The sequence below is a fragment of the Acomys russatus genome, chromosome 21 (assembly GCF_903995435.1).
Source record: "Acomys russatus chromosome 21, mAcoRus1.1, whole genome shotgun sequence".
Taxonomy (NCBI): domain Eukaryota; kingdom Metazoa; phylum Chordata; class Mammalia; order Rodentia; family Muridae; genus Acomys; species Acomys russatus.
In genome coordinates, this window is record NC_067157.1 from 39,353,998 (window position 1) to 39,469,654 (window position 115,657).

At 41.9% G+C, this 115,657-nt stretch overlaps 4 protein-coding genes across 4 annotated transcripts in view; 2 read left to right on the forward strand and 2 right to left on the reverse strand.

The window, feature by feature from the left end:
• Positions 1-18,451: 18,451 nt before the first annotated feature.
• Positions 18,452-35,570, reverse strand: Adat2 (adenosine deaminase tRNA specific 2). The gene is made up of 6 exons (XM_051164113.1): positions 35,382-35,570; positions 32,032-32,136; positions 25,182-25,332; positions 23,134-23,240; positions 19,063-19,135; positions 18,452-18,929 (listed from the first exon to the last, which is right to left on the reverse strand). Exons 1-6 carry the CDS (start codon positions 35,469-35,471, stop codon positions 18,886-18,888), a joined length of 570 nt encoding a protein of 189 aa, XP_051020070.1. The 5' UTR covers positions 35,472-35,570; the 3' UTR covers positions 18,452-18,885.
• Positions 35,571-35,611: 41 nt separating this feature from the next.
• Positions 35,612-63,119, forward strand: Pex3 (peroxisomal biogenesis factor 3). Its single transcript, XM_051164112.1, has 12 exons — positions 35,612-35,906; positions 42,176-42,307; positions 46,074-46,155; positions 50,964-51,007; positions 52,423-52,547; positions 52,932-52,998; positions 53,096-53,150; positions 53,938-54,106; positions 56,601-56,671; positions 57,777-57,899; positions 59,986-60,082; positions 62,772-63,119. The coding sequence occupies exons 1-12, from the start codon at positions 35,834-35,836 to the stop codon at positions 62,853-62,855; spliced, it is 1,122 nt and encodes a 373-aa protein (XP_051020069.1). The 5' UTR covers positions 35,612-35,833; the 3' UTR covers positions 62,856-63,119.
• A 12,747-nt stretch (positions 63,120-75,866) lies between these two features.
• On the reverse strand, positions 75,867-89,225 carry Fuca2 (alpha-L-fucosidase 2). The gene is made up of 7 exons (XM_051164298.1): positions 88,950-89,225; positions 87,252-87,439; positions 84,223-84,562; positions 83,238-83,448; positions 82,702-82,892; positions 77,244-77,352; positions 75,867-76,078 (listed from the first exon to the last, which is right to left on the reverse strand). The coding sequence occupies exons 1-7, from the start codon at positions 89,180-89,182 to the stop codon at positions 75,938-75,940; spliced, it is 1,413 nt and encodes a 470-aa protein (XP_051020255.1). The 5' UTR covers positions 89,183-89,225; the 3' UTR covers positions 75,867-75,937.
• A 22,306-nt stretch (positions 89,226-111,531) lies between these two features.
• Phactr2 (phosphatase and actin regulator 2) overlaps positions 111,532-115,657 on the forward strand; it is a 238,356-nt gene continuing 234,230 nt past the window's right edge. Inside the window, exon 1 of the mRNA XM_051164550.1 lies at positions 111,532-111,832. Coding sequence (XP_051020507.1) covers positions 111,610-111,832 — 223 coding nt within the window. The 5' untranslated portion in view covers positions 111,532-111,609. The remainder of the gene's footprint in view (positions 111,833-115,657) is intronic.

The following is a 115,657-nucleotide window of genomic DNA, read 5'->3' on the forward strand; positions in this document are numbered from 1 at the left end:
AATGGCTTAGTAGTTAAGAGCACTGGCTTTTCTTCTAGAGGACAATACTGGATTCCCAGCAGCCACAGGGTGGTTCGAACTGTCTGCAACTCCAATTCTAGGAAACAGGATGCACTCTTGGCCTCCACAGATACCAAGCATGCATGTGGTGTGCAGACATACATGCAGGCCAGACACCCATACACACAAAATTCAATAATGATTTTAATTAAAAAAAATAAAAGAACACATATGAAAAGAAATGTATTTAACCAGACCTAAAACTATTGTTAGGCTTCTGCATTTAAAACAGCTGGTATTGACTATATGCTGAGATGAGCAGAGCCATGGCATAAAATAAAAATTCTCCAAGGAGATTCAAGTACAAATGGAAATTTAGAGTATGTATGACAGAAGTGTCATATTAAATTGCCAAGACAAAAATGGGAAAAAAGAATGGGCATCTCACACCAAATACAAGAATAAACTCCAAACAGATAAAAATCTGGAAATTTAGTGCATTCAAAGAGGAAGAAAACAAGCATGAGTTCTTCTTTAACCTTGATTGTGGATAGCTTAAAAAATGTCTAGAAAAAGTTAAAAGATTGAAAACTAGGATTCCATAAAATTAAAACAACCGTGTACAAAAATCAAAAGACAATTGACACATGAGGAAAAATATTTGTAATGTTTACCACAAGCAAGGGATTTTTCAGCCTTAATATTTAAAGAATTCACGAATGACCAGGGACCAAAGCAGCAGGCACAGAGCCTAAGTGAGTCTGCCCCAGCTCTTCTTGCATTTACAGTAGAGCGTGGTGTTGGGTGTTTTCATGGGTCTCCTGAGTGTGAGAACAAGCAGTCCTCTGATTCTTGTGCCTGTTCTTGGGATTCTTTTCCTTCTGTTGGGTTATCTTGTCCAGCTTCAATATGATGGTTTTTGCTTTATCTTATTGTATTTTTTTTTTCATGTTTGGTTATTATCTATTAGAAGACTGTTCTTTTTTAATGAGAGATAGAAAGGGAGTGGATCTGGAGGAACTGGGGGGAGTAGAGGAAGGAAAACTACAATCAGGATACATTTTATTAAAAAAGAATCTATTTCCAAAAATAATTTTTAAAGAGATAAAAAATAAGTCATTATCAAAATCAGTAGAAAATATCATGTAAAAACAATTATAATATATCTTAAGGTATGCATGACATTTAGTGGATTAAATACAAGCCAAACTGCAGCTTTTTTTTTTTTTTTACCTATCAGATAAAATTAATTTGAAATATTACAACACATTCTACTGGCAAGGCTACAGAGAAGCAGCTATGCTCACGCATGGCTGGTGGAGATGGACACTCGGCAGATCCCTTTCGGAGGGGACTTCGGCGGTGACTAACAAAATGGTTCACACAGCTGACTTCCAAATGAGCAATCCCACCTCTAGGAATCTCCTTTGAAGATACATTTCCAAAATTACTTTTGCAATTTATTCTTTGCAGCTTTGGTTGGAAACAGCTCAGATATTCATGAGAGTAGATGAATAAACTCTACCTCATAGAGACGTACAGTCACCCACGTGTTATGCAGCTGTGAATAACCATTGATATGGAGTCTATGGCATAAACTGTGCTTAGTAGGGTATGATGCTAAGCAGAGGAAATAAAATGCCAAACAAATCAATAAAATAGTGACTTTGTGTAAGGAAAAAAAAAAAAAAAGGAAATAGGAATGATATACATAGCTGCTTGATAGTGAAAAGGTAAATAGGGGGAAAAATGACCTAGACACTGACGAGATGGGATAAATATCAGGACTACACAGGATTGAGTTGGGGCAGGATGGGAAAAATGAGAACAATGCAGAACAGATGTCGGGGGCGGGCGATGAGTGAAGCCTTGCAGGATGGGCTTTCTCCCGTGATTCCGGCTTTTGGCAACTGTCGCAGCTGATTTTCATTTTCACCTAGACTGGAATTTGTAATCACCTAGGGACACACCTCCAGCAGAGGGAAGATCCACTTTGAATGTGGGTAGCACCATCCATGTGGTGGGGTGGTGGGGTCCTGGACTAAATCAAAAAGGGAGAATGGAGAAAGCAAACTGAACATGTCTCCGGTTCTCCTCTCCTTCCTTCTTTCCCCTCCTCCCCCTTATCTCTCCCACACTCTGTGAACACAAATGACCAGCTGCTTCACAGTCCTTCTGTCATACTGTCTCCTGCACACTAGACTGTATCCATTCAATCCTTGGTCCAAACAATGAATCTATCCTTCCGCCTCTTGCTTTTGGCAGGGCATTTGGGACAGCACTGAGCAAAGCTTTCCCTCACAATCAAATTATTAGTAAGTGCAGAAGTGAGAATGAGGGAGAAAGCCAGTATCTTCAAATACCACAAGGCTATTGTGATGTTAGGAACGAGTCATGAATGGATGATAAAGTTAGAAGGGCTGATAGTCACGTAGTCTCAAAATATAGTCCCAACAAAAACTTGCTAGCTAGAGGGGAAATGCTTCACAGCAGAGAAATTCACCTAAAATAACCTAAACCAAATGATCAAAGTCAACATCAGCAGCGACTGAGCAAATCAACATGGCTCATCTTGCTGTGAAACACTAAGAAACTGCACATGACTTTGAGAGTGGTTTACAAAGGTTCGACCCAAATTTATTCGTAACGAAACCTTAGGTGAACCCAAATTTTAAAATTTCTGTTAAAAAAATAATAACTGGCCAGTGTTTTGTAAAAGAGACATGGGTAACAAAGAAGACTGAGGAAGAATTCTGGACTCAAGCGATGGACACTGAACAAGCAAAGCAGCCAGGGTAAAGACTGAAGGAGGCCTTGTTGTACATGCACTACAGGATTGGTCTTGAAAAAGACATGACAAGAGTGTGTCATCTTACCTGAGGTCCTGGGACTTAGTGGGAACGTGTTAAAATTTGCATAAGGCTTATTGGCCATGAATAGAATCCTATCAGTATTAATTTCCTGTTTTTGATCACTGTGATTATGTAAGAAACTAACATTTGAGAAACTGCTGTACTGCTTGCATGACTTTTTTTATAGGAATAAAACTCATTTAAAAATGAAAGTTTAAAGTTTTATTTTAAAAGTCTATAACAACAGCAAGAAAAATAAATTCTTGTTGAAAACCTAGCATAATGTTATATGTGGGGCTATTTACTAAGCAAGGAAGAAGTAATACATGGTGGCAAATGGGCTTTGAAACCACCCAGATATGGGCTAATTCTGGCCTTGTGTGGTGCAGGCTAGTTCATCTCTATGAGCTTCAGTTTCCTTGCCTGTGAAAGGCGCCATCGTACTACCACCTACTTTACATGACTGACTATAACTGCCACTGTTTATATCTCCATTATTATTACTTATAATATTTGTAAGGAGTTTACTATGAGCTCAGGCAACAGAATTCTCACCAGTTGTTATTATGATGATCGGCCATGTCCATAACTAGTCTTCTCATAAACAAACCACCTACCGTGCACTCTTAAAGCCAAAGAGATACCCCATGAATTATGTTTCTAATATTTTGAGGTACCTCAGTACCTCACTGTAACAATACAATACACGAACATTTAAACTTACAAACACACACCACACACACACACACACACAAATGATTTTTTTTTTTTTAATCCTGATTTATAGGCCTCTCTTGAGGCAAGTAGCATCTGGTTTATTTTTAATCTTGGAGTGACAGATCGATGTCACAGGACAACAGTTTGTGTATTGCCTTAAGCAGGGGCCACCACTGGCTGTCTCAAGCATGTGGAGATGCTGGCTTAATACTAAGTCTTAACAACATTGAGTCTTTCAAAGGGGCAAAGAGAGCCAAACTCCTTGGTTTGTCTTTTCTAAGCAGACTCTGAGGCACTCAAATGTGATGACATAGATCAAATATTTGAGGTTAAGGATTGCTTGTAGGTTCATGCTTTCTCCTTTAATCCATTTTTGAGATAAGTCCAGGATAAATAGTGAGCAAGCACAGAAGAAGGGGGAGTGTGGCTAAAGGCGATTCTGTTTCAGGGCTAAGTCAAACACAGAGATGTCTGCTGTTTCTAGCAATGCGTTGGTTTTATGAGAAGGAAGCAAGATCAAGGCTCTTCCATGGCAAATATTCCATTTATAAATAAGGGATACAACCATCACAAACAAAACATGCCACTCTGATGTCTCATAAATATGTCCAATAACAATCCAAGGCTAAGAACAAAGGCTGAATTCCTGAATAAATCCTCTTATCTTCAAAATCTGGTCTAAGGTTTTAGAAACGCTCACTTCTGGATATTAACCAAGGAAAGTCTCCATCCAGGCACTGAGAAGGGCAGGTCAAATTCATGCTAATTTTACCCTAAGCAGAGACGGTTTCTAATCCCTTTCTGACTCCTTGTTGATCCTAGTGTGCTGTGATGGTGGATTCCGAAGCACTTTCATGTTTGAGTCTTAACCCAGCACCATTTGCTTCGCTGGCAGCAACTTCTAACTGTGGCTAAGAGCCAGAGTATCCAGCCAGTATCACCAAATCATTGTCCCCATCCCTATGGGCATCCAACCTCTCCATTTTATCCTCCAGCCTCAGAAGCAGCAGACTCCAGGCTCTAAGATTCACCTTTATCTTGGGCCTTTAATTTCTTGACTAGAAGCTTCTTCCAGTGGCTCCTTGTTTTCTTCTGATTCTTCTCATTTTTCTTCCTTTCATTTTATTTTATTCTACTTATTGCTTTCTTTGCTTGTTTCAGAGAGGATCTTGTTATGTTTCCCAGGTAAGCCAAATTTTCATTTTTCAGCCCAGGATAGGTTCCAATTTATGGCAACCCTCCTGCCTCCTGAGAGGACTCTCTTAATTGTCTATACACTGGTTTTGCTCATTGTTCAGTTAAATTTAAGAAAAGTTGATTCTCCTGTGAGACAATAAGATAAGAAGTTTCACACAGAGAAGACTTCTGCCTTATGTAAATTATGTGTCACAATTAGGGTATATATTTTCACCGACTCAGCAAATAATACTATATTCATGACTACTTCAGTAAAAGTATATCGTGAACAACTCAACAGATTGTGTAGTTCCAATAAACTGCATAGTAAACATGAAAATCTTCATTAAAAAAAGACTAGTTGAGAGAAGCATGGGAGAATGGAGAAATAGAAGGATCCAGAGGGTCCTAGAAACCTACAAGAACATTATGATGGGCGGACCTGGACCCAGGGGTCCTGCTCAAACTATGGCACCAGCCAAGGACAATACGTGCAGTAAACTTCAAACCCCTACCCAGATCTAGCCAATAGACAGGAAGTTCTTCACAGTTGAGTGGAGAGTGGGGTGTGACTTTCACACGAACTCTGGTGTCCCATATTTGACCACATCCCCTGGATGGAGGCCTGGTGGCACTCAGAGGAAGGATAGCAGGCTACCAAAAAGAAACTTGATACCCTATGAGCATATACAGGGGGAAGAGGTCCCCCTCAGTCACAGTCATAGGGGAGGGGAGTAAGGGGAAAATGGGAGGGAGGGAGGAATGGGAGGAATGGGAGGATACAAGGGATAGGATAACAATTGAGATGTAATATGAACAAATTAATAAAATATATTTTTAAAAAGACTAAATATCGCAGGTTGCCTTCATAATTCTGTTGCTATTGAGAATCACCCAGTAATTTCACCAAAGCATTAAGCAGGCATTTTGATGGGCTGGGGTTGCATTACAATGGACAAGATCCACTCCCTGCTCTGGCTTGAATATAATAATTCCCCTGAGTTATCTGGAGCTACTTTTTGCAGTTTGTATCATATGCAATCATAACACCTAGACTTACTTTGCAATTTTTGTTTCTGGTGCATTTTAAGCTATAACATATCATTTGTTATTCAGGTTATGTACATGTAGAAGTGACTGGTGAGTCATGTGACCCAGATCAAAACTGGAACTACAATAAGAAGAAAAGCTCTTTGATTGATAGTCATGTACTCTCTCCTTCACCACAATTAGTAAGCTTTCCTCTGGGATGCAATTAACTGTTGGGATTGCGTTTTATTTACTTCCTACACTATTCAACTTGTGGGCACTCCTGTTGCAAAAGATCAAGGAGTCTCCAGGAGAGGAAAACAACAGAAGCAGTAGTTGGTTACTGTACACTTGGCCAACAGACATTCAGAGAGAGCCAAGTACAGCACACTGAGCTACCTTTGTACGGTAAGCACAGTCAAGCTCACACAGACAGCTCTTGTGTAGAGAGTCCTGTGGAAGCATGGGTCAGAGCTACACAATATGGAAAGCTAGGATGACCAGATACAGCGCATGCTCGGCTTCCTCAAATGTGTATATTCATTGGGACATGGACCTGAATTTCTCAGTTTTATACTGGCTGAGACATGTCAGCTTTGTTTTCCTCCCCGTTCTCCAGGCAAGCAGCCCTTCCTTCCAAATCACCACGTTCAGAGGTGATCTCCAACACTGCTTTAGACACAGACCACTCTCAGAGATCCTGAGACGTCCTCTAAGCTCATTAAATATGTCCTCCCCAAAGCCACAGACAGTTGTGTCTGTTGTCAGTGGACCAGAGAAACAAGCACCACAGGGTACTTGGTGGAGTTTCTCACTAGGAGTACACTTTGGGCAAGTAGTGTATCTTAGTGTGCCCAAGCTCATGCTATTTTGCCTTTAAGGTCAACAGAAGTATATAAAGATTCCAACTTTCTTCAGAATATGCACCATGAAGCTGGCTTAATTTAAAAAAAAAAAATAATGCAGCAAGCAAGTTATTCTGCAAAACTTGATTAATGCACATGCAGAAAGGATGTCTGAAAGACAAATATAGTGGCATGTGCCTGCAGTGGCAGCTCTTGGGAGGTTGAGGAAGTAAGATCAAATGTTCAAGGCCATCCTGAAGAAAGAGCATCTGATACATAGACTGGACCTTCAGTTGGCTCAGAACCCTACCTTTGTCAGCTAATGAAATGCACAGGTTTGCAGACTTGCTTAAGGATACTACTATTTTTTTTTCTCAAAAGAACAATTTACACAGGGTACCTTTTCAATATATATATATACTGCTAATATGGATTAACTGGCAGATTGTTGGGATGACTGGAGAAAGAGGAAGGGGCAAAGTCTTTAGATTTTATACTACCACAGGTGAGAGGAAGCTGAAAGATCATAAAATGCAGAAGGGCAGTGATTAAAATTCTGTGTATGATTTCATCCTAGAGCCTTTTCAAAGATTTTGCTACTAGCCCCTCGCAGCACTCATCTCACTATCAAGAGGTAGGCGCTGTCTCCACTTGTAAAGGCACCCAAGAAGGGAGTGAAAGGATTGTTGGTATCTGCAAGTTGGAGGCCAAGTCAGTTTCTAAAACCTTCATTTATTGCACATGGCTAAGAGCTTCCGATCTGCCGAAAGGCAAACAGCCCTTCAAATCCAGACTTGCAACTTAATCCTTCAGTGTGGCTAGGCCACAGAACTATGGAAGTCTCAGTTTATCTGGAAAGTGAAAACATGCTGTAGATTGAAAAAAATGGCTGAGTTTCTTCACCATTCTTTGTATTCATTCTTTTTTTTTTTACTAATGATATTATACTGATTTAGTAAATTCTATTAATTCCTTATATTTTACACAATTTGACATAAATAACATTAATTTAAAACTAATAATTTTATTAACAATTAGTATTAATTATGTGTGCATGTTCATGAGAGTGCAAGTCCCTACAGAGTCCAGAAAAGGATGTCTCAACCTCTTGGAGGTGAAGTTAAGAGGTCCAAAGTGGGTACTGCTGGTAGCTGCTGAGTCATCTCCAGCCTTCCCTGCATCTATTCTTTTGCCATATTTTCCAGTTCTTCTCCAGGGGAACTAATTGGCTGGATTAAGCCAATAAGCTACAGATACTCTAAGCCTTAGCCATGTGGCTCGCTTTGGCTAATAAGCTATTAGTCAAAGGCATGTGGCAAGCACAAGATTGGAATGGACATAACTGGCTTAGTCAGAGCTTATAGCCCTGAGATAGCCTCCTACACATACCCAGCACAGGATACTGAAGGCCGGGGGACATGGAGGAGCTCCTGCTCCAGTTACGCCACCCAAAGCCAGGCTAGACCACACATCACTGAGCTGAGCTCTATACAGTGTAGGTCAGCTCAGACAAGATCTATTTAGTCCAATATGACCAATGTATAAACAGGTTATTTGTGTATACCCATGAGGTACTATGAGCTTGTTACCATATTTTTTTGGACTGTAAGACGCACCTGACCATAAGATGCACCCAGTTTTTAGAGCAGTAAAACAAAACAAACAAAAAAAAACCAATAAAAACAGCAATTAGACCATAAGGCGCACCATAATCCCCCCAACACCTTTGGAGAGAAAAGTGCATCATATAGTCTGAAAAATATGGTACACAGTATTAGTGTTAAGGTAAATAACTAACACTTGATATTAGAACCTATCAACTATGCACTTACCTCATAATAACAAGAACTGAACAATTGCAGAATATACAAATGTATGGGAAATTCATCTATAAATTTAAAACAGTATTTTTCACTGACATATTCCAAGTCATGTCATTTGCCAATTTTTGTGCAGGACCATGATAATGACTCAAGTATATTTTTAAGCTCATAAATATCTTGAGCTCTGTTCTCACAAGGTAGGCAGTTCATTTTCTTCTTCAAGATTTACATTGTTAAATACTTTTAAGACAAAAATCAAACAGTCCTCCCCCCAGCCACCCACCCACACGCAAAGTCATTCAAATCCACAGTCTACTGAGAGAAGCTGGAGCCTGGCTTTATGACTAAACCTGAGTTACAGGGTTTAGCTGCAGGGGCGGGATGGGCAGGAAGCAATGTTTGCCATCTTCCTCTTTGCTCTTTTCCTATTTGGGCAACCCTCTTGAGGCACTTTAGTACAATGGGAAATGGGAGATCTGGAATCTAAATTCTGGCTCTGTCCCTCTGTGATCTTGAGCAAGTTAAACTTTGTAGACCCGAATTACCTCATTCCTTGAATGAGAATAAAAACAGGGACCTCCTCAGGTTGCTCCAAGAATCATATAAAGTTATAGCTGCAAAGCCCTCACAGCTGTTCCTGGCACACAATAAACAGTCAATAAATACCTGCGATCACTAGCTACTCGTCAGCTGAGGAGGTCTTGCAGCTCCATTTCCAGCTTTGCCGGAGCCCGTGGCTTGCCCTGCTGTCTATGTTGGGTGAGCCTAAAATGACTTGATTCAAAATAGGTCACTGGCACGGTAGCTGTCATAGATACAGATCACCTCAGATTTCACAGTCCAATGGTGGAAGAGCCACAATCGATGGCATGAAAGGGAAGGGGCCAAGGAGAATTTGGATAAATGCCAAGAATAACGTTTTTTTCATGGATTCTAAGTCATCTCACCCAGCCTCTTAGAAGAACGGAGAATCCAGACTTTCAACTTCACACAGTAACTCTGCCCATTACCACATAGACAAAGCAAATGGCCTTCACCTAGCTAGCCAGGCGAGCTGACAGACTATCTTTCCTGTAGACACCAGTGGCCTTGCTGTTTCAACTATTTCTCATATTGATTTAATTGATAACTAAACCTATAGTCTATTCTTAATGATACTGTGTTTCTCAAGTAGAGATTTGGAGAGAAGCTACCAGATTCTACTTTCTTCTTCATGGAGCCATGTCTTGGTCTCTTCTTTCCTCCCCTTGATATCAAGGAGATGGCTGTTCCACCTCTCAGGGCCTTTACAAGTTCAATTTCTATGGGCCACAGATACACACACATACAAGTCAATGCATTAATGCCAATGCCACAGACATACCCAATTTTCATCTTGAATCCTGCTCAGCTAATGCTATACAACCCAGCAGGATGGACAATGAGTACCAGATGAAAGTGAGGCCCGAGTCACATGCCAACACTATAAAATTCCTGAAATCACTGCCACCTTATAAAAGTTAACAATACAAACTTTCTCCCATTATCAATTCAATCTGCTGCTTCCACAGGCTAACCTCAGTGCTCTACTTACTTCCCTTCCCTGGCTCGGTCTGTCACAGGCAAAAGAGACAGCATTTGGGGATCTGGTGGAATCCAGGGGCCTTTGGCAGTTGTGCCCCAGGTTGCTTGCCAATATAATATGACTAGAGACATAACACCTCCAATCACTGATTATTTCAACCCCATGTCTCATTTCTCTATTCTCTAAAATACTGAGGGGTCAAAAGTACACATGTATCACAGCATCAGCCTTCACCCCGCCCCCCAAATTCAGAAGCAGAAATAAATTTTCAGTTCATAGTGTAAACATTGCTTTCCTTCTGATGGTGTTCACAAGCAGAACAGGCTTTCCCAGAGCCCAGCACAGGTCATATTCCAGAACTCTAGTGAGAGTGCCAGTAGCAGACCATTGTAAAGACTTGGAGCTGCCCCAGGTGTGCAGAGAAACTAATGTAAAGAACGGCCATTTTCTTCCTATTCATGGCTGAATACAGCCATGGAGATTGTTCCAACTGTCTAAGACAAGACTTGGGAAGTCAAGTTGGTGGGAGAGAGAGCATCTTCAAGATGCCCTGTGTACCTTACTGAAGTTTGCCCATGTAGCTGGACTTACATGCACAATGAAAATGGCAATTTAAAAGCAAAGACATGAGATGATCTGCCACATCAACTGCCTGCCCTGCTGTTGCCAAGTGTAATCACCAAGAAGAGATAACGCCATTGGCATTTGAATTTTAATGTTATAATAATAATGGAGCCTACGGTCGCCCTCAGGTTAGTTTGTAATAAAAATAACTCCTCAATCCCGGAAAACTTATCCAGTTTCTTTCTCCTTCTCATTCTCCAGTTAATGACTGAAGTTATTATTTCCATGGTGGTCTCCAAAACCACATTTGGTTTCTATGTAGCTTGGCATGTCACCTCCAGCAATTTCACCAGCTGACTCTCCCTCTCAAGAGACTATCATTAAAATATCAATCCAGTTTCTGGACTAATTCAGCAAAAGATGTCTATAAATACATCACACAGAACTTCATCACTAGTGTCCACTCTTCTTCTTTGTGTCTCACAGGAAAGTGACCAAAGTGGGAGCAAACATTATGCATTTCTGTCTTGCTCCTGATCATCCTTCCTGGCACCTCAAACCTGAAAACACGAGAGCGTGTTAAGCCCACATGTCGGCGCCCAGTGACCAGAAATGAACTGTAGAACATCTGGAATCTAAGCCACGTTACCTTGGCTGCCCAGCTGTCTGGCAGCGGTGGCCTCTGAAAAAAGGAGGCATTAGACAGCGGGCTTGCTCGGTAATCCGAAAGGACAGCAGCATCCTTTGGTAGTGCTAATTCACCCATTTGTCCTGCTGCCTGGAAACCATCCAGAAATGCAAATCCATCACTCAGCAAGCATTTACTGAAGCTGCCTCTGGGCCTAGTATTGGGCTAAATCCTTGCTTTTGAGCAGCTTACAATCTAATTACTATAATTAGAGGCCAATTGAGTATTAAACTATGTGACACTAAGTAGGAGTTTGAAGCAAACGATCACTGTGGGTTCGGATATTTGGGAGAGATCTCACAGAGATTGTGGGCTTTGGAGAAAAAGAACACAATAATGTTCAGTTTTCCACCGTGGATAACGGAGCTTAAAATAAAAGAACACTGGTGATGTGTGGAGTTTACCTGGGGAGGGGACCCATCAGGAAAGGCAGATGTTGGCTCTCCTGGTGTCCCACCCAGAGTTTCCCATCACAAAGGAAATGGACTTTCGCTCAGATCAATAGGAAATTTGTGGAGAGGAGTCAGAGAGATGGCTCAGAAGTTAAGATCATGTACTGCTCTTGCAGTGGGTGAGCCTGCAACTTGGTCTCCATGGAGATCCAGTCCATGGGCACTTGCACACAGGTGCACATACCTACACACAGATAAACACAGAAATCCAGGCAACTAGAATTTTTAAAAAAGGAAATACAATAGTTCCTGAAACCATTTGAATCATGATTAAAACAAAACAAAACAAAACAAAAAAACCAAAGACATCCTAAATTTTTTGGTCTCTAGTATAGAAATATCATTGAAGGCAATGACTTCCTACTAATGCCAGCACAGGCTACAGGCAAAGCTGAAGCCATGTTGCTTCCAAGTCAGGATGGGTCATTCCCCAAAGGGCAAAGGGGAAAGGGGAGACAATTGGTAAGACCCCTGGATAAGAATCAACATTGCAGAGCAGCAATGGTCAATCTGCTCCATCTGTTCCAAGAATTTTTAAAAGCCAGTCTCAGAGATTAATTTAAGTAATCAATGGAAATAGTAAGTTTGTTCTCCTTTAATTATTAAATTTGCATTTGTCTGAATATTTTAAATAAACTATGAGCAGTATGTGACAAAAACCCATCTGATAAATGTTGCATAGAATGGTTTTTATTTACTTTTAACTTGCCTAAAAGTGAAAGCCGAAAAGACTTGACACTATAGTAACCGTTGTTAAAGAGGGACGGGTGCTTAAAAGCCTTTTAACATAATCATAAACAAAACACATCTAGTCTCAACACAAATGAAGTGGTGCATTATCTTTTCTCCTTGCTAACTCTTAAAAGTAATATATAAAGAAATCACATAGTTGAAGCCAAAATAAATATTTTAGTGTCTCCAATCTTGCTTCCATATTTATAAACAAACTTCTTGAGAGCCATGGTTACGAGAGAAAGCTGCACAGGGAGCCACATTACCCAGCTGCAGAGTCATGGAACTTGAATGAGCATTGTGGAGATCCAGCGTAGTCACCGTTCCCACCCATGATCAGGAGACAGGAAACGCTTTCTGCAAGGCCAGGCCGTGTGGCCTGCAGAGCTGCCGCTACTTTTCACGTGCCCTTGCAGCAGCAAAGCCAGAACAGACACAAACAAATGGGACCCTTGAAGATGTATTGACATCTTATTTTCTTCTTAGGTTCACAAGTCTCTAGTTATTACTCAATTGATTTTTTTTTTCAACCACTTAGAAGTGTAAAAATGTGATCAAATGAAGAATATACAAACACAGACACTAGGGTAGATCTTGGTCCATGGGACATACTTTGTGGGTCCTTTCTCTAGATTTCTGTTTATGCTCTCAATTTGTTAAAAGAAAAATGTACCCTGACACTTGTGAAAATGAGAAAGATGACTTTATTCAGGATTGGGGTGGTATAGGCACTACAGAATTTGTGGGGTTGCAATTCTCCTCAAGTCAGACATAAAAACAGTGGGGGGGGGGGGCAGCTTTCATAACGACAGAGCAGGATAGCGGGGTGGGGAGAAAGGAGGAGACAACAGGACCAGGAGGGTGCTACTGTTGTCATGAGTCCTGCTGAAGGTAAGGCAAGGTCATTTACATTAGTTATTGGGGTGAAAATTTTAGCTTCCCCTTTGGAGGGAGGGGGACTCTAAAGACTGTTAATAGGACTCTTGTAAAAGGCTATGCAGGTCTAATAGACAGCAGGGCCAATGTTGTGGTCTGGTTAAGACGGCCTGGAACCTGACCAAAGTCTGGCCAGTTTTTGTCCAAATCTCATGACAAAGTTTCATTACCAGCTATCATTGATATGTGGTGTCCAATGTGTAAAAGTCCACTTGAAAATCAGGTGGGAAACGAGACATAAGCCTGCTTTTATGAGCTCAGCATACAAAAATGTAGGATCCTAAAGATGTCAGACTTTCACCACAACTCATACCCGCCTGACCCATAAAAATAACATCACCCATCAGGCCTTTCCTCACTCCGCACAATTAGCGCCCTGTGAAATAAGGAAAGAGCTGGCAGTTGTCTGCACAGATGAAGTCAAGGCAGTCTCATTCCTTTGCCAAAAGGCAGGGAAATCAATTGCTGATGTCTCCTCTCCTCAAGCCTCCTGGAGGTCAGCTGATTTGGAACAACCAGGCAGGACTGCTTATCCAAGCTTTAAAAACACTACTTTTAAAACAAATGAAGAAAAAAAAATTAGTCTTAGCGTTTGCTTTTACCTACACTCAAGTGGTGGTGCTTAAAATATTTTACTTCAAGATGTCTCTATGGAAACACACACACACACACACACACACACACACACACACACACAAGAAAACTTGCATTTATGGACAAAAGATTACCAGCCTAGAATCCAATGTCCTTTTGTATTACTATAGGCCATCTGTGATGTCAGAAATATCTTGGACCATTTTTCCACAACCTTATGTTATAATGAAAGTCACATAATTATTTCTTTTACTGAGAAGGAAGTCAAGAGTGAAAGTACTTACTTTTAGAGCTTTCTTTGAATTTTTATTGACAGTGTGCTGTTTAAAATATTACTAGAAAAAATTATGATTTTTTGGAACATACAAGAAAGAGGAAAAATGAGATAAAATAATTTAACAGCTGCTTTTTAATTTGTAGAATTAACTTTCCTTCCCTCCTTTCCATTTTTTCTTATTTTTAAAAGAGGTTACAATTTCTTCCCGCCACAGACTACTCACTCACCTCAACAGAGAGGGAGAAAACTAAGCACGCAGTGAATAAATAAGGCTATTTAACCAAGTGACCAAAATTAGTGTCACCTGTAGAGTCTGCTGGCCTTTGTGTACCTGCAGATAAGAAAGCACCAAATAAACAGACCACTTTGTTAGCCAGAAGAACAGGGCAGTGGCCACCAAGCAGCAGCACTGGTGACAGGGGCAGGAGTACAGGGATGAAACAATATGGTTGCAGCGGGAGAACACACACGCCTGGGCTGGGCCCTGAGTCCTACCCTGAAGCCTGCGAAAGGAAACGGTCAGCAATACAAAAGACAAAGGAAATGTTCTAGGTTTGAAGGTGATGAAAATACAAGACAGCTAAGTGTAACATAGCCCTAGCATGGAAGCTGGTTTTACAGGGCTGTAGGAAATTCTCTCCAGGGCTTGGCTGGGCTAAGTGGAAGGAACTGGACTGCTGAGGCTAGATTAAAGCCCTTGAGCGTTCAATGGCTGGATCATTAATTACAGAGTGATGATGGCACAGAACAGCACTGTATGTTTAAATAGGGCAGGGGACCGGGAGGACTTACGATGTAGCTCTCCAAAAAAGAAAACAAAAAACTGAAGAAAGGGCTATGGACATAGCTCAGACGCTGCAGTGTTTGCCTAGCACTCAGGAAGGCGGGAGACAGATTCCCCAGCTCTCATACACCTGTCTCAGTGGCAATTGCCTAGAATCCTAGCACTCTAGTAAAGGCAGGAGGACCAGAAATTCGAGTGAGTTTGAGACTACCCTGGGGCTACATGTGAAACAAAACACAAATGGGCACGGGGCGGGGGGGGGGGGTTGGGGGGGTAGGAGAGGAGAGGTCTTAGAAAAATAAAGGATCTTGCCTGTATTTGGGTCACTGGCTGCTTTCTCCATATTTCACGTGTACAACACAGGAAATGCAAATAAATCTTGACAGGACTTTTCATCGGGGGCTGCAGCCTGTCAAGGCATGACTTAGCACCCATTCTCAAGAGTTGCTACACACACCAGCAAACGCTGGACACCTCAGCAGCTTAGACGGAACCATTTCTCTCTAACTTCTCAAGGGGGGTTGGGGGCTCTACAGCCTGTCTGTGTCCTCCGCCTTCTTAACTATCTCACGCACAGACTACAACTCTTATTTGTTCTCTCATGCAAGCACAACCAGTATGGTTCTGTTGGATATAAGCTTTTGAGTTGGGTCAATGTCTTACACTATGGCTGAGACTGCTAGAAGGCACAGCACTCAAGGCAGTTTCACTGTCTATCTGTATCTATAGTTCCTCACCATTGTGGGGACACTGTGTTCGCAGACTTGGTGTCTATGACATCCACAGGGATACTACGCCAGTAGCGCAGTGCTCGTCCCTAACTGCAACAACTGACCCAAAGGGATTTCCCCATAGGAGACTTTGCCTGTGTCCAAAAATTCTGTTGGTGACTGGAAAGAGAATTTTGAAGGTGGTAAATGGAAATTAGGCCTGTCGGCCCTGCTTGGGAATCAGGAAATGCCACTTAGCCATCCGCTAAAACTGAAACAGGAAAACACGCACACACGCGCACGCGGGCACACATGCGCACACACACACGCACACACGCTGCTTTATTTCCTGGAATTCTCTTTGCTTCCTAAGCAGTTCTTGTCTCTGGGATAAGATGTCCACACATTATTTCTGGCTCTATGCTTTTACCTCAGGTTTTTGTTTTTGAATTATTCTTTTCTCCCTAAATTCAAACTAACCACTTTCAAAGAGTTACTATGAATCCGCTGGTCATAAGGCAAACGGAATAACCTGGTGGTACTCTACAAAGGAAAGCTCCCAGGTTGTTTCACCTACAGATAATAGCCAGAAAATGATGTGAAGTCAATAAGTATAATGATGTCTGCTTGCAGGGAAGCATAGGAGCCAGAAGTGAATTATGACCAACTGCAAAAAGAAACACACTACTCAGGGCACTAAAATTTAATGAGAAGACAATTTTTAAAGTAGATAAAACCGAAGAGAAGATGCACAGACCATTATTGTAAATTTAAAATCCTGCCTATTCTTCGCTCATAAAACTTCTGAAATGCTGTTAAAAACACACACGCAGAAAACCACGCAATTATAAATCCTCTAAAGCATGTAACAGTGATTAGCTGCCCCCCCCCCCGCAATATAAAAATACGACCGCCACAAACACATTCCTGCCTGTAATGTAATTCAAACCAAACAAGTCGGAGACAGCGCTCAAATGGCAGAGTCAACAAACACAGACGCTTTGCATCAAGAACTTGAATGCACTGAAGAAACCGAGGCGGTGTGGGCGCCTTCTTGCGGTGGAACGGCGAGGCCCCCTTCTGGGCACAGTTGCACACTGCGCCCAGGGAGGCTCCGAAAAGCCGCACCTTGCATCAGTGACCCTTATTGGAGATTTTGTTGTGAGGTCAAATTTTTAGATATTCAATTTAAATTTTATTATTTGCATTTGAAAGAGTAATCGCTGTGTTATTTCGGATTAAATAGATCATTTTATTCAATCCTGTAACCGTCGATACTGCTTTCTTACTCCAAATAGCGACTGACTATAATTTGGGGGGCAGGGAGTTGGGGGCAGGGGTGGCAGTGGCAAATATTCCTACATAGGCCAGGCTTACCTTGAATTCATGATTCTTTTCCTTCGACCTCCCCAGGCCTGGGGTTACAGTGACAGGCCCACCAGTACCTATCATCCCCCAGCTACGGACATAGTGGACGATCTTTCACTTTATCTCTCTTGAGAATATAAGGTCTTTGTTTTGAGAGTAGAAGGTCTTTATTTTTTTTCCAGGGAAGAAATAGACCTTAAGAGAATAATTGCTCCATTATAAGAACTATTCTACTTTCTATTTTATCTTTAAAAAAATTTTAATTATATGTGTGTGTATAAATTATGTGTATGCACATGTAAGCGTAGGTGCCCATGGAGTCCAGAAGAGGGCGGTGGATCCCCTGCAACTGGACTTACAGGTTGTGAATCACCCAGTGTAGGTGCAAGAATCAAACCTGTAACCTCTGGAAGAGCAGTGTGTATTCTTAATCCCCCTGCCATCACTCCAGCACCTGCTACTTAAAGACTATTCCTCCTGAGAGAAGGCATGAATAAAATTTTATTGTAGCAATATGCTATGATTTTTTTAAAATGACTCTTAAAGATCTTAAATGGTTCCATTTTATTTAAATACTTTAAAAAAATGTTCTAGGGTTGGAGAGCTATCTCGATGAGTAAATTGGTAGAAAGATCTGAGTTCAGGCTCCAAAATTCATGTTTAAAAGAGGGAAAGAAGAAAGGAAGGAAGGAAGGAAGGAAGGAAGGAAGGAAGGGCATGGTGGTGTATGTCTGTAATTCCTTCAGTATAGGACACAGGCAAAACCCTGGGCATTCCTGGCCAGCCAGCCTAGCTGCATGGAAACCTTGCCAACAAACAAACAAAAACCAGCCTCCCCCCCCAAAACACAAGAGGAGTAGGGGGGCAGGGTGGGGAGGGTGCATGTAAGGAACAACGCCTGACATTGCTCTCTGACTCCACACACATGAACCTCCAACATGCATGGTCATATATGTAAAGTCATGATACAAGTTTGGATGAGCCCCGGTCCCTGTGCCCTGGTGGAGTCAGGGGCACGGTGGGGGTCTCAATGCACTCAGGAAAATACTAAGGCTTTCTTTCCTTCTACTTCCTGTTTTGATCTTGATCAATCTTCCATAGACTTGTCTTTTTTCCTTTTTTTCGTGCACGTGTATGTGTGCGGTATCCATGTATGACGTATGTGTTTGCACTTTTGTTTAGGGGGGCTCCATCTGGACATGTGAGGCCTAAAGTTGACACTGGGGGACCTCCTGATCACTCTCCACTTTACTCATTGAGGCAGTCTCATTTGACCCCAGAGCTCCACCAATAAAGGCTAACCTAACTCATTAGCCTGCTTTGGGATCTCAGAAGCCCATCTCTGCCTTACAAGCTCTGGAATTACAGGCAGGCCACCAAACCCACCTGGCATTGGTGGGTGCTGGAGGCCCAGGCCTCATGCCTACATGGCAAGCACTCAGCCATCTCTGTAGTTAGGAAGAGCTTCCTTCTGACAGGGTTCAAGCTGTGGCTGAATGGGGCCCTGGCACTGTTTGCTGATCTCTGTGACCTCAAACCTTAATCTTCTCCCTTCCCAAAACAGTCTTTCAGCTTGGTGGAGAGCTAATAGTTGTTTACATCTGTCAGATTCTTTAAAAAGGGCTAATTTGTTCCCTTAAGAGAGCAAATGACCAGAGACACCATTTTCCCACCCCGTAACAACAACATATAAACATGACCAGCAATGCTGACGGCTCTCAGTTGGGAATTCTGTCAGGTCTCCGAAGGGCATCAGTCTTTTAGCAGGACAGCATCAGGATTTCTGACAATCCTTTTTCCGAACTTTTGATTTTGGTGCTAGGGAAAAAAACAAACAAATAAACAAAACAGTAACAACAACAACACCCAGATAAGTGGAAAACGAGGGATGCCAAACCTTGCCCACACCAAGTGGTTCTAAAGTGGGTCACTACACCAGAAGAAATCTCACCATTTGGGTTTTCCTGTTTGTAGAAGGTCTTTAGGAGCTCCACGGCTTCCTCAGCACGGTACCCGGGGATGCACTGACAGGGAGAAACATGAGGTGAGCATCGGCTGTGACCTGTGTGGGTTATAAATCTCAACGGCGGTGTAGAGACAATTACGAGGACATAAATGGACTTCATGCAATGCTCATTACTTAGGACAAATATTAGCACGCGTAAAGATGTACATCTGCAAAAGAATGGGTACCCAGACTTAACCAAATGTCTGTCTAATCAGTGCTTTGTGGGTACTTTAACCCTGCATGGTGCGTAACCAGACTTCAGAGGGCTTCTGGAGTGGCTGACTGAGATGTTAAGCAGGTGCTCGTGGAAGCTTGAGCTATTTTGTTTTGTTTTGTTTTGTTTTGGAAACAGGGTTTCTCTGTGTAGCCTTGGCTGTCCTGGACTCGCTTTGTAGACCAGGCTGGCCTCGTGCTCACAGCGATCCACCTGCCTCTGCCTCCCGAGTGCTGGGATTAAAGGGGTGCGCCACCACCGCCGGCTAACACGAGCTATTTTTACCTGCTGTATTTTCTAGCGTCTCACCAAGCATGGCATGATATACACCCTGGACTGGTAAACTACTCTTGGTAGAACAAATCCAGTCCACAGCTAAGAATGTCAAGCAAGTGTAAGATAAAAAAGGCCAAAGAAAAAACACCCTGACCCTGACTTGACCCCAAGTCCAAGAAACTAGGGTTAAAAGACAGAATCCTACCAATCCCTGAGCTTGCCACACAAAACCCACCAATCCCCGAGCTCCAACCCCTTCCGCTCCGCCCAGCTCAGGATTTGAAATCCCACTAATCTTCACCCTGGACTGCAACCCCACCCCCACCCAAACCCTATATAAACTCTGCCTTCTGCTTAGTTCCCTACTGCTTAGGTAGCCACCCTCCTGGGTTTTCTCCTCCCAGTAAATCTCTTATGTGAGCTTTGTGCGGTGAGGTGAGACTTTCTGGTATTCCTTGCCCCTCCCCCCACCCCCATCGCCAGGATGCAGAGCTGGACCACTTTCTCCGGGGAAACCATGCCTTCCCTGCTGGAGCTGAACTGTTAGGCTTGCACTGGGGACACTGTCCCCTGCTGCAGAAGCAGGACCTAGGTAGGAGAAGCCTTCCCTACGGAGCTGCAACACTTATAGCTAGCAATGGTTTTTATACACTTAAGAGTTTTTTTTTTTTTTTAATTATTAAACAAAACACTATGTGACAGAGACACTTCTCTCACAAGAGGTAAAAATATTTACTACGTGGTACTTTACAAAAAAAAAAACATTTTGCAAGTTTTGCTATAGGGGATTTAAGAAAACTGTTGAGTTGTTTTTGCTGTGGGGTAGAGAATCATAAAGAACAACTAATGAACTGCGGGGTAAAGATGAACGTTGAGCATGTACAGAGGCAAAGAAGCTCACTTCCGGGAGGGCTGTGTGTGGAAGCAGGCTTGGAAGGGGATGGGAAAGAAAGTAGACATACCAGATGAGACAGGGCCAAACACTTGGGGATTTTAGCACTAGTCTGGAGAGACTGGGAAGGATCTAATTCATCCTATGACGTTTATGAAACAATACAGTCATCCCTCAAAGTGATGTCCAGCCATGCACCTGCAGATGGGAGGCCAGCCTCTCTGGGGCATTGCTAAGACTGGACCTCCCTTCCTGGAGCCTCACTTGGCTCCTGCCTGGGATCTTCCCTCATGGTAACAGTAATTGTCCTTCTTTCCTTCTTACAAAGTGCTTCGCTTTCCATCTCATTTTCTCTTCAGTCTCCTCCTCACTGTCTTACACTCTCCAGGCTCCACTGAAGCTGACCCCCCAGGCCACCTCAAGGTATCACTGATGGAAACATGGTCTCCTTCCCGACACAGCTAGGTACTCAGAGAGGACTGAACACACACACGCTTCACTTACAATCCTCGCCTTCTCTGGTCTCTCAAGACACCACCATCCTAAGCAGTGTTGGTCAGTGTGTGCAGGGACTGGTGCCTTCCAGCAGCTCTCCCTTCACTCTCCAATGCCCGTCTGAACACACCAGGCCTTTCTCCCCAGGCTTGGTAAAGCAGTGCTTCTCCATCATTGCTGCCTAGTAGAATTACACGGGCAACTTCTACAAGCACAGATGCTCGTTCCTGTCTTTTTATTCATCTGATCTAGGGTCTGAGCACAGAGAAATGCAAAATCCCTCCAGGAGATTCTAACATGTGGTCCGAGGAGAAACACAGAGTTACAGGTGGGAAACACTAATAACAACAACAACAACAATAATAATGAAAAAAAGCCTATGGGTCTAGACAGCAACATGGCACTCTAAAGGACCAACTGGAGCTACACATGTGAAGTTTTTTAGAAAAAAAAAAAAACATATTCTTAGAAAAATAAATGTTTTAAACTGAAGAGATACTAAAAATGAATCACCATCTTTTTAAAAATACTTCCACAGGTTTTCCTGTGAATTTCTTGCCACCTATAACACAGTATTATATTAAAAGACTCTATAACTGACCGGAGATCCCACCTCCCTTTTGTCCTCTGTCCCATGAGCCTGTCCGGAAGAAAAGGACACCACATCCAGAAACCCAGCCTACCAAGGCTTTTAGCGCTTCAAGAGACCTCCTCAGAAGGACATTTGGCATTAACCCTTAATCTACGCTTTCAAACCATTGCATCATTTTCCACTGAGCCGCCAAGGTCATGTAGATGAACTTTTCAAGCTAAGAAAGACTGACAGCACCAACACACATGAGAGAGAACTGTTCACATCTTCATGTCACCAACATGTGTGTATGTGTGTGTGTGTGTGTGTACATGTGCCTGTGATATGTCTACATATGTGTACAGGTTAGTAGGCAAGTGGCACCCAGCGCACAAGTTTGACTGCCTGCTCTCACCTTCCACTTCACTGAGACAGAATCTCTTTTTTGACACTCAGTACAGCAGGCTAGCTGGCCAGGTCTCTCCTTGTCTCTGCATCCTATCTCACCACTGGACCCCCAGATTCCAGATGCCCACTACTGCATCTGGCCTTCAGCGGAATCTGAGGACCCTAATTCAGGTCCCCACGCTGCATGGCCAACACTTCACCCACTGAGCTGCCTCCTCAGCCCCTCTCCTACATTTTAGAGAATAATGTACCACTGTGTCTGATTTCCAGAAACATTTCTTAGTTTTGTCCAGGAACTTTGAGAAAATAGGCTGTTCTCATAAAGGAAGTGCCATATGTACAGAGCCAGCAATTTGTGTACAGAGTTAAATAAAGAATGCTTAGGTAGCTCCTAGAAATGGCTGGAAAAATGAAGTCACTTTGCTATGCTAAATACACCAGCGCCTAGGAAAGCTTATGCTCAGGCGAGAGAAATTCAAGGCAAAGGATTTTTAAAAACTTCCTCTGTGCAGGACTAGGGCTCGCTATGTCCTCACCAAAGCCTATGGACCTGTGAGGTTACCAAGGAAAGCTCCAGAGTTTACTGACTCTTTCTCTTTCTGATATAATGCTTTGGGACTGAACCTCCATCTTGGAGAATGAGCCAGTTTAGAAAAACGGGTATACATCCTAAAACATCGATTCCTACCTTTGATGGTGTGGCAGGAGTTCAAGGAAAAGTAGAATTTCTAACAGATGAAAGGCATATAGGTTCTCTGTTCTGGGGGAAGTCAACATTAGAAGGCATCAAAAAAAAGAATGAAATTACAATGACAACTAGATAGTAATAATGGTATGTGGCATACCACTACTGTTGGCTGTGACCAGCATCCCAGTCAACCATGCAGGCCAAGTTCCACTATCACACTACAAAGCCAGCATCATTTGCTCCAACAGAGAGCTAGTCCCCAAGCCCATACAAGGTGCTGGTGAACTCTGCTAGGAGCCAATAGTTCGAGGAAGGACACAGACTTTCTTCCAGCAAGATGCCATCTGATTCGGTCATGGGTTTTTGGAATACTGACCGCTCTCAATTGACAAGTCCAACAGGAGATAGATAAACAGAAGAAGCAGGGGTGGCCACAGGGACAGAGGGAGGGCACAAGCAGATTATATTACCTTAAATGGTTTCCCAGTATTAGGTAGGTCGGCAGAGGCAATGTTTAGGACGGAACCACATCCACCAAACCGTTCATTCTGACAGCCGTAGACGACCAGCGGGATTTATGGTACAGAATTAAGGTCCTGCATAGGATGGGCAGAATCCTGGCAAGAGGAGGCCGATGCTAACTCCCTTCGTAAGCTCCAGCTAGACTTCAAAACAGCTCGAGTCTTTAAAATAGTAGCATTCAGTTATACAAAAAGAAGAGAAAGAGGCTTTAATTATCTAGAAATTAAAATCTAGCAATCTGTGGGTTGACAAGATGGCTCAGCTGGTAAAAGCACTTGCCGGGCAAACAGGACGACCTGAGTTTGATCCCTGGAGCCCACGTAACAGCGGAAGGAGTGAAGCAACTCCTCAGGGCCGTCTCTGACGACTGCATGTATGCCATGGCATGTGCTTGCCCACATAACAGTAGTATTACATGAATAAATGAAACCTGGCCATTGTAAACAGGACAGACACTAAGTGCTTTTTCTTAATATGCAGTCTAATCAATTTTCTGCTCTTTACTAAATCACTTTTTCAGAACCATTGCAGAATTAGAGATTTAATTCAGGAATTTCACCTTTTAAAATATGTAATTTAGTCCCTGGAACACACGGTAGAAGGAGAGAACAGATTCCTAAAAGTTGTCTACTGATTGTTGCACAGCTGTGAAGGCACGCACACGTTCCCCCCACCCCTGGCAATAAATGAATAAATTTAATTAACATGTAAAAAAGTGGATGGAAGCTTGGTGTGGTGACAAGTGTCTATAATCCCAGCTCTTAGAAGGTGGAAAATCAGGAGCTTAAGTCCAACCAGCACAGTGTGAGATCCATGCCAGCCTGAGCTACACTAGAGCCAGTCTCAAAAAAAAAAAAAGGAAAACTAAAACAAAATAACCACCCAAGCAAAAGCCAAAACCCTACCCACATTGTTTCCTGCTCTCTCCTGCAAGACAAGAGGAGGAAAACAGTCTAACAACTCCTCCAATGACGGTGCTAATAACTCCCCTTACAGGAAGACAGTATGTTTCATTGTACTCAAAAGGCTCTCTGTATTGTTGGAAATATCAAAACTACACATAATTTAAAAAACAATTGAAGATACAAGTAAGAAGAAGCACTTGCTTAGGACACAAGACTCTCAGTGCTGTAAAATAAATAAGTAAATTCTAGGCCAGCGTGGTCTTACATGCCTTTAAACCCAACACTCGGGAGACAGAGGCAGACGGATTTCTGTGAGTTCGAGGCCAACTTGGTGTACAAAGTAAGTCCAGGACAGCTGGGCCTATTACTCAGAGAAACCTTGTCTTGAAAAACCAAAAATAAATAAACAAATAAATAAATTCTAGAGACTGACTACACTTAGCATTTATGTTGCTCATTCTACGTAACATACAATCCAACTAACGAACATCAACTTACTAATTTCCATGCTTGTATAATATCAGGCGCAATTTTACTTCTTATTTACCTTGAATTTAACCTCTTTTTTTTCTTTTCTTTTCCTTTCTTTTTTTGTTTTTTTTGTTTTTGTTTTTTTTTTTGTACTTTTATGATACGTATTCACGGCAAAAACTAATTAAGACAGAAAATATTTAAATTACCCACAACATGTCATGCAAAGGCAAAACATAGCCCTCAGAATGTTTCCTGGGCTCTAACTTAATTGGATCCATCCTTACACAAGAGTTGAGGTTAGTTCTGAGCTTTTCTTCCTGTAGCTCATGTGTTTAACCGTTTCGTGGCTATTGACAGAGAGAAAGAATCGGTAACTTTGCTGTGTAAAGATAACCTTTCCTGTTTCTGGCTAAATTGTACAGTGTGCTTCCTATCTCTGTTTCTGCTCATTAAGAAGCTGGAAGCTCAGTGACAGTATGCGCTTAGCATGTGTAAGAGCCTGGGTTCAATCCTCAACATCAAAAAAAAAGAGCAACAGAAAGAGGAAGAAAGGGCTATATATCTGGCCCTTTTCTTGCTCCCAGGCAAAGACAGGAGACGAAGAAGCCAAAGGATACTCATGAGGCGGAGAGCGGCCGCACACATGATGCATGGCTCCACAGTGACGTACAGCACAGTGTGTTCAAATACTGCAGAAGGACCCAGGCCACGTGCACGACACCACTCTAGGACCTGATCAATGGCCACCATTTCCGCATGTCGAGTAGCCTGAAAAGAGAGAGACTCACATTGACATTGTTTCATAGAACTGATGTCTCTAAAATATCCAAAAAGCATTCCTAGCATTCCTTTCTGCCCTGCGTGGAGCATAGGTTTCTGGGCGCCCTTGGAAGTTCCTCAGATCAAGCATGGTAACTTCACCAACAGGGATGCCAAATCCAATGCACTAACACACACCTTGCTGTGTTTTTTTGGAGACATTCTCATGGACCTTGGGGAAATTTTTTCATTAAAATATTCTAGAGGGGATTAAGTCTCAAAAAGATGTCTATGGTCTCTGAATGCTTTAAGGGAAGCTTGAAAATCTCATAAGCTTGTGCTCTAGTTTCAGAAAGATTTCCAACTGACCTCACCCTAAAGCAAATCTGTACTGAGTTCACTAGAATGCCATGGTGTTCACATTAGGAGATGAGACTTTATGACACCACAGACTCTAAAGAAGCATAGCCTTTGGACGTCAGATAATTCGTGGGAGACAGTATTCTACAGGAGAAATCACCCAGCATGTGGAACCAATTACACTGACATTGGAATCTTGACAGTGATGTGCTTATTATGGTCATGAGCAAACTTTGGATCCTCCATGTCTAAACTAGAGTTTACTGCTATCTTCTCCTGTACAGCTCCCAGTGCACTTTGAGCCACACCAAGCATAATATGGCATGATGCTAGTTAGGTACTCTTCTTTCTCCTTATTAAAATAATTTTAATGCAGGGGGTGGAGAGATGGCTCAAAGAGTAAGAGCACTTGCTGCTCTAGAAGAAGACTAGGGTTCAGTTTCTAGCGGCCACACTGGGTGGCTAGCAAATGCCTGTAACTCCAGTGAACTCCAGTTCCGGGAGATGCAACACTCTCTTCTTGATCTGAAGGTACCTGAATGCATATGGTTCATATATATATATATATTTATTTTTTTTTTCAGGTGTTGGGGGTTGGTCTGATGCTATGTATTTTAATGCTAATTACTGTCCCCTACGATCTGGTCCCTGCTCAGATGAGCACATTTTCCTATATACCTGTCCTTGTTGTATAAGCCTTGTTCCACCTAGTTTAAAGTTAATTGGTTAATAAACAATGCTGAAGCTTAGGATTTGGCAGAAGAGAAAGGGGTGGAGTTTTGAAGTTGCTAGGCCAGAAGTTGGGGTACCAGGGTGCAAGGAGGACATGCAGGAGAGGGACGAGAATGGATAGATTCCAGTGAGGATAATAACACAAGTACCTAGGACCTTGGATGGGAGAAATATAAATTGATATTGGGATAATAGATTAGTTATTATGTTCACTTCTGTGTGTGCTTAATTTTGAATGAATCTTAGTATTGTGGGAAATTGTTGATTAATGAATAAGTAAGATTGTACTAAATATATGACTGAATATTAATTATTGATATTCATCAACACTAAGGCCTGTACACACACACACACACACACACACACTTTTGTATATCAGTTTCCTTTGAGGTAAAGTTTTCTACCTTGGACATGAGTTCCTTAAAACACAGGATGTAGCTGATTTTGAGTCATTTCTGCTCCTCTAAGTAACGCAAATAAAACTAACTGGCCCACCAAGGTGGACTTCAGTGAGATCCTTACTTTTGGTCTGTTGCTTCCTCATCTGAGGTGAGCAGACATCTGTTCACACCTCCCCAGAGTAGTGTCACACAGCACTACACAGAAAAGAAAATAAACCTTTAAAATAACAATGCAAATTCTATAACACATATAATATACCAACAATTAAGTAAAGAAGATGCAGACAAATTAAACCTACAACAAGCTGTGAAATTGAAATAGTAATCAAAAGTTTTCCACAAAGATAAGCCCAGGACTGGATGGATTTGTGGCTAAATTCTACCTTTCTTTTTGTTTCTTTTAAGACAGAGCTTCTCTGCAGCTCTGGCTGTCCTGGAACTCACTCTACAGACTAGGTTGGCCTTGAACTCACAGAGCTCCACCTCCCTCTGCCTCTCAAGTACTGGGATTAAAGGCGTGCACCACCATAAATCTTTTGGCAGTTGAGACAGGGTTTCTTTGTGCAGCCTTGGCTGTCCTGGACTTGCTTTGTAGACAAAGCTGGCCTCGAACTCACAAAGACTCCCCTGCTTCTGTCTCCGGAGTGCTGGGATTAAAGGTGTACACGACCATGTCCAGCTACAAGTCTTATTCTGATACCAAAACCAGATGAGGATGCAGCAAAGAAAGAAAATTGTAGACCATCTTTCTTGATGAACATAAATACAAAATTTCTCAATATTCTGACAAACCTAATGCAAGAAGGCAGTAGTTCACACATTAATCAAGCTAGTTTCATTCCAGAGGTGTAAGATTGGTTCATCATACAAATCAGTAAATGCAACAGGCTATAGAAATAGTCTTAAAGACATAAATAACATGAGGATCTCAAGAAATGCAGAAAAGGCATTTGACAAAGTTCAACATACCTTCATGATAAAAAGTCCTGAAAAAACTAAGAATCAAAAGACTATATTGTATTATAATAACTGTCATAATAAAAGCCTACAGGTAAACTAAATGAGGGAAAAACTTAAAACATTTCCTCCAAATCATAGCAAGAGACAAAAGTGGGAAAGAAAAAAAAAAAAAGCCTATAGATCAGAAGGGAAGAGGTGAGAAGTGAAATTAACTCATTTTTGGATGACATGACAAGGAGACTTGTGGATTCTACCAAAAACATTCACATCTGACATCTGACATTTTCAGCAAAGTGGTAGGATAGAAAATCAGCATAGATGAAACCAGTAGATTTTCTTTTTTTTTTTTTAATTTTTAAATTTTTTTTTGGTTTTTTGAGATAGGGTTTCTCTGTGTAGCCTTGGTCATCCTGGACTCACTTTGTAGACCAGGCTGGCCTCGAACTCACAGCGATCCGCCTGCCTCTGCCTCCCGAGTGCTAAGATTAAAGGCATGCGCCACCATGCCCCGCTCAAAACCAGTAGATTTTCTATATAACAATAGCCAACTATCCAAGAAAGAACTTAGGGGGTAAAATCTTACCTTCATAATAGCTTTTAAAAATATCTAGAAGTCAGTCACATCAATGAAGTGAAAGACTCCTATTCTACAATAAAAACTTTAAGGCACTCAAGAAAGAAATAGAAGAAAATGGAAACACAAAGCATGTCCATGAGCATGGATTAGTAGAAATAGCTCTAGTACCAAAACCAATCTACAAATTCAATGTAATCCTTATCAAAATTCTGATAGCATTCTTTGCAAAACGAGAAAGAACAATTCTAACCTTAATATTCAATCACAAGAAAACTCTGAATAGCAAATGCAATCTTAAACAGAAAGAACAATTCTGGAGGAATACAATACCTGACCTCAAATTACACTACAGAGCCAAAGTGACAAAACAGACATATAGACTAGTGAATATGGCATCAAAACAGGTATATAGAATGTCTATTTTCATCAGTGAAAGAGGGAGGGAGGGAGGGAGAGACAGGCAGAGAGAGAGAGAGAGAGAGGCAGACAGACAGACAGATGAGAGAGAGACAGACAGAGAGACACATAGAGAGAGACAGAGAGACAGACAGAGACTGAGAGACAGAGACAGATACAGAGACTCAGAAAGAGAGAAAGACTGGGTCTGACTGAGCTTTTAAAATCTCAACGCCCACCTCCTCCAATGAGACAGCACCTCCTAATCCTTCCTGAACAGTTCACCAACTGGGAAGCAAACATTCAAATGCATGACTCTATTGGAACCATTTCTTTTCAAAACACCATAGAGTGCATGTGCACACATATGTGAAGGCATGTGTACCCATTTGTATGCAAACAGAGTTAAGGGAGGATGTCAGGTGTCCCATCTCATCTCATCACTGTTTGTTCCTCTAAGATAGAGTCTCTCACTGAACCTGGGCACAGCTGGCTGCAGCAATCCTACATATCGTCAGTCTAGCCTTCCCAGTTCTGCAGCCATAGGCACCTGCATGGCCACACCTAGTTTTTTATATGGGTGCTGAGGGACTGAAATTCAGATGCCTCATGCTTGCACAGAAAGAAATCTTACCCATTTCCCCAATCCCCAAAATACTATATTATGCAAAGTATCCCAGTCTCAGAACAACAAATACCGCATTTTTTTCTCAAAGGTGGAACTGAGATTTAAATTTCCATATATGTACATTTCACAAATGTATACATTGAAGGATACAAATCATAAAACCATGAGAGGGGAATAACAGTTGGTAAGGAAGAATAAGGGAAGAGGAAAAGAAATGAAAAAATAATGCAGTCAGGCAGTGGTGGTGCATGCCTTTAATCGCAGGAGGCAGAGGCAGGCTAGCTCTGAGTTTGAGGCCTGTGTGTTCTACAGTGCTAGTTCCAGGACAGCCTGGGCTACACAGAGAAACCCTGTCTTGAAAAACCAAAACAAAGCCAAAACCAATAACAAAAGAGGGCAACAGACTACATGTGACAAGAAAGCAGAAAGGGAACAACTGGGGAGGAGACAGGCTGGGAGAAGAAGGCCACCAGAGAGCATGCATAAACATCTCACAAAGAAACGTATTACTGTGCACACTAATTTTAAAAGAAAACTAACACAACAGTCCAATTTAAAAATAGCTTAATGTAAGGCATAGATTCTCTATGCACTAATTTATAATATCCAGGACAATAACATTTGTCAACAATTGATAGTGGGTGCTAACTCTATACAAGCTAACTAAATTCTGTGTATGATTTAAAAAACAAAAAAATCTGCCCTAACAAGCACAGCACTTGGTGAAGCTAAGACAAAGGTGCTCATCTTCCTGTGACCTGGAACATGGTGAGAAACATGCTGGCCTTGGCCCTTGATGCCCTGATAGCCAGTGGCAGACAGGAGCAAGACTGGGAGATAACAGAATCAGAAACCCAGAAGCAGAAGGACTTACAGAAAAGGGAACTGTTCTGGCTGCATACCAATACAACAGAGGACTTAACACTAAAGATGCCTCCAGCTGGAGCCTTTTTACAGCTCCGATTCAGAATTCCTAAGAGACAGCATCCTCCCAGCTCTCAATAAATATCAGTTGAACTGAGTCACCTTGGCTAAATCCCCTTTTTACTGATAAAGAAACACAAGCTAAGCCATCTTATCACGCATTGGAAATACACAGGGAACGGGTGTGGGCACGGCAGAGTGGTGTTGGTATTTTAGCCCAAAGCAGAAATATAGTCTTCTATGCTGCATTCAAAGGGCTAGACTATGTGAGACACAGGACAGTGGAATAACCCTGGTTAACTCCAAAGGATCTAAGAAATCAAAGTGACTGGGATTCAGTCACTACTTCTCATGTTAATCACATTCCATCAAACCACAGAGCACAGATGGGTACTATGGTAATTACTTAAAACAGAATTGCTAGGTACACATCAATGTACTCTCTAACAGGAGCATGTATATTATCTGCCTAGAATGTTTTTATGCCCTCATAACTGCTTTGTGAATCTGGGTTCCTAATTGACATGAGTTTTGCTAAACCTCAAGTTGTGATGGATGAACTTTAAAGGCCTCAGAGCCTCAATGCTAACACTAGACTGCTCTATGTTCCCAAAGCACGCAAGATAAAAGTCCCTATGGACGGCATCATCGTTATGCTATTCCTGAGTCCATTTGATCCTTTATAACCACAAAGTGTAGCACACTTTCCCCTACTTCCACTTCCCAACGTGCCTACCATGACACACTGCTGTGACATCATGTTGAAGAAGCCCTGTTGTGTAACCATGAACTTTCCAATCCGATCACAGTAACACCAAGCAATGGAAGTGGAAACACGTGTCGCTGAAGACAGCTCATCTAGGATACCTATTCCACTGACATCCAAAAATGTTCTCTCTAACACAATCCTATTATGCCGCCCTCCAATTTTCACACTGAGGGTTCCCCCCAAGAGAAAACAACCTAAAGAAACTAAAAGAACTGCATTATGAGTTACATGTATCTGCTTTGCAAAGGTGAACTCGCAGGCTGAATTTGCTCCAAGCAGACGTGCGCTCATTTCTTCTGTGCGGACATTCTGATGTAACAGAATTCCTTCTTTGGTTTCATACAGATGTTCAAAGAAAACATGAAAAATTTAAAAAACTAACCATTTCTTAGCTCTTTGGCTACGATCACAAATATAGAACTAGAAAATTATCTGCTATAATTTTATAGCTTCATTTAACATTTCTGAATTTTTGATATCCAAAATGAAAAATTGTAGAATCACTGTTATAATCAGGAAAAAAACCCTACATTTACCAAGGAATAAAAAAAATCTAGGGCTGGAGAGACGCCTCAGTAGGTAAAGTGCTTGCTGGGAAAAAAATAAGAACCTGACTCCAGACTCCGAGAACCATGGAAACATCCAACCATAGCCACATATGGCCATAGACAACCCCAGGGCACAAGAAAGAAAATGGGATCCCTAGAGTTCACTGTTGGCTAGGTGCAGCAAGAGATCCTGTCTCAAAAAACAAGGTGGGAAGTGATAACGGACGACATCAACTTGCAGCCTCCATAGGGACACACACACACACACACACACACACACACACACACACACCCCACAAGCACACACAAAGGGGTGGGGGAAACTCCCCCACAGGACACATTTGGTCTTGTCTTGCCAACTGGGCCCCACCATGGCTCTAGTATGTTTGTGCTTTTCTTACTGCTCAACTCACATTTTTTGTTTGATTCACTTCATTTCTTCCCTTCCCCACAACTTCATTGTTATAGACCATAAGGCAGCCAACAGGAACTTCAGTATTTTCAAGTGCTTCTTTGGCCTGAAACACAAAGCAGAAAACCTGAGGGGTGATACTCAGTGCTTGAAAGGCTATGTAAGAAACAAAAAAAACAACAACAAAAACCAAAAATGAAACCAAAAAACATGCAGAAGAAGCAGACATGAAGATAAAGACGGGGACAAAGGAACAGGGCTGGGCTTCCCCCTTCTCAGATCCGGTGTCCGCCTGCTGTGCTCTCAGCTGGCTGTCTATGTTAAGGAGGGCTCAGGAATTCTCCTTCACAGGTCCTGAGCTTCTTTTTCTCTCAGTGGCTTTTGACCAGCGCTCTTAAAATACCACCGCTTCTCAGAGGTGATACACACATATTTACAAAAAGGTGGGAGAATATGTAACATGTGTAAATATTTAGTGGTAATATGTACTTTGCCTTGATAAAGTTCTCCTTGATTAATTTTTTTAGCTTCTCTAAGATGATGGAAATGATCCTATGGAGTAGCAATACCATAAAAACAATCACCCTCAATGCCACTCTTTCCACAGCTTCTGTTCTAGGAGATACATGAAAGTTGAGGGATACTTTATGTAAGAGTGGCACAAACAATGAAAATATTTTGGAAGGTTCTTTTTTTTTATTGAAAAATAAAATAATTCATATTACATCTCAATTGCTACCCCATCCCGTGCATCCTCCCATTCCTCCCTCCCTCCCGCTTTCACCCCATTCCCCTTCCCTATGACTGTGACTGATGGGGACCTCCTCCCCTTCAATATGATGCTAGGGTATCAAGTTTCTTCTTGGTAGTCTGCTATCCTTCGGAAGGTTCTTTTAAAAACAAATATATGTGAAATCTCTGATCCACATTGCACAGAATCACACACACATATGCACACAAAAGTCTCACATACACACACACACACATACACAGCCACACACAGTAAGCTCATGAAACTTTAATAAGCTCTTCAGAGATTTCCCTGTCTCTGATAGAGTGCTCAGTTAGGCAAGCTGTCACACTGAGAAAAATTACACACGGGTCTTCTCTATGTACACTTTCACTTTTTGCACTATTCTGTGGTTTATAACTATTTCAAAGGGAAAACTTAGGAACCAAGTTAAGTAAGGAGGATCTAGCAAGCCTATTGAGAAAGAAAGGAAAGCAGGGCTGCTGACTGTTGACCCTAGAAAAATACAGGCCAGCCAGGTGTGGCGGTGCACGCCTGTAATCCCAGTAATCCCAGCACTCTCGGAGGCAGAGACAGGCGGATCACTGTGAGTTCAAGGTCAGCCTGGTCTGCAAAGTGAGTCCAGGACAGCCAAGGCTACACAGAGAAACATTGTATGGAAAAACCAAAAACCAAACCAAACCAAACAAACAAACAAAAATCAATGAAGAAGAAGAAGGAGAAGGAAGAGGAGGAGAAGAAGAAGGGAAAAAAAAGAAGTGCCACAGAGCACTGCTATTTCGCAGCCTTTCTCTGCTCCCAGGTCGATGGAGGGCTGCGCTTCTTGGTATCTAATTCCTCTGGGTCCTCTCATTTTAAAACAAACTGTAAATATTGAGATGATTGGTTTTAACTATATTCCATTACCATAAGCTGGTCAATTGTACTAAATGTTTATTTGTTATTGTCTTAAAATTCATTCATCCAACTTGTTACTCATCTCTCTAACATAAAATAAAATAAAACAAAAACTTCTTAAAGAAAAAGAAGGACAAGGAGGAGGAGGAGGTGGAGGAGGAAGCTCTATTTTCTGATGCAAAAAAAAAATCTCACTAAAAATGATAGGATTATTTTAAAGAGACAAACAACACTACTGATGAGGAATGGCCTCCTAGGCCACGGAGAGGGTGAGTGGCTGAGCAAATGTAATGGCGGTGTGGAGAAAGCAAGGTGAGAAGAATGCAGTCTGTGGGCTTGATTTAGAGCAACTGTTTTTCCAATACATATACATTAAAAATGTATGTATGTATATTTCCTCTGCTGACAGTTCAAAACTTGAGTGAAAGCTGAAAGTCCATGTTACTCCATCCTATCTCAGACTTTCCAAGGCCCCTCCCTTGCCTCTTCTGGCCATGCCCTTTCCTCTTGCCACACATGTATGCAAAGGAGTTCAAGCAAAACAGGTCTATCCGTGGCTTTGAACTTAAGAAGTTGGCTTTCTGTGCAAGAGGCCAAAGCGGCCACTTAAATGATGACTTGATCTTCCATAAACAACAAATTCTCAACTTCAAAGCTGAAGAACAAAGGCTCTCTTCTTCCCACCCCAGACTCGGAGAAAGATGACAAACCAAAAATAGTGTTAATAACAACAACAATAACAAAAACAAACAACAACAACAACAACAACAAAAAGAGACTACATTATTCCAATTAGGAAAAAAAGATTTGTGCTTCTGTTTTCACAGGCATGGAAACAGATGAAGACTGCTCACAAAATGCCAGCAGGGCTATCTCTGAGGTCAGGATTTTTAAGCAACTTTTATTTACAGAATCTGTTAAACATTCTAGACTTTAATTTCTTAGGAATGTAAACTTTTGTAATCATTACAATTAAAAGTTAAAAATATTTTAATTTTGCAGAAGAATAAACAAAAGGAGCATTCTTGCGTCAAAAGCTGAGCTCAATTTTAAGGCCTTTATAATGATGTAAACAAAATTGGTGAGTGGGTGTCTATACCACCTAGATCCATGTAAATATATACCATAATGTTCACATAATGAAAAATATATATGCCATACAAACGTCTACTCCTGGCACAAATCAATACGAGCGAAACCAAAAAACCAGCAATCCCATCGACGGAAGGAAAATACAAGGGTAGAGAAAAGTATTGTAGAAATGTAAATAAATGATAGGCGAAGATTATACCGAGACACGTTTTCATATGACCCTCTACCAGAAATATCTTCAGCTTCCTTCTATTATATATGTTCAAGGATGTCGTGAGCAAACTACAAAATTATGTAGCTGTGTAGATTCGAAAGTACGTGTCCATCCATGAAAAGGAAGGTAGGCATATATCCCCAGGAGACAGCCAGGGTTACATGTAATACATACTGCACAACAATCAAACAGTTTCTGTATTTTTCTCTCAGCCTCAAGTATTATGAGACAAGGCAAAAGAAAATTCCCCTAGAATGTAACAAGCTGTTGATTCAGATATTTTGAGAGCTGATAATGGTGATGAGAAAGCACGCCAGGCACATTTGCTCAACTATCCGGTCGGTATGCAGCCTGGAGAAAGTTTGCACTCTCAGCATCTACCAGCCAGGTTCCTCACCATTCGCATCGCCTCTTCCATCCACTTTTCAATCTCCTGTGCGGATACCAAACACGAGCCGTCTGTACTGGAGTCCACTTTCTCCTCCATACCTCCGCCACTCTGAGACTCCAGGCCAAGGAGCTAGAGGAGAGAGGATAGCGGAACGCAGAAGGCACGGGCCCTTGCTTCCGGGAAGACTGAAAAAGGAGAGGCACCCGGGAGCTATTTGTGGACGGACCCAAGCGTCCCTGCTCAGTAAGCGGCGGCGTAGGGGACAGAAAGCGCTGCTGCTCCTCTCTAGACCACGCCCCCTTCCTCCGCTCAGCCTCTGCTCGAAGAAGCGTTTGTGGTTTCTGGAGAGCACCTAGCACCGCCACTGCCGGAGGTCCGGGTCAGGTTGACGAAGACACGGTTTCCCGGTGAGCCAGCCCCTCTCCCCTAGGCAACCCCCACACACGCAAGGTCTGAAGATGCTGAGATCAATGTGGAATTTTCTGAAACGTCACAAAAAGAAATGCATCTTCTTGGGCACAGTCCTTGGAGGTGAGTGACAACATGTTTTTCTTTGGAAGGGGACTTTGGCACTAGAATGACAGAGGTGACTTCTAAAACAGGCAGGGCCCACTGATCCTAGCTCAGTATGTGTGGAGGGGATTGGCTCAACCTTCAAACGAGAAGCTCTGAGGTTCTTTCTCTCCCCTTTGCCCTTTGCCCCCTTTCTCACCTGTTCCTTTTCCCCTCACCGGCCATCAGGAACCTACCCCCAATGAAGTTTCTTTTGAAAGCACTTTCCTTGTATAGATGCCTTTACCTTTCAAGTCTTTTCTTTTTCTTTCCTGTTATATTTCTTCATCTTTTTGGCAACTCCAGTACTCTGGCTTTTCAACCTTTCACAGGAGTTTCGAAATAATCTAGGGCAATTAGTTTAAGTTTGCACTTTAAGGTGGTGTTTAAAGTTAACTAGAAAACAGCAGGCTGTGGTAAGATGTCCACTGGAGAAAAGGGTGAAGTAAGCCATTTCTAGTCTCCAATTTTAAAATACAAATTGTGCAGTGTTGTCAGGACGGTCAAGGTTGTAGTCATTGCCCATTTTATAGTGATATAGTTGAATTCACTGGCTGAGAGAAGAGTTGGAAACACGTAGGATAAAAATATCCAAGCTGGAATTGTAGTTTTGTGGTTGAGTGCTTGCCTATTGCATTGGATCCCAGGCGATACACACACACACACACACACACACACACACACACACACACACACACACACACGCGCGCGCGCGCGCGCGCACACACACACTGCTTTAAACCCTTTGTCCTGGTAAGACAACACTTTATAATTCTGGGGTTTGGAATAACAAAAAAAAGGAAACTTGGGAACTTTAAAAGAATTTTTAAAATTTGGGTTTTAAGAAATGTTGTCACTATCCTCTTATCCTAAAATATCCTCATAGACTAAAATATATATTATAAAATATATCACTTATGACCGAAAATATTATGTCAGTGATAAAGCAATAGCCATATTCTGTATTTCTCTGAGTTATATCACAAATGGATAATGATTGATAATCATCCTTGGAAATATTTGATAAATACAATGTGTTTTATATTTAAACTGTGTCAATACTACAGAATATACATATGAGAGATAAAGATGTGTGTGTCAGGGAATATACATAAATAAAAATTTTTGCTTTACCCACAGAAAGAAATTTGTCTCTAGAAATTTCAGAGGCGAAAGCCTAACCCTTAAGGTTTATGAAATGCCTAATGGCAAATCAAAAATAATAATAGGGAGAAATGAGAGAGTATATGGATATAGTAATAGATTTTCTTTTGAAATTCTATTGTGAGCTTTATAATTGCAGATTAAGAGGAAGGAAAAAGCTGGGTGTGGTACACACATTAAATCCCAGCACTCAGAAGCAGAGGCAGGCAGATCTCAGTGAGTTGGAGGGATGGTCTACATAGTGAGTTTCAGAACAGCCAGAGCTTCATAGTGAGACCCTGTCTCAAAAAAAAAAAACCCAAACAGACAAAAAGAGGGAGGGCGCCGGGTGTGGTGGCGCAGGCCTTTGATCTCAGCAGAAGTAGGCGGATCTCTGTGAGTTCAAGACCAGCCTGGTCTACATGTGAGTCCAGGACAGCCAAGGCTACACAGAGAAACCCTGTCTCCAAACAAACAAACAAACAAACAACCCCCCCCAAAAAAAGAGGGAGGGGAAATATTCAGAAGTGTAATAGAAATACTGTTGTTTTCTAGCAGTTGAACATACCTAGTTTTTATTCGTAAAGAGTTCATATTTTTCTGTATTATGAGGAAATTCCTATCTTATTATTTTAATTTCAACATTTATTGTGTGATTGTGCTGCTGGCGGTAATATGATTGAATAGGTATAATTTACAGATTTTTAATCACTTACATGTGTTAAAGACCCTCTGTATGTTGAACACAATGGTAAGCTCTTTCCAGCCAATGGCGGTGACAGCTAGATAGTTACTGTGAGGCCAATTAAAAAAAAAAAAAATGTAGAAACTAGAGCCCATAGACTTTAAGACACTTGCCAAGGGTTTGAGTTACTAACAGGGAAGTAAGAATTCAGCCCTAAGTCTGTTAAATCCCACTGCACATTATCATGCCTTACTCTACCACCCTGCCTGTGTGGATTCTTTGTTGTTTTTTACATGGAGAAAGAAGTGAAGTACTGTTGAAAGACCATGATATGATTGGATACAGAGCATATTGATAGGTAGCAACAGGAAGTTGTGTAAAATGAGGAAAGATTTCACAAGAGGAGTGCCATATTTTGACAGACGTGAAAGCTGAGTAGGGTGTTATTAGATGTGATCAAAAGACTTAGATATTTAGTGCTGGAAAAACACACACTGGCACAGTAAGGAAGGCTTTTCATGCTCCGTACTACTTCTGCTTATTTATATCCATTCTTTCTAGACAATAGCGTGAGTTCCACAAAGTCAGAAATGGTTTCTTATTCCTTGTGTATTCAGAGCCCAGTATAGTTAGAGAGCATTTTTATGCAAATGTTGAGCGAATAAATGACTTTTAAAAAAAAAAACCCGAAGAGATTAAAAATTGTAAGGCTTAAGATATAACTCAGTTGTTTGAAAAACAAAACAAAACAGAAAACCCGGCAAGACGGTAAGTATGAGTCTGGCTCCTCTGTTCTTTCTCTTGAGCAGTGGTTTTCAGGGTATGGTTTGGGCATCCTGGAGTTGGTATAGAGATCTGTGAGGTCCACAGTACTAGAATGTTGGCAAGGGCATTCTGCACTCTCACCTGGATGTACAGTGGAGGATTTCAGAAAGTACTTAATGGGTGATATCACACATGACTGACTGTGGAAAGGATGAGAAGCTCTTCAGTTAAGGCAAACAGAAGAGTGTGCAGAATCTTGAGTGTTGTTCTTCTCGGCCTTCACTATGGATGAAAACCATTTAAAGTGCCTCAGAAAACTACAGACTCCTACACATTCTCCTTCTTGAGGAGTAGAATACGGTTCCAAATGCCTCAGGACCTTGCTTGGAGGTGTCACCAAGTGGTACAGCACTGGCCTTGCATGGACAAGGTCACTACTCATCACTGGGGGGGGGGGGGAGAATGGAAACTTGGGGAATCTGCCTGATTGGAAGCAATGTTGAGATTGATTATTTTGAAATTGTTACTAAAAATAGTTGTGCTGTAGGAATTTTTATCGTGGAAGACAAGACTAAGAGGTGGTTTTAAAACAAATGATTTATATAAACGCTAAAAGATATTTTGCTTTACTGGCCATGAAAGGAACCATTGAAACATTTTCACTTTTCTTAATTTAGTAGATACTTTCATTGCTAATGAAGAAGGTTATAGCTACAGAGGAAATTGAAAAGTTTATGACTTTACCCTTAAATAATATGTATACCCAGAAAGAGTAAGTGACCTGCCCCATGTCCTTTGCTCACTTGCTGGCACGGGAGCCATCAGCACTGCCTGTTTTCTGGTCCAAGAGTCAGGCTGCCAGGGAAGCACAGACAGCCCTGAGAAGTCTAGCCTGGCTAATGATATATGTTTTTTCTTTTGTTAATATTTCCTACAGAAACATTGGAAAAAGTACATTAGTGAATGTTGTATATTTGATCCCAAGTGAACCAGACTGTCATTAGGAATATCAGTGCTAACTAAAGAAAAACAACAGGCCTGGGACTTAAGCCTAATTTCATGTGTGACTTCTCTGGTGCTTCCATGGTAAAGACCTACAAACTGAATACCTTAAGATACTGAAGTTTGTCTTACAATTTTGAAATTAATAGTCAGTCCACCATCAAGGTGTCTGCAGAGTTTATTCCTTCTGGCACTTGAAAGGGATCTGTACTAGTCTGTGCCACATGCTCATCATCTTGTCTTCTGCGGCTGACTATTGACTGTGGCAAAGCCACAGGGAGCTTCTAGGACCTTCCCATTGTATTCTCTCTGCACATACCTATGTCTAAGCTTCATCTTCTTATCGTGACCCTGGTGACATTGGTTTGAGGCCCGTTGAGCTCACATTCTAAGGCGCTAGAGCTTCGGTATATCCATTCATGGCATAAGAGGAGAGTGGACACAACCTGTAACAAATCATTTTCCTTCTTAGCCTTAGCTAAAATATACTGCACTTGCATCACATCAGTGGTTCATTTTGCAATAGAACAGGAGAGATGGTTATCATTGTGTATGTAAATGCAGTAATACGTTGTAGAGATAAGATCCAAGCAGTGCATTCAGAACTAGTTGCACCAGAACTGCCTGTTGGAGAGTCGCTTTGCTCAACGTAAGTCAGTTTCTTCATTCTCTTCGGATTTTAGTAGGGCGGGAAGGGGAACAGGTTCTCATGGTACATCCCAGGCTACTCTCAAAATGGTGATCCTCCTGCCTCAGCTGGATTTATGGGCATGAGCCACATGTCTGTCTTATTCTTACGGTATAGTGGCTGTACTACAGTGGTGTTACAGAAAAGGCAGCCATTAAACAGCTTTTATAAATTTCTGTTTGCTCTTCAAGCTTAATTATAATGCATGTATTTATATACATAGTAGCAACAACCAGAATTAGCACACAGTTTTATGGAACTATCTGAGGATGTGTAACATCTTAGATCGTCTGCAACATCTATCTTAGTGAAAATAATTTAGAATGTGTTTGCTTTGTCGTTCCTGATGGCTACCTTTCCTTGCCTGTGAGAAAGAGACCAAATCTAGCTACTTTGGTTACATATATTACTTGAGGCCTTTTTGGTCAGTACTCTGAGACACAGAACGTGAAGATAAGTGAGAAATGGGTAATCCTCTGTACCCTTGCTGCCAGGTTATAATGAAATCAAGTTCTGGCTCATGTAGATATTGATTAGCAATCAAAGACAGAGCAATAAGCTAGTTGACTTCTGTTCTTTGTTGGCACTATGACAAAACCATGTACCCGAAACAAGCAACAACTACCACTGCTGTAACTCATTTGACTGGCAACTCCTCTGGGTTCCAGGTTAAGCCACCCCTAAGGAGAGATGGCACTGCAATGTTTCAGCTAATCAAGTGTCTTGAGAATCTCCTGACTGTTCTGCTCCGGCATCCATTTTACTGTTTAACAAACAAATTTGATGCTAATTAGAGATGGCTGATTAAAACAAGCCATCTGGTATGGGGGACTGCTTGAGAAAAAAATAGGTGGATCTGAAAGAATGGGAGGGAAATAAGAGTGGGTAGCAGGGGTAGTGGTGACTCTTGATCTCAATGCGTTATATACATATGTGGAATTGTCCAAAATAAAGAAGGCAGATCTCTGTGCGTCTGAGGCCAGCCTGATCTACAGAGTGAGCGCCAGGATAGCTAGAGCTATACAGAGAAACCCTATTTCAGAAAAGAAAAAGAAAGAAAGAAAGAAAGAAAGAAAGAAAGAAAGAAAGAAAGAAAAGAAAGAAGAAAGAAAGAAAGAACTGATAGTCACTCACCTCAGATATGACTTAAAAATTACCTATTTGTATTATATTATCTATGCTTGTGTGCTAGAACACAGGACCCTGTTATATCTTACATGTTTTGTTATGACGCTGTCTTCTTGCTCCCCTTTTCAGTTAAGTTAGTAGTTTTTACATGATATAAATTATATTTTTTCTAATACATAGGTCGATAAATATATGTCTTCCTGACTATATACCTTTCTTTAATTCTTTTAAATATTTTATTATAGAACTCTTTAAATAATGTGTTCATTGAAGAAAATACAGAAAAGCAAACAAAAGTGGGAAATCACAATTATCACAGTTTATTTTACTTTAGAAGTTAAATCTGTGTACTTTTCTGTTTATCTGTTCCATTATAATACAAACTTCCTAGATTTTATTTTATCATCTAATTGTATAAGGAAGATATTTCCTTGAGTCATTAACTATTTAGCAATGTGGTTTTTAATAGCTACATAAGATACCATTATGTGAGCAGGTCATAATTTATTTAAATAATTCTCTGTTGCTGGAAAGCTTCAGGTGCTGCCAGACTTTATAAATTCAATTCCTTTCTGCTTCCTGTCTGCCACTTACTTCTTTTATTACTGACTATACTAAAATACATTGTATACATGTAAAATAAATAAAGGAATAGATAAATAAATAAAAACTGCAACCTTTTTTTCCTTTTTCAATTCTTTAATAAAGGCTTTGTAGAAACTGTTGTCAGCTTGTCCCTAATATAAACCTTACAATTTCATTTTTAAAAATGCTTAAAATATTGGTTGGAATTTCTAGTACTCTAGTTAATATTATTACTTTTTAAAATGATTTTAGGAGTATATATTCTGGGAAAATATGGACAGAAAAAAATTAGAGAAATACAAGAAAGAGAAGCTGCAGAATACATTGCCCAAGCTCGGAGACAGTACCATTTTGAAAGTAACCAGAGGACTTGCAATATGACAGGTAAGCAGAGACATATATGTATTTCCATGTGAAAATGCGTGTTGGTTTATAATAATCACATTTTCAACCTCCAACTTATAGAAAAGACAAAGGATCCTAAATCTACCAGATATCCCTCAACAGGAATTCATAATTTCAATGTAAATTTTTAAAACTATAAATACTCATTTTCTTCTTCTCCTCCTCCTCCTCCTCCTCCTCCTCCTCCTTCTTCTTCTTCTTTTTTTATTCATTCGAAAGACATTCGCAGTGCCTGGCACTGAAAGAGTAAACAGCAGACCCAGTAAGATCCCCGAGGTTAGGAAGAAGTTCTGGTGAAAAGATGACAGACAGCAAATAAGTAGCCTGGTGGACCTGCTGTGAGGAGTGGGCATCCTCTGCAGAGTGTGCTCAGAGGGCCGTGCCTCTGATTAGGTGGCATGTAGAGAAAAACCTCACAGGACAATAACAAGAGCTCATGCCTCACATGAGAACATGCTGTGAGATGAGAGAAACAGTGGACAGGCACCAGGGCTAGAGAGGAATGGAGGAGTGCTAGCAAAAGAAGTTGCAGGGATAGGCCTGACCCATGAGGCCTTGCAGGTCACAGCAAAGTCGTAAGTCTGTTACATTTGCAGCTAGACACTGTGAGATGCAAACGTTACACAATAGCGTCTGCTCATCAGGTAACTAATGGTAATAATGGAACTACCCGAGCCTGAAGCCTCCTGGGAAAAAGCTACAATACAACCAGCCTTCTCATGTTTAGAGAAAACAAGGAGTTAGGTTCTAACTGGTGTAATGCCTTGAAAAATATTTCTCAAATCTATTTGAAGCCTATTTTATTTTTAAGTGTGTTAAACTTATTTTTTTTTTTTCTCTAACATTTCTTTCAAGGGTACTTAGTCTAGAAATATGTGTGTTTTGTTCAGCTTTACAAGTAGAATTTTTCTCTAGATTTGAAAGGACTTTATTTCTAGCTCACTTGCCTCATTTTACAGATCAAGCAGCTAAGATGAAAAGAATAGATAAGCTCACAGCTATGTGTGAGTTTTATATTTGAAGTAATCGGACCCAGCCAGATGCCTGTGTTCTGTGAAATGCGGGCCAGAGACACTGCCCATAATGACAGTGCATGTGCACAGCGAGGACTAAGAGGCTCTAGGGAGAGGCTGGGCTGCTCTACTTTCCAGTTTGATGTGCATTATCTGTGTTCTTTGAGCTAACTTAAACCTTAGCTCTTTCTATAAAATGACCTTCAGAAACTTACTTCAGAGATGAGTTGTGAGGGACCTTGTGTGTAGCTCAGTTGGTGAAAGTGCCTGCCAAGCATGCACAAAGCTCTGAATTTGATCCACATTCCAGCCAGTACTTGAGATACTGAGGCAAGAGGATTGTTTCAAGTTTGATGACAGCCTGGTCTCCATAGCAAGTTCTAGAGCAGAAGAGTCCCTGTTTAAGAGGGAAAGTAATTTGTGAGAAGATGGTGAGATAATGCATACGAAGTGCTTGTACCTAGACCGTTAGCAAACTGTGAACTTGTGAATCGCCTTGAGCATGCTGGTGCCACTGAGGACGCTTCAGTGAACGTTCAGAAAATATGAATAGTCTGTTTCAGATTATTATTCAAGTTTTTATAAAATGGCAAAAGGTTACTCTTGGAATCTCAAAATACATCTCATTTTGATAAAACCCTGCTTCACACTGGGCCTCCCAGAGTCAGTAGGGAGATGTGTGAGCAGTTCCGTGGGGGAATGCTATGAAGAACTGTAGAGAGGGAGCAGGAATAGTTAAGGAAGGTCTCGGACACTTGTGAAAGGAAGAAGTTGAGGTAAGAAAAACCTGAGCCAGGCGTGGTGCTGCATACTTAATCCCAGTACTCGGGAGGCAGTGGCAAATTGTTCTTTGTGTGTTCAAGGCCAGCATGGACTCTTTAGCCATGTTTCAGGACAGCTATAGAGAGACCGTATCTAAACAAACAAAAGCCCAAGACTGCGTGTGATGCTTAGGAAAGCTGGGCGAGGTAACAGGAGCCTACAAGCCCAGTTCCCTGGTAGAGGAGCTCCCACCTGAGGACTCATGGGCCGAGAGTGATGCAACATAGGAAGGGATCTGTTGTTAATTCTGCGGCTCTTTTTTTTTTTTTTTTTTTTTTTGGTTTTTCGAGACAGGGTTTCTCTGTGTAGCCTTGGCCATCCTGGACTCACTTTGTAGACCAGGCTGGCCTTGAACTCACAGCGATCCGCCTGCCTCTGCCTCCCGAGTGCTAGAATTAAAGGCGTGCGCCACCACGCTCGGCTGATTCTGCTGCTCTTAGGAGATGTACCTGGCACATGCCATGCCCATCACAACCCTCAGCAGATGGCAGCCTGCAGGCAGTTAAAAATAGCATAGCATGATCACCAGGAGGTAAAATATAGGTTCCCGGAAAAGCTTGACAAACTAACTTCCTGGTATGCATTTACAAGGGGGCTACAATTAGTGTGATTAAATTTCTACCATAGAAATCTTAGGTGAATATACCAGAGGCACTGAGGACTCCAGTGTTCATACATGAGAAGCTAACTTCACCTTGAATGCTATAATATATGGACTGCTTCTGTGTTTTGACCTCTGCCTTTATTGTCTGTGACTTTAGTGAAGAGAGAGGAGAGAAGCTTGTTAAATTTACACATAACATAGAGAATAATAACAAGAAAAAAGTAGGTACATGTTCAGTACAGACACAGGCTTTTGATCTGCAACTGTTTGAATATATAGGAGCAAAGTCTACAGATTCAGGGCCCTGCTTAGAGTAGACATATATGCCACATACACTGAGCTGTGGGACTCAGATTTGAGCCTCTCCTTTAGCTAATGATCTCAACAATATGAGAGCCTATAAACATGCAGGTTGAGGACATTTATTGACACTACAAAGTGTGCAAGATGAGAGTAAATGTGGAGCAGAGCCTGAAATGTCCTATGTAAGTAAGAATTGTCTCCCTCACCAAATCAAAAAAGAAAACAAAAAACAAAAAAAAAAAGTTGCATACTCAACCTTTACCTTCTAGAAGGTTGTATATTTTTTTTTATCTCTCTCTTTTTTTAATAATTACGTGTCTCGTTCTATAAACCCCTTCTTAATTTCTATGTGCATTTCTTATGCTACCTGTGGAAACACAGAGTAGCTCCTGTGACTTGTGCATGCTCCCGCCCCCCATAGAAACCTGTATCTCCTTTTATATTCATATTATTCCTGGGAGTGATAGATACTGTCACAGCCAGAAGCAAAACCCAAACTGAAACCTGGGAACACTCTAGGTTTAGATGAATGCACTTTTGTATTTAATATAATAAACATGGTCTTGTAGTATTTAATAAGTAACATATTTCTAGAATTAGAAATATATAAAAATTTGGTCATTTTCATTATATCAGAAATAAACTCACATTGACAATTTGGAGAGCATAGAAATAAAGAAAAGGAGTTGTGCACAAACCGTAGTCCAGAGAGCCCCACTGTTAACTGATAGGAAAACTTCTTTCCATCCTGTCTTCTGCATGTCCTTGTTTACATTGCTCTGATAATAACCATTATTGTGATAACATAAGCAAGTGCATGGTTTATTAACATCTAATGGTTTTATATCATTAATAATAATAATTATTGGAATTCTCTACCCTGGACAGTTCTCACCTCTTGCTAGTTGTTCCTATAGCATTATATAGCCTAAAACAACATTAATATCTCAGTGACTCTGTTCATATCGATTGTGAGTGTCTTTATTTTCTGTTTGTGATACAGTACTGTCCATGCTGCCAACACTGAGAGAGGCCTTAATGCAGCAACTCAACTCTGAGAGTCTTACAGCTTTGTTGAAAAACAGGTAAAAGCACTTTATGTACTTTGGCTTATTGGAAAGTTTCTAGAATAAACTAAGTACTTTTTCTTTTTTTTTTGGTTTTTCAAGACCAGGTTTCTCTGTGTAGCCTTTGCTGTCCTGAGATCAGACTGGCCTCAAACTCATAGAGATCCCCCTGCCTCTACCTCCCTGAGTGCTGGAATTGAAGGCATGCACCACCACAACTAGCCTAACTAAATACTTTTAGGGTTTTTTTTATTTTGTTTGTTTGTTTGAGACAGGGCTTCTCTATGTAGCCTTTGCTGTCCTGGAACTCATTCTGTAGACCACCTCAAACTCAGAGATCTACCTGTCTCTGCCTCCCAAGTACTGGGATTAAAGGCATGTGCCATCACAGCTTGGAAACTAAATACTTTTAATAAGTCCTTGTTTTCTTATTTTTTTAATTAAAACTTAAAATACATAAGTTCAGTTTAAAAAATTAAGACATATCAATATATATTCAATTTTATTCAAACTGCCTCATTATGCAAATCATATGAATATTTTCTATCACTTTTAAATTATTTAACAGTTTACCTATTGAGTACATATAAATAAGTATCTACACTAGAAATGTAAAGCTAATAAAATTATGTTCAATATCACACTTCTCATCATGCTAGCAATGTAAAAGAGTGTTTTGGATAAGGCACATAAATTTATAAGTAGCTAAGAAAATGATATGCAAATATAACATGAACATCTAATACTGAAAAGTTACTGCAGCAGTTCAGAAAGCACTACCCACATGTATGACCTAATGTGTGGCATGTGGCATGCATATAACCATTAGAAATTAGTATGATTCTGTTTTAGTTTGAAGAGACTTCCAGAACAGCTGCTTCTTTTGATGAGCAAAATATGGGCAGTGGTGGTTACATTAAGTAAATTTTACAGCTGGAAGGAAAGAAGAAGGGGGTAAAGAGAGAGGAGAGAGAGAGAGGAGAGAAAGACACTGATGCAGAACCAAACCCAGGAGCCTATACATGTTAAGTACTTGCTCACCGCTAAGTTACACCCCTTAAGAAAGTAAATGTTTGCTTGACTGTAATAAGCCTCAAGTAGCGAAGGAAAAAGAAGTACTATTTCCTGGTGCTAGACGCCTTCCCCACATGCACGCTCTGCCCGATGCTCACAGTACCTCTGTGAGGCAAATGTTATCGTCTACATTATGCAAACAGAATGTAGTACTACTCAGAGAGGTTGAGCAACAAACGTGACAGTTTTGGGATTTTTGTTTGTTTCTTTTATAACCCACGACCTCACACATGTGAGGAAACATTTTGCCACTGAGCTACATTCCCACCCTCTTTGAAATATTTTCTACTATTCATAGAATACTTCCCAAAATAACAATGAACTTAATGCTAAAATTTTTTATCTGATTCAAATATAGCACCAGTAATAGGTAATTCATCATTCTTAGAAGTAGAGTGAATTTAATCTCTACTTTACAAATGTAAAATGTGGCTTAGAAATTACTTTGCATAAGAAGATATATATGAACAAATAAATCTCTATCACATAACCACCAAATTAATACTTGAATGTGCATAAATAGAGGACAGAAAGCAAATAGATTGTAATTGCCCCAGGGTTCAGTCTTATTTAGGAGACAAGAACAGACTGAGATGGCCTTTTATAAAAAGCAAAGGGATAGCAGTTATAATAAGCATGATGGCTTTCCTCTTCCTTAGCAAACCAGTTTCCTACAAAGCTCTCCGTTCTAAACGCCTAGAAGGATGCTCACTAATTAAGGTAGTACCCGCGTGTGCAGTGGTAGAGCCTGCGCCTACTTAGCACACTCAAGGCCCTCAACTCATTCCCCAGCAAGCAGGAAACACAAATAAAAACCTAATAAAATACCTTTAACTTGATTGGATTGACAGCTAAAAGAGGAAATGGGGAAACACGGTACAATTCAAAATGTGGTAATTCCATAATAAAACAAACACTAAGGGAGAATATGGGAGTTTAGAAAAAGATTGCCTTTGAAAAATAATATGAAAAACTTTAGCCAATACACAAAAAGGCAAATTTCTCAAATTCCAGAGTTTAAGGTGAGTTGTGGTTCTTCTAACTTACTGCTTATATTTAAGTACCATAATATAATTTTCTTCCCTTTCTTTTGCTTTGTAACTACTATTTTGCAGTTGGTAGGTGCCCATTTTGAAAAGCATTTGTATAAAGCAAACTAACAAGCCCCTACAACTTGACAGTCGCCTTTCTATTAGACTTCAGTCAACTCTGCCTCATATAGCCTGCCAAGCAAGTTGCTTTTCTTTTTAAATTTGTCTGCTCATAACATAAGGCTACACAAATGGTCTGAGAGCCTTGTTTTGGCAGGTACGTGGCAGCAATAAAGAGCCCTCACTGCTTGAGTATCTGCAAGAGAATCTTAAATGCTCGTCACAAGCAACAGAATGCTTGGCAAGCACCAATCTAAGTTTTAGGTAGATATTTAGTTTAGTGACACTAAAGAGTCAAGTGGTTTTTAACATGCAGTAGATGTCTACTTGAAGAATCCTTTGAAGAGAATCTACATAGGAAGTACTTTCCCTGCCCTCTATGATTTGAAATCAGGATTTTAAAAGAAGACAATATGTGTGTGTGTGCATTTTTGCTCTGTTTGTTTTGTGATCCTAGACATGAAGCTCATGGATGATAGACAAAGGTTCTACCGCTGAGCTACATCCAGTCCTCAGGTCAAGATTTAAAAACTCTCTGTGGTGCAGTCTGATCATGACAACTGTCAATACAGAAGTGCTTCCTAGGTTGCTCACTCTGCTCTCACTATCCGAAGTCCCCCAAATGAAATAAGGTTTAACAAGCATGGTTCCAGTTCCTGTGCTCTGATTTCCCTTTTACAGATTGCTACTGGGGATTGCCTATCTTGTAATAATGGCTCAGCTTTAGTGGCAGTAATAACTCTACACGCTTACTTTATTATGTAATTACATCTGCATGTGTACGTGAGTACTGGTGCCTGCATAGGCATCAAATGAGGCCAGAGCCAGTTCCAGGCAACTGTGAGCCACTGAATGAGGGTGCCAAGAACCCAACTCAGGCCCTCCAGAAGGGATGTGCCTTCTTTCCTAATCTCCTAGCCATCTCTCCAACCCCTTAGCTTATATTTTGTTGAAACACAAATTTATGTCCCATTATAATAAGGATAATTTGCCTGAATTTTATATCTTTGTGCTCTGCTAAATAATACTCACTTCATAAAAATATTTATGACAAATTGAAAGTACTTGTCCTTTGACACAGTTGCTCTGGAAAGTTCTGCATTAGATCTACATAGTGCATTCACACAGTCCAGTGCTACACCACATATAAAATACTTATTATTTTTGTTTTTATTATAGTGTATTTATTTATAGTGCTGCACTATTTTAAGACTACTATGCTTGAACTGAAGGGTAAGCAGAATAATAACTATGTTATTATCACTGATTTCTAGTATGAGCAAAATAAAATATGCATATAAGATCAAGAAAGTTAAACTAAAATCCTGTAGCACTGGCTTTGAATTAAATTATCAGTATATGCTTGTGGTATAGTTTATATTTGAATGTGTATATATAAATAATATATAACAGTTGGTTTTTCCTTGTAATAAAAGGCCTTCAAAGGGGTTATTTTGTTTTGTAGTTTTGAAGTTCCAGTTCAAATCAGGCAGTTGTATTGCACTGGGTGCTGATGGCAATCGTGAGCCAGGCACAGTGGGGCAAGCTGCCACCTAATGGCCAAGAAACACAAAGACTACTAGATGGGCCAGGTCTACAGATCTCCTGGTAGGCATGTCCTTAACTACCTAGAACCTCCCAGTAGACGCCAACTCTTAACGGTCCTACTATTTCCCAGTTGTGTCAATGTGATTATCAAGCCTTTAATATACAATCCTCTGAGTTGCAGTAATCCAAACCATAGCACCAGCTGAGCCCACTGAAAATGATTAGAAATACCTGACCCAGAAGCAGTGGGCATCTTTAATAAAAGATTGTGGTCTCCAAGATTTCCCACCACCAGGAACCAGTACTCTAAAAAAGTGCAAGGTCTGGCAGCGGTGGTGGTGCAAGCCTTTAATCACAGCATTCAAGAAGCAGAGGCAGGGGGATCTCTGAGTTCCAGGACAGCCTGGTCCACAGAGTGAGTTTCAGGACAGCCAGGGCTACACAGAGAAACCCTGTCTAAAAAGAGAAATGGATAGTTTCAGGTCTGTAACAGACTTAGAACAGGATCAACTCAGAACAACTTTCCTTTTAAAGATTTAAAAACCAACTTAAGCAAAAACAAAACAACAAAACAACCTAAGTAGTCCTCCATGTTGATTTTTGATGCACATCAAATATATGTCAATTCATATGCTTATAATGATACTGTAAAGCAACAAAAAAGTATTACTGGCCTTTGAATGATCACAGGATCTACTTGATGATATACAAGATAATAAGCTGAAGGAAGAAACTTGTCCTGGCTTCCTGAGTGTGTCTATGTATATGCCAATGTCTATGAATATGTCTATGTAAAGAGGCCAAAGGATTGGAAGAATGCACACAGTAAAAGTGGCTGTTAGCATTGCTTAAAAGAATATCACTTTTTCTATTTTTTGTTTTTTGAGGGTTTTTTTTTTTGTTGTTTTTGTTGTTGTTACCTTGTGGGCTTTGTTTCTTCAGTATTTGTATGTTGTTTCACTTTTTAAAACAGAACATTGTTCTGTGTAGTTCAAAGTTATACTTGATTATACAGATTATTATTTTCATATTTTCTGATTTTTTTTCCTTTAGGCCTTCAAACAAGCTGGAAATATGGGAGGATCTAAAGATAATAAGTAAGCCTATATATTCTGGGTGACTGCACATCCTTAAGCTATTTATAACAGGAACTTTTTGTACCATGTATGTACATGTGTGTACATGACTCTTCCAACCTCATTGAATAGTCAGGTTATATATAAATATTCATAAAGCAGGAAGTCAGTGTCTGTTTCTAGACAATACTTATGAGTGATGGTAATGGTGGTGACATTGTTGTTCTAACATGGCATAAAACTGTAATACACTGTATGTGCTGATGTTAGGTATTATATTTTCAACACTGTATTCTGAAGGAATTTTTTATCCAACCAAAATAGCAACTTCAACTTGATATTATACACAAAATTTCATTACTAATAAAAATTTGAATCAAAGAACATTCCTAGGCCTGGCAAAACTTCATGCCAGCAAACGTTCCTGTTTTTCCATCCATCTGAGCTAATGTGCTTTCTGAGTGATGCCTAAGTTTTCCTATTGGGAGATAGACGAAACTTCTTGTGTGGCCTGTATTTCCTTTTGGCTGTTGCCCTTTCTCACATGCCCCGTGAACACGCTCTTTCTAAATTCTCTTTCTTCGTTTCTTCACGCCTACGCAGTTTTGATACTACACTCTAGTTTCTGCTCTGCCTCTACCAGAGCAGTCTTCACAGGCAGCGGAAGTAATCTCTGTTTCTGAAGCCACGGGGCCTTTTGGTACAGTGGACACCTGTGTTCCCGTCTCTGCCCTGAACACCATGTTGTGCTGTCGGAAGTGAAGTGCTCCTGTTTCCCTTTCCTCTGTACCTCATCTCAGTCTCTACTAGCCTTTTTTACCTTTACCTATCACTGAAAGAGGGAGTTTATGCTCCACCCTCCTCAACTCTGTGCTGACTCCCTGGGCATCTGAGTTCTGAAGATAAAATGTACTCAGATCTCACTTCACGTTGCGCCATCCCTCCATCCATGCTGGAAATGGCTCCAGGGCCCCATGAACTCTAAGCATGCATACACCACCAGAGTTACATACCCAGATTGCTTTCCTTTCCCAGCTTCTAACATATTATTCCCCCCACCCAATATGTATTTATGGGTAGTACTTTAATTGAGAAATCATACCTAGGCAAGCATAACGATACCAGCCCGCAATTGCAACACTCAGGAACAAGAGGATCCTAAGCTTGTCATCCTATCTGGGCTACATAGTAAGACCTTGCCTAAAAACAAAGGGCTGGGGAGGAAGGAAAGAGAGATATAAATTTTTCTATATAGGTTATAAAGAGATACATTAAATACAAAATATTTTAAGTCAATATATTTTTATGCTTGATCCATTTGCAATTGTATTTGGCAAAGTCAACTTGTTAAAAAGTAGTCAGAGGCCTAGGTCATGATTTTATACATTTGTTGGTGTTTTAGTAATAATGTCAAAGGATTTCTTTTCTCTCTGAAGGTTTCACAAGAAGTATTGTAGCTGTATACAGCACGTGTATGCTGGTGGTTCTTTTGAGAGTCCAGTTAAACATAATTGGCGGATATATTTACCTGGATAATGCATCAGTTGGCAAAAATGGCACTGTAAGTGTAAGAGACTTTAAAAGGCTCAGCAGGTAACTGAGTATTATGTATTCTGAGTACTATCACCCCTTAAGCCACTCTGAGAAATGGACTTTTGTATTTATGGCTGAATTTGTAGCATTATGATTATTGTCTTTGTTTTTATTTGTTTATTTATTTGTTTTCCAAGACAAGGTTTCTCTGTGTAGCCTTGGCTGTCCTGGAGTCACTTTGTAGACCAGGCTGGCTTCGAACTCACAGCAATCTGTTGCCTCTGCCTCCCAAATGCTAGGATTACTAACACCTTTGCAAAGTAGACTTTTTTGATACATTAAAGAATGTATTCTTTTAAAAGCTTTAGCTTCCCTTTAAAAGCTCCCTTGACTCCATTTTTATTCTATGCAGACTGTTCTTGCTCCCCCAGATGTACAGCAGCAGTATTTATCAAGTATTCAACACCTCCTTGGAGATGGTAAGATGCTAATCTACAGCATGTTTGTTTATTTTATTGAGGAAATTTTTTAGTGAACAAAGTTGTTTTCCTTTTAATTTTGTTTTTCCTTTAATAGGACTTACAGAATTGGTCACAGTCATTAAACAAGCTGTACAGAGGATTTTAGGATGGTATGTCATTTTTCCTTTGACTTTCTGACTTCCTGCTTCTGGTGAATAACATGAAAGTTGGAGCTGGTCATGGTGGCACAGTTCTGTCATCCCAATTACTCAAGAGGATGAGGCAGGGGATCTCAAGTTCAAGGCTTACCTGAGAGAGAAGGCCTGCCTAGACAGCTTAGTGGATTTTGTCTCCAAATTTAAAAACAGGAAAAAATAGGTGTGGGATGAGCAGATGTAGAGCATTTGCTTTGCATGCTTGAGGTCTGACACTCACTCTCCGTCCTGCAGACTAGGGGAGGAGGGAAGATAGAACCATCCTAGTGAATTGGGTGACTTGGGGGCAGTAATTTGTAAAATTCTCTGTAATCTGATACAGACCCCAACCTGTGTATTTGTTATGGACCCACTTTATCAGTGTCAGCCTTCTCATACTGGGAGGTAGTTTTCAGATTTTATGGTTTATTGATTGATTTCCAAACAAATTAGAAATATGTGAGTCATGAGATTAAGAAAAAAATACTTCTTTAAAATCTGCCTACCTGCCCCTTACACTAAATCCAGTCTGTAATGATGACAGGGCTTTTCTTGTGACATCGGTGTGAAAAGCTTCCTGTGGCTCTGTAGTAATGGCTCTAATCTGGTGTCTGGCTTCCAGTCCAGGCCAGTCCAGCAGCTTCAGGTTAGCTTTAGGTTAGACCAAATGGAACAGAGTCTCAGCTGCCAGCTTGTTAGGAAAGGAGTGAGTGCTATGACAGAGGCTGTGTCATTTTCATGACTCTCTTTTCTCTATTTCTAGTATTTCTCTTAAACATTCTTTGTCCCTTTTGGACTTGGAGCAAAAACTAAAAGAAATCAGAAGTCTTGTTGAGCAGCATAGGTCTTCTTCTTGGATTGATAAGGATGTCTCCAAGTCTTCACTGTGCCAGTATATGATGCCAGATGAGGAAACACCATTAGCAGCTCAGGTAAGTAATTCATAACCATTTCTAATTTTCTAACTCATACTCCATATTTTTAAATCTGTTACTCTTTCTTGAAATATAGATTTCTGAGTCTTGTATTTCAGCTATGTAAATAAAGCCTTATTCATTAGAAAAACAATAAGTATAATTTATTATAGCACTTGTAACCTTAGATGTTTAGCAAATTTTTATTGAGTCATACTTAGGTTTCAAGCACTGTGATATATTCTGTGAATAAAAAGGAGATACAATTTTTTGTTTGTTTGTTTTCAAGACAGAGTTCTCTGTGTAGCCTTGGCTGTCCTGGACTCGCTTTGTAGACCAGCTGGCCTCAAACTCACAAAGATCTGCCTGCCTCAGCCTCCCAAGTGCTGGGATTAAAGGCAGCATGCACCACCAGGCCCAGCTGTAGAATCAAAATGTAATGAAGCTAGGACTACATTCAGCTTGTTTAAATTCGTGACCTCTTTTCTTTAATTATTGTGATATATTTTGTCACACACACAGAGTTATGTAACCACAGAGGAAAAAGAGGCCATGAATTTGAATGAGAACAAGGCAGGAGGGATACATGACAAGACTTGGAAGTTTTCACAAGAAGGGAAAAATGATGTAATTATAATCTAAAAATAAGATTAGAAAACAAAAAAGAGGGGAAAATAGAATAGTTAAGGCTAGAGAAGTGGCTCAGCACTTAGGAGCTCTTACCAGGTTTGGAAAAGGTCTGAATTCCATGTATGTAGTTCACACCACCTGAAAGTCCAGCTTGAGGAGAGCTAGCTCTCTTTTCTGGCCTTCTCAGACACCTGCACTTACGTGCACACGAACACACACACATACACACACACATACACACACACATGATTAAAATAAATTTTTTAAAAAAAGAATGTATAATGGCTATCGATCAACAATGTAAAGGAAGCTCTAGCTACTCAACTGAGAAGCAGACAAGGCCTTTTCTGATTACAGCTCTGGTGTCACTGCACCCTAGTATGTCCTGATTGGGTGTTATAGAAGTTTCTCATTAAGAACAATACAAATGCCAAAGGGTTTTGCTTATGTATTCAGGTTATATAACTAATTTTCAAATTAGTGGGAATTTTACATTATTATTATTATTTATGGGCTCAACTTAATTCATTCTTTGCCATTGGAAAATAATAGCTCTAACGTAGAGCTAGAGAAACTGGCACAGATTGTCCTCTAGCAGGGAGGCCCTATAGACGAGAATGTTCATTTTCACCACCCAAGAGTCATCTCTTTGCCTAGGGACTCTATGATGATATGCTTGGGTGCTGAGAGACACTACATTCTTGATTAGGCAAGAAAGAAACAAGGAAAGAAAGACAGAAAGAAAGAAAGAAAGAAAGAAAGAAAGAAAGAAAGAAAGAAAGAAAGGTTGTATTCCATAGGGGAGTCCTATGTGTTGAAACATTAAAGCTAAACTGGATGAGGAGGACAGGTGAGACACAATTAATGAAAGAGCCAACCACGCTGCTACCCTCAGGAGGCAAGAGGATCAGTAAGTTCCAGGCTGGCCTGTGCTCCATAGAGAGACCCTATTTCAAACAGAATGAAATAAATTAGCACACTATTATAAAATATGATCTCATTGAAATGCAACAAGAGAATTTTAAAAGTCTAAACCCATAAAGACAGTTTCCGAATTTTAGAATTTAAAACAGTAGAACAAAGTAAAAAGGATGTGAAGAAATGGAATGAGTGAAGAGAGGAATGGCAACCCAAGTTATACTGAATTTAATTAAGACATGAAAACTAAGATGAAAAGGACACGCGGAGCCTCACAATAGTTTGAATAGAAAGAAAGAAAGGAAAGAAAAAAGAAAAACCTTATATATCCTAGTAAAATTTCTCAATGATGTGAGAAAAGCAGCAGACTTGTTTAGTGTGCTGGTCTGTGCTGTGTGTAGTGTAGGTGTGTGGTGCATCCGCTTAAGTGTGCAGGCGAATGCAGGAATGCACAAACATGTGGAGCAGAGAGTGTATGTCTTCCTCTGTTGCTCTGCGCTGTACTGTCTTGAGATAGGCTCTCACCGAGCCTGGGTGCGACATTTTGGCTAGCCTGTCTGGCCAGCAAGTTCTGAGATCCCCTTGTCTCTGCTGCTCAGGGCTAGGGTTATCGACATGTAGAGCCATACCTGGGTTTTCACAGGAACCCTGGGGATTTACACCCAAGTCTGCAGCCTTGTGTAGTGAGTTCTCTTACCCACTGAGCCAGCACTCCAGCCCTGACAGTCTTAACATCTGTTGTTTTTCTTTGTCTATGGATGTTAGAAACATCCAAAACAGACCAAATAAATAAATAAAGCCTTACTAAGTATACTTCATGTTTTAAGTGTTACCTACATGTTTACACACACACACGTATATACCAAAGACATTCAGATTTTTCCAAACTGTTGAGTTTTTAATGGGATCATTTCCTTCATTGTAATATTGCAAAACCCTGAAGTGTAGGTTTCTGATTTTACAGGCCTATGGGCTTTCTCCCAGAGACATTACCACTATTAAACTTCTCAATGAGACAAGAGACATGCTGGAAAGGTATGTTATCTGTATTTTAAATAAGACCATTTTCTAGTGTTTGCTGAACAAATTTTAAACATAATATTATGTGAAAATGTTTAATCTACTCCCCTCCTGTAGGTAGGATTTCCTGTGTAAAGCAGAAGGAAGCAGAGCTGTTGTTTTTAAAGTATGTTACATGGCCCTTCTCATGCAGGCTTACAGTATACTTTGAGTATGTCCCCCATTCCTTGCTGCCCCCTCCTTTATCACCCTAATTCCTTGCTGCCCTCTCCCTTATGACCCCTCTCCCCCTTCTCTGATACCATCTTCTTTATCACCCATCTCCCCAACCAATAGTCTTATTTGTTCCCCTAGACAGCTTTGTTTTATGAGTGTCCATTAAAATATAGGACCCACAAGTGGGACCCACGATGTACTTGTCTTCCTAAGACTGGCTTAATTTATTTAACATGATTATCCAGTTGCATCCACTTTCCTCCAAACATTACAACTTCAATCTATGGCTGAGATGTATTCTGTTCTGAAGAAATCATTGGATTAGAAGAGTTTAATTTGCTCTTCTGTATGTTTACCACATGCTCTGTATTCATTCCTCTGTTGATGGACCCCTAGGTTTGGTTGCATAACTTAGCCATTGTAAATAGTGCCTCAGTCAATATAACTGTGCAAGCACCTTTGTGACATGTTGACCTGGACCCTTTTGGGTAAAAACTCAGGAGTCGCCTAGCTGGATCATGGGATGAGTCTACTTTCAGTTTTTGAGGACCCTTCATATTGATTTCTATAGTGGCTGGATTTGTTCGCCTTCTTGCCAGCTGACATTTTAAAAAATACATTGTACAAAATGCATATTAATATGAAAAAAATCTGTGATAGTTGGTGAATAGTCACATCATGTCAGGTTAAACAATACAACAGATTTTTGTGCTTAATTTTGAAAAACTGACTGGTAAATTTGACAGCTTTTCATGCTATGAAAAATAAATTGTAACTAGAAATGTTAATGATTTCAAAGGGAACTTACAGAACTTGTTGGTTTGGTTTTGATTTCTATTTGTTTATCCCCCCCCCTCCCGCAAACTGGGAATCTAAAAAGTAATATAATTCTTATTTCATCTAGTCCAGATTTTAGTACAGTTTTGAATACCTGTTTGAACAGAGGCTTCAGTCGGCTTCTAGACAACATGGCAGAATTCTTTCGGCCCACTGAACAGGACCTACAACATGGAAACTCCATAAACAGGTAAAATGGCATATAAAACAGTAAAATATGAATGAATAAAATGGCATATTAAAACAGTAAAATATGAATACATGTTCTTAAAATGTGATGCTGTGGTTGTGCTTCTTTATTTATACCAGATAAGAAGAAATCTTAGGAGATGACCTTTACCCTGAGTTTTTACCAAATTAAACTCTTCTAACCTAGTGATGACCTCATTGGTAGACGTTCCTTCTGGGTTTAATGATAAAACTTGCATTTTCCCCCCACACCTTTGCTACTACAGTGAAGTATTTTCATTGTGAAACTATCTTTTTATTAAGTCAAAATTCATATTTTTAAATTCTTTAGAATGAAAAAGCTGATAATGTAGCCATTCTTGACCTATATTAATTCAGTGGTCTGATCATGGTAATAACCATGCATTCTTGTAGATTCTTATTTGATGACTATTTCTTTATACTCATATTTCATTTATATTCTAATAATTGTCTCCGGAAATGCTTACATATCTCCATTTTAAGTCACTATAGAATTGGGAATACCTAGTAATAGTTATTAGTACATTTGTCAGTTCTGACTACTACTACATAATGGACTCGAGTTGTTGGAAGTTACCTTGTAGCTTTATTGTGTCTGTCACTTTGAGAGGAAGATCCTTGGTGTCAGACTCTTCTTTAAGAATCTGGTTTTATATCATACTTGAAAAACAGTGAATTACTAAATCAGGGCTGATTAATTATAAACTCAACTATTAAATTGTGAGGAAACAGTAGCTGGCATGTATGTAATGCAGATGGGGTTCTAATGGAATTCTGACCCTAGGCCTACCTAGCAAAGCATTCTTTGTCCAGTTCCTGGGACCCTTCTTTATGCAGGAAAGGATATTTTTTGTCATTAATGATGAGTATTTGGACTGCTCAGAGTAGTAAGGTTTACTCTTAAAACAATATAAATCTAACCTTAAAAATAATCATCAGCTGAAGACTAATCTTATATACACTCTGTCGTCAGGATAATCCAATTAATGATTGTCCAGTGTAACCTGTTCTTAGCCAAGTCCTAGTTATTCCTCAAGTGGTGGTAAAGAATTGCAGTAGCAGCTAGGCATGGTGGCGGGCGCCTGTGATGCCAGCACCAGGGAGGCAGAGACAGGCATGGTACTTTTGCTTATTCAATGAGTGTGAAAAGCCTAAGACCGATTTTTAAGACAAGGATTTAGGAACACCATTGAATTTTTTTATGTTCATCTTTAAGACAGACAACTAATCAATTGTTAATTGACTTTTAATTTCCTAAGATAAGTATATACTTAGGAAATGTAAGATCATTTTAAATGGGAAAAATATTTTATGACAGCCACAGAGCTTTATACTTAGAAACCCAGGAAATAAACTAAAAAGGTTAAATCCTTCTCCTAAAATTAATCTATGAATATAGTCAAAATGCCATTGAAATCCCATGGGAGACTGGAAGAAAGCTTTGTTGGTATTAGTGTTGTCTAGTGTTAGTGAAGATAACCTGATCAGATGATAGGTACTGAACAGAGCCACGACATCACCACCTGTCAGCAGACAGAAGGGAAAGGAAAACACACTGTGTGATATGGAAGAAGGCACAGTGGTGCAGGACTTCGCACACTGATAAGGAGACTGGAGGCATCTGGCGATGGATATTGCAGACTTTACTTTATACCCTTTGACCCGGAAATTCTATGTTTAGGCAGACACTTAAATATTAAGAAAACTAGGGCAAGAGCCTCAGTGCTGGCTCTAGGAAGCTGGTGACATGATGATAGTGCGTAAGGATTGCCATAATTGTTGACAACAACAGGCACGTAGAAATATAAAAAGCACTTATAACAAAAATGTGGTTGATAGTTTTAAGTTGAAAAAATAAAAACATAAAAATGTATAAAAATTGCCAGAAAAATTTACCCACAAAGTCAGCTGTAGTCGTTATTTTTAGATGGAGAAGTTATGTTTCGGTTTTCTATTAGCATATTTGTATAAGTATTCTTTAATGATACGTGTATACTTTTGTAATTAAGATGTTAAATGCCCGTGGTGTAATTTCAGAAAATAACTGCTGTGTAATTTGTTTTCAGTCTGTCCAGCGTCAGCCTGCCTTTAGCTAAGATAATTCCCATAGTAAACGGACAGATCCATTCAGTTTGCAGTGAGACACCTAGTCATTTTGTGCAGGTAAGTGAGAAGCTTGAGAGCAGGCTGTGTTCATGCTGTGGTTGTTTCTGAAACAAAAGTACCACCCCTACTGTGATGATTTATTTAAAACAGAGCTTGCAGCCAGATTCAGAGTGGAATTATGTCCACAGGAGTAGCAGTGCTTGTCAGCAAGTTCACAGCAATACCTTTCCTGTGCTGTCTGACTCTAGTGCACTACGGTACACACATCCTGAGGGTTAGCCGAATTTATGTAGCTTTGTGCTTTCCATTAACAATCTAATTCTCAGTTTGAAAGAAACTACAAAAAAAAGTGGTAAAATAAGGTGTTTGCATAACTAATAAAACAGTTGTTGGTACTGCATCAATAATCTGTTCACTAAAGCTTAATCATAAGGTACAAAAAGTTTCCACCAAACTGCTTACAGCTCCTCACCCCCACCCCCTTTGGAATTCATTCAGGAAAGCATTTTATTAAAAGCGTGACTTTGAATCCATATACTTTTTCAGCCATTGACAAATGTGGGCACTATATTGTAAGTTTAAAATGTTGTACAGTATGCCTTAGTAACAAACTGCTGCAGTGATGTGCCATGCAAAGAGCCTAAGGCCTGCACGTACATGTGATGTCTTCTTAGTGTCATCATCTGAAGCAATGTAATGTGGTTTCTATGTGGACTTTACCCTCTCGGGGCAGTGCAGAGTGTGCAGGAGTAAGGGTGGCACTTCTTCCTGCCCCTGTTGAGTCATTAGATTGTCCTTTGCATCCAGGTGGCCCTGCTCTGTTCTCTCTAGCCAAGCCTCCCAAACCTAAGAGCTGGCCATTCTCACTGCAGAAGAAGCAGTAAAGGAGGCTGATGGCATGCCACTGAACTGCAAGCTTCACACAGTCTTTCTGCTTCTGCCAGCATCTCTGATGGGCATCCATTTTAACAGATTCATGAGAAATACAACACAGTATCATACAGCAATCACAGCTGAAGGCTTAGGTAATTTTGTGTATTGCATTTAACTTAAAACTGTATAACTGATAATCAAAACAAAACAAAAAAGTAAATTTTATTGTCTGCATTTGTAGTCATGACCTTAATAAGGGTCCATGGGCTTTACCAAACACAAATGGATCCATGATGGCGAAGGCTGGACATCTTTGGACATGGAACCCAGGACATGAACCTGGCCCGTGTTCTCCTTTGATGTACTACTCAGCTTCAGATATTCATCCCAGCTGCTCAAGAAATGTGCTTTCAATCAGTGCTTCTTCAGAATTTATAGTCATGGTTTCAAGAGTCCAAGAAGTTGAGGGGAAAGTTTTTTTTATTCCTATGGAAATAGAAAACTCAAACCCACACAGGATCAATTGCAAGATAAAAAGTGTAGCATAGTACTGTCCCTGAATTTAGGGCACATATCTGTCTTTATGTTCATGTTCTTATTGACCCCATGTAGCATTAAGCTGTGTGGTTTTTTAATTAAGAAGAAAACTACAGGGACAACGAAAAACTCAGCAGGAAACTCATTCACATGAAGACTGAGGCTGGTAACTTACTCCCACAATGCAAATGGTTTCAGAGCACTCGGAACAGATGTTTTTTATAAAGTACCAGGCCAGTCAGGTGTAGAGTCGACTGAATGCATGAACACATGAATGTAGCAGGCAGCTCCATACCCACACGAGAACAACAGGCTTGATTTAGTAAAGGTGTGTTGGGGTTTGTAGAGTAGATTCCATTTAATGGTGAATGTGGTCTTTTGTTCGTTTATTTTTCTGAGTAGTTCACGACTGTGTTATCCTCCTCTGTCAGTGTCCAGACTCCTGGACTTTCAGGATGTTACTGTGCCCTGCCTGTGTTCTGGCTTCTAGTTATGGAAAATCTGTAAGCTTAAGACATTTATGTATTTTTCATATATACAATAAGATGACACAAGCAGCAGCTGGGTGTGATGACACATCTGTAACCCTGATACTCAGACGCCGAGGCGGGAGCGCCAGTGTGGGCTACACAGCAAGACCTGTGTCAAAACCACGCAGAAACATCTAGTGAGAGCACTGACTCAGTTTACTCTTGAAAGGCACTGCACCCCTCCAGTACAGAAGCCGCCTCAGGAACATGAGCACAGATGGGAAGCGCGCTTTTCTATGTTCACCTATCACTTTAAAGAAAAATGGCTTTACAGTTTTCAAAATAGATTTAAAATTAAATTTAGGAGATAGAAATGCTGCTTCTTTCTAAACTGGCAAGATGTAATGGAAGTTCTAATAACTTCCACAGCTGTCATAGGAAAATTTTAAAGAGTCTGGCTTATGTGAACACAAATTCCCTTCTCTCATTTACACCGATGCAGTTTGAGGCCTGTGGTCCTGCTTAAAGGAAACGCAGTTAACTGAAGTTAATTTAAAGAAAGCTCATTTCCACCCACAGCTTCCCATTCGCCATCAGGAAGTGAGAGCTTTCGCTGTAAAGTGTCTATGTATGGTTTGTGTACATATGTTCACGGAAAATATGCTGCACATTTAAGAATTATTTGCTATATTTTCTACCTATAAGAAACTAAACAGTATTTCCTACGATTTAGTATAAGAAAAACATCCCTTTCCTCAGTTTCTTCTTGTTCTTAAGTACACAGTGCTTCAAGACAGATGCAGTGCTTGTAGAGATGAATTGCACTCCATCTAACCTCTTACAAACTGTGCTGTTATTTTTACTAGGATCTGTTGATGATGGAGCAAGTAAAAGACTTTGCTGCTAATGTGTACGAAGCATTTAGTACCCCGCAACAACTGGAGAAATGACTTTTTCTTTCAAGAAAAACCAGAGCGGCTTCATCTATATTAAAAAGTACTCTGAATAAATCATCTATACCTAGAGTGACAATTTGCAACCAAAATGCCTAATAAAATCTATTCGTAAGCAAAGTCTTCATTTCACAATGAAGTAGATCCCTTTGGCACCTTTCTGTGTTTTTAGCTCATCAGCATCTACTCCAGCAGGTGTATCTCTCTGGTGCAGATCACGTCAGCATCGCTCATCATCTGTGGCAGCCTGGATGGCTGATCCAAACAAGCAGGTACTTATGTGTGTACACGTGATGGGCTGCACTGTCCTTTCACACAGACAAAGAAGGAGAATCTGTCATGAGAAGTAGATCTAGGATGTGTAGACTCTGAAGTTTCCTGAACCTTGGAAGTGAGCAAGGGCAAGCCGGATTCTCTCCAAGTCACCCTTTGAAGGAACATGTGATTTGTCTCATACATACCTAGACAGAGGGTATATCTTCTAGAAATCACTGACTTTTAACACCTATGATCATCTTTATTTTTCTTTGCTTTTTTTCCCAATATTTATTTACAGTGTTTTCTAAAGCTTTGCTAGCAACCCTCAGAAAGTTACAAATAGATTTACAGGCTAATCTTATGTTGATGTTTCCTCACAATTATTAATAATTATAGTTTTATTCATTTGTGTGTAAAAATTTTAATAACTTTGTATTGATTTTGAGTATGATAAATAACTTGCTGCAATAAACTATTTTAATAAAATATAGTTTTGTTTAGTTAATACTTTTCAGCCATTAATTTATTTGTTGTCTAGTAACAACAAACTGTTGCTGGTTTTTTTTTAAAGAGCATGCTAGTTTTAATTTTAACTGATAAATAGTTGGTGCTTTCTTCTCTTTTATTTTCATAAAAAATATAAATAAAAATAAATTATTTCTTGTCTCTAGCTTACCTGTGGTTCTTCATTTAGAAGGGCATTAAGGCAGAACTGACTGAATCAAGTGTCAGCAATGAATTAGCAATATCCAATAATAGATTGAATGAATTAGCAATATCCAATAATAGATTATTTTCAGACATAGTTTTATGTCTCTGCCACATTATACAATATAGCTAAATAGGAGATGGTAGAAAATGAGTTGTGAAGGTCCATAACAAAACAACCATATATAAAGTTGTCAAAAGGGGCACACTTATTTTTAAAATTTGATAGGATATGCTGCTATTGTCATTTCTAACTGGATAAAAAAGAAATTACATTTTGGAACATTAGGAAATATATATGTGGAATAGGGCATGCAACTCTTCCAAAAGTGTCCAAGGACTTCAACCAGAGAAACTTTGAGATTGCACAAGTATAGCCTTGTTGGAAGAAAATTGTTCAGCAGAGAATTATCACCTGGAGTTTTCATTATCTGTACAGTCAAGACCATTGAAGAAAGGGTAAGGTTTAAAAGAGGCAAAATGAATAAACTATGCATTTAAAGGTAATTAACATAGCATATTACTACTTTCTTTCTAATAGTGCTAGAACCCTCTTGTCTAAAACAGTTTGGTTAAAAAGTGATTTAAAACAGGCTATCACAAAGCCTTAGACATTTTAACTTAAAACCCAAACACTTTTGATTAGAATTCCCCATAGGATCTAGGCTTATCTCACTTTTCAATGTGCATCTATGTTCCACAGTAGTGATTGCATGGATCCTTTAAGTAGGTGTTCTCTCTTATCTCTCTGGTAAAAATCAGATGCAGCACTCGTAGGTTTTATTATATTTCCCCATCTTTTAATATAGTTTTTACTCACATTAAACCAATAGTACCTTTTTTACATTTTTATCTTTTTGTTTAAAGGCAACACTCTTAATCTAGTCATTACCCAGTATTCAACTCAGCTGCCAAAAACCTGCAGCTCTTCAGTGATTAGCATATACAATCAGGATAATAAAATACTCCACTGGCATAGTTAATTTGTATTAGTCTCCTAGGGCTGTTGTAATAAATTACTGTTAACTGGATTACTTGAAACACCAAAAATCTTTTCTCTCACTTCCGGTGTGAAATCCAAATCCATGGTATCAGGAGGACTATGCTCCCCTCTGAAGGTTCTAGGAAAAACCCTTGTCTTCTTTAGTCACCTGCAGATTCTGGTAGCACCATTCACTTTTCTTTTTCTTTTTTAGAAATATAATCCTAATTATGTGTCTGTGTCCTTTTCTAAGGTGTAAAGTTAGTGCCCATCCCCCATCCAGCATGAGCTGCTTTCAAAACTTACATTAATAAAGACTTCATTTCCAAGATCACGTTTTGGAAATTTGAGATGGACATATTCAGCCCATTGCAGCCACATAACTAAGCTTTGGTACACCCACCACATCCACGCGTGGGAATGGAAGGGGAGGGTGTGCATTCTCAGAAAACCCTTTGTTTTTGTTAGAGATGAGTCAGCAGGAAATGAGCATCAGCTAATTAGTGGGCTAGTTAAATGGACAATAAGTTGTGCTTCTACTTGTTTCCTTTTCCAAACATGATAAATTTACTTGTTAAATTACTTGTTAAAACTCAGTAAAACTGAGAAGGGCTTATTTTGCTTGGATATGAGCTTGGCAGATTTTTATCTAGTGTTTTTGACTTTAAAGTAAAAGGTAGCATACATAGGTATTTGAATGCTCTGACTTTTTAGAGCAGTCATAAGACCTCACTATGGAATTCATAAGAAAATGAGATGAACGCATTTAAAATGGTAAAGTCAACATTAGTGTCTATTTTATTCAACCCAGTAATCTAGTTTGGTTTGCCTTCAATATTTAGACAGTAAGGGGGGAAACCAACTACAATTCAAACAAGACAATGCCAAGGAAAAGATTAACTGGTTGGAAAACAAAAACTGTTACCTGCTATAGGTAATTAAAGATCTGATTTTTAATTATCCTTATAATTCTTGTCTTCTATACCACAGATGATCTTAACAATATGCTTCAGTGATTTTTAATCTTTATTATAGTATTTATAGACACAAATATAGTACATGTCACATGTATGCAAGATATACGCTAAATAAACTTGAATTTAGGTTCTCATGCATTTTTGTTGTGTGCTCTAGCTATTAGTAGTACTTCTTATCAGTCCCTCTGAATGCCAAGATATATTTCATCATCTACCTCCTCATAGCTACTGTTTTGTCAGCTACATTGGAATTACCAAGATGTCTTTGGCTATGAAAGCTACAGTGAGACATTAAACCCCAAATGGGGGTAGCATCATTCCATGCCAGAGAAAATAAAATGATGAGTGGAGAGCAAGCATTCATCTTCCTGTTTTCTGACAATGTGGCCAGTGGCTTCATGCTTCTGCCTGCAAGCCCTCCCCAGGACAGTGGGCTGAACGCTTAAACTAGAGCCAAAACAAACCTGTCCAAAATTGCCTTCATTAGGTATTTTATCAAAGCAAGGCAAGAAGTAATACAGAAAATGCATACCAAGAAGGCATAGCCTTTGATAAATTTCATCATGTGCTTCACATACCTTCAGAACTGGTTGGCAGGGGGAATGTGGTACTGTTTGGAGGCTTCCTGCTAAAGAAACGTTAGAGAAACGGCATGCACAGGCAGGGCTGGAAGAGTCAATGCAATGGGAATTCAGAACACCAGAATGCCAAAACAAGTATAGTGAAGTCTCAGTTCACAGGGCTTCGGAGGGAATGGGATTCTTTGGAAGCAAACAGCACTTTGCTGATTTCTGCCTGGGTACTGAAACCGTGGGTGAGGCTGAAGTCAGAAGGAATTGACTCCGTGTTGAAGCCAGGAGCCATTGTGCTGTACTGTTTAAAATAAGTTTCCATTTACTGTAAGAGCTGAGTTGTTGCTTTTATGTCTGTTTCCTGGAGCCTGACTTGCCCCAGCTCATGACCTTGACTTGTTTTTGAGAACACCCTGACCCTCCCTGGCCCTCCTGGTCCCTCCCTGACCCTCTCTGACCTTCTCTGACCCTTCCTGACCCTCCCTAATCACATGGCGATTACATGGTGTGTGTGTGGCGGGGGGTGGGGGGGTGGGGGGTGTTTTGTTTTGAGGTTTTTCTGTATTTTTGCCCCATTGTTTCTCTTCTGTAAATCTGCTTTGCAACTACTTCTGATTTTACTCCTTTAAGAGGCCCCAAAAAAATGGATTTAGGGGCTGCTTTCTTTGACCCTACGTAGGAAGCAGTGGCTGGCCAGCTCTTGGAGGCACCCAAATAAAATCAAGCTTGCTTCAAATGTGACTCAAAATTATGGTAGTGCTCCTATTCTCACCTGGTGAGATTAACGCAATGAAACATTTGGTAAAAAAAAAAAAAAAAAAAAAACCCTAAGACTGTAACACTAGTCTGTGGCAACTTACCACCTGCTGCCCTGACATCTATGGTCAGGGCAGAATGACAAACAAAAATACAGTCTAGTGAGGAAAACTATGAGTTTAAAGCTTCAGACAAGGTGGGTCTGAAGAAAGCATCTGCATTGAGGGGGGGCATGGGGGTGATTGGTTTGGGGGTTTGGTTTGGTTTGGTTTTCTGAGACAGGGTTTCTCTAGCCTTGGCTGTCCTGGACTTTGTTTTGGCAAAGTAATTGACTTCCCAGTGTCCTGCTTGCCCACAGTTTGGACAGCACGCCGTCAACAGTCGAGGTAAGGGGCAGTGTTTTGCCCAGTGGCTAGCTTTGCCATAATTAAAGCAAGCTCCATGTGGGGGTGCTTCAGTACCCAATCTTTTTCAGAGCAGTGTGGGGGTGCTTCCAGGAGCTGAAGTATCTCACTGTCATGAAAGGCCTTCTATTATTAAGCCATCTTAAATGCCATATTCTGTAGAGCTCTGAAGTGTTTGAAGACCCCCTTATCTATCTCAGAATATCTAAATGAACGAATGTTGCTTGTTTCTGTTTAACTTTGAAAACTGCCAAGGGCCTTGGGTGTTGGGCATGAGGCTTCCCAGGCAAGGAGAGTCACAGGGCCTTTGCGGAGACAGCTGCCTGAAGAGGAGAGAGTTGAGTCAAGCTCTGGTCAGCGGAATGTAGCAGCTTTGACTGTTTGGCCATCAAGCTGCTTCTGTGACTGACTTAGTGGCAACAAGGTGCTTCTTTATTTATACAAGTTTCACAAAACAAAGATGGACTAATGAATATCCAAGTGGTTTGATTTTTCATTACATGTCCAGGGTTACAAGTTCAATTACAATTAGAAAATATAAACAGAACAGATTTTTTTATTATTATTATTACTATTATTATTATTAATAATTATTTTATTATTAGCAGCAGCACTATAACTCCAATTTAAATAATCCAAAGAATGTCTCCACCAAAGTAAACACATGTATTATGTTTGCTATTTGAAAGCACTCCAGACAATTGGAAAATATCTGAACTGATCCTTTTATGAATAGCGAATACTAGTACCTATCTTTCTTTTCCTATGTGTATCATCATCTATGCTATAAAGTAGAAAAATTTATCTTAGTCAATCTATCTTTATTTCTCTAGCAGTGTATCCTGTATGGACCCCTACCTTTCCACTACATTTTCAGAGAGTTTTAAGCCACTAATAAAAAGAGGCCTTGAATCTGTAACCTATTTTCCTGGCCAGAGTTTGTCAGTTGTCCCTGTTTACCCTGCACCAATTACCTGTTTGAGTTCGCTCAGGGGCAGATACCTCAGAAGATTCCTGGAGCCTCATCTAGCTATGTGCTGATCTGTGCTTAATCTCCAGGCCATAAGGAAGGCTTCCAAGTAGAGGCCACGTAAAGTTAACTTTAGGCTTTTCCTAAAAAGACTCACACATACATTTTCTCAGGAAAAGATGTAAATTGAATTATGATGCAGAAAGTCTCCAATAATGCCACACATGGAAATTAAAACGCAAAGGTTACAGATGAAAGGACAGCAATTATATCAATCTGCTCAGTTTTGCTGGAACTGGGTCAAGCAGCTATACTGGCTTTATGATTCTCACTGTTTCCAAGGGATATGGCTGTTCCAGAAAACATATACAGGAGGCTATATAAAGCTTATTTCTGTAACTAACTAAACTATTACCTAATAAGATCATAAATTTGATTATTTATAGGTGACTATTAGCTTGCTTACCCTAAACAGTCTGAAATAGTAGCTTTCAAGGACTAGAACTTTATATTACATTTTTGAATGAGCTGCATCTAAAACAAGAATGGAAACATATATATAGTATGTTGTAACAAATATAGCCTTAAATTTCTATCAATATAAAAAAATCCATACCAATGTAAAATATTTGAGACTTGTTGCTCTCTTGTGTAAAAGTAGATAAATTAATTTACCCTTTTTTGTGCTTTCTTCCCTATGTCCCCCTTTTTGTCTTTTCAGTCCATATCCCCCCTTCTTACCCCCTAACACTAGATAAAGAGAGAAAGAACCATAGAAGGGAGAAAGAGAAAGAGAGAAAACAATCCCTGAATCTAACCTCTGTTACTTTTTTTTCTTGACCATGACCAACAACAGTTTGCAACCAACCATCCCACCAAATGACAACAAACATCTATAACCCACAAAACTACCAACCTCACATCTCAGGAGTGAGGGCGTCCTTCTCTTAAAACTGTTTTCTACTGTCTGGGGGGCAAAGGCATCTTTGGAGGGCCCTAAGAAAATTGGGATACTGGTCAAGTCCTGGGAGAACTGGCTGTGTCATTAGTTTTCCAGTCTGTGTGATGGGAAAACACATGGCTTACTTGAAGTCCTGACTGAAGCAGTCTGTGAGGCTGGACCATCTCAGCTAGCCACTTTGAAGTTGTCCTGGATGAAACAACTTTTAGGAAATAGCAACTGAGGTAGTCTGTAAGGCTGGATCTTCTGGATACTTGCTTTGTCGCCGTTGGTGTCTAGTCGTTTTCCTCTGAAAACATAAACTTTTAAAGGTAGCATACATTTCTACATAAACATAAGTCTGGAATGTGCGGTGTGCACAAATCAACTACATATGATTTTATGCTCTATATTTGAGGAGGTAAAATGCACAAACTTTATAAGTCCATTTGGACTGTATAACCAAATTGTAATATAAATCTCCAATCATGCCAATATGGAACGATGGCATGTAGTAATGTAATGAGGACTGTAGCTAACAATATTTATTGTCTACATCCATATCTCAGCCAGTCTCAGAGTTGTTCCCATATAGAGGGAATTAGCATTTATGTCACCTGTTTTATTATTTTTCTGGTTTTCTTCTTTTATGTCTGCAGCCAAGATTTTTAGGATGTCTTCTCTGGTCAAATCTAATTGTAGGCTTAGATTTTTCTTTTCTTTTCTTTTCTTTCTTTCTTTCTTTCTGTTTTTGTTTTGTTGGTTGGTTGGTTTGTTTTGTTTTTCGAGACAGGGTTTCTCTGCAGCCCTGGATATTCTGGACTCTTTGTAGACCAGTCTTGCCTCCAACTCACAAAGATTCACTTGCCTCTGCCTCCCGAGTGCTGGTAAAAGATGTGTGCCACAATGCCTGGCCCACAGGCTTAGATTTTTCTAAACCTACTTCATTTAGGGTTCTTAAACACTTCTACTTTCTTTCTAACCCACCAACCAGAGGTAGGGGAACAAGAAGGTTAATAGAAAAAAGGAGACATGGACCTGTTTAGAAGTAGTTCATTGGTGCAATTCCACTCTGCGTTCGTTGTCAGTATGCTGGCAGTCCAGTCCAATAGCAAACAGCAACATGAATCTGGAGGGGTGGCATGATCCAGCAAAAAGAGAAAGGCTCCACCAAACTGGCATGGGTCAGCAGAAGTGGCCAGACTCAGCTGGAGTACCACAAGAAGTTCTCTGAAATGTTTCTCTCTGCAAAGCAAAGACCAGCAAAACAATGTAAATCATTGCAGGACCTAGCAATGCAGAAGCGTAGTCTCACTGTCTATGGGGTTTTATTTATATTCTTTTTTTTTAAATATCACACGCCCTCTCATATCTCTGCATTCAGCAAAACATCACATGCCCTCTCACAAGACAGCTTCCAGAAAAACATCACTTGCCTTCTCACAAGACAGTTTCCAGCAAAACACCACATGCTCTCTCACAGGTCTGTTCTCCACCGACAAAGGTCATGAGACTGTCTTCAACAATGGAAAAACACTCCCACACTGTGTATTTGGGACTAAAACAAAAAAATACATAAAAGAAACCAAAGCTTCCACTACATTTAATCTTAATTAACTTTGAAGGAATACACAGCTTTTCGTTTCCTGTTGAAACAAGGTATAACTTCTTCCCCAATGCAACACATTTCCTGACTTACATTCCGAAGTTAACACATCCTTAAAGTATATAGACTGATTTAATCCAGCACTACTTTCTAAAATGCAATGTTTTTCAGAGCTGTGTTACCTGTCTCATTGACATTTGAAATGTTTAAAATCAATATAGCATTATTTAATGTATCTCTGGGAGATCCCATATCCCTCTTCTGTTTTATGAGCATATGCTTTAAAATATGGGTAGACTTTTCATAATTGTTTGACCTGTAGTATTGTAATATATACCTATACCTATAACACGTTTTATGTCACCATGTCTAAAAAAATTGTTTTATTCTACTAGATATATATGCTGGAGAATTATCAGCTTTAATCTGCAAAGGCATCTCTAATAGAGTCATCACCTCTAATAAATGTCTGCCTGTCCCAGACTTTCCTGCACTGTCACAGAGCTCCACTCACCTTTAATGGGGTTGTGTCTTCCACCCATAGCCTGTAGCCTGGTCAGCTGAACTTTAGCCACTCCGTGGTTTCTTCCACTTGCTTCTGCATGCTGGCTCATCCTCAATTACAAGCATGAGGCAGAGAGTGAGCTGGGTAGTGTGAGCTCTATACCAGTGGTTCTCAGCCTTCCTGATGCTGCAACTCTTTAATACAGCTCACGTTATGCTGACCCCCAACCATAAAATTATTTTCATTGCCACTTCATAACTGTAATTTGCTAGTGTTATGAATCACAATGTAAATATTTTTGTAGATAGAGATTTGCCAAAAGGTCATGATGTACAGGTCATGCTCCATGCTATTAAAGTATATCCTGTGATATACTTCCTCCAGCAACGCTGCATCACCTAACGCTCCCCAAATAGTGTCACCCAACTGAGGACCAAATGTCCAAATAGCTGATTCTATGGAGAATTTTTCTTATGCAAACCACAAAAACCTACTTAGATATTTGTGTTAGTTTCTACTGTTGTGACAAAACACTATGCCCAAGGCAACTTATAATAATGGTCTTATATTTGTTACAGTATGCATGCATATTGTTTAAAAATCATATAGAGTAAAATAAAATATATTTGCTATATTTATCTCCTAAAATCACTTTTTAAGTGATTTTTTAAAAACTACCCATTGCTGAAGATCTTGAAACTACTGAGGGATTCTCTTTTTGAAACATTACTCACTATGTTGTCCAGATTCAAATTTTTGATGATCAAGCATTCTTACTGCCGCAGCCTCCAAGCAGCAGGGTCCATAGCTGCCCCTCCCCCACCTCACTGCTACTACCAACTATTCAAAACTGTGGCAAAATATTCATGTAGAAAAATATTTCAGTTTGTCCTAAATGTCAGCATTTTATTAGAGAAGCCTTATGTATAAGTTTAATAAATGATCAAATTGCAGACCAAGAAAACACCAAACTTTAAAAAGGAACAAAACCAAATGAAATCCAAACTGGTGTTGTAAGAATCTTAACACACATGTTGAGTTATCTGTTTAAGAAAGTGTTTTATATATGTATGTATATATATATATATATATATATGTATATATATATATATATGAATTGCTTAAATACTTATCCTTCTCTGCTTTACCTGATACAGTTGAGAATGAAAGGAGAAAATAAAATGCTTAAAGCAAATTTTACACAGGGTTTAGCTGATGAGAAGCTGTATTAATTGTTTCTGCATGACAGTGATAAAACACCTGATTAAAAATAATGTAAGAGAAGAAGCATTTATTTTTGGCTCACAGTTTGAGTCGGTCATTATGGTGAGAACCATGTATCAGGAGCATGAGACAGCTGGGCACATTGGATCTGCAAGTCAGGGTGTAAAGAAATGAATGTTTGGCCAGTACTTGCTTTTTTTCCCTCTTTTCTTTTCCAGTCATCCCCAGACCAAGGAATGGTGTTATCTGTCCATGGTAAGTGTTTCTACCAAAGTTGAGCCTCTCTGTAAATGGCCCCACAGGTTTGTCCAGAGGCGTTCCTGTAGGTGGTTCCAAACCCAGTTAGACTGGCAAGGAAAATCAATATACGTCACAGTGTACCCCTCATAACATGACATACAAATTAATACATTACTTTAACTGAAGCATTCCATTCCATGTGCTCTGTTGTGTGAAAAAACTTGTCCTGAGTAAACACACAACACATGACTACTAACCTCAGACAGGGAACCCACTGCAAGTGTTGCAGATCTGAGGGAAAAGGTTTCCCCAAAGGGAAACAGCGCTGAGGGGAAAGGTGTCCTGGCTGTTGGGAGCCAAAGAATACCATAGAGTCATATCGCACCACAAACCTCCCATCAGAGATTTATTGGGAAAGACACAAGCAGGTGGTTGCCCCTGTTCAGGAGACAGGTTTCTTGGGGTTGGAGTTTTCCAGGGTGGAGATTTCCAGGGTAGGGATTGGTGGGTTTTTGAGCTCAGGGATTGGGGAGGCTTTGAGCTCAGGGATTGGTGGGTTTTCAAATCCGGAAGTGCTCCTACACTACTCACAACAGGGCAAATACCGGATACCACCGAAGTCCAACTTGAACCATGAGTTTTATTAGGGTTACTTACAGGATTGTGGGTGAGAGGTTACGTAAAAGGGCAAATATGACCCAAAGAGAGCTGCCTCATGAGGGCCCACCCCTGAAGGGACTCCAGCCTACTTGAGCATGCAGCTCTGGTAGGCCTTGCCTTTCTTCTCCATTCCCTTCTGCCTTGCTAAAAACCTTCAGCCTACATTCCTAAGGCTGGACGCCAAAGTCTAGTCCCTTATTTGGCCACTTCCTCCTCCTGAGGCTGACTACCAAGGTCCAGCTGTCAAAGTATTGAAGCCTAGCAATAAAAACCCCCCTTTGGGCTCACCTAATCAACTTTGCCAGTTAAGAATTAAACACCTCATCCTTACACAGGGTTGCCCCCTTTATCTTTATAAGCCACCATTTGCCTAGGGGCCATGTCTGTCTCCCCTCTATCCAGCAGCAGTCCTTTGTTCCCTGGGACAATTGTCCCTGCTCCACATTCCTTGTTTCCTTCCCTTCTCCCTCATCCTCTGTCTCCTGTCTTTGCTCTTATTCCTTGTCCTTAGTCCCTTTAGGGCAAATAAATCTCTTTGTGCTGAGAACTTGGTCTTGGGGGGCTTCCGAGTGGATATTGACCCTTTCAACCCCAGTACAGTTGACATGTCACATAAACGGGATCCTGGAGCACACTGCACAGCCTGTATACAGCTCAACACACCGGAGAGTGTCTTTTCAAGTGACTGTGGTCTAAACCTTCTCCGGGCAGCTAGTCTGGTCTCAGTCTTCTTCACAGCTCAGGCTTCCTTCTGCCCAGGGAGACACAATACTTTTATTACCCACTCTGGCAAGGAGGGGCCTAGTGAATCTGTTCAGCTTCAGGGAATTCCTGATGCTATTTTGAGTTGTTTGCCTTTCTGTTTAAGGATCTTAAGCAGGAGAGAAAAGGTGGGACATCCAGGCTGGGAGAGGGCCTCCAGGAGAAGAACCAGACACAGGAGAGTAGCCAAAGGGACATGGAGAGGAACAGGTGCCAGGACTGAACGAGATGTAATGGGCCACATGGTGGGTCATGGATTAAAAGAGTTGGGTTAATTAAGTTACATGAGCTAGCTGGGAGGAAGCCCAAGCTAAGGCCTGAGCTATAATTAAAAAAATAAATAAATAAATCTCTATGTCTTGTTGTAAGAGCTGGAAGATCCAGAGAGTTCCGGTATAGCTATGGTCTCCAGCTGCCATGCCTACCTGCTGCTAAACCTCCACACTGTTATGGACTCCTATCCCCCAGCACTGCGAGCCAAAACAAATACCTCCTTCTATAAGTTGCTTCAGTTATTGTGTTTCATCACAGCAACAAAAAGTACCTAATAACACCTTCCCAATTTTCCACTAGGCTGGCAGCCTGAGTTTTAGCCCTTACTAAAATATAACCCCATCCCTCCAATCTCACACCCCTTTCTATCCCCAAATTGGAAGGATATATACTAAAATGTTAATAGTGGTGGTCTAAGCAGTGCCTTGTATTTCAAAATGTCTACTGAAAATAGAAGTTTTCTAAGTACGAGGGAAATCTTTAAAGCGAAAAGATAATTACTGAATTCATTGGAAACATATATCACACCAAATTTATTACATACTGCCTGCATTACATATGAGGATTCAGTAACAGAGAGAGGGGAGGACCAAACTCATCCTGGATGGCTTAGAGAACAGGAAATTATTTTTCTCCCAGACCTGGAGGCCAGGAGTCCAAGACTAGTGTGTCGAGAGATTTGGTGTCCTTTGCACTCTTCTCCTTGGCTTGCAGACGGCTGCCTTCTTGCCATCACTTTACATGGCTTTCCCCTATGTGCTTGCATCATTGTCTCTTTCTCTTACAGGACAGCAATCCTCTTGTATTAGGGCTAGCCTTATGATTCAGTTTAATTTTAATCATCTCTTCAAGGGCTCTGTTTCCGAATACAGCCACATGGGGTGTTGGGGCTTCAACATAAGAACAGGAGTTTGGAGAAAATGTCATCCATGGCGTCATCAGATGCTGGCTTCTCTAAAACAGATTCCTGCCTACAACTCACAGGTGAAATTAATTCAGAAAGAAGCGACTAGGTAGGAAAGCACTGAAATGTTCAAACAGCAACAGGAGCAATTTAGGAAAGAATTTAGGAAGAAAGGGATGGAGGAAGTCAATTGCCAATTGACTTGCTTTTTCTTATCGTTTTCATCCGGATTTCTTTAGCACTACTTAAAACAACAACAACAACAACAACAACAACAACAAAACCCTGCCATTTCCTGAGGCTAGAGGTACCTGTGCCATACATCTCTTCGCTGCAGGCTAAATCACATTAGTTAATTCCAGAGTCCATCCCCATTTACAGGGCATCTGATGAATGCTTAGCTGTGGCAACTCCACTATAATGCCACTCGGCTTTAAAGAAGTCCAAGTCAGTGGCTTGCCATGGCCCAGTAGTTTTACCTGTAATTGGAAACACAGACAACGTACAAATGTCTCCAAATACATCACAGTCACATCCGCCTTATAAGGAGTGATTGAGTTTCTTAACAAAGTGTTAGACAGAGCTCACATCATATACTCCTGCTTCTCTCACATTACACTCCAGAGGTAAGCAAGCATACTCAGAGATTGGGGAAGGACAGTGCCAGCGTGGGGGAAATGCTTGAAGAGAGGATGGCAGATAGGAAATGACTGGAAGCAATTTGCCCTGCTCAGGTTTCACACAGTTAGTACAACTTCTTTCCTTCCCCTGGCCAGCCACTACAAGTCAGGTTTTCCAATGATGGCCACGGGCCAGTAGCATATAAATCCAGCCAATGATGGCTATGACTGTTTGGTAGTCTTGGTCTTACTGAAACTGAGTGAATTCACAGAAGTAGTTCTGAACATCCTGTGGGGTTATCTGAACCATAAAACTTTATCACATGGAACAACATGAAACAAAACCCCTAAGTTTTAATTGTATTAATTAATGCCTAACAAGATATAGATTAAAAATAAGAACCAATGCCATATCCAGGTTTGGAAGCTAAGTTGTAACATTTGATTTGAGAGCCATCTTTCAGCCTGATCAACTTCCAGAGTTGGAAATAAAAAATGAAATAGCGACATAAGGAAAATCACATGACATTTCACTCCAAAGATATTAGCAACTTCTTGAAAAGGGATCCAAGATAGATCACAGTGCCCAAGATATGCCACTGAGTCTGATGACAGACTTAAACTATAGAAGAATGGTAACATCTGTCTTTGATTTGATATGTTCTTGATGTGGTGTTGAGAGAAGCAAGTGAAGTTCTATAAAAAAAAACTCTATAAAAACTTTTCGGTGAGTGGAGTAAGCTTGAACACCACAGAGTAACTATGCAGGATAACTCCTATTTTACATCATTATTTTAAGTTTTTTTAAGTTTTTATGATTTTAAGTTCAGTTTTCTTAGAATCCAAAAGCTCCAGCTAGAGAGTTGCCATTGTTGTATTGCCTAAGTTCATTTTCAAGTCCCTTTTTCTTAGGTACAAGAGGATGGCACAAAAGTTTCTCCTCAAGGCTAAAACAAGTTATGTTCTCTCCAGCATGCTGTAGTAGGTGATTTAAAGGCACAGTGAAGATAGAATTCTTTCTTACCTCTGTTTCCCCCAGACTACCTCTGGGTTGTCCAAGAAACAGCTTTCCTGAGATGGGCCATTTAAGAAAAATAGCATAGAGCAGTTTTTTCTCAGGTTTAGATGTGTACCTGGTTAGGGGAGAAAAACACAACATCATGGCAACAAGTTACTCCCCATGTTTCTCCTTATTTATGGATCATGTCTGGAATTGTTTAAAAGATATATGACAAGGTCACCACTACTGAAATAAAAAGATCCACTTTCTCACCGTGGTATTAAAAGTGCCTCTCTATTCCAGCCCTATAATAATAATAATAATAATAATAATAATAATAATAATAATAATAATAATAATAATAATAAAAGCTGGTATTTGCTCTGCTTTGTGACAGGGTCTTATTCTGTAGCTCAGATGAGGCTTGAATTCCTTCCTTCTTCCTCAGCCTCCTTAGTGCTGGAATTACAAGTATGTTGCCACACCCTGCTAAAAGGAAGTTCTGGGGACAGGGCTTCAAGGGCTAATATCCGTATTCAAACTGCTCACATGGAGATGAAAACAGAGTGTAGAAGTAAGCTAAGTGGAGCTGCATGGCTTTCCACCTGCAGACTCAAAGTCTGATTATGTGGCTTAGGCTAGAATGGAAAAGGTAGACAATTGCACAAATAACAAAGTGTAAGTTTCAAATCACAATGTGAAAGAAAAGAAAACATAAACATTGTAATAGGGAGTTTGTTTGTTTGTTTGTTTGTTTGTTTTTTAAGATTGGGACATCAGACAGCTTCTTTACCAAGACAAGCATGTTTAACCAGAGAGAGTGGCAGCATAAATGAGAACAACGGAAACAGTAAGAGGATAACCATTCAACAATTCACCCAACTTCTCAACAATATTTATAGAAATCTGTAAACAGCCCTCAGTGTTGTTGTAGGGCTAGAGATATAGGATCGTATAGTCCCTAACCCCACGTGCCCACCTCCCAGTGGAATAGACAAGAATGAGCAAATGAATGTATGGGGCGCAGGCATGGGGGAGTGCATAGCTTTAATCCCAGCACTCAAGACAGACCTCTGCAAGTTCCAGGCTAGCCGGGACTGCGCAGGGAAAACAGAAGCATGCAGAAAAACAAGGTCTGTGAGGGTTTGAAAGGATAGGTCTAGGATGCAACACTAGACAGAAAAGGCGGGGACAAGAAGGCAGCCATGAAACAAACAAACAAAACAAAAAACAGGAAGCTCGGTGTAAACATGTGGGAGAGCCTCCCAGGCTGAGAAATAAGCACAAGAGCCAGGGAGCATGAGTGTGCTAGGCCTGTACATACAGCAGCAAGGAGGAGGGGGTCCAGGGAGAAGGAGAGCCAGAGAGATCAGACATATAATGATTTGATAGGGCCAAGGAGACCTCTGTAAGACCTCACTTCTCCCTTGAGAAGGGGGGGGGGGAGCATTGGAAGAATTTGTATATAGGAGTGCTCTAATCCAGGCATGACATCAACCTGGGTTGCATCACGGAATGCTGACTACATAAATAAATAAATAGTGTTCTCTGATTGCTCTCCAGAGACCATATTAAAAGAACAGGAGTAAAGGGCTGGCTTGGCTCCGTTGGTAAAGGGCTTGCCTCCCAAGTGTGAGGACCTCAGTTTCAGTGCATACAAACTCACATCAAAACCCTGAATATACAGTGGTATACCAAGCACACAGGCCAGCCAGCCTGGCCTGTGTGGTCAATGTCTAAGCTTCACCACAGTTAGAGAAGCTGGCTCAAGGAAAAGGTGGAAGGTGTCTGAAGACTGACCCCAAGGCTGCCTCTCACGCACTCATGCATGCTGTGCGTATGTGTTCATTGTACCCATGAGTACACGCACATGCCACAGACCCCACCCCCAAAGGAGTAATAATAGAAAACAAAGGGTACTAAAATAATCCAGGGGAGAGACAATGGAGAACTACAACAGAAAGGACAAGAAGTAGCCAGAGTATATGTACATTTCAGAAATAAAAACAAAAGAGCTGATGATGAATTAATTGGCTGTTGTTCGGATGACAATGCCCCATAGGCCCATTAAGAGCTGTAGCCTTGTTGGAAGAGGTGTGGTCTTGTTGGAGGAACGAAGACAGAAGTTGGTGTCAGGAGTTAGATACTGCTGTGATAGGCCTGACCATGCTTTTGTTTGGAGGAATGTGGACTTTGGATTGAGAAAGCAGTTGAACACTTCCAAGCAGGACTTCATGGGCCATCCTAGTGGGAGCATGGAACACAGTGGTGCTGAGGGTGATGTGAACCTTGAGGGCCTGGCTCAATAGGTTTCAAGAGAAGAACTTTAATGTATGGATTAGAGACTGCTCTTGTGATATTTTGGTGAAGAATGTGGCTGCATAGTGGCCTTGTCCAGAAAAATATGCCTGAGGCTAAACTGAAGAGTTAATTAACAGCTTTGGCGGAAGAGATTTTAAAATAGCCTAGCATTGACTGTGTCATGTGGTTATTAGTGGCCACACTTAATGCAGATACATAATGGAAAGGGGTGAGCTGAAGAAGGAAAAGTACAAAATGTACAGTTTGAGAAGAAGATAGGCAACAAGAAGTTTAATGGAGTCAAGTCTAGTGTTCAAGAAAATAAAAAGATGGAAGAAAAGCCTGGTGCTCGATGGAATAAAGGGAATAATGGTGACTTCAAGGCAAGATTCTACCCAGCTAAGGTTAAAGCTTAGCATGGCACGTGGGTGAAATTGTGAAAGTGAAACCTGGATTGCCTCAGAGACCCCAAGATGTTGGAGATGCCAGAGGTGTGGGATACCTGCAAAGGAAAGCTGCTGACAAGGAGTGGAAACAGCCAAGAAGAATGTTGCAGTCAACAAAACTAGATTTGACACGGACATGGAGATGCAGCATTTGGAGTTTGCCCTGCTGGTTTCTTAGTCTAGTTTTAGTCCAGTATTTCTCCACTATGCTTCCTTCCCTTCCATTTGGAATGGTAATGTATATCCTGTGCTGCTTTTTTTTATTCTGAATTTATAAGAGATCACAGTTAGACTGCCACGAGTCTCAGAAAAGACTTTAGACTTTTAAGCACAGTGGTGGCTGTGATAGAGATGGAGACTTTTAAAGTTGGACTGAATGCAATTTTGCATGCTTAAATGACTGCAAGCCTATGGGGCCAGGGAGTGGAATATGGTGGCACTATTAGGAGATGCAGCCTTGATGGAGAAAGGGTGTCACTGGGGGGTGAGTTTTGAGGTTTCAAATGCTCAAGCCAGGCACAAATCTCTCTCTCTTCCTGCTCCCTGTGATCTGGACGTAGAATGCTCAGCTAGCTCTCTACAGCATGCCTGCCTGCATGGCACCATGAACTGTAAGCTAGTCCCAATTAAATGTTTTCCTTTATAAGAGCTACCATGGTCATGGTGTCTCTTCACAGCAATAGAAACCCTAACTAAGACATCTGTGGATATAGAAGAAGGTTAAAATCACCAAATGTCAGCTGGCGAATTAAGATAGAAAAACAGGTATGCCCAAGGACACTTCACAGTTAGAGGTTGGAAAGATCAGGTACCGGGGAGTAATGAGGAAGACCCAAGGAGTCTGATCATGAGGCAAATACTGCCAGTGGGTTCAGAAAACAAGAAGTTAACCACGAACTACTTGGGCTGCCAGGGCGAGGCCACTGTGAATCTTGAAAAAAGCAAATTGGGAAGGGTGGGATGAAAACCTGAACCAAGTGTGTTCAAGAGATAAAGAATAGAACTCCAGCTAGAAATACCAATCCAAAAATGTTCTGCAAGATATTTTATCATGAACAAAAGCAGAGAATGGGAAGGTAGCTGGAGACAAGGGAAAACTTTTAAAGATAAAATAAATAACATGTTTGTATGCAGGGAGGAAACAGAAATCTGCTACATCCTTGCCCGGAGGGTTGGGGTGTGAGGAAGAAAACAAGGACTGGGCTTAAAGCCAAATGTTAGCTAATTTGATTATTGCACATATGTGACTACAGGTGTAGCCACACTTAGCCTCCCACGGTAGCCTTGGGGGACCAATACAGCTGGATTTAGCCAATAGTAACCTTCTACAAATGAGTATAAAAGAGGGAAGGAGATAGAAGCAGTAAGGATACGCATGATGACTTAATTGTAGTGACAGGCCACAATACCCCATACATAAGTCTCCATTTTCTCCTCCCCCTAGCTCCTGTCTCTGTGGTTCTGACCACTCCAGATTCCTCACAAATCATATCTGTCTCTTTGTGACTGGGTCATTTCACTTCACACAAATTCCTGAAAATTCCATCCGCATTTTAGCATTTCTTTCCTTTTCAAAGCTGAATAATATACACACACCATAGTATGTGTGCACACTGCTTTAGCTTAACTATTCATAAGTTAGTTTCTGGGAATATAGATTTTCTGGTATCATTCTTTTGCATGTGTATTCAGAGGTGGAATTGCTGGGTAGCGGAGTGGCTCTGTTTTATCATTCTGAGGGGCTGACATACTGTTCATCACAGCCACTGTAGTGGACAGGAGTTCCAATCCCTCCAAAATCGTCAGCATCAGCACCTTTTAAAATAGTAGCTATTCTAAAGGATGCAAGGTGATTTCTGGTTGTAGTTTTATTTGCGCTTTACAGCGTCTTAGTGTGACGTTAAGTATCATTTCTGGGCCTTATACTATCTTGCAAATCTTACCACAGTACTTCTTATTCTACCGTTTTCTTAGAATTCCGTTTGGGTTAACTTTAATTTCCTGTTTGCTTTGCCTTTGGGGATCTCTTACTTGCTTTTTGATGGGATATGATACCTGCAAAACTAGGCAATTTCTGTAATTCCTAGCAGTTGAGATTTAGAGGCAAAACAATCAGAAGACATTCAAGGCCATCCTTGTCTACATTAGAAAGTTTAAGGCTAGATATTGTATCAAATTAAAAAAAAAACACACTAATATGAAAAAAAAACTAGGCAACTTACTAATGACTAAACACTAGTCTGTTTTACATTAACCACTCAGCATTTGAGACTTATCTAAATGTCTTCCAACTTTGTAAAAGGCAATTTAGCTAACTCTCTCCCACTATTACAGGATCTCTAGATATTATTTAAGGAGATTTTGATAAGCATTATGTTATTTTAAATAACACACTAATTCTTATTACTTCTCTTTTTATTTAAGTCAAGCTGAAACCTGTGATACAGGCGGCAGTCACTCAGTCATTCCACGGTCTCTTGGGGACCAAGAGATTCTCCAAGGGCAAAGCAAACAGTAAATTAAGTTAGCCAAAACAGGATCCTAGGAAAATGGTTGACTAAGAAGTACTATCTACTCCTACAGTGACAATAGTTGTGATGGGAAGATTTGCATGATTGTGGATAAGCCCAAGAAATCATACTTAGTCAGTCTTTTTATCCTGTGCTCTCTCTCTATAGCTCAGGTTCTAAATGCTTTCCTCTCTCAAATGGCACTTGTTAGCCAGGAAAACTTACCACACATCTGGAGTGACAGTGTCATTCTGAGACCTCCACGTGTGTGTTTCATAAATGGCTTCCCCATTGACTTTCAGCCACGTTCCCATTTGCCTTAATCGCTCCTCAAAAATGACAGGAATGATGCCGTCTAGAGTGGGACCAATATTCATCAAAAGATTTCCGCCACACGCGACTGTTTCCACAAGTTGCTAAAAAAAATTTTTTTTAAAGAACAATACAGTTTTGAAGCAGAAAAAAATGTAATCTTCTATATATATATTTCTGTATATAGTATATTATATTAAATACAGTAATTATAATTTATAACACATATTATATATTAAATTAATATAAATATATATTAGATATTATGTAATATATAATCATATATACGTGCACACACACATATGTAATCATTTCATAGGAAAAAAACACAGAGGATAATGTCCCGAGTTTGTGATACTACACAATCTCAATTGTAAGAAAAACTCCTTGTAACCACTTCATTATTACGAATATTCCAGAGTAATAGCCCACAACATATTTTACTGTACCTTCACCAATTCTTCAATTGTAAGATAATCAGCGATTCCTGCTTCCCGCCTGTAGCCCCAGGAGAACTTATCTATTGTCATGCAGTTTTCCCATTTATGTGCCAGAAGATGCCCAGGGTTGTAACGATCACTGCAGGTATAGTAGCCACCGTGCTTGCAGATGTTGCCAGCTCCCCAACGATCATTGGTGACTACTGTGTCTCGCACTGGACTGGAATGAGAGGTGGAGTTTCCCTTCAAAAAAACATTCGTGAAACCACAAACAGATCTTCTCCATCCACTCCCAACAAACGGCCGTAAGAAAGGAGAAAGCCTCCATTTCTGAAGCCATGTGCTCTGTGACTGGAGTCTAGATGTTCACATTCTAGCTTGTAGGCCTGGAGCAAACTCCTCAACTTTTCTGAAGAATGAATTCTTTCACTATCGTTTTAGTGCAGACAGCCTGAATAAAACCCAGAGCCCACGGGTGACGCACATGAGAGCGCTGTACCATCCCATTCCAACCCTCAGGTTGTGACCGGTAGCCTAAGCTGAACTTATCCTCAAGACAAGTCATGTTCCCCCAGGACTAAATAGTCGTGTACATCCTAGCCTCTTCTAATTTGTGCCCATTACTGGAAAATCTCTGAAAATTTGAGTGTTTGCATCGTGTGAAATGTATGCCCCAAGTTTCCTATGTCTGGCGGATCAGGTAGAGAGAACAGGAATCCACTTACACTGGCACTTCTGACTCTCGAGCGGAAGCAGATGATCCCAGCTGTGTCTTGATCCTGTGATTCTTAAATTCATTATGAAACCAGTCTGGTTGTATTTGACTTCAGATTATTTTTTACTAAATACTGACCGAGCTAAATAAGCATTGCTTATAAAGATTTCTTCCTCCCATACCACAAATGAGCCCACAGCCACAGGAATGGGATATAATTGCTTATGTACACATTCAAAGTGTCCAAGGCTAGTATAGGAGCTTTTAGGGTGTACAGACCTTTCATTGTACAGCCAGGCTAAGAAGCCAGTGCTATTCCAGTAGTGATCTGGTGCGCCCCCATCTCCGTCGGACCACAGAACATCAGGCCGGTACTTGTTCACTAGCTCATAGAGCTCAGGCAACGTCTTAGATACGGGAAATTGCTGCTTTTGGAATGAGCTGGATTCATCTTCCAGGAAGAGTGGATGGAACCATTCAAAAAGGGAATAGTACAGTCCAAAGCGCAAGTCGCTTCTGTTCCTCATGGCCACCTCAAGCTCCTTGACAATGTCCCGCTTTGGCCCCTCATCAACTGCATTCCAATTCCAAGAATGCTCAGAGCCCCACAGCGTATAGCCTGGAAAGGACAGCAGAAAACCCTCGAAGCATTGTCACCTTGACACTGGTAAATGTCAACCTATGAAAATGCAGAGACAACCCAAACGGCACACAAAATTCACTGCTCCCCCCCCCCAAACCAACTGTTTCTTGCCCAACTTTTCATTCCGTCTCATGCTCATCTAAATAAACAAATGAGAATGTAAATGACGTGCAATTGGGACTTTTCAAAGCAATTTTTGGAGTGCATTGTAAGAGTGATACAGTCAGTCTCCAGTTACAGAATCTGAGGTCCTCTGGGAGCAGCATGGTGTCACAGTGTCTGCAGGCAACTGTAGCACAGCTTCTAAAGCAAAATCTACAATAAACAATAGTGGATCTTCTCTAAGAGGAGGCACCTTCCACATCTATCACAACTGAGCAATGGTCTCTGCTATTTGGAATGAAAACGCTAGATGAATCTTCTCCAGGATTGTGTCTTCTAAGCAAATGGGTAAGGTCTACTGTTTGGTTGGATTTCATTACAGTGTGATTCTCAGAAAAGCCCAAGTACAAGAAGTAAGTCTCTGTGGCTTAATAATTAAAGTGGAAGTGGAGAAGATATGCTACTACCCAGTAGGCCTGTACTTTTTACCTCCCTCATCTTACCCTAAAGCCATAAATGTGAATATTCCTTTTTCAAGTGCCCCAAAATGACTATCCTAACAACCAAAAGGGTAAGAAAAGTTACACAAAGTTACACTTTGAAATAATTCACACTTCAACAGGAATTGGCATTTAGGTTGCTCATAATTCTGTACAAAATGGTAGAAGAGACATAGAAACTGAGATGCTGAAGAAATGGCATAAAATCCTCAGAAGTTTCAGCTCCTGCCTTAGGCTCTTAAGAACTTTGTTACTGTTTCAGCAAAGTCTTAATGCGTCTTGAAAGACAGACATCAGCAAGACGCAGTTGCCACTCACATGACTATCATATTAGGGCAAGCCTGAGGCCTGATTCAGCCTTTAAATTCACTGTAAGAAGTTCCTCAAATAGCTTGCACTTTCTCTAAGGGTGTCTGTGGGAAGCTTGACAGCAGTGTCAACAGTTAAGGCCTGCCCCCAAACTATCAGCACCAGGGACAGTACAATGAGCGCACAGCTCTGCATCTCAGCCCAGCACCTTGAGTGAGTGCACAGTGACCCTCCTCTTAGGCGAGACTCACAATAGATTGTGATATCTATACGCAATGTAAGCATTAGGTGGCATGGTCCTTGAACACAAACACATAGCATCTTCATCCTCTGTCCTCTTAGTCTAAAGCAGTGTGATTCTCAACCTGTGGTTACAACGCTTTCAGGGTCAAATGACCCTTTCACAGAAGTTGCAGGTCATAAACCCTACACAGCAGAGAGTTGCATTCATAACAGTAGCAAAATTACAGTCATGATGGAGCACCAAAAATAATCTTATGCTTGGGGAGGGCCACCACAACATTAGGAACTGTATTAAAGAAGTACAGCATTAGGAGAAAGGTTAAGAACCACTTTCTTTTTAATGAACTCTCTTGGTGTCAGATAATTTGGGAAAGCTCTTAGACAGCAGGAAACTGACATATTCTCATCAGGAGAAACATCTAAAGGAGGAAATGGTGTCAATACCAGACTGTGGCCGATGGGGAAAAGATTTAAGATGATTGCAGGCTTTGGTTTGCGTTCATCTCTCCTGGCTCCTTCCTACCCCTGTAGAACAAAAGAAGGTGACTTTTCAAGATAAAAGAGATCATGCAAAGGAAAACGCCTATACTTTACCATTCACATGGAATTGGCTAGTGCTTCTCTGGTCTTAGGGACACCAGGTGGTGATAGTTGAGTATTCTGTTGATGCAGGCCTTTGAGCTCCCTTATACTCTGTTGATGTTTCCAGGCACTGTTATAAATCTATCTCTCTTTTCCCTTGATGTCTCTGTGTTTCTCTCAGCAGCAGTGATCTACCTACCACTTGCATATCTAAAAGTGGGCCCAAAGTACAGTCAGCTGTGTGAGCCAAGACCAAAGGCAGAATAAGCCCCAGGGTGCTTTCACAGAGTGCAATAAAGAACAGAAAGGGGGCCTGATGGTGGCGCCACAGATCTTGGATCCCAGCATTTAGGAGGCAGAAGAAGGCAAATTTCTGAGTTCAGGGCCAGCCTGGTCTACAAAGTGACTTCTAGGACAGCCAGGGTTGTTACACAAAGAAACTGTGTCTTAAAAACAAGCAAAAACAAAAGCAAAACAAAAACAAAAAACAAAACAACAACAACAACAAAAGACAAAGGAAAAAGAAAAGAAAGAACAAACAGAACGGAAAGTGCAACTCAGTTTTAACTTTGACCTGCTATATTAGTCCTCTTCGATCAACTTTAAATAAATCTGGTTATTTATTTAAACAGTTAAACCTGCACATAAAAATTGTGCCCAGCTTTCCTCTGTGGCACTAGCTGTATCCAACTGAAGTAGGACATGTGCTCCTTAAACTGTAAGCAATTGTCAATATGCACCTGTGGTTCTTCTGAGAGAAGCCCAGTTTCGACCGCTCCCGTAGACCAGGCTGGCCTCAAACTCACAGCGATCTGCCTGCCTCTGCCTCCCAGCCGGATGACCTTGTCTTAATGTCTCCACCCAAAAGAACGGCCTTGCATTTCCTAGCTGTTGCCACCGTGTGTCTTCAGGTGTGCTGCTCCCCTTACCTTCATGATGCTTGGAAGTTAAGACAACGTATTTGGCACCAGAAGCCTGGAGAAGAGCTACCCACTGGCTGGCATCGAAATACTTGGCCGTAAATAGCGCTGCAAAATCTTCATATTTAAAACCAGGGGGATAATTATCGTTCATAAAGTCCACAAAGTTGGGTCTCTTTTCCTTTTGCCAATACCACCTGTGGAGCAAAAAGAAAGTGCACAGATACTAAAGAAATAATATACATAAAACGAACAAACATAAGCGCTTGAAGCCGTTGCCTGGGCTCACCCTGTATCCCCCCCCTTAGGAAGATTATTTACTGATTCTGACCTGTTCTATCACATTCTATCAGTGTGACTCTACGTTAAGGATGGCATGTGCAAACCAAAACTCTCACCTTGCTCTCCGTCTTTTCCTTTGTAAAGTTGTCCCGTGACCCAGCCACTGGTTCTCCTAATTCTTCACTTCCAATCATGACCCAGTCTTTGCTTTCACACCTTAGCTCACTGCGGAATGCATATAGCTAAGATCTCAAGACAAGATAAAGGGCCTAAAACATAACACATGCGTGGGCCCCATTCGTTAACAGAAAACATTTCAGGTAGATAAGGGGAACATCGCCATAGGCTGAGCAAATCCCACAGTCAGCACTGCCTCCCCAAGTGGGACTACAGCTTTACCTGCCTGAGACTACATGGAAAGACCTCGCAGGCAGCGCGCAGCATGTCCTGTACCTGACCCAAAGTCACATGCAGGCTTCATAAGCATCCATCACAGCTACCTATGCTGGCTAATGGATGCAACCTGTTATAGTGTTTTCTAGTGAAGAGAGAAACTGGCTTTCTGGTTAGGAAGAAGTTGAAGATGGAGCAAGTTTATGATGCCTATCTACCACCATGTGACTATGAAGGTAATGTGAGACATGCACCTCTTTTATTTGCTTTAGGTTTTTAATATTTTAGTACGCAAGGATCTTAACTTCATGAGTGATCCATGGTCCTTATTTTAAAAAATGTTGTTTACTTTTTTTTTTTTTTTTTTGGTTTTTGGGCTATAGTCCCGGCTTTCCTGGAAATTTCTTTGTAGACCAGGCTGGCCCCGAACTCACAGAGATCCACCTGCCTTTGCTTCCTGAATGCTGGGATTAAAGGCATGCACCACCACGACCGGCTTACTTACTTACTTTATTTTTAATTACATGTGTGTTTGTGTGTAGGTATGTGTATGTGTGAGCGGAGTCCAGAAGCATAGTCGTTCCCTGAAATCCCCAGAATTACAGATAGTTGTAAGCCTCCCAGTGTGCATGCTAGGAGCCAAACTTAGATTCTTTAAAAGAGGACCACTGAGCAGTTTGTCCAGCCCTTTTAAGGAGCTTTTTAGAATTCTGGAACTGGCACTTCCTTAAGCATACAGGCATTACCACTGAACTACACCCTACAGCCAGGCCCACCTACAGTGTGCCTAGGAACTCAGGTGAGCACAAATATTCAATATTGATTCAGACATACTGAGTCAAGAAACCCCTGTATTCTACATCTGGAAGGGCAAAAGGATCCTTGACCAAAACGTGACAAGCAGGCAGGCAGCACTCACACCAGGTGGCTGGCTACTGACTGCCCCTGTCCGGCGGGGGGTGGGGGGGGGGCGGGAGTGGCGGGGGGGGGGGGGGAGCTCAGAGTGTGTTTTGAGAAAGAGTGTGCACTTACCAGAACCATTCACTGCCGAAGCTGGGCACGGAGAATACTCCCCAGTGGATGAAGATGCCGAACTTGGCCCGGTCGAACCAGGAGGGCAGTGGGCGGCTGTCGAGAGACTCCCATGTCGGGTCATAGCGAGGCGTGCTCTTGGCCGCGCACCTTGGCAGGAGAAGCAGCACCAGCAGTAGCAGCCGGAGCGCCAGGCGCATGCGCACCAGTTTGGAGCTCTCGGGGAACCGCATGTCAATAGGAAAGCCAGCGACCTTCTCTGCCAGCTCCGGAGGCTAGCCTAGCACTGGCCTTCCGTGTACCCCGCCGCTGTCATATGACCAAGACCAGCTTGATCATATGACTGACTGCCTGTGGTTTCCGGGAGTTGGGAATGGCTGGGTCTGAAGAGCTTTGATTGCCTAGGAAGCCCAAGATAAGGCTGTCCCTCAGGTGCACAACAAGGAAGGCAGTTACTACACAGTCGTAATGACATTTTACCAGCCCTGCTTCCGTTTCCCAGCCAGATCTGACCTGCCTTGCCAAGACGCCCCGTTTGTCTGCTGTGAGACAAAAACCTAGGGTGACTTTTGACCAGTGCCTCTGCCCTCCCTCCCGCGGGACTCTAACAGAAACCTCTTAAGAGGTCAGAGCGACCAGGACCACCCATGCTCTGGTGGCTGCATGTGTCGGAGCTGTGTGCCCTACTGTGGGGCTGGAGCCTGAGACAGGACCCTCATGGGCTGCCAGTCCTGGTCCAGAGCTTTTGAAGTGGCCCCCACGGCTCAGCATCTGAATCTGCCTCTGCCAATCTCGAATCTGTAGCAAATGAAATCCCAAATCTTGGATTCAAGCAATCTGGATTGGAGTCTAGGAATTTACATTTCTACTCGGGCTCTTGATATTTCTGACTTTGCTGGCTGGTGGAACAAACTTTTCTGAGTAACTGGGTTAGGAAACCAGGCAATCTGAATAGAATCAATGTTTAAGAAATTTGCAGCCCGGCATGGTGTCGCACGCCTTTAATCCCAGCACTTGGGAGGCAGAGGCAGGCAGATCACTGTGGGTTTAAGGCCAGCGTGGTCTACAAATTGAGTCCAGGACAGCCAAGCCTACACAGAGAAACCCTGTCTCGAAAAAGAAAAAAGAGAGAGAGAAAAAAAGAAGAAGAAGAAAGAAAAGAAAAAGAAAAAAGAAAGAAAATAAATTTGCATAGAAGGAGGGGCTGGGAACCTGCTAGGTTGGCTGAGCACTTGCCTAGAATGCAGGAAGCCCTGGTTTCTGTGTCTTGCACCTAAAGAAAACAGAGTGATGGTAAGCGTGCCAGTATAAAAGCAGAAACAGGGTTTAAGATCATCTTTGACTACATAGAGACCCTGTCTCAAAAAAGAGGAAGAAAGGAAGGGACGGAGGAAGGAACGAAGGAAGGAAGGAAAGAGATGAAAGGAATATATGAGGCTGTAGTTCAGTGGCAAGTGTGTGTGTGTGTGTGTGTGTGTGTGAGAGAGAGAGAGAGAGAGAGAGAGAGAGAGAGAGAGAGAGAGAGAGAGAGAGAGAGAACCGAACCCGCATTTAGGCATGAAGAAAGGGGCCAGTTCATTTAGAATAGTCATCAGAGCACATTTGCAGGAATTCATACCCTGAAGCTTTATAAATGCTTCTACCTACAGCCAGAATCCCCACTGCTGCTTTGGCAAAAATCCGTATCATTTTGAGGCCCATTTCCAATGCCACCTCTTCCAGGATGCTTTTTGCCATAACCATGCCTCTCACAACACCCTACTTCCTCCTGTGTGCCCCCTCGACACTGTCATAACCACTGACACAGGAGTCCACGGGTGACTTTGGAGTTGCATGCCCAGAGACCTCATTCCTCTTAAGCTGTTAACTTCTTAAGATCATCCATGCTGACTTCCGGTGTGTGCCTTCCTTTATAAGCAGCAACGCCCGGCTTGAGCAACACTTGAAACGCATTTTCGGGAGTTCCTCAGTGAACTCCTTACTGAATGAACAAAGAAGGAAGTGACACTGAGTGGCTGTTGTGGTTCCTTCTTCTGTACAGCTGGGAACCACAGAGGCCACTCTCTCCACAAGTGGGGGGCGGGGGTGGCACTGCTGCTCCTTGCCATGTAGATGTCTCACTGGGACCCCAGCTCCACCATAAAATACTTGCCAGAAGCAACTCACAGAAAGGAAGGTTTCCTTTGGGCTTATTGTCTGAAGTACCTGTTAGGGCAGTAAAGGAAGGCCTGGTGGCTGGAGCACCACAGCTGGTCACACTGCATCCAGTTAGCAAGTGGACAGCCATGGATGCTGATGCTCTTTCCCTCAGACCTAAACTTATATTATGGTACCACCTACAATTACCACAGGTCTCCCACTGAGGTGATTTGAATGAGAATAGCCCCCACTGGCTCATACATTTGAATGCTTGGTTCAGGATTGGTGAAACTGTTTAGGAAGGCTTAAGAATTGAGGCCTTACTGGAGGAGGGGTGTCACTGGGAGTTGGCTTTGAGGTTTCCAAAGCTTTCCTAGTCAGCTTTCCCTTTCTCTGCCACATGCTTGTGGGTCGGATGTAAGCTCTCAGCTATTGCTCCATTGCTACGCCTGCCTGCCTGCCTGCTGCCACACTTTCCACAATGGTGGTCATTGTTTTATCTAGGGATGGCTATGGATGTGATGAGACACCATGACCAAAAAGCAAGTTTTGGAGGAAAGAGCCTAGGTCAGTCCTATGCCAGCTCCCTCGTTGTTGTTTGAGTCTGTGTGAGCCCCTGTGAGCCCAGGTTGGTTGATTCTGTGGGTTTTCTTGTGTGCCCTTGACCCCTCTGGCTCCTACAATGCTTCCTCTCCCTCTTTAGCAGCATTTCCCCAGCTCTGCTTAATGTTTGGCTGTTGGTCTCTGCAAATTCTTTCCATCAGTTTCCTTATGAAGCCTTTCAGATGACAACTGGGCTATAGACACCAGTCTTTGAGTATAGCAGAATATCTTTAGGAATCCCTTTCTATCCTAGGTCTCTGGGCTCTTCAGCCACTGGCTCCTGGCCATCCAGGCTATGTCAGGGGTGTGCTCCCTCTCATGGCATGGGTTGGGCCAGGTATCGGTTGGCCACTCCCACAATTCTGTGTGACCATTACTCCAGCATATCTTTAGACAGGACAAATTGTAGGTCAAAGGTTTTGTGGCTGGGTTGGTGTTCCAAGACTTCCAATGGAAGGCCACAATCTTATGAGGCATTTTCTTCATTGAGGTTCCCATCTCTTAGATGACTTTAGCTTGTGCTAAGTTGACATAAAACTAACCAGCACAATCTTCTGGGATCATGAGCCCCAAATTAAATGTGTGTGTGTGTGTGTGTGTGGTGTGTGTGTGTGTGTGTGTGTGTGTGTGTGTGTTTTAAATAAGCTGCCTGGCCAGGGTGTTTTATCAAGGTGATAGAAAAGTAATAAGGATACTCCACAAAAGCTGCCTCACTGACCTCTGAGGCTTGTCTCCGAGGTGGATCCAAGACACTATCAAGTTGAAAGTCAACCTTAACTGTCACAACTGTGCTGCGAACTATCACTGTAATGGCTCCAGTTTCACTCAAAACAATGGCAACCATTAGAACCTAGTTTCCTCCCCCCCGACCCCCTACCCCCGAGACAGGGTTTCTCTGTGTAGCCTTGGCATCCCAAGTGCTGGGATTAAAGGCATGTGCCACCATGCCCAGCTAAGCAATCTAATCCCTCAGTGGTTGCTGATCTCAAAGGCTCACCTGAACAAAACAACAGACCTCCTGACCACTGCCTGCATCTAATTTGTTGTCCTAGGCAAAGGTCTTCTCAGTGAACACAAAGTACCCTTCAATTTTGTGCCACATGCTGGAGCAAGTCCCATAGGTGTGACTGTGGTGATAGTACAGTCCTGGGACACCAGGTAAACCCTATGTAGAAAATGTTCCATCTTCTACAGATTATTTTACCATGTATAAATTACTCTAATATTTTGGTTTAAGACAGACCATCAGACCTGTGCCACTTAGGTCATTTATATATTCAGATCAATGCAAAGAAATATTGAGTTAGTATACACAATCTTATTTTAAAATCATCATCTACAGGAAATGCCAAAAACATCACAGCCCTCATTTTGTGCCCTAAAAGATGCAGGAATGCCATAACATAGCAGGTTGGGAACTAGTAGCCTCAGATTATAAGGAACACCAACTTGTTTTGGAAATGAAAAAGAAGAGATTCTACTGGGGGCAGGGGATGGTGGTGGTATTAAATTACAGAATTAAATCTGTGAGGTGTTTGGAATATAGCCCCTGATGGAGAGGCCCACCGGTGGTTGATTCCATTCCATCTTTTGAGGGCTACTTCTTCACCAAGCTAGTCTTTGTGCTTAGAGTTTCTGCTCACAAAACCACAGAACCACAGTACAGATGTCAAAGAGGATCAAAACATCTGGAGACACCAGATTCTCCAGGTATGGCTGGTTCGGTTTTTGTTTTATTTTTGTTTTTGTTTTTCTTTTAAATGTTTGGGTAGCCTTGGTCCTTAGTAGGAAACACAACTAAAAAGTCCTCATATGGTCTTATTTGACAGATGTCACCTTGAGGTGCCAGATGAAAAAAAGAATAAGGTCTTTGTCCTTGTTTCAACAGATAAGTCACCCTAGGCAGCAGTAACATGTTGACAACTGTGGGTAGGCAGGGTGCCTGGGCAAGAGAGGCTGGAGCTTGGTGGGGGAAGGCTAGCTTTTAATAAATCTTTGTTGCTGCCAAGAGAAAGCAGTCCTGAGGTTACCATCCTTGGAGATGTCACAAGCTGCGGAGGGTGAAGCTGACGTTAGGACGAAGCTCTGAGGGATCCACTCTGGATTTGCATTTGCGTGTGTGCACGCTGGATGACAGCCACCAGCTGGTATCAGCACTTCCCAGAACTGCTCTGAAGTGGACAGTGGAAGATAAGAGATGTTTGTTTCACAGCTGACATCAGCACACAACCCCCCACCCCCCCCTCCCCTTGGAAGAAAAGTCTGAGAACCAACTGAGCCCCATCCAGCCTTTATTTAGTAAATAACCCATGTTCCTAATAGGAAGAGCGATCAATGTGACAGAAAGAGGAAAAGACTCTTCCTTCCTTTTCCTGGTTGGTGGCAAGGGACAGAAAAGTAAGGGGTGGGATATAAAGCAAAATGTCTACAAAGGGGGAGAGGCACCCAGAGCATAGAGAGCCACCAAGCCACTGGGTTAGCAAACCCTCTGATGGAGAGACTCACCCGCACTTGCGCTCGACTCCACGCCATCGTCTGAGGGATAATGTTCCTCCAAGTAAGCCAGCTTCTGTGCTTAGAGCCTCAGCCACCGTGCAGGTGCAGGTGCCAAGAAGGATCAAGAAATCACAGATTCTCTTGTAACTGTGAGCTGGCTGTTAGAAAATGGTTTCTGGTTAGAGTCATAGCAGCTTGTATCCTGTTGGGCAAGTTAAACAGCCTTGGAGCCCGGTCAAACAAAGAGAGGTTAGTAGTTTTAGTTCTTCTGGAAGGATTTTGATATATAAGTGACGCCAATAGGAACCCAAAAATATCGGAAACATAACAAGAAACCTGACCCAGCCGGCCACAGTGGCTTACTCCTGTAATCCCAGCACTCAAGGAGGGAGAAGCAGGCAGATGGCTGTGAGTTCGAGGCCAGCCTGGTCTAAAAAGTGAGTTCAGGACAGCCAAGGCTACACAGAGAAACCATGTCTTTAAAAACCAGAAAATAAATAAATAAATCTGCCCAGGGTGGCTCTCTGTGGCAGGCTATCTTTGCCAAATACATACGTCAGAGGACCTCGGCACACTCCTAGCCCTACTCAGGCAAGACTGTGCATCATGACCACTTCAGGCTTCCTCTGGGACTAGCTATAGGGCAGGTGTGAGCACCCTTAGGACTTGAGGAGGCAGGACACTGTGCTTCCCAACATCTGGGGAACGCTGAGGGTCTCTGTGTCCATGACCCAAGCATAGGGCCTAGAAAGACATCCTCAATACTGGGCAGTTTTGCCCAGAGAAAAGTCAAAATATTTGCTAATGAGACTTCTAAGTCTTCAGTATTTGTCTAAATTTAGTACAGATTGAACCATGAAATATGGCACCAAACAAGTAATGTATGTGACGGCGGAGAGAGGAATGTGCCCGGTCTGCCAGGCAAGTAGCTCAACTATAAATACAACAGAAAATCCACATTTCCTCTTTCCTACAACAGGCAGCCACAGGTAAAGGAAAGAGACGTCTCCATCACACACCAGGGCTTTTAATGGCCCTTGTGACTTAAAAAGACAAACCTTCTGTCAGTACCAGTCAGAGAAGGTGAGGGGTGGGGGGAAGTTGGGGGGGTTGGGGGGTAGCTCCCCCCCCCCGGTTCGATTCTCAGCACAACATTAACTGAATGTGGTGGCTCTACTTGTAATCCAGCACTCAGGAGGATGGAAGGAACAGAAGTTAAGTAGTGAGCTAATTAGTGAGCTCAAGGCTAGCCTGGGCTATACAGAAACCTGTCTCCAAAAATGTAAACACACACACACACACAAACACACACCTACATTGACATACAGATAGATATACTAATATTATGTGTTAAAACATTCTCTTTTATGTAAAGTTTCTTTTTTCCCCCATTCTAATTTTAGAATAAACCAAACTATTTCTATGGGTCTCTACAAGTCATACAGGCACAGAGCCTTTTGCACCTAATCGATAGGACAGTCCCAAACAAATAGGAGTCACAAAATACTAAGTTCTAAAAATATGCTGAGATTAAATTAAATATTTATATTAATGTGAGGCAGGTTAAGTGCATTCAGATGGCAGCAGTTGGATGCAGTGATCATAAGAAGTGCATAAGACCAGCGAGATGTCTTTTTATGATGCTGGCCGGCATGGCTTGCAATATGGTAGGCACTATTCCTGATGTTTTTTCATTAAATCCCTATATGATATCTTTAAGGTTTATAAAGGATTTCAAAAGGTATTTAAAACAAAACAAAACATTTACTGGGTCATAAAGATGGTTTGGTGGCTAAGAGCACTTCCTGCTCTTCTGAAAGGCTCTGAATTGGTTCTCAGCACGCACAAGGCAGCTCAGAGCCATCTGTTATGGCAGTTCCAAGGTGATATGGCATCCTCTTCTTGTCTTCAAAGGCACTGTATGAACACCATGCACATACATACATGCATGCAAATATTTATATCCATATAATAAATATCAATAAATACGTTCCAAAAAATTTATTGTATGTGTTTAGTGGTGGGCAGGAGTCACGTGCCTCATGGTACACATGGAGAGGTCAGGGAATAACTAACTTTCAGGAGTTGATTCTTGCCTTCTACCATGTGAGTTCCAAAGATCCAAATAGGTTGTCAGTTTCAGTGGCAAGCACATTTACTAGCTAAGCCTCACTGCCGTCAAAAAATACCTTTACTATTCTTATTCTCCCCATGGGGATAGAAGGACAGAGATTTAAGCACTCAACAAATAGCCCAGGGCCTGCATTGCAATCATCCTCATAAATGGAGACAAACCGTGTAAACTCTTATGTTGTCTGAATGAAACCATACATGAACTCGCTCATCCATTTGGCCATTACTTTTTTATTTTGAAAGATCAGAATGTCTTTATGCAGCCTCTACTTTGTGCAAGGCCCTGGGTCAGGCAAAGGGAAGAAAGTGTTCATAGCACACGTGCTCTCATATGTCAACTCTCTAGTGGACTTGAAATAAATAACCTTCTAAATATTATGCTGCAAGCTGCAGTTCATATGGTGAAATGTGGAATGCTCTTGGAGCTTATGTCGTGAGACCCTACTTGAATCTGGGCATCAGAAAGAGCTTCCTGAAGAATTAAAGTTTGATTGAGGCTTTAAAGGTGGGTAATTAAGTAAGTGAGGAGGAGTGATGTTCCGGGTAGGGCCGACAGTCTGACTTAGGTGCCCAGGATGTAAAATCACTCTTCATGAAAGTTCCAAAGTGAAGATAGAAGAAACTCTTGAAAAGGTGCTGGAGTGAGACAGACAGACAGATATGTGGACATTTGGACAGGAGAAGTGGCTGGGAGGAGGGATAGATTCAAATCCATGACATTTCTGTAAAAACGAGAATGGCATGGAATACAGCATAAGCCATTAGTAGTTACTTGGAGAGTCAGACAGAGGAGAGTAATCATTTAGAGGCCTGAGGGCTGGTTAGTGGAGTAAGACAGGCTTGTCACATGCACATTCTGAGAAGGAAGAGATTGTTATGACTTTCTTATCTTACGACCAAAGCACACGTAAGATTGAAGTCTATAGAACTGTCTTAAGGTGATATGGTGTTGAAAATAAATTAGTATGCTGTGCAGTGCTCACTTGGAAGGGGTGGTCTGCTCTCCAGGTTGGCACTAAGCTGGAGACCCCCTTCCCACAGTCATATGAAGACGATCTTATAAGAGGATGACTGTGGCTGCACGTGTGACACACAGGGCTGTAGTCACTCAAGGTTTGCATTCAGAGGCCACCATTCTTGCCTTCATAACACACCCCCTTCAGCCATGGGCACACACACATCCAGAAATTATTAGAAAGAACTTCAAGCAGGCCCTCTCGGTGTTGCATGTATCCAATACCAGCCTGGGCTAGGAAGATTTCATGCCAGCCTGGACTATGTAGCAAAACAAGAACAACAAAACAAAAACAAAAACATCCCATTTCCTTTATTCTAAGATCAGGAAAACCCATATTATCATCTTACCCCAGAACTGCTTAAGGACTCACATACTAAAAATTAAGGCTCCCATGAACATCACCGGGAGATTTACTTTCTGTGTTTTGCTTTCCCAATTTCCTCAAGTATTACTTTTATTCATGAAAAGTAAAAAACAAAGAAAAACAAAACACTCTAAAACCTAAAGACAAAAACACCAGGTGGGAATACATCATCAAATGAAGCAAAATGAGGTTGTAGAAATGTAATATTGATTACAAGTTTTGTAACATACTACAAAGCCTTCCTTATTTCAGAAGGCAAGATCAATGCCTTTTGAATGATAGCTATGAATATAAAGTGGGGGAAAGTATGGTTCCCAGATTTCCTTTTGTTGGAAATACTAAAAAGCAATCTTGGACTTAGAGCTACACACACACACACACACACACACACACACACACACACACACACACACACACAAACCACATAAGATTCCTACAGTTGATTTATTGGTTTCTTAATTGCTTTAGATCTGCAGAAAGCAGGACCTTGGGAAAAGGCCAGTGGGAAATGCTTGTCATACAAGCCTGCCATCCTGAGTTCGGATCCCTGGAACTTATATAAAAGCTAGTGGCACAGGTCTGTAATCCCAGCATCCTTACATTTTCTTGGGAAACAGAGACAGAGGAATCTCTTAGACATCCTCTGGCTGGCTAGCTGATGGCATGCAGTGTAAGCAAGGAGACCCTGCCTCAACAAAATGGAAGGCAAGAACTGACAACCAAGGTTGTGCTCTGATGTTTACACATGTGCTATTTATTGCATGGATGCACCCACAGCCCCACCCCCATACACACAGCATACACTCATACATAAGAATAGTTTTTAAAGATATGCTAAAATATACCAGGACTTTTCCTTTTTTTTTTTATTTACTCAAAATCACAGCTTATTAAATGTATTCATACCGGGCATGGTGGCCCACACCTTTAATCCCAGCACCCGGGAGGCAGAGGCAGGCAGATCGCTGTCAGTTTAAGGCCAACCTGGTCTACAAAGTGAGTCCAGGACAGCCAAGACTAAACAGAGAAACCCTGTCTCAAAAAACAAAACAAATGTATTCATTCAACAAACATATTTTGAACAACTACCATAGTATTTGCCAAGTTCCAGAAGATTGAAGGCTAAACTACAGGATATTATGGACTTTGAAGCGCTGTATCTCAGCCTGGGAAAGATGAGCTAAAGTGAAGAGAAATAAACAAATTATGGAGCAAAGTCACAATTGCAGACCATGTGTAGGGCAGTGAGACACTGAGCCCCAGGCAAAGCAGAGAAAACCAGCACTCATTTACTGCTTCTATGGACAGGCACTGGTTTTTATTTGTTTTACTGACATACATTCTATACCCAGCAACCCTGTGCTGCTTCCTGGTGACTCAGTCTCAGCCAGTGAACAAAGGAAAGGCTGAAACAGTGTTCAAGTATTGTTCCCAAAGGGGATCCATGCTATTTTCAAGGGAATGGATCTCCATGATCATCAGTGTTGGTCACATGTATGCTAGTGTTCCAGAATGCCGACATGCTCTTGTCCCTGAGGTCAGCTCTTTCACTTCACACACATGGCGGTCTTCCAGAATTCCAGGGCACTGAGTCATGGCTAGGTCTACAGGCCGATTCCTCACTGACTTGAAAACCCACCAACATAGATGGTCTTACCAAACGCCCTCTAAATACAGACATTGTAGCTCCTTACTAATTCCCTCCCAAAAGATGATTATTCTTGCTGTGTCTTCCAGAGGGGCACACATACCTGAGGTAGTTCAAACTCCTATTAACCTCTCAGGGGATCATACTTACATTTCTAAAAGTGGCTAAAACTAGTTAAAAGAAGCCAAATACCAAAGAGGCCATACAATGTGGGTCCATTTATGGGCCGTTTTAGAAAATACAAGATTTAATGACAAAGAGCAGATCAGTGGTTGCCTGGGGCTATGGGTCAGGAGGGAAGGACTGCAAGATACAGGAAGAGTCTTTTGGGGTTGGATATTTTCACTGTCTTCGCTGTGGTAGTTTCAAAGCTGTGTCTATCCACCAAAGTGCACCAAATGTATTTTGGGGTAGATAGAATCTATTAAAGGTAAATTAGAATAGATGAATTTGAGTTTTAAAATGAGAAGAGAAGCTATTACCTAAAGGAAAATCAAAGGACTGTTAAAAAAAAAAATATTGCCCACAACACAAAGAAAGGTACTGAATAGGGTTTTATTGCTGTCAAGTTGAGTGTGTGGGAATTCTAATGTGCTTTCTACGTGAAGCTGAGCATCTTGCTGTCATTCTTATTACCGTCTTTGATACCTAAGACAATCCTGACATAATACTTCCTTTAAAAGAAAACACCTTAGAACTGGCTACTTCATAGGTAGTCAGTAATAATTGATATAAAACCAAGGGTTAGCTACACACTTAACATAGAAATCCTAGAGGCATTCCACGAGAATAAGGAAAAGCTGTTGATTAGCTCAACATAATAAGTTTCGTTCTTAAGATGGGGGAATGATAATCCATGTCTGTAGTCTGAGCACTGGGAGGTAGAAGCAAGAGAGTCAAGAGTTCAAGGCCAGGCAAATGGATGGAACTGGAAAAGACACACATGCTATATACTCACTCATAATCATTAGCCACATAATACAGTGAAAGGAGAGATAAACCTGTTTCTTAGGATCCCAAGTGTGGGATTGGAATGGTCTTGTGAGAGAACAGGTGAGGTTAATCCACTAAAAGACCAACTACCTCATGCAGGAGCTTGATTGTTGTCAGATGAAAAGATCCTGTGAACAGACTCTGGGAGGGGATATATAAATGGGCTGATAACTGGAGGTGAGGCTTTTTGGAGACTTTGGATAGTTTTGGCTGTCCATCGCTCCACTTCGAGGCACTCCTAGAGAGAACCACTCAGAGGCTCCGGCTCCTGCTGAGGTTCTGGGTTCTGATTATTCCAGGTTTCAGCAGAAGAAATCCTGCTGATTACGCCAGGAGAATCGCTCCTCAGAACTGATATCCTTAAGGTTTTGTTATTGTGTTCCTTAATCCTCTTTTCCTATTGGTTTGGTTAGTCGGGTTACAAGTGACATACACTCAGTTAATAAGTTGTAATAAAATATATTGGCTAAGAAAATTGAGGTTACAATACAGGATAACTACACTACAAAACAAAGTCAGGAACATCAACCAAAGACTGTGTATGATGTGGACCTTGACCCACTGCTCAGTCTCCTTGTGGGCCCCACATGTGGAGAGTAGGGGCTACTTCAGGCATGTACTCTGGCCACCAGACTTAGATCACTTCCCCCTGGCACGACGGCCATGCCAGGCTACAGAGGAAGAGGTTACAGCTAATACAGATGAGACTTGATAGGCTGAGGTCAGATATTAGGGGAAGAGGGCTTCCCTGTCTGAGTACTAAGGGAGGGAGGGAGAAGGGATGAGGGAGGGAATGAGGGAGGAGCCTACAATCAGGATGTGAAGAATTTAAACTGCAGAACAAGCAGGTAACTTATATTGCTAATCCCACCATATGGGACTAGCTCAGATCTTATTTTAAATGCTAAGATAGGCAGGCAGTGGTGGCCCATGCCTTTAATCCCAGCACTCCAGAGGCAGAAGCATGTGGGTCTTTGAGTTAGAAGGCACTCCAGTCTTCAGAGTGAGCTGCAGGACAACACAGAGAAACCCTGTCTCAAAAACAAAACAAAACAAAGCAAAGCAAAGCAAAACTAACAACTGAGGTTAATATTTTTCTCATCAACTTTTTTTTTTTTTTGAGACAGGGTTTCTCTGTGTAGCCCTAGTTATCCTGGACTTGCTTTTGTAGATTAGGTTGGCCTCCAACTCACAGAGATCCACCGGCCTCATGTGCCACCATGCTCGCCTTCAACTTATTTTTTAAAATAGCATGGCCCGCTAGCTAAGCAGGGTGAGTAGTGGCCAATAAGAACATGGTGCACACTGGTAGCGTGTGAGCTATGGTGCATGCTGCAGACAGTCTGGGGAAGGCAGTGCACTTTTCCTTCTGCTCCAGATAAATTTCATAAAAATGAAAGATTATAGAGGGAAGCAATCCAAGCCCTTGTTTCTTCTTTGTGTGAGCCTCATTTCCTAGAAAGTGTTTTTCTATCTATATTTGATTGCTTTATGATTCATGATTTATCTGCATTTAATTCTTTAATACATCATTTTATCAGGGTGTCTTGTTCATGAAAGTGCTGAAGGAATGTTAAAAATTATTTTCTGAATACTTTGGAAGTAAGACACACTACAGACTAATTCACATGAAGTTTTGCTGGTACCACTATGATGGACTAAGTATTTAATGTATCTGGGACCTCTGAGGAGTCCATGCGCTACTCTGTGGGTCTGGCCTTCTGGGCTGCAGCCTCTGAATGAGAAAAGGTGTGACAAAGTGTATCTCGTGCACCTCTGGAGCCTGGGTCCCTGAGGCAGCTGCTTGTAAGCTGTGTGTCTTGGGACATCCTCCTCTTTCTGTGTTTTTAACTCCTAAGCAGTAAACTAGAGCTATGAGGTGTCTGCCTTGTACGGTCTTAGTTTGGATTAAATGTGCTGTCCATGTAAGTGACCAGAGTGATACCCAGAGCTTTGTCCACGTCACATAACTGCTAGTCATTCATGTGCCAATGCCACAGAGCTATAATCATTAGAGCGATGTCTTGTTTCAAAAGATATTGATAAAACACTATCATTTCTATTCCTTTAAAATATAAAATTTAATGTTAAGCAAAAAAAAAAAAAAAAAAAAAGTGACATCTGCTTCTCTTACTGTCTACCCACAACCTGTCAGTATTTTTTTTTTAATGTATTTAGTTTTGTGTGTTGGGGGTGGTAAATGCATGTGTATGAGGTCGGAAGACAACCTGTGGGCATCAGGTCTCTCCTTCCATTGTGTGGGACCTGGAGTTGAACCCAGGTCCACCAGGCATGGTAACAAGTACCTTTACCTGCCGAGCCATCTCATTAAACCAGTATTTGTATTTTTAAAAATCTAGGGCAATTATTTAATTTTTACTTTAAAAATTGTTTATATGCATGGATGTTTTGCTTGCATGTATAGCTGTCTACCACTTGTATGCTTGGTGTCCTTGGAAGCCAGAGTAAGATGTCAGATCCCCTTGAACTGGAGTTGCACCATGTGGGTTACTAGCCATCAAGCCTAGGTCTTTGGAGGGTCAGCAAAAGCTCTTAACCATTGAACCATCTCTCCAGCTGCAGAGTAATTATTTAAAATGTGATCTGGCCTACATCACTCTCCTGTTTCAAATCCCCCCGCCCCCATGCACTTCTGCTTGGGCCAGTAGAAGATATATATATATGTATATATATATATATATATATACATATATATCTGGTTCACCTGTAACCTCAATACTCTCTCGGGACATCCCATCCCTACTGGTTCCCCTACTTCGGCTCCTTACAGTGAGTTTTTGTGCCCTTAGCCTGGTATGGATTCCTTTTTCCATGTTCCTGGTGTGTATAAGGCTTTGTAATTCCGGTCTTTTCAAAGCTGCTATCTTTAGACAGGCCTTCTCTGACTGGACTGGCCAAGCATGCCCCTTCTGTATGTTTCCTAGCAGGCCATCCCATTTATTTCCCTCTAAGTACTAACACATGAAAGCTGCCTTGCTTGTCTGTTGCTATGGTTTGGATATGATTTGTGTGCTTCTTCCCTGGAGTTTCATGTTTCAAATCAAATCCCTATTGTCAGGAACGAGGGAGGTGGAAAGTTCATCTGACTGTAGTGTTTGCACATGGGGCCACTGGGAGGAGATTAGAGTTAGTTGAAATTACTAGGGCAAAGTTCCTATGATTGGATTTTGATGGCTTTATAAGAAGAGAGAAAGAGACCAGAAGAGGCCCACATCCACACGCAAGCTTTCTGTCCCTCATTAGTTCATGTCTACATGATCTCAAGACTCAGCAAGCAGGAAACCCATCTCAGGCCCCCTTGACATTGCACCTCTGAACCATGAGCCAAGGAAAGTTCTTTTCATGATAGCTCACTCAATCCACGAACTAATACCTCAGTTGCCTTTCTTTAGCCTTTTCCTCTGCCACTTCATACAATCTACTTCCTACACCTTCAGTTCCCAAAACAGACCTCAACCTGGTGTTCACATCCTGGGGTTGACGTGATGCAGAAATATGATAGGCCAGAAATTTTATTAAGAAGTTACTTTGGCCTATTTTTTCTACTGGTGCAGTCTCACTGTGGGGTTGAAGGTCATTTCAGCTACTCTTCTTTCTGAGGGAAGTTTGAGTTTAAAAGCAAATGGATCAAATATTGTCTATACTTAGTGATAAGCTTCAAACCAATCTTCTTTGCCATTCATCTCTCCTGTCTCCCTCCAATTCCCACACAGCTAGAGATGAAACAAGAATGACAAAAGGTAGGTGTGTCTCCATTCTAGACAGGGAGTCACACTTCTGCTTCCTGCAAGCCATATACAAACACTTCCACATGTTTAAAGCTTAGATTCTCAAGGCAGAAATGTTTAGAACAACAACAAAAACAAAGCACACACACCCCCCCCACACACACACCCCCCCCCACACACACCCCCACCCACACACACACCCCACACACATACACACACACATGCACACAGTTTGTCACCATTAATAAAATTAGGCTAGAGGGAAGAAAGACACCCTAATGAGACTCCTCTCCCCTTTGTTTTTTCCCCAAGTATAGCTTACACACAGAAGTTTCTCTTTTTAGCGCACAATTCTGTGGATTTTGACAAATATAGGTAGTCACTATGATAGCCACACTCTAGAGCACTCCTGTCACCCCAATTGTTCATCATATTTCCTACTTCTAATCAAATAGCAACTACTAGCTATTTCTTAAATGTTTTGCTTCCTAGAGTGTTAATTAAATTACATAGTATAATTGGAAGCCTTAGAGCCCTAGAGCCTGGCACCTTCTCCCGAATGGAGTGCAAGACTCTCCGTATTATGCAGCAACAGTTCTTATCCCCTGTATGGTTGTGCCTTCTGAGATGTCTCCTGCTTTGATGAGCATTAATAATGCTTCCATGAACACTTGTTTTCACAGTTTTGTATGGATGTGTCACTCTGCCTTAGACAGGAGCCTGGACTTTGTCCTATACTCTCCTGGTCCAGCAGGAAATCGGAAGTGCATGCTCCAGGCTGAAAAGAGTGAAGTGTAGGGTCAAAGGAGCCCAGCCTTGGTGGGTGGGTGGCTTTGTAGAGCAGGCTGGCCTTGAACTCATAGAGATCCGACTGCCTTTGCCTCCCCTAGTGCTGGGATCACAGGTGTGTGCTACCATACCTCTCCAGCATGTTCTTGATTGATGACTGATGTGGGCCCAGCTTACTGTGGGTGGTGACACCTATGAGCAGGTAGTTCTGGCTTGTAAAAATGGTAGACTAAGCAAGCCATGAGGAAAAAGTTAATAAACAGTACTGAAGGTCTATGCTCCAGTTCCTATCTCTAGGTCCTGCCTTAAGTTCCTACCCTGGTTTCTCAGTAAGGTGAAATAAATCCTTTTCACTCTAAATTGCTTTTGGTCATTGTGGTGGTTTGAATAAAAATGGTCCTTATAGCAACAGTCACCAAGAAGTGGAATGCTTGGATGGGATTAGAAGGATTAGGAGGTATGGCCTTACTGGAAGAAGTGTGTCACTTCCTTGCCATTGATCATGGTTGCAGAGGCCTTTAATCCCAGCACTCACTCAGGAGGCAGAGGCAGGTAGATTGATGTGAGTTCAAGGCCAGCCTGGTCTACAAAGTGAGTCCAGGACAGTCCAGGCTACATAGAGAAACCTTGTCTTGGAAAAAAAAATAAAAGCCCATGCCAGACCCAGTCTCTCCCTCCGTCCCTCCGTCCCTCCCTCCTCCCTCCTCCCTCTCCCCCTCCCTCCTCCCTCTCCCTCCTCCCTCTCTTTCAGCTACTTTTCCATCACCATGTCCACCTCTGTGCTACCATGCTTCCTTCCATGATAGTAATGGACTGAGCCTCTGAAACTGTAAGCAAGCTCCCAGTTCAGTGCTTTCTTTTATAAGAACTGTTTTGGTCATGGTATCTTTTCACAGCAATAGAACAGTGACTAAGACGGTCATGGTATTTCATCACAGAGAACAAATAGAAAGCAAACTAGGGCAGGGCAAAAGTACGTTTTTTTTTTTCCCCTCCAAGAAACTGCTCCAGTGTTTTCTAATGCGGCAAGGCTCTTCCTCCCAGGCACAGTTTTTAGTGAACTGAAGGAGGAGCTGAGGAACACCCAGTTCCCAGATGGTTCAAACAGCTCTGGTTCCCAAGTAGTTATGGGGACCTTTGGTATCTGAGTTTCCCTCCCAGTAGACCATCTATTTGGAAGGAGGCAGGATGTGAAGAAGATCATTCTGGTGGCCCAGCTGCCCAGAGGTGTGCATGTGATGCCTTGGAAGTCTAGTCAAAGCACTCTGTGGCTGGGCTGGGAGTAGGTGACAAGAGCCTTTGCAGGACTACCTGCTTTTGGAGGGACAGGGAGAGGCTCAGAAGCGCCAGTGTGGTTGGCTTACAATGGGGGAAGTGCCGGCCCATTTTCCCAGACCCCAAGAGCTAGAACATCCGTCTTTCGTCCAAAGAGGACTGGGTTCTGGAAAATGGCCTTGGGGTGATCTTTGAAAGGGAGTTGAGTTAGATGTGACATAGATGAATAAACAACAACAACAACAACAAAACAAAAGCAACCAACCAAAGAAACCAAAATCAAAACCAAAACCTCACCTTGCTGCCTTAATGTCTTAGAGTAGACTGAGCTTTCACTGCCTGCCAGTATTTAGACTTGACACCTGATATACATTTCCCTTAATCTTTCTTTAAAGCAACGAAACAAGTCATGTATGTGTATCCCATGTCAAAACTGAAGCAAATGAGACCAATGAACCAGATCACCAGGTCACCATTCTGCTTAAATCCTTTACAGCAGTGGTTCTCATCCTTCCTGACGCTGCGACCCCTTCATACAGCTAGGTCCTCATGTTGGTGGTGACTCCAGATAACATTTCTTTCACTGCTACTTCATAACCTCTAATTTTGTTACTGTTATAAGTTGTAATGTAAATATCTGTGTTTTCTGATGGTCTTAGGTGACCCCTGTGAAACAGTCGGTTGAATGCAAAGGGGGTTGCGACCCACAGGTTGAGAACCAATGCTTTACAATCTTCCCTCTGTCCTATAAGGTTCCAGACACAGCTAGCACTTTCATCCTCTCTACTGTTTCTTGCCTTTCCCTCGTACCCTACACCCCAAACTTTCATCACTGTCACGAATTCATTTTTAGTTTAGTTTGTTTTTATCAACGGAGGCTAGACTGGAGCTTTCAAAATCTCCCCGTCTCAGCCTCCTGAGTGGTAAAGATTAAGACATATGCCACCACTCCTGACTCTGTGAGTTTGATTTTATAAGTGAGAAAAATGGAAGAGAGGAAAGGAAAGAAATGAGGACCAAGCTTTTATAGGCTTTCAGGCAAGTACCATATGGGAAAATGCCCTAAGCTGCAGCTTCACCTGTAACCTACTTTCATAGAGCTCTGACGTCTCAGCACAGAAGAGCCTTAGAAACTGCCTTCGCTATCTGATGGCATTGTCTCTTCACTTCTTTTGTGGCATTATAATCTCCCAAGGAGCCCAGTTCCTCAATTCTCTGTGTCACCTTGTCCCCAGGTGACTTGGTATCTTAGATGTCACCTCCTCTAAGAAGCATCTCCCGACAGTCTAGGCACCTGCTCTTCCTGCTGTCGAGGGCACCTTTCATCTACAGTTCAGTGTTGCTGGTTACCATGGGTTGAGCCGTAATTATTTGTTAATGTCTAACTCTCCAGCAGACCTCGCTGCTAGATTCACTGAGCCTAGAAGAGGCACCGTGGCAACAGAGGCAAGGACCAGCCCTTTCAGAGCTGAGGATTCGGTTGGGAGGCAGTGGGGGAGACCGTGCCATTGTTAAAGTGCAACCCTATGTGAAAGTGACATTGAGAGAAAGGCACGTGGGATTGAGGAACTGCTCAGGAGGGGCACTGAGGATGATGCAAAGGCTAGGGGAGAATTGGCCACATTGCTCCTCTGGGGACACATATTCTGAGGGTTGGAGGATGGTCACAGCCAGTTGGGCAAAATTAGGAAGATGGGGGAAATGGGTATGCATAATCATTTCAAGAGTTTCGAGCAGGATTCCAGAACACGTGCTTAGTGTGGCCAAAGAGTAAAGTGTGTCATGGATACTTGTCTTCACAGAATTTATTTATTTTGCTTCCCATTGGGTCTCAGTGCTAAGACTCACACATGCTGTACCCATCAGCCTTGAAAGATTAGACAAAGAGGAGCATCAAGGCCCCATGAGCTCTGTTAGATGGCTTTTCTATAAAGGACAGAGTAGAAGAAAGTGACTGCAGAGGCTGGGAGTGTCACGAGAGAAAAACAAAAGATGAAGATTCGAACTAAAAAGGAGCAGGGCAGTAAGTCACAGGAGGAAAGTGAGCCTGAAGGTCCCTAATGCCCAGAGTGGGCTAAGCAGGTTGATGGTACAGGAGAGAGTTCAGTTTTTGGTGGGTTGACCTCAAAGTGTGGAGAAAGCATCAAGAACGGAGGCTTGGGCCTGAGGATGTAGCGCAGGTGGTAGAGTGCTTGCCAAGCATACAGAGAGTCCTGGGTTTGATTCCCAGAACCACGTAGAGAAGGAATGGTAACTTACAATTGTAAGCCCAGCTCCCAGGCTGTGAAGGTCAGAGGATCATAAGTTCAAGGTCACCCTTGACACAAAAGAAAAAGAGGTTGGGAGACAGTTAAGAGGTTAAAACTCTTGGAACATAAGTTAAAGGACCAGAGTTTGGATCCCCCAAATGCATGTAAATGCTGGGTGAGCACCACAGCCTGTTTGTAGTTCCAGTCTCAGAAAGTGGGGTCAGGGATCTCCAGCACAGGCTGGCTAGAGACCAGCCATATCAGAGTACTCTGGGTGACTGAGAGATCCTGTCTCTTTAAATGAAGAAGAGTGATCTGGCATGGTTCTCAGCACTAACTTCTGGTCTGTGTAGGGACTTACACCCATGGACATGTGCATTTATACATGTGTGCCCCAATTTGTATATACGCACATACAAACATATGAAGACTGTCTACAGCCCGCATGCTCATGAAAAAAAAAAAAAAAAAAAAAAAAGGAAGGAGAGAAAGAAGAAGACACTGGCAGATGGACTAAAGGAAGGAAGGACATAGAAAAGAGGGCCACCAAATGTTGGGATTCTGAGCCAAGAGAGAGGTCTGGGATGGAGATGGCCTTTGGCCATCCCTTGTATAGCTCAAAGCCACGGGTAAGATTTCCCAGGCAGAGCCTGTCAGAGGCAAAGATAAGAGGCTTGATGCTGGAACTCTGGGCAACTCAAAGAGATGCAGGTCAGAGGATGAGAAGGACGCAGGACTAGAGGCACACCAGGAGAGACGAGTGTTGTAGAAACCAGAGAAGCAGAGCCTAGAAAGAAGCCCGTGATCAAGGGCTTTCAAATCGGACCAAGTAACAGCAGGAAGCTCCCAGGCATGGGCATCTGGGTGCTCTGAATTGGTGGCTTTCAATACTGCTCTAGGCAGCAGTGGAGTCTGAAGTCACACCGCAGCTACACATGGGAATGCACAGAAAACCCAGAGCATGAGGACACAGAAATGAGGATGTGCAAATGGTGTGGGAATGAAGGGGGAAGGAAGGGAAGACTACAGTGTCTGGTCCATAAGAGGCATTCAAATACATTTGTTAAACAAGAGCGCAAACAGCTGGATAAATGAGCCAGGGATGACTGCTTGGGTGCTAAAGCATTTGACTGGCCATTTCTCTTCACTAAAGATACCCCAGAGGGCCAGCCAAGGGATGGAGAGGCAGAGCCTGAAGGATATACGCACACTCATGGAGCCAGCAACGGGAGAGAGATGCGGTAGGTCTCCTGGGTGGACCACTGGAATTGCAGGTTTCAGAATGAGTATTGGCTTGACCGCTGGGGAGAGAGAGAGACCACCAGGAAGCAACACCATGAGCATATGGACAATCCCAACAGCTGGTACAGGACACACAGAGTGGCAAACCAGCAAACCTGGTGGCATGCTCCATTGTAAAGTAAGTTTCTAGGGTTATCCTCTCATGGGCTTATCTAATTATGATTAGAAGCAACTCTGGGGGTGATTTACTTGAGGTAAGTATAACATTTAAGTGCCTTTGCAACCTTATCATTGCCCTCTCTGAAACCACAGACTTCCATTCAAGGTACCAAGAGAGTGGAGGGAAGGAGGGAGGGAAGGAGAGAGAGAGAGAGAGAGAGAGAGAGAGAGAGAGAGAGAGAGAGAGAGAGAGAGAGAGAGAGAGAGAGAGAGAGAGAGGAGAATAAGCATGTGGAATCTCCTCTTCCGGTATATAGGTCACAGGAATGGGACTCAGGTCCTTAGGCTCACCACAGCAAGCAACTTCGCCTGTCTAGCCATCTCACTGGTTCTGGAGTATGGTAGATGCACAGACTTTGTTAGCAGGAAATAGGATAAGTTAATGAGAAATTTGGCTGACTGTGAAAATGCATCTGAATCTGGACTGTTTTCACAGCGAAGCTGGGATAACCCGATACCCACCCCAACGCACTGCACCCCCACCCCACCCCACCCCCACGCACACAGAGAGTTGCTGTGAGAAAAAGGGCTTTTTTTTTTTTTCCCAGTCATACCATGACCTAGTTGCTGAGCCTTTCGGGTGTCTTTGTGTTTGTCTAGCTTTACTTTCTTAGTTTTTGTTTCTCTTTTACCTTACGCTTGGGTTTATCTTCTTGTTAAATGAAATTGACCGAAGAAGCACCTGGGGTGTATGTGCACGTGCTTGCGTGCTGGGGGGATGGTGGTGGTGTAATGGCTGACTCTGTCCTGCCTTCCCCTCTCAGTGTCCTCTTCCTGCCGCTTTCTATGGTGGCTTTGTGAAGGCCAGCAACACTCCTCCCCCAGAAACTGGCACTACATGGTCAGCTACCTAGCTCTGGTTTACAGCTTTTCAAATCTGGGCCAGTCACTACTTGGGGGAACCTAACCGTGAAACTGAGAAAGCTGAGATTTCGATTAGCAAAATCACCTATCCTTTCTCAGCCTATTAAAGCTCTCACTGCCCGTCATTTCTGTTGGAAAGCATTGACTCAAACATCACATCTGGGGCAGGAATTCAACCCGTAGGAGACTGATCCTTTAAAAACCACGACCTTTTGAGACTGACCCAGCACAGACAGACGCCCAGGAATGCAGCCTTTGGCAGAGATGAGCTTTGACAAGGTCAAGAGGTGGTAGAGGGGGATCAAAGGACCAGACTTCACAGATGACTCCAGATCTGCCAGGAACCCTCATGCAAACCCAGCGCCCTTTCGAGCCCGTGTTTTGCACCTGTAAACTACATATTGGGTCCTTGCCCAATCACAAGCCATCAGGTGTGTGTACAAGTCCCCATCCCTCCCAGACCAAGGGCAAATGGTACTGTTAACCCTGACCTTGCAGCTCAGCTCTGCAGCTAAAACTCCACTTTTCGGAGACTCTCCGTGTGGGCCTCTCTGGCCTAGAAGGTGACAGACCCTTGTCTTTCAGTGGAGGGGCCGCGCCTGGGGGCGGAGCAGCCGGGCAGGTTCTCCGGCACCAAGGGTGGCAGGCTCTGAGCCGGGTGGCTGTTGCCGGCAGGAGTGAGAGCTGGCTGTAGGCGGCTCCTTCCTGTGCAAACTTTTCTGTGCTCTTCCTCCTCCCGCGCTGCGCACCGCTGCTTGCGGCCGCCTCCCCGCCCTGCTAGCCGGCCGGGGGCTCCACGCGGGGCCGCGGCGGACAGCGCAGCCCTTTGCGCCGGCCCCACCCTGCCTGTGCTCGCTCCCTCCCCAGCGCCTAGAGCGGATGGCGGAAGCCAGCAAGAGCCCCGCGTTGTCCCCGGACCAGCCAGCGGGCCAGGAGGCAGTGGCAGCGGAGGCTCTGGACCCCGAGCCCGAGGCTCCCGGCCCACCCGCGCCTGCCCTGCGCTGGCTTCCCGGGGACCTGAGTCCCCGCGGCCGCTCCCAGAGCGACCTGTCGTCGGCCTCGAGCCGGGGCCGCCCGCTCAGAGTCCATATCTCCGGTTCAGGTAAGGTTATCGCGGCATGGCCCGGGGTGGCCCTAGGAGGGCTAGCCATGGGCAGGTGGTGGTCACTGTGTAGCGATCTTCCCGGGACGCCCAGGGATAGCCGTGGGGGGGCCGAGAGCAAGGACGAAAGCTACTGTCCTTACATCTCCGCCTCCTCCTGGGCTGCAAAGGCTTGGTGTCCCTAGGCTGAGCGACAAGCAATGGGTGGGTGCGCCCGAGGGGGTGCGCCTCTCTTCTGCGCGGGTGCAGCGCGGCGCGGTTTCCGCGGGTTTCCCTGGGTTCCCGCTCCGCTGTGCGGCGCCAGGCTGTGGTTCTTGAGCTAATTTGGTTCTTGGGCAAATCGGTCTTCACCGTGACTGTGGTCCTTCGGAAGGGTGTGGTCCCCTCACTTAAGAGACTGAGGTTAGCTCAGGGCTTGGAAGCACCCGGCTACCACTCACTCCTGCCTCGGAAATAGAGATTTCTTAGCTAGGGTTGCTGGTAACAGGACCTGAAGACTCCAGTTTCCCTGACAGTGAAAACCCATAGAGGTGTTAATGAGAGCTTGGCCTGGCTGAGTGTGTGGATCTGCTTCAGTGTTCTCTGAAAAGCCTGGAGCCAGTATTGCTGCTGTAGAGCCAAGCTTCTGCCCTGTGTCTTCTAAGGACAAGCAAACCCCAGGAACTTCACTGAGGCCTGCTGTTGTCCAGGCTGTGCTGGGTGATGGAGAACTAATCGCTTAACTTTGTCTCTCACATCTCATTAGTCAATGTAAAACGATGGTTTTGGTATCTCTTTTGGAGACATTAAGTAGATTAAGTCATTGTTTAAAAATATCCTAAGAAGCGGAGAACTTTCGTCTTTTAGCCGAAGGTTGTGAGAAGTCTAGCGCAAAGAGTTATTTTGTGAAAAGTGTTGAGTGGGAAAGCATTTTGTCTTCTGCTTTGGGGGTCAAACAGAATTGGAACTGTAGATAACCTTGACTGACTTTTAAAGAGATTAAAGGATTAACAACTCCAAAGAGACAAGTGAATATTAGTTTAGTTGGTGACTGTAGACATACATAACTATATCTCAAGTTTTCGGTTTAAAAAAAAACAGGGATTAAAGTTGAATGCAGGACAATAACAGCAAAAATTCTTTAAATGTTCATGTATAAACCCGTACCATGTGACAGTGACGGGAGGGAGCATCTATCTATCTCCAAGGGATCCGGTGTCCCTGTGTTGATGTAATGCATATTGGGAAGTGGCAGCTTTCAACTCCTTTGTCCCCTGCATCACAGAATGTTGGTGCTCAAGTAGGAAAGTGAACTTCTTCCAGGAGGCTGTATTCCACTTTCAGAACTAAGCTTTGCGTCTCTAAGAGCAGGCTGGATGCAATCATGGCTTTTTTTTTTTAAATCAGGAGAACAAAGAAAGAACCAGTTTCTCATGGATACCCAGAGCATTTCCAGTGACAGGACCTTGATCTCTTTATGACAGTAGTCCTTGTCCTGGTGCCAAAGAACCAACCTCCCAGTCCTCAGCAGAAACTCTGGGCATGCTCAGAAGCAGTATCTAGAGCTAGGTCCTACGTGGCTTTTCCAGAATCAGTCTGGACCAGCAGTATCGGCCTCTTCTCACTTCAGTCATGTGCCTGCCGAAAGATGCCCAACCAAGCTCTCTAGCCTGTGAAGTCTATCTTTCAGAGACAAACATTTCAACTTAGCTATACACAGCATCACTTGGGGAAATGGAAAACAACAAGTGGATGGTTCCATCTCAGGGATTCTGCTGTGGTTGGCCATTAGGTGCAGCCTGGGCATCAGTCAACTCTAAGGCATAGCCGTGTAATATTGGGGCACTGTGACCAAGTTGGCCTAAGCAAACAGAAGCTTGAATGAAGCACACGTGCCCGCTCCCTTCTCTCATCCTCCCTCTACCGCACCCTCCCGATTGTCTTTCTTTGCTTCCAGTCTCGACGCAGCTAGCTGTCAAAGAGCTCTTCCTGTGGGATCACTTCAAATGATGAGTTAATTCCCCCGTCTTAGACCTTGATGTTGGGTGAGCTTTGAGCAAGAAGGGAAATCATCTTTGGCAATGCCATAGAGAGGAAGGGAAACAGAGAGAGGAATTCTCTGCTTGGGTTACCAGACAATACCTCCTGCCCTAGCTTCCTGTCCATCCTTGAAACTCAGCCCCTAAAATTGCCAAGCGCTGCAATTAGAGTCATTCATGCCAATCATTTTTCAAGGCCTTCTCAGTGCCTGCAGCGTAGGGAGACATCCTAAGAGACCCTGCTTCCCTTCATTGCTCCAGATTATCACTAGATTTTCTAAAGGAAAATACCCATAGTTTAAGGGGCCTTTGTTTGACTTTTGGAATCAGGAGCTGATATTTTCACATACAAATGCATGCAGTTTGTCAGCAAAAAACAAAACAAAACAAAAACCTATAGTTTTATAATTTAAAATCCATACAAAATGGGCAAGGATCCAAATGCTTTTGAATAGATAATCTTTGAAAGTCAAACACGGGTTGTTTTTGCATCATAAGAGCTCAGACTGATTTTTTTTTTTTTTTTTTTTTTTTTTTTTTGGTCTTTAATTTTTTTTTTTAATTTATTTTTATTCACAAGCCTTTGAAGTTAACCAAAGCTCTGAACTTGTAAAAATCTAATGTTCTTATAAATAAAACAATTTTCAGAAGTGGAGTCTTGAGATGGAATTCTCATAGTATTTGCTCAGGGTTTCTCTTAATTTTTATGCCAGTCTTGCCAGTCTTATTCCTCACTTGGAGACCTACTGGCATGGGTTGCTTCTGATGTGCTTTTCTCACAAGGACTGTTCCGTAAGCAGAGGATGCCCAGGATGCTGCCCAAGCTGTACTCCGGTCGTTAGCATCCATCAAGCCTTGCTTCAGCTGTGAGAGGGACAGACACTGCTTTGCACCTATGACTCAGTCTTGTCCAATGTAAGACGATAATGGTGTCTGGGCTGGAGGTGCCCTAGGCCAGCAACCATGTGTACCTGCTAACTTTATGTTTGGGTAATTCAGAGTTTCGTGTTGGTTAGTTTTTGCCAAGCAGCAGCCATCTGGTCTTAAGTTTACTTCCTGTCTTTGCCTGGTCATAGACCAGCAAGGCTACCTGGTTGGCAAAGATAGGTCAACTTGGACAGTGTAAAAGGAGCGCAGGTGCAACTGGTATTAGAAGACCCAAATCCAGCTCACACTGGGCACCTGATATAGATATGTGAACTCTTTCCATCCTCACCGGAGGAAAAGGAAATGCCTTTATTTTTGCAGCTAGGCCTGAAAACTATTGCCCGGACAGGAGCTGTGCCTTTCATCTTGGCATGTTTTAAAAACCTACTTCATCTGTGGAAGGTGATCCTTCCTCAGTCAGGATGCACCTGACCTGGGTCCCAAACAAGAAAGTTGTCAAGAATTTAGGCAGCAAGTTCCTCTTTCTCTGTTACTTTCTTAAGGCTGGCATGACCTCAGCCGTCCCACAGCTCCTGCCTGACTCTCTGCTGGCAGGTAGGCTTTCTTCCTCTCTACTGTGAACCCTCTCCTGTCCTCACATGGGCTTCTTCAGTTAGCTGTAACACCCAGCATGGCCATGATACCCACCACTGGGATACCCAGACCCTTCTTTCTGTGAGCTCTCAAGTCTGTGGTTGTCCCTGGTGGGATTCTTAAGAAAAGACCTACTGTGTGAAGCATCCTTTCCCAGCAGGCTGTAGATCAGAGATCACAGTGAAACCTATGGACTGGCTCCCCTCGTGAGATGCCCAGGCTGGCTTCAGAGCACCCAGGGCCCACAGTGGCAATGTGTCCACTTGACAGGAACTGAGTGTATATG

Bases quoted from the DNA above. Each gene is read 5' to 3' on its own strand.
- Adat2 (XM_051164113.1), bottom strand. From the start codon at position 35,471: ATGGAGGAGAAAGTGGACTCCAGTACAGACGGCTCGTGTTTGGTATCC. The intron at 19,136-23,133 runs GTAATATAATCT...TCTCCCTGTCAG, and splicing joins ATACTGGGAAACCATTTAAG to TGCATCCCCGGGTACCGTGC. The intron at 18,930-19,062 runs GTGAGATTTCTT...TTTTTTCCCTAG, and splicing joins CAAACAGGAAAACCCAAATG to CACCAAAATCAAAAGTTCGG.
- Pex3 (XM_051164112.1), top strand. From the start codon at position 35,834: ATGCTGAGATCAATGTGGAATTTTCTGAAACGTCACAAAAAGAAATGC. The intron at 46,156-50,963 runs GTAAAAGCACTT...TTTTTCCTTTAG, and splicing joins ACAGCTTTGTTGAAAAACAG to GCCTTCAAACAAGCTGGAAA. The intron at 56,672-57,776 runs GTATGTTATCTG...TATTTCATCTAG, and splicing joins ACAAGAGACATGCTGGAAAG to TCCAGATTTTAGTACAGTTT.
- Fuca2 (XM_051164298.1), bottom strand. From the start codon at position 89,182: ATGCGGTTCCCCGAGAGCTCCAAACTGGTGCGCATGCGCCTGGCGCTC. The intron at 84,563-87,251 runs GTAAGGGGAGCA...TGTCCTTTCCAG, and splicing joins AACTTCCAAGCATCATGAAG to GCTATACGCTGTGGGGCTCT. The intron at 82,893-83,237 runs GTACAGTAAAAT...AATTTTTTTTAG, and splicing joins CAATTGAAGAATTGGTGAAG to CAACTTGTGGAAACAGTCGC.